General features: G+C 37.9%; 7 protein-coding genes and 2 long non-coding RNA genes across 12 annotated transcripts; 3 read left to right on the forward strand and 6 right to left on the reverse strand.

Annotated features, from left to right (window-relative positions):
* Positions 1-29,217: 29,217 nt before the first annotated feature.
* On the forward strand, positions 29,218-30,346 carry LOC108865551. Its single transcript, XR_001951339.2, has 3 exons — positions 29,218-29,565; positions 29,660-29,735; positions 29,859-30,346. It is a non-coding gene; the product is annotated as an uncharacterized LOC108865551 (long non-coding RNA).
* Positions 30,347-33,250: 2,904 nt separating this feature from the next.
* Positions 33,251-36,117, reverse strand: LOC103927309. 2 transcript variants are annotated; one of them, XR_007260129.1, is made up of 3 exons: positions 35,780-36,117; positions 34,730-34,952; positions 33,251-34,089 (listed from the first exon to the last, which is right to left on the reverse strand). It is a non-coding gene; the product is annotated as an uncharacterized LOC103927309 (long non-coding RNA). The 2 variants fall into 2 exon arrangements; XR_664181.3 differs by having other exon boundaries at positions 34,730-34,814; positions 35,780-36,076.
* Positions 36,118-45,200: 9,083 nt separating this feature from the next.
* On the forward strand, positions 45,201-47,624 carry LOC125479860 (reticulon-like protein B2). Its single transcript, XM_048589963.1, has 5 exons — positions 45,201-45,727; positions 46,349-46,529; positions 46,641-46,782; positions 47,011-47,080; positions 47,175-47,624. The coding sequence occupies exons 1-5, from the start codon at positions 45,511-45,513 to the stop codon at positions 47,339-47,341; spliced, it is 777 nt and encodes a 258-aa protein (XP_048445920.1). The 5' UTR covers positions 45,201-45,510; the 3' UTR covers positions 47,342-47,624.
* An 8,363-nt stretch (positions 47,625-55,987) lies between these two features.
* Positions 55,988-62,096, reverse strand: LOC103927306. Its single transcript, XM_048589802.1, has 16 exons — positions 61,263-62,096; positions 60,762-60,883; positions 60,570-60,658; positions 60,420-60,455; positions 60,059-60,155; positions 59,930-59,972; positions 59,737-59,837; positions 59,291-59,355; positions 58,695-59,191; positions 58,528-58,615; positions 58,298-58,429; positions 57,548-58,113; positions 57,189-57,327; positions 57,035-57,103; positions 56,800-56,943; positions 55,988-56,607 (listed from the first exon to the last, which is right to left on the reverse strand). Exons 1-16 carry the CDS (start codon positions 61,478-61,480, stop codon positions 56,494-56,496), a joined length of 2,520 nt encoding a protein of 839 aa, XP_048445759.1. The 5' UTR covers positions 61,481-62,096; the 3' UTR covers positions 55,988-56,493.
* A 7,368-nt stretch (positions 62,097-69,464) lies between these two features.
* Positions 69,465-72,389, reverse strand: LOC103927305. Its single transcript, XM_009336214.3, has 4 exons — positions 72,204-72,389; positions 71,798-71,953; positions 70,856-70,927; positions 69,465-70,627 (listed from the first exon to the last, which is right to left on the reverse strand). Exons 1-4 carry the CDS (start codon positions 72,354-72,356, stop codon positions 69,959-69,961), a joined length of 1,050 nt encoding a protein of 349 aa, XP_009334489.1. The 5' UTR covers positions 72,357-72,389; the 3' UTR covers positions 69,465-69,958.
* Positions 72,390-73,519: 1,130 nt separating this feature from the next.
* LOC103927304 (potassium transporter 3) lies at positions 73,520-78,475 on the reverse strand. Of its 2 annotated transcripts, none has more exons than XM_009336211.3 (9): positions 78,202-78,475; positions 77,661-77,904; positions 77,324-77,572; positions 77,149-77,199; positions 76,791-77,075; positions 76,659-76,711; positions 75,720-75,834; positions 75,274-75,528; positions 73,520-75,067 (listed from the first exon to the last, which is right to left on the reverse strand). In XM_009336211.3, exons 1-9 carry the CDS (start codon positions 78,202-78,204, stop codon positions 73,971-73,973), a joined length of 2,352 nt encoding a protein of 783 aa, XP_009334486.2. In that variant the 5' UTR covers positions 78,205-78,475; the 3' UTR covers positions 73,520-73,970. The 2 variants fall into 2 exon arrangements, with proteins under 2 accessions (XP_009334486.2, XP_009334488.2); XM_009336213.3 differs by having other exon boundaries at positions 76,791-77,051; positions 78,202-78,470.
* Positions 78,476-79,349: 874 nt separating this feature from the next.
* Positions 79,350-84,851, reverse strand: LOC103927303 (calcium-dependent protein kinase 1). The gene is made up of 8 exons (XM_009336210.3): positions 84,091-84,851; positions 83,329-83,472; positions 82,762-82,914; positions 82,029-82,144; positions 81,667-81,834; positions 81,010-81,137; positions 80,801-80,900; positions 79,350-79,940 (listed from the first exon to the last, which is right to left on the reverse strand). The coding sequence occupies exons 1-8, from the start codon at positions 84,773-84,775 to the stop codon at positions 79,857-79,859; spliced, it is 1,578 nt and encodes a 525-aa protein (XP_009334485.2). The 5' UTR covers positions 84,776-84,851; the 3' UTR covers positions 79,350-79,856.
* Positions 84,852-97,003: 12,152 nt separating this feature from the next.
* On the forward strand, positions 97,004-101,300 carry LOC103927302 (aluminum-activated malate transporter 9-like). Its single transcript, XM_009336209.3, has 6 exons — positions 97,004-97,607; positions 98,064-98,204; positions 98,350-98,625; positions 99,022-99,161; positions 99,303-99,449; positions 100,492-101,300. Exons 1-6 carry the CDS (start codon positions 97,259-97,261, stop codon positions 101,101-101,103), a joined length of 1,665 nt encoding a protein of 554 aa, XP_009334484.2. The 5' UTR covers positions 97,004-97,258; the 3' UTR covers positions 101,104-101,300.
* Positions 101,301-102,052: 752 nt separating this feature from the next.
* LOC103927300 lies at positions 102,053-106,365 on the reverse strand. Of its 2 annotated transcripts, none has more exons than XM_009336208.3 (3): positions 106,181-106,365; positions 104,869-104,949; positions 102,053-104,715 (listed from the first exon to the last, which is right to left on the reverse strand). In XM_009336208.3, the coding sequence occupies exon 3, from the start codon at positions 104,445-104,447 to the stop codon at positions 102,441-102,443; it is 2,007 nt and encodes a 668-aa protein (XP_009334483.2). In that variant the 5' UTR covers positions 104,448-104,715; positions 104,869-104,949; positions 106,181-106,365; the 3' UTR covers positions 102,053-102,440. The 2 variants fall into 2 exon arrangements, with proteins under 2 accessions (XP_009334483.2, XP_048445170.1); XM_048589213.1 differs by having other exon boundaries at positions 102,053-104,720.
* Positions 106,366-116,516: the final 10,151 nt, after the last annotated feature.

Genomic DNA, 116,516 nt, shown 5'->3' on the forward strand with positions numbered 1-116,516 from the left:
TGGAAGTGTAATTGACTTCGGAAGTGAGATTTAAGTTGGGATATGCCAAATCTATGGATAAATGAGGTGAAAATACCCCCGGTTCAATCGTCGGTCCAGAAATATGAAGTTGGGAAGGTTAAACCAGTCTTGGACCAGTTGGGATTACTTGGTGGGCCATGGGAGTGGGTTGGGCCACAGAGTGGGCTAAACCGTGGAAACATGTCGAGTCGCGAGAGCGGGCAGAACCGTTGGCTTATGCTGGGCCTTCTTTCTCCTCGGTACGGCTTAGGCCAGCTACTGTACAACGTTGGCTAAGGCTTAGCGTTGCAAAATGGTGCGGGCCTGGGCTTGGCACTGATCCATGGTGTAGGCCTGGGCGTGCTAGGCTGCTGCTACTGGCGTCTGTGCATAAGCTTGTTTCTGGGCCTGGGCTGCTGAAGTGGTAGCATAACCTCCAGGGCTTGTGCCTCTTGGGCCGTGCCCTGATGGTCTTCCTGCCATGGAGCTGGCCCACTCCTCACTACCACGGTGGTGGTGCTCCATGGTAGCAAAGTTGCTCATCTTGCCATCACGTAGTCTCATGGATTGTCGTGGTGGGGCTATGTCTCGTCCTCCATCATTTGATCTGGATCTTTGAACGTAGGAAGTTCCATTCATCGTGGTTTTCAAATTTCCTGCCATTGTATTTTTCCTTTACCTTTATTCAAAAAATTAAAATATTCTAGGAATAAGAAAGTATGAAAAATTTACGAACGAACGAGAAATGAGAAACTTTGAATGCAAAAGTCTTCTTCGAGCTTGTGAATCAAACTTTCCATGAAAACACCAATTTGTGGATGCAAATTTCTGCCATCTTCTCCTTTGACAAAAATGCACCTGCAAAATAATAATAACACCTAAGATTAAGGCCAAAAGCCTCACGTACCCACAATGAATGGGGGGGACTTTGGCCGAAGAATCTCCAATGCCAAAGTTAGAATTTGAGAGAGAGTGTTTAAGAATTTTTGGGAAGAGAATGGCCTCCACATTTTAGTGGAATAAAAGGAGTATTTATAGGAGGGTGGCCGGCCCTTAGGGTGGAGAATGGCCAGCCATATATGGTGGTATTTGGAGAATAATTGCAAAATATTATCTAAAATAATATCTTGCAATTAATATGGCAATTATTCCTAAATTAAATATGAAGTTTTGGGAGTCACCTTTTGAATAAAATCAATAAGGGATTAATCAGGAGTGATGAGAGAGATTTGAATAAATACCATATTGATCACTTTTGACTCTTCATTTATTGAGCCGTTATTGTCCGTTGCATACGTGTGGGAATCTCGGTGTGCCACGAGGGTAATTTTGTCCTTCTCACCCAAAAGTCCACGTGTCATCTTCATAATTTTCTTCATTATTTTTTGCTCCACACTATTCGAATGGAATTTTCTATTGTCAATTTTCAAAAAAATTACTAGATAATACTTGTTTGTATTTTTTCCGGACTATACTTACAATATCCTAAATGTTACTAATTATGTTCATTATATACTATAATGTATTTGATCAATTTTAGAAGTTTTAATTCATTCTACAAGAGCCTTCCCCACCCCAATACGAGTATTTATCATTGATAGTCAAAATTTAACACCTAATTTCAGTAATGTCAATTTTTTATATAAACTTTCAAATTTAATAGAAAATTCATGGGAATAGACCTTAATACTCTCAAAATCCAAAACCCATTCGTATAGAAAAGCCAAAACATGAATAGATCTCCTCTACATCATTGTTCAAAGTGCGACGTTGTGAGGGGAGTTGGTAGTATCAAATTTGTGCAAGTCATTTTCTTATTAATTTGTAACTCATAGAACAGGGGAGGTCAGAATTCTGGTGGGAGTTGTAAGAAAGCAACTCGACCGCTCCAAAATTTGAGCTCTTCTTACTTCGAGAAGAATAGAATTGCAGAACATCATAAAGCAGATGGAAACAATTATCTTGTGTTCAAAATCGATGGTCATCCAACCATATATGATATATGGAAGAAATTCAAGTAAGTCGGGGATCAAGGTTGCAGTCATTGGTATCTTCCTGGCATACCCGATGCCTGGAAAGAATTATCGTATCTCCATTTGCTGCAGTACCTGAAGCTAAATTGATTGATATTTCATCTAACTTGTATAGAATTCTTTCAATTGTTTATCAATTTTTGCACTGGGCTGACTGACTAGCTAGCTTGTAATTTTGGACTCTTATCTTGTGTTCAAATGGGGCTATTGGTTTTTTTGTCGTCCATTTTGTCTCACATTTGCTCTTTTGGTTGTTTGAATACCAAAGGAGAAACCCTAAGTAAATATCAAAGCCGACCAGATGATTTGTTTTCTCTCTGAATTGTGTTTTCCTATATTGCTAGGCATTGATCAGTCACAAACACACCTGCGATAACTCACTGACCTCTTTTCCTATGACTTTTTCTCATAGAAAAAGTACGTAGTTATAAAGAGTACATGTGAGAATATTTTTTTCTATTACATTACCAAATACATCTTTATGTTTATTTGGTTTTAATTTTGAAAGTATTTAAGTCTATTTAAGTTGGTTTTTTGTTATTTTTGCAAAGATATTATAAAAAATGATGTTTATGAAATTGAGTGTTAAATTTTGGCTATTATTATTAAAAACTCCCACAGTACATTACTCATAGAGTCGTCTCTTTATTATTGAAGCACGTTTATTGACGTCCTATTTTCTCATTAATTTTATTTGACATTAAAAAAAAAAAAAAAAACCTTGTTTTTAGCTACACTTTTTGAAACTTGATTTCGCTCTCACTTTGCGTCTTGAAATTGAAAAGTTGCCACTTTGAATTGGCTCACTTATAATTGACGCGATACAAGTATATAGCTCACATATCCAATTAAATGATGCCACATAGATTGAAACAAACAAAAAAATATACAAAAATTTATTTATTTTTGGGTAAAATAAGGGGGGTCAAAAACCCTAAACAACATCCAAATAGACAAAACGACATTTGGAGACCTCTAAGCAGTCATCCATCAATAGCATCCCAATCCACATAGTAGGCTCATGAAAAATGCATACCCCCAAATCCATATTATAGCTCCAGCTAGCTAAACGGTCTGCAACATAATTTTTTTCTCTAAAAATATGAACCAGCTGATGGCATTCCAACTGGTTCATCATAGTCCTACAACTCCTTAAGATTGTATGTAAATGATAGAATTCATCTGCCATGTTTTGCTTAATCAGGTTGATAGCACCCACTAAATCCATCTCATGAGATTAATCCGGATTTCTCTCGAGACTTAAAGTTCTTGGTCCAGTATTCTAGTTTGGATGAGCTAAATGGAATTGAAATGAGATTATCATCGATGATGTTTTCACTTATATGGTAGCTACCGACATAAATGAAAAGTGATGATATCGAACTGTGTTCCGTTGATTAAGTGGCAACGTAGAATTGATTGGACAACTGAAATTACAATTCAGGTCAAATTTCTTACCAAAGTGTGTATTGGACCTGCTGTTCTTACACTGCCCAAGGTAACCCTGTTGTGTTACAAGTGGGAAAGGAAGCGTTTTGAGATGAATGAAATAGTGCGATATGATGCACGTCTTACGACGCAAGGTTTTTCTCAAAACGTCCTGTACTTGATAGTAGCATTATGAAATGTGGTTACTGTTTTCTCCATGGGGTTATAGATATGGAGATTTACATGTAAGTTCCTGAAGAATTACATGGATTGGTTCAAATAGTTCCAAAACCACGGAACACCCTCTTAACTTGTTTTGAGGTGTTCACTTACAATCCGACGAATGTGGTATACCTGTCTGAGTGATTATTTAATCAATCAGGGATATGAATTATGCCCTTACGTGTTAAACTATGAAGTCTTATTCCAAATTGCTAGAGTTGCAATTTACGTCGTTGACACGAATCTCACTAAGACTCCGGAATAGCTTGAGAAAACTATCTCGCACCTGAAGATTGAATTTGAGTTGAAAGATCTTGGGAAACTCGTTTATGCCTTGACCTGAAGTTGAAGCATTGTTCTGACGATATTTTGGTCTACCAATTGAACTACACCTCGAATGTGTTACTTTTGAGTATACCTTTGATCGTCCATATGTTATATGCAAATGAGACTCTTGAAGAGGTTATGGAATCCGAAATTTCATATCTAAGTTTAACTTTGCGCTTCGTTGTACTTAGCTCATTGTATTTAGACAGGACATCTCCTTCGCTGGTAATCTTGGTAAAGATGCAACACTACGCCTACACACAATCACTGAATTGGTATTAAAGACGTACCCTAAAGGTACTACATAGGCAATCCCAACGCATCTCGAGCGGATCCAACCCCCCTGATACTCGAAATGATGCTTACCTTGTTTGTTATACTGACACTGGTTACTTATCAAACCCACACAAGGCAAAATCCCCAAATGGTTATATCTTTACTGTTAGGGATATCACAATATCTTGGAGGTCCACGATATGACCTTAGTTGCGAAATCTTCGAATCGTTCCAAGACTCACCTCACTTCACTACGCCACAAGTGAGACATGGTTAGGAGTTCTTATTGAGCATATTCGAAGTACTTGTTGTGTTTTCATCCATCGTTGAGTCCCGATGACAATCCATGAAGACTATGCCGCATGTATCCAGCCGAGACATGATACATCAACAAAGTCAACGCCAAAACATATTGTGTCTACATTACATCAACAGAGCATCAGGAGATTGAAGTCATGCAAGCCAATCCTAGACAACCTTGCCAACCTCTACACGACGTCACTGCCGAAGTCAACTTTCCAGAAGCTTGTCTGAGGAATTGGTATGCCTAACTATCATATGCAATGCTTGTAGTTCTCATTTGGAAGTTATGTCAAACTCAGGGGGAGTATCTAGAAGTATACTCACTTGATCTTAATGTACTCTTTTTCCCTGCGATTAGGAGCATTTTTCCCACTGGGTTTTTGCTACCTAACTAGGTTTTAATGAGGCACCTATCATGGGCTAATCATACCCTTGTGAGCTCTTCTACTTGCGTCCAAAAGATGTATAGTTTTGACTTAATGCAACTTCTCACTTTTCTCCTTAGACTATAGGTTTTTCCCCACCTTGGGTTTTATCATAGCGAGGTTTTGTGAGTTTTACCTTTTTATGCATTCTTCCGTTGATTTGAGACTCGCATTCGCTCATTGTGCCGATGACTTCATCAACTGTACTTACTTCAACGATGAAGACCTAATGTGCCATCTATTTGAGTATTTACGCACTCAAGGGAGAGTGTTGTAGTCCTATTGGAATAGGAATGTGATTGTGTAAATCCTAGTAGATATGAGAATATATCTTATATTCCTATTAGGAGTAGATTACCTATTAAATGTTGTAATCCTAAAGGGTAAGGAATTAACCTTCCCTACTACTATAAATAAAGGCACAAAGGGGTGGAATAACATACATCCACAATTACACATCTCTCTCTTTCTCTCTACTATTGCCACACCTTTCTCTCTCTCTCTATGGCCTCCATAATTGTTCAGTAAATTATGCCTACAACAATATTCTAATTAAACTGTCAATTTTATTAATGTCCCATCTTTAAATCTATCAAATTATATATTATTGTAATTCACAGTGTGACAACCATTTTAACTGATTATAGCACGTATATTTATAAGAACTAAAATAAAATTTGGAAATGAATTACACGGTGTTCACTAGAAGAATTATTTTGATGCATTTATATTATTATTAGGTAAAGAAAAAAGGGTAACAACAAAGTTTTCAGAAATCAGGTCACAGTGATATAAGATCATATGTGGATCAGTTTTGATGATATCATAAATTTTTTGTGAAGTACTTATAACTCTATTATTTAGAAACCAGTCTAGAGCCACTTAATACTACAATTTAATTGTATTCTTTTTTACTTGTAAGTGAAAGGTTTTATATTTGATTCTTGCCAAAAAAACGAATTTGGATCAAATTATTATGGCTAGTCTATTGTGAGGCTTAGCCTACCCCCACCCCCCGTAATTAAGATACTATAGTTTGTTAAAACAAAAAAAAATCTGGGACCCAGAAAACGACCAAACAACCCCCAAATCTTAAATGGCCAAATGGGCCTAGCTAGTAGTCAACGTGTCACTCTATTCTCGCACAAATAATTAGTTGTATGGTAAGCATACATAATTTCATGACCATGCATAACTTCTCCTAGTTAATATGTGGCATGTAGCTAACCATGAAGAGTGGTTTAGTGGAAATGTAGTAGAATTTTAAGTCAGGTTTGCTCTTTGGGTCTTGGGTTCAAGGTATGAAGCTGACAAAAATACAGGTAATTTTTCCATTGAAAGTTTTGATAAGACGTAATTTCTCAATTGAAAGTTTTTAAAAGACGTGTGTTATTTGACTGTAGCCAAAGATGAGCTGAAATGCTTCTAGCTTTTCTGAATTGTACATGGATTAGTTCTACAATCCAAGGTGTGAGTAAAAATGAAAGTGAAATGATTTTACATCTTGGATTATACCTTGTCTTTATTTTGCAAGTATGTGATTCATAAAAAATACAATAAAATGATTCCATCTCTTGGTTCTTTGACATCTTGTTGGAAATTTTCTAAAATAAAAGGAACGAATGGTCTACACCGTTACAATGACTGACTAGTCGGATTGAAGCAAATTACAAAATTGAAGCTAAAGTAGAAGCGATCAGTCTGACAAAGTTGATTAGTTGAACAAACCCAAAACTCGCAAAGAACACTTCTCTGTGCATATTAGACCAGTCAAATTGTTGAAGGAATGAAGCGTGGCACATTACAAAAAATCTTGTCCAAACCCAAAGTGAAAATACCAAAAGCCCTTCTATTCCGTAAAGTCTAGGACGGGTTGTTACATGGACCATCAACTGAATCAATGGAAAGATTTAAATACTTTGTTCTATTTGTTGATGACTTCTCTCGAGTGAGCTTTTTATACCTTATGAAATCAAAAAGTGAAGTTCTAAACATTTTCAAATATTTTCATATGCATGTTAAAACTCAATTTTAATCAAATATTAAAGTTTTAAGATCAGACAATGGCACTGAATTTCTATCCAACAACATGCTTAAATACATAAGTTCTTAGGGCATCATGCATCAAACCAGCTATGTAGGAACTCCCCAACAAAATGGAGTTGCCAAGAGAAGGAATAGGGATCTCTTAAAGAAGACTCGAGCTCTTATGTTTCACATGCATGTTCCAAAGAAATTTTGGTCATTTGTTATCCTCACTGCCACTTATCTCATCAATAAACTCCCAAGTCGTGTGCTAGAGTACAAATCTCCCTATGAAGTACTCAAAGGTAGATAAATTAATTTGACACACCTCAAGGTATTTAGATGTGTTTACTTTGTTCACATTCAAGCTTTGAACCATGACAAATTAGATGCCAGGGCTACCAAGTGTGTTTATAGGATACTCTTCCACTCAAAAGGGATATAAGTGCTTCAATCTAGTCACTAAGAAGTGCATTATGTCAAGAGACATGAAGTTCGAAGAAGATTGTCTTTATTTCACTTCCAAAGGAACTACTACAAGTCAGGGGGAGGAATTGTTTAAATTATTTCCACTCCCTCAGAACTGTAATCATCCAATGTTGGAAGAAAACTCAGTCTCTATGATTTTAGATAATGAAGAAGTGCAAACTGACTCAATCACTGCTGGTCTGACTTCTGCCAGTGAGAAGGATGATGAGTCTCATTCTGATCACCCTCAACCTCTTACAGAGTCTTAAGTGATTAAAAGAAATTCTCTTCGAACCAGGAAACCTCCAACTAGGTTACAAGATTATGTTACTTATGCCTCACGACACCCTAGCACTAACAACATCAGTTTTCGTGAGTTCTCTACATCTCATGCTGCATTTCTCAGTGAAATTAATAAACACTATGAACCTAGGAGTTTCCAAGAAGCATTCATCCTCCCTCGATAGAATCAAGCCATGGCAGATGAGCTTCATGCACTGGAAGAAAATAACACCTGGAGCTTCGTTCAACTACCACCAGGAAAAAAAGGTTGTTGGAAGTCGTTTGATTTACAAGATCAAATTCAAGGCTGATGGTTTTATCGAGAAACATAAGGCTAGACTTGTGGCTCAAGGTTTCACCCAAACCTTTGGGATAAATTATAAAGAAACATTTGCACATATGGCCAAGATGAATTCAGTAAGGGTTTTACTCTCAATGATTGTCAATTATGGGTGGTCCTTTTAGCAAATGGATGTGAAGAATGCTTTTCTTCACGGAAAGTTACAAGAAGAAGTGTATATCCATCTTCCTTCAAGCTATAATGGTCTTAAAGGCAACGTGATGTGTAAATTGCACAAGGCAATATATGGATTGAAACAATCCCCAAGAGCTTGGTATGCCAAGCTCAGTTCAGCACTAAATAATGCTGGATTTGTGAGAAGTAATGTTTGATTCCTCACTGTTTGTAAGAACTGGTACCAATGGGAAGTTTGTGGTTTCATCTACGTAGATGATCTCATCACATGAGATAGTGCTGTTGAAATTGAGGCACTGAAACATTCTTTACATCAAACATTTGCTATCAAAGATCTGGGGCAGCAAAAGTCTTTTGTGGGCATTGAAATGGCAACATCTTCAAAAGGGTTGTTTCTACATCAACGTAAATATGTACTGGATCTTCTTCAGGAAGCAAATATGCTTGATTGCGAACCTGCCATCATTTTCGTGGATTGTGAACTGAGACTCAACACAGATAGAGACGTCATGCATGATGTGAGTTATTATCAGCGGTTGGTAAAGAAGTTATATATCTCACCATCACACGCCCAAATATCACTTATGCAGTGAGCTTAGCAAGCCAATTTATGCATTCTCCCACTGTTGATCACCTTCACATTGTTAAGATAATTATGCACTACCTCAAGGGTTCAATAAAGCAAGGAATCATCATGCATAACAATAAGTCCACTACCATTAGTTGCTACACGGATGAAGATTGTGCAGGGAATGCACTTGATAGAAAATCTACCACATGATATTGTACATTTGTGGGTGGGAACCTAGTTACTTGGAAGAGCAAGACACAACAGGTAATTGCTTGTTCCAGCGCAAAAGCTAAATATCAAGCCATGGCAGCCACTGGCTGTGAACTTATTTGGCTTAAAGGGTTCCTTTCAGACTTAGGGTTTCCTACTTTGTCCTATATGTCCTTTATGTGCGATAATCAAGCAGCTCTGCACATTGTTGCCAACCCTTTGTTTCATGAAAGAACCAAACATATCAAAGTGGACTATCATTTCATTCGAGCTCAAGTTCAAACTCAAGTCATACGGACCATCTTTACACGAACCCATGATTAACTAACCTCCTCGATCCAACTTGAGGGGGGAATGTTGAAGGAATGAAGTGTGTCTCGATGGGTTTAGGTTTAGTATTTAGGGTCAACTACCATGGGTGTATCTCCAAGGTAAGCTTAAGGCTATATTGTTGTAAATCAGTTTTTCCTTAATTTAAGGGAAATGAATGATTAGTGTAAAGTAGATAAAGCTCTTCCTTGATCTAAGGAAGGTGACTGATTGGGTTAAGTAGGTTAGCTCTAGTTGGTTATGATAGATAGCCTTTTTTTCTTCCTTCTAGTCAGTTGCTTGTAGCAGCTAACTATCTGAACCTTTTCTTCTTCTCCTCTCTCATATATACATTGTCATTTGTACATTTGAATATATGAAATACATTGAAACTTAAAGCTAGAAAATCTACACAAATCTTTCGTGGACAATTTCAAATTATATTAATACATGTTTGAACTGTCAATTATATTAATACATGTTTGAATCTATCTAATCATATACAATTCTAATTCAAAGTGTGACAACAATTTAACTAATCAGCAAACATACTTTTTATTTTCTTTTTATTGAGTCAGTAAGCATACATTTATATCAATTAAAGAAATCAGAAATAAATAACACTAATTTTGCTAGAGGAACTATTTTGATGCATGTAACATTGGAATATGATTCTCTGTCCTTCTAATCCATTTTCCTTTCAACCTCTCCTCTCTCACTTTCCTTTTCTATCTTTATCTCTCTATAAAAATCAATATAATTTGTTGACGTGGCTTAATCTTAACCGTTTAATAGGAGAGAATGGAAAAGGAGAGACTAAGAGTGAGGGAATGGCAAGTATATGATATCATGGACCAATTCTCATGATATCATAATTTTTTGTCAAGTACATATGAGTCTATTATTTAAGAGAGCTTTGAATCCAACACCCCCCCCCCCAAAAAAAAAAATCCTATTTCCCCATCCCTTTATTAATTTATTTTTAATGACATGTACCCCCATGTCAAATGACGTAAATACCTAAATAATCTAGAACCCTTCTTTCTCCTCCCTCTTTCAGACCTCTCGCAGTCCAGCTCCACTCTCTAGAACTCACCTCCCACAAATCTTCTTATCCATAATTCTAATCAGTTTCTTCTCTTTGTTTTTGCAAAAGCCAAAAAGACCCAATTTCTTTGAATTCATTTTGTTGTTAACTGTTGCTTTGGTATAATTGAAAGGAAAAAAAAAAAAAAGTGAAAAATTGAAAATTTAGAAGAAAAACGGAGAGCCCAGTAACCAACTCCCACATCCATGAGCAACCCACCCCATCCAATTTGACGGCAACGGTCCTTCACCGGCTTGACACGTGCTATTTAACTATGACCAAGAATGAGTTGAAATGTTTTAGCTTTTTCGGGCTCTTCAGGGGATTAGTTCTAAAATTCAAGATATGAGTAAAAGTGAAAGTCAAATGATTTTACATCTTGAATTATTCCCTTGACTTTATTGTACAAGTATGTGATTCGATTCAACCTCTTGGTTCTTGACATCTTGTTGGAAATTTTCTAAAAGAAAAGGAATGAAGGGTCGACATTGTTACAATGACTGACTAGTCGGATTGAAGGAAATTACAAAATTGAAGTTCAAGTAGGAGAGATCGATCTGACAAAGTTGACTGGCTGAACAAACCAAAACTCGCAAAGAACACTTCTCTGTGCATATTAGACCGTTCAAATCTTTTGTGGACAATTTCAATTTTTGAGTTCTTCACACTTTTTTGCGAGTGTAGTTGTGTCCATTCGCGTAATCAATTATCAATAATGACATAAAAAATAAAATGAACATGTTCTTGAAGTTTCATTAAAGAAGTTTCATTACGAGTGGTTTCTTAGGGCTTGTTTGGTATTTTATTTAAAAATTTGATTGTTCTTAAAATTATTTTTTAAGAATATCTCTTAAGAACAGTCCCTATTTTTTTTTTTTTTTTGGTAATTTCAAAATTTAAAAGACTTGTTTGTTTAGATACTTGAAAACAATTTTTTTAGTTAAATTCATACTTTGACCAATACTTTGACCACGAAATTGGATGGGAGAGAAGGAGGGAGGGAGAGAGAGAGAAGAACGGCAAAAATTGAAAGGGAGGGGGGGGGAAAAAGAGAGCAATAGAAATTGGAGGAGAGCGAAGACCGGAGAGTGGATGAAATTGGAGATCAATAGAGTTTTGTTGAGTTAAAAAACTCTAAAGACTCATTTTGTATTTAAGTGACGTTGTGTAAATCCTAAATTAGATTTGATACTAGTTATTCTTCCCTATTAGGACTTGTATTCCTTGGAATAGATGGATTCTTTTTTCCCTTATTATTATAAATAAAGGCACTGTGTAGAGGGAATAACACATCCTCTACACAACCCTACAAACACATCTCTCTCTACACTCTCTCTGCCACTCCTCATCTCTCTCCTTGTCAGATAAAATAAGCCACAACATGGTCCTATCGTTGCGTTTAGGAAATTGACGTTGAAGTTTTTTGCATCAAACCAATTCATCAATATCATCACTTAATCAGGTTCTTCCAAAACAACAGTTTTTATCTTGATATTTTTGTAGCCCTAATAGCCTGAATATTCACCATAATGCATAACTCAACTTTACGTTTTTCGAATTTTAGATTCCACATAAATTGTGTATATGCATTATATCCATAATTGTTGAATTATGTGAATTTGATATTGCCATGAATTGCATCAAATATATGTCCATGCATGAAATTATCTTGAATATGCATTGAATTAATCTAGAAATTGAAAAAAAAAAAATTAGGGTTCTTCGAACCCATGATCTGAGCCACCCACAGAGCTATCAAGCTCCACCTAGAAAACCCAATGCTTATAGCGTCTCGCTTGCAACGAGACCACAACCTTGTCGTGCAATTTTCTGGCAAATTCCTACATGGTGTTGTGATTTTGAACCAAAATCATTGAAATTCTAGAAGAATTTCATTAAATTTCATGCGTTTCCCTTTTTTCTTTCCCTCGACATCGAGGTACTCCCTCCATCGCTAGGAATTGGCTCGTCATCGAACTTACAACCCTACACCGAGAACCATGTCCCAAGACCTAGCTGCATGAAGTGGCAGCGCTAGTTTCCTTCCCCAAGGACACAACCCAGTTCTGACCAGGGGCGTTTTGGACTTGACCCAATCCTACTTAGGCTTTGATTCTCTTAAACCGCATCATAGAGCACAATTAGGCTTCTGTTAGACTCAATCTGCGACACTAGCCCAAGGCCATGGTGTCCTTGTGTCTTGCGATGCACTGGATTGCGTCTTCACTGGGTTCATACATCTGCATCGCACCAGATTCTAGCATGAAGCTGGCACATCGGTGCACTGCACTGCATAGCACCAGAGCACACCTCTATGTGGGTTTAAAGCCTACCATGCTCCTTGCCGCATCTGATCAGTGCCTTGTCTGGGCCTATGCTTTGGGCCTGACCTTCTCACAGCCCGTTTTCTGCCTTGGGCCTAAATCTCAAATTTATTGGGGCATGATTAGCCCGTGCCTAACCCGAGCCAGTTTTTGGGCCTGGACCTCACGGTTTTCAATTTACTCAGCCCACCCGTGGGCTTTGGCCTATTATTTTAGACCCTGAGTTTAATTGCCTATATTGTTTAGGCAATTTAGGTTTTATAATTTTTCACCCACACTTTAATTTGACCCGAAGTCCAAATAATTAATTCGATTATATTTCTAGACCTGAAGATCTATTTGTATATTTTCTTGTTACATATTTCTGTATATATATTTACGTTTGTCTGCATGAACATATGAACCTGTAGTTCATAATTCTTTCAAAACCTAAAGTTTCTAGAAACATGCCTTGTTTGAAAACCTGAAGTTTTTCTTAAAAGCATCACCCATGAAAACCCGAAGTTTTTCATGTAAACTTAAACCAATACATGCCTATTATAACCTGAATGTTCTACTCCTATGTGAATGGATTGATTTTTTCTCCATTACACTAACCACATCCTTATCCATTTAGTTTGTGATAGGAACATGTTGAATTTGAACAAACTCAACATCACCGCTTTAGAGGTCTTTGGAAGAAACTACCTCAAGTGGGTCCAAGATGTGAAGCTCTACCTCATTGCAAAGAATTTGTGTCCCATCATTGAAAATGAGATAGACAACCCGGTTGGCAAAGCTGAGAAACCCACTGCTATGATCTTCATCCGAAGACACATTCATGATGCACTGCAAATCGAGTACCTTGCTGAGGAATATCCACGAGCACTTTGAATGGCTTTGGCTGATCGCTTTGATCACCAAAAGAACATCTTCTTACCTGAAGTAAGGCATGACTGGCAGCATCTGCGCTTCCAAGACTTTTAGTCTATGAATGAATACAACTCTTAAGTTTGTCGAATCCGATCACTTCTGAAGTTTTATAATGAGAACTTGACCAAAATAATCTCCTAGAGAAGACCTATTCGACCTTCTTTGCTATTAATATTGTCCTACAACAACAATATAGAGCTCAGAAGTTCTCTACGTTTTTGAGTTTGCTCTCTGTTTTACTTCTCGCTGAAAAGCATAATCAGCTGTTGATGAAAAATCATCAAGCTCGACCTACAAGGGTGACTACTGTGCCTGAAGCACACTATAGCATAAACCAACGCCCAAAATGCCAACATAGGTGTGGTAAGGGTAGCTAGAAGCCACCCTGTCAACGTCAACTGAGCCAAGACCCATCTAAGGGAAGAAACTGAGCCCAGAAGTGCCCTAACCTTGCTCCTAAGGCCCTAAACTTCAAGAATAAAGGCAAAGCACCTAAAACCATGGATACGGACATGTGCTAACGCTGTGGTTCAAAGGACCATTAGTCTGGTGTTTGCCGTGCTCCCCATAAAGCTGTAGTTGAATATTATTCTCGTCGTAGGAAATTTGAATCAAACTTTGTGCAAGTGGATAAACCGGAGAATTCCAAAATAGAGGTTTCTGACTTTCAGGAGGCTATTACCCCTATGGAAGATTAGAATCTTAGACATGAACTATTTTTAGTTGCATTTTAGAATAATGGGGCCGAATTCCACCTAGTAGCTGAACCCCCTTGTTTTCAGTTTAAGTCTAAACAATCTTCCCTTATGTTTGGATTATTTGTTAGTGATTTTTTTTTTTTTTTGGATATTAAGTTTTTAAATAATTACCATCCTTGAATACTTAAATTATTTTGAATGGATATTTGTTTTTCAAACTTTGATGCATGTGACCGATTCAAATTAATTTTTATTTCGAGGTATGACTAGTGGGAAAGTTAGTTGTTTGGCAGATAATGCAACCACACACACACTGTTTTGTGCGAATGTATCTATTTCACTAACTTCATACCTAAGAATGTACCTTTAACAACCCTCTTAGGCCTATCCAACCTAATCGAATGATATGGTAAGGTACGTATAATGTTGTCTAATGGTACAATCTTGGCCAATTAAGAGGCACTTTATTCTCTATGTTCCGGAAGAACGCTTTTGAGTTTCAAAGACATTAGTGATAATAATTACCACGTTAAAACCTATGTAGAAAACAGAGTTGAATTTTTGTGCATCACTTCTTATGAATATGGCCAAAAGCGTACTCTAGAGAAGATGAAGCGTATCCTGAGTAGTCTGTATACTATGACCATACGCCTTATAGAAAGCCACTATGTGGCCAGCCATACATGTGGGACGACACACAAAATTACACTTTGGCATGATCGTTTAAGACACCCTGGACAAACAGTGACACACCGTATCCTTAAATCTTCACACGGGCATCCACTAAACCAAAGTTTAGGTTTAATTCAAGGAATCACATGTCAAACCTGCTTCATAGGAAAGCTTATTATTGAGTCTTCTTATGACAAGATTTGTTCGAATCTTCATATTTTTCTACGAATGACTCAGAGGGACATTTGTGGACCAATTCACCCTCTATGCGGACCATATAGATATTTTATGATTTTGGTTGACGCTTCCACACGTTGATCACACGTGTGCTTGTTGTCCACAAGGAACGTTGCATTCTCCAAATTGTTTGCTTAGGTTATCAAGCTCGAGGCTCACCACCCTTATTATTCGATCGAATCTATTTGATTGGATAATGCTGGAGAATTCACATCCAAAACGCCCTGGTAGAGGCATTCATTAAGCACTCACAAATGATTGCTCAATCGTTGGTCATACATACCAAGCTCCAGATTACTGCTTAGGGCCATGCAATATTTCATGCAACCATATTGGTCCGTCTGAGGCCAGTTGTAACCCAACTATATAGCATCTTTCAATTGGTTAACGAATACAAACCGGACCTATTGCATCTGCACCTTTTTTGTTGTATGGTTTATGTCGTGATTTCACCGCCTTTACGTACAAAAATGAGGTCTTAGCAAAAAAAAGGAATCTATGTCGGATATGATTCTTCTTCAATTATTCGTTACTTAGAATCTTTGACAACCGATATGTTTACCGCTCATTTCGGTAATTGTCACTTCTATGAGACAGTCTTCCCGTCATTAGGGAGAGATAAAAACGTCACTGTTCCTGAAGAATTATGCGAATTATCGTGAACGACTCCCACTTTGTCTCATTTAAATCTCCGCACTGTTCAATCTGAAATTAAAGTGCAATGCATATTAAATCTTTTATAGCGTAGCTCTAAACATGCCAGATGCTTTCACCGATTTAGCGTGGTGACAAGATCACATTTTCTAGCTGCAAATGTGCCTGCAAAGATGGACGTACCAAATGTACAAGGACTTCCCTCCTAGAGGCCCGGGATGCCACTTTGGCCAATCCACGTACATTAGCAGCTACACAATCCTCTGCCCCTACACAAAAGCGTGGCAGACCTCTTGGTTCAAATGATTCACACCCTCGGAAGAGGAAACCCACGGCACAGGCTTCTGCTAAGCCTACCATGAATCCGACTGTCGCTTATTCATTTTATCTAAGCCTACTATGAATCCAACTGTCTTATACTCATTTTATCTAACTCATGAGGAAATTCTAGATTACGGAAACGTCTTTGAAGAGAAGAATCCATCTCTTGAACATCGAGAGATTTCGGCCCATTATGCTAGCTTGGATGATGTTTGGTGTAGAAATGAGATGATAATTGACAATGCATTAGCATATGCAGTAGCTATTGAGATCATGTTGAGCGATGACATTAAACCCAATTTCGTTGATGAATGTTGACGTATAACTGATTGGTCAAACTGGAAACAAGCAATCCAAGTCGAACTCGATTCGCTTGCGAAGATGTTTGGACTTGTAGCTTCTACTCCTCCTTATATGAAGCCCGTTGGCTACAAGTGTGTTTTCATTTGGAAGTATAATGAGAAGAACGAAATTGTGTGTTACAAAGCTTATCTTGTTGCACAAGGCTTCGCACAGCGCCCCGGGATTGACTATAACGAAACTTATTCACCCGTTATGGATGTGATTACTTTTCGCTACCTTATTAGTTTGGTAATTTCCAAAAAAACCTGAGTATGCAGTTGATAGACGTAGTAACTTCATATCTCTATAGGGATCTTAATATGAAAATATATATGAAAGTTACTGCTGGACTTACATTGATTGGATCAAATATTTTCAACCCCGAAACATTCTCTTAATTTGGCTGAGGCGTTCATTCTATGGTTCGAAGCAATCCAGAAAAGTGTGGTATAACCGTCTAAGTGAGTATTTGACTAGTCAATGATATGTGAACAACGAACTATGCCCTTGCGTGTTCATTAAGAAGTCATATTTCGGTTTTCCGATTGTTGTAGTTTATGTTGACGACATGAACCTTATCGGAACTCCTGAAGAGCTAAAAAGGACTGCCGCACACCTGAAGTCAAAATTTGAGATGAAAGATCTAGGAAATACTCGATACTATCTCGATCATAAGATAGAGCACTGTTCGGATGGAATCTTAGTACATCTATCAAAGTGCACCCAGAAGGTGTTACATCGCTATCATGAGGATAAAGCGAAGTCTTCGAGTACTTCTATGGTCATTTGATCATTAAATGCAAAACGAGATCTCTTCCATCCGAAGGAGGATGATGAAGAGATTTTGGAGCCTGAAGTTCCTTTTCTAAAGTGCGATAGACGCTTTATTGTACTTAGCTCAATGCACTAAACCCGACATCTCCTTCGTTGTTAATCTTTCGACAAGATACAGTAATGCATCGACACGCAGACACTAGATTGGTGTTAAAGACATATTCCGTTACCTTAAGGGTACTACGAATATGGGCTTGTTCTATCCTTACGGATCCTCGAGTGATGCCGCACCCCTTATCTTGAGTCGATTCCCGCCTTGTTGTTTATGCCGACGCATAATACTTATCTGATCCGCAGAAGGCGCACTTTCAAACAGGTTATGTCTTTATTGTTGGAGGCACTGCAATCTCTTGAAGGTCAACTAAGCAAACCTTAGTTGTCACTTCGTCTAACCATGTTGAAATTCTCACCTTACGTGAAGCAACTCGGGAATGCTTCTAGCTGAGAGCAGTTATGGGCCATATTCGAAGCTCCTGCAATCTTTACCCCATCATTGACATCCCGATGACAATCTATGAAGTAACGCAGCATGCATCGAATAGCTCAACAAGGGCTACGTCAAAGGAGACAACACCAAGCACATTGCGCCGAAGTTCTTTTTTCACATCAATAGCAAAAGCATCAGAAGATTGAAGTCACAAAAATCCATTTGCAAGATAATCTGGCTGACCTCTTCACCAAATCATTACCGAATGCGACGTTTTAAAAGCTTGTTCAGGGAATAGGTATGCGTAAACTTTCTGAGTTGTAACATTGTTAGTTCTCTTTGGAATTATGTCAAACTCAAGGGAATATCCTGAAGTATACGTGTTTAACCTTAATTTACCATTTTTCCTACGATTAGGAGCATTTTTCCCACTGAATTTTTGCTACCTAATGAGGTTTTGACGAGGCACCTACCTTGGGTTGATTATATCCTTGATGACGTCACGTAGACGTTTTATTTGACTTTGCATTACTCATGCATTTTTCCTTAGACTATGGATTTTGTTCCTACTCTGGTTTTACCATAGCCTTAGGGTTTTTTGTGAAACTTAGTTCTATATGCAAGTTCCTACTTTACTTTGAGACTAGAGTGTTCCCATAATCAGTGCCGACGAGTTGACTTCCTTAACTTTACATGATGCCGAATCTACTTGAGTATTTACACACTCAAGGGGGAGTGTTATAAACTTTGTATTTAAGTGTGATTGTGTAAATCCTAGATTAGATTTGATACTAGCTATTCTTTTCTATTAGGACTTGTATTCCTTGGAAGATAAGGATTCTTCCCTCCTTTATTACTATAAATAAAGGCACTGCATAGAGGGAATAACACATCCTCTACACAACCCTACAAACACATCTCTTTCTACTCTCTCTTTGTGCCGTGCCTTCTTTCTCTCCCTGTCAGATAAAATAAGTCACAACAATTTTTTGTGTTTTAACAAATGATCTATATTTTTAAGTTAGTCTTCAATTCAATTTTTAAAAATAATTCAACCAAACAAGAATTAAAGACGCAAAACTCAAAAAGTAGTTTTGAGTTTAAAAAGTTATATTTAAGTTGAATACCAAATAAACCTTTAAGAATATTATTCTTTCCACCATCATTCTTTTTTTTTTTTCCTCACTGAAAGTACAAAAAGTTTAGACACAATTCTTGCAGTTTAATTTGTTTTTAGACATACGTAATTGAACATCTTAATCTCTCTTTTTGTGTTATTTGGTTCAATTTAGTTGTCATAACATTGTTTAACAACGATATAAATTCGGTCTTCATTATATGAATCCACAAGGCACATTCACAATTCTCTTTGGTATTAAAATATTGGGGAGAAATATTTTCTGAAAGATGACGTTTATACGTACTTGCAGGCTTGTTGCTACGAAATATTTGTTACTTAAAGATGAGTAGGAAAGATGAGTAGGAACTCTTACTCAAAATTCTTCATATTTGAATCATAAAGCTTTTGCTAATGATCAGAATTGTTCAGATTATAAACCACATTGGAAAAATCATCTCTACAAAAAATGAATTAAAACTAAGATTGTTTAGTCAATCTATTGTAACAAATACATAGATGGTTCGTAATGCTTTTACTAATTTCGTTCATTTATTTTTATATTATTTGATGACTAAACGACCTTAATTTTAATTGATTTTTTACAGAGGTGATCTTTATAGAGTGTGATTTATAATATAAACAATTTTGATCATAAACACAAAGTTCTATGAATCAGTAGCAAACAATTTTAAGTAGGAATTCCTACTCATCATTTGAGTAGCCAAATATTATTCATGTATATTATGCGTTTTTCTTTTGCCATTTGTTCACATGAGAGGAAAGGGACTTTAAAGCAATGCAACAGGATCCTCTTCAGATCCTATTGGTGAGGATTCTAGAGATCCGTAAATCGTGTCCGTTCATCGTACATCGTGAGGTCAGTTTTTGTCAAGTACTGTTTGTTTTTAATTTTAGGGTAAATTACATTTTACCATCTCAAATTTGAGGTCTATTACAATTTCATACAACATCTTCAAAAAATTTCACTGTCATACCTCACATACTATTTTATTTCAATATAATACATCTGTTACATTTTTCATCCATTGATCTGTTAAGAGCTGATGTGGTGGCCACATTTTTGCCACGTGGCAAAAAAAATAATTTTTTATTCATTTAAAATATTATAATAATTTTCCCTTAAAAAAATAATAATAAAATAAATAAATAAAACCAAATTGAAACCCACCTCCACTTAACCCCCCACCCCTACAAAAAAACCTAGAAACCTTCCCTCACCTCCTTCTCCTCCCATCACCACCACAACCCTTACCCATCACCATCGCAGCCCCAAGACCACTCATCCCTCTTCACCTTCCCGACCCACCTTCTCCCTCCTTCACTCTCTTTATATCCCTATCCCTGGCCAAGACCCACCGCCGAAGAAGACGCCAGACAGGAACCCAAATCCTTCTGTCCGAACCATTTATAGAGCCCCGCTTCCAACTCCTTCCCTTCCCTCAGCCCCCTCCCCTGCCGCCACTTAACCCCTCGCTTCCCTCTCTTTCGCTATCTTCGACATCTCTCTCTCTCTAGCTATTTTGCATTTAATTGCAATTTTTTTCTTTCTTTTTTTGTGATTCCTTCTGATTTGGTTTATGGGTCGGTGGGTTTGTTTCAGATTTGAAGTGAAGGGTTATGTGACAGGGTTTGGCAGTCCCGATTGGGGTCAAACAAGCGGTGAAGAGAGTGGGTCTCTAGGGAAAGAGAAGGGAGGGTGGTCGGAGTGGGCCCCGATTGGGACGAGTAGGTGGAGGAGGACTGTGAGGAGGAGAGGGTTGGACATGGTGGCAGTGAAGAGCATCGGAGGTAGAGGGGTTTAGGCTTGGTGAAGGTGAAGGGGGGTCGGGAGGGGAGGGAGAAGATGGGTTTCTGGGTTTGTTTGGTTTTTTTTTTTTTTTTTTTTTTTTTTTTTTAAGGGTAAATTATTATAATATTTTAAATGAATAAAAAAAAAATTGTCACGTGGCACAAATGTGGCCGCCACATCAGCTCTTAACGAATCAATTGATAAAAAATGTAACGGATGTATTATATTGAAATAAAATAGTACGTGAGGTATGAAAGTGAAATTTTTTGAAGATGTTGTATGAGATTGTAATAAACCTCAAACCTGAGATGGTAAAGTGTAATCTACCTTTAATTTTAAATAAAATTATTTATAATAATTTTTAACCATACGATGTATAACGAACGGATATGATTCACAGATCCAGATTCTAAAGCAATAACAAAAGATAAAGGTTGAGGCAAATTCGCGAAAAAGTAAAGCCAAACGATAAGTGAATCGGCATAAGTACTGACTGAAGTCAATAATCTCAACCATTTACTTTTCATGTCTTCATTTTTCAATTAGTAGAGCAAAGAAACAGTCAAAGTCAAATATCGTTTAATCATGTAATTATCATTATGGTTATTTTGAAGAATTTTTGTTTAATCATAATCATAGGAAAAATGATTAGCCATTAGCTAATATTTTGTATGATTTATTACAAAGTAGACTATATGAACCATGAGAAAAGTTAAGGAGATTTTGCTAAAAGTGGGACTCTTTATAAATTTTGTCACCTCATATTTTAGGTATAATGTTTTATAATATTGGCACGGACAATGACATTAAACTGTGAGATGACAAAATCCATGAAGATTTTTATTTTAAAAGAATTTTCTCAGCATTTCTCTCGAATCATTGGTGTGTTGCACAATGACCCCCGACAACAATGATGTACATAACTTGCAGGATTCGATGTATACGAGACAGCTACGCCCAAACTTAAGCAATGATCATTAAAAATACGTCTATTTATTTGATTACAATTATATAAAACCGAAAAACTAAGGATTTAGTTAAATTATTTTGTAGAATTCGTTGCAAAACAGTACTGTTTAAATGATTACATGATCTCTTTTGATGTGGAGTGCTAAAAAGGGTCATTGATTCAGATAGATACTGTCCTGTTTATAGCATGCGACACTAGGCTTTGACTGTTCGACACAATCCCCACATAAAGTGTGGCCGCAATAAGAAAATCATCGACTGTAATCCCGACTTTGGCATTTTTTGAGCCGCTTTGTTTGAAGATAAAGACCGCCCCCCACCATTGTTTTCCTTTTTCTCTCTCCCCTTCCGCTTTTCCTTTTTTATCATTCTGAAACGATGACTTGATTTGTGATTTAAGCTATACGATGTGTGGATTATTGTATTACGGTTAATGTACTACTTTATGGGTGATTTTGTACTCATGCATATAAACTGATGTATGTTAGGGAGCCATGATTAAATATGATTGTCTCGATCTCAAATGGAAAGGTACACTGTGTGTTGAACTAGGTATATACAATACATACAATACAGATTCTCGACTCGCTAAGAGTAATTCCACCTCTAAAGACTTTGCACCAGCACCTAGCTCATTTATCCATTCAAGTAAATTGTAATAAATCCCAGTAAACAGTAATAGGCCAAAGCATCTCCACACCTAACAAAAAATAGCGTAGTCAATTTTATTAAAATATTATTAATTTTTATTATAAAATAATAATTTGGTTTTTTTAATTTTTGACTTCTTTTCTCTAACTCCACTACTTCCGTCTTCTTCTTCTTCTTATTCTTCCCACTTTTCCTAGTTTTTTCTTCTCTCTGTACACCATCTTCTTCTTCTTGTTCTTCCTTTTTTTCTCCTCTCTGTACACCACATCGTTGAATCTACCTATTCTGAACATGGACACCCACCATCATGGACCTGCGCACACCGTAAACCCCCAAAAATCAACACCTACATATTAAAAAATTCATCGAAAATATACAAAATGGAAAAAAAAATTCCAGTTGCAGGAAGATCACGATTTATAAGGGGGTCATGGTGTTGAATATATGGATTTATCAGGGGAAGGGGGTTGATGAGGTTCCAGAGATCGGGATGGGGTTCCAAATGAGAGAGACTGTAGCCATGACGTTAGCAAGGCGTTAGATGAGCCGTCTCCTTCCTCTGTCGATTTTAGGCCAACCTGTGGACTGGCTTGGGCTAGGTGCCAATCTATTCCATGAGCTGGAGTGGATTGGCTGAGTCTCAGCTTGTTTGTTTTCATTGGGTGCCGGCCTCTTTTGCTTCCGGTGGAAATGTTCTAAAAGACTTAGAGTCCAAGAAGATGAAGATGCCTGCATGGTGTTTATTCACGCATTATAAGATAAAGCCAAAAGACAGTCCAAATCGATCTATCCACAACTCAAGCATAAAAAGAAAAAATAAGAAGTTTTAACGAAATACTTCTGATACTGTTCACTTTTAATGAAAAGAATATTTTTACTCTAAAAAATCAGTTATGATACTATTCATTTATAACATATTTTTATCATTTTAATTAAAACTCAAAATTTTCAAATTATTTTTATTATTTTTTTTTTAAATAAATTCATCATAAAAAGATGTACAGTTGAATAGTGAATTCAATCACGGAGTAAAAAACAAAAATGACAACAGAAGACTTGTGTAAGCGTCTTTAATCCTATCCGCCAAAATTTTATTGTTTGGTCTCAACAATCTTCGTTCTCTTTTCTAAAACCTATTTGTCATTTGAGATGATTGAACACACATGAGGTGAGAGTCAACGCTTCGTAGTTGTGATATTTACATTTTTTCGGTATTTTGGTCAAGATCAACTTATTAGTTTAATATAGGAAGATGGACCAATATTCCACACAATATTAAACTAAGTTTTTCTAAGAAGAGGGCTCGCTTACAATAGTTTGCTATTGGTGCTCTCACGTGTAACTTAAGTGTTGAACTACTACTCCTATCCCGCAAACACTACCAATATACTTGTATGTATATATATATATATATATATATATATATATATATATATAGAATTGTTATTGGCATTTCAAAAATCTTATTTGGGACTCCAAACTTTCTATGTTTAAAGAAAAATACAATTATGAGGAGTGTAAAATAAAATTTAGTATTAGAAGTTTGTATGTATGTGTGTGTGTGTGTGTGTGTGTAATGCAAAGGACCTACAACCAATAATAAAAATGAAGTTTTATATATATATATATATATATATATATATATATATAATCTTTTGAGTTTAAATAAAAAAGACAAAAAGGTGTTGTAAGTGAATAGTATTAGAAGTTTGTATGTGTGTGTGTGTGTGTGTGTGTAATGCAAAGGACCTACAACCAATAATAAAAATGAAGTTTTAACGAAATACTCCTGATACTGTTCACTTTTAACGAAAATGATATTTTTACTCTTAAAAATTACTCCTAGTACTATTTACTTAAATGTGACTACAACCAATAATAGAAATGAAGTTTTAATAAAACACTCCCGATACTGTTCACTTTTAATGAAAATGATATTTTTACTCTTAAAAATTACTCCTAATACTATTTACTTACAACACATTTTTATCTTTTTTATTAAAACTCAAAATTTTCAAATATTTCTCATTAATTTTCCTTAATAAAAGAAAGTGTGAATGATGGTGAAGAAGCTTTTCCCACTTTCCACAACTTGTGATTTTGATTGATTGCCACGGCTGGTGTTTGGGGTTACAGATCTATATTAAGAGGTCCCCAGAGTAGTGACACGACTAACTTAGATGGGGCTAACAAAGCAGCCCCGACCAAACCGTCTTAACTGGTTTGAAGATGGGGTAACACCATCATCATGGATCTTAAGGCCCAAAAACCCTAGCCCAAATTCCAAGTACTCCATGTGAATGTCATGGTTTCTTTGAAGTTGCCTTCTTTATCTTTTATGGTTTTTTTAGTTCTTTATTTTTTTTTTATCTTATATGTGGTTTATCACATCCTTTAAGACCATCTTTAATGGTGGGCTAAATGCTAAATTTTCTCCCAAACACTCTCCAACCCATGCTAAAATTTTGGGCTAAATGCCAAATGCCAAAGCTGGGCCAAATACCCCCCCAAATCCCCCCCCCCCAATGCGAGTGAACTTACAGGTTGTTGGGCTAGTCTCGGCCCGCCCACGCTCCAACGCGCCCCACGCGGTGCGCTTGCAAAGCTTTCCCAACTAGGGTGGGCCCCGCTGTCAGGCGTGTGTCGGCCACCCACAAAAACCCAACGGCTATAATTTTGATCCTATGGTTGGGCTTTAAGGACCGTTGGTTGATCCAACGGTCCAAATTCAAATTTAATTTTTTTAGAATATGTTATTTTAAAATACATTGAATCTAACAGTTGAGATCGAAAATAATCAAATCTAACGATAAAAAAAAAAGATCTAACGGCCCAAATTTAAATCCAACGGCTAAAATAATTTAAAAAATTTATTTAACTCAAAATTCACCCAAAAACTCTATAAATACCTATGTATTTGTTCAAACATCCATACAAAACTCAATTTTCTCTTACAATTCTTCCAATTTATCTTTCTACCATTTCTTTCCATTTCCAAATTGTTGAACGGTTGGTGAATTGAAAGTTAGCCCAGGGTTGAAAGATTGGCAAAAGTTGAAGGCTTGCTTTGTGGAAATTCAGTGATTTTTCAATATTTATCAAAATTTAAATATTTTTTAGATTAAAATGTTCATAAAATTAATTTACGATAGTCTACATATTTATTTTTTTTTAATTTAATTTAAGAAAAATAGCCTAAGCTTATTCTTTAATAATCTCAGGCTAAAATTTTAGGCCAGAATGGTTGGAGCAAAAAAGCTGATTTTGGGTTAAAAGCTAAATTTTCCAGGCTAAAATATTTGGCTTTTAACCCAACCATTGGAGATGATCTAAAAGGAGTGGATCCCTATTTTTTTTTTTTTTAAAAAAAAAGGAATTAGTTATGGGTCTCACTTCACATCGAATTTCAACGATCTGAACCATCTATTTTATAAGTCTCAATTAATAGATCATCCTTGCAAAAGTTCAATTTAATCTGAAACCATTTGCCTATTTAATTATCATGATGAAATTTCAATGTTTCTCTAAAAAAATAAAGTATTCGTCAATTTCTTTGAACTTAAATAGATGCCTCAAATATTTCCAATTTGGCTAATATTTTGAGATGATGATCTATGAGGTGCAGTGTCACATCCCGGCCCGGGGTGGATCACTTCCCGGGCCCGCTCCACCACCATAGCACGATATTGTCCGCTTTGGGCCCCGACCACGCCCTCACGGTTTTGTTTCTGGGAACTCACACGAGAACTTCGCGATGGGTCACCCATCCTGGGAATGCTCTCGCGTGCTACTCGCTTAACTTCGGAGTTCCCATGGAACCCGAAGCCAGTGAGCTCCCAAAAGGCCTCGTGCTAGGTAGGGATGGGAATATACATATAAGGATCACTCCCCTGGGCGATGTGGGATGTCACAATCCACCCCCCTTAGGGGCCCGACGTCCTCGTTGGCACACACGTGACCAGGGTTAGGCTTTGATACCAATTGTCACATCCCGGCCCGGGCCTCCACCACAACCCGGGCCCGATCCACCACCGTAGCACGATATTGTCCGCTTTGGGCCCCGACCACGCCCTCACGGTTTTGTTTCTGGGAACTCACACGAGAACTTCCCAATGGGTCACCCATCATGGGATTGCTCAAGCCCCCTTCTCGCTTAACTTCGGAGTTCCTACGGAACCCGAAGCCAGTGAGCTCTCAAAAGGCCTCGTGCTAGGTAAGGATGGGAATATACATTTAAGGATCACCCCTGGGCGATGTGGGATGTCACATGCAGCTTAAAAAAATAGACAGTTCAGATAATTAAAGTTCAATATGATGTGGGGCTTACAACTAATCCTCATTTTCATAAAATAAAATAAATGAGATTCCTTTTCTCAAAGGCTTCCTGTAGTTTATATGTTCTTGCCTTCTTTATTCATGCCATTTGATTGAAGCAAAGCAAAGGTATTGTGATACAATTACTCTAAAAAAAAAAATTAATTTGTTGATTAGTCACAGATATTAAAATAGGTAAAAAAAAAAAAAAACATAAACGGCTGAAATTATGAAACAACATTGCACGACAAGAGAACATTCTTGTTATTATTTTTTGTAGAATGCAATGATGTATTTACATTAAATATAAAAGAATGAAGGACTCATGCTAAGCTACACAAATCACAATAAGTTTATCTTAATAATTTAGTATCAAACTCGCTAAAAACGAGATTTAAGCATAAAAAACTTCTTACTTACAAGTAAAAATGAATACCATTAAATTTGAATTTCTTTATTAAAATATTTTTTCATTCATAATCGCAATTTCCCAGCCTCCCTTCTTTCCTCTGCAAACGTAGTCTAGTCCTGCCTGCAGTTTCTCCTTCCTGGCCTCCCCATTTACCATGCACCACGTGTTCCTAGTCAAGCTATTCGACACGTCCCCCACCCCGTTGACTGGAGCAGTTGCATGCTAGTTTCCAGATACCGATGACCGACGGTGGTTGTAATTCTTTAGTCATTCGACGATAAACGATATGTCGTACACCTCCGCTCGTTGGGGAAGAAGAGCCCGTAGTTTCTCTCCGATGTGGGACCAAATTTCTTGTCATCATTGAATAGAGCAAAGAGGTTGACAGTCAGATCTGCTTTGGGCCTCAAGGAGGTCCCTCCGCCAGTTAATACCCGACAGATAAGGAACTTGGTGGTGTTGTGGGTGTCAACGAATACCTCATTGCCGACGCCGATAGCTTCGATCTGGGTGTTGGGGTGGTAAGCGACGACGTTTCGTTGGACCCAGTTGGTAGCGAAAGACTGAGACTTGGCAGTGGAGGAGAGGAGCTCGTTGGGGAGGTCGATTGTGACCTTGATGTTGGATCCAGCTAGGGCCAGGATCTTCTCCACCACTCCATCAGCTCCAAAATCTATATGTCTCTTCCGATCTTCTCCACCACTCCATCAGCTCCAAAATCTATATGCCTCTTCCGATCTTCTCCACCACTCCATCAGAGCCTTCCGCCTCTCCAGTAAGCTCAGATCCCTCACCTCCGACGACCCTAAGTTTTTCAATCTTGCCAAGGCCGCTCAACTCCATTACAAGATCTTAGCTCTCTACAACGAATACGACCTCGCTGTCATTGATGTGGTCAATTCCGAACTCGAGTGGGTCAAAGAGACCGGAGACAAGTTGCGTACGAAGGATAGAGGGACGAAGAGTATGAACCAGGGCGAGGTGGGGATTACAATTTGGGGAAGTTGAGGCAGGCTATGGATCAGAGGAGATGAGGGTTGAAGAGGAGAGAATGAAGGGAGTATGGGTGGGGGTTGCAGAGGAGAAAAGGGAAAGGAGGGTACGGGTTGCAGGGAGGGAGGGAGGGAGGGAGGGAGGGAGTGGGGGGGGGGAGGTTGGGGGGGGGGGCGGGAAAGGAGGGTACGGGTTGCAGGGAGGGAGGGAGGGAGGGAGGGAGGGAGTGGGGGGGGGGGAGGTTGGGGGGGGGGGGCGGCGTGGTGTAGGGGGAAAGTTGAAGACGGGTGGTTTGTTTTTATTTTTTTATTTTTTTTTTTAGAATTTTTAATTTCCATATAGACCTTTTAAGGACAAGTGGCGTCTAGTCATTGTCTACATGGGCACCACGTCATCAGTTAATGAGAGACTTAATAACCAGACTAACATATGTATGAGACTGTCTCAAAATTAACACGTTAGGTATGACTCTGGGACAAAAAAAATTTCATGTACCAAATGTTGAAAATCACGAAACTTGAAGGTAGTAAATTGAGATTTATCCTTTATTAAATTATGAGATTTAATGAAAAGGATTTGAGCTAATTTTAATTTAATAAACAATCACAATAAACTATTATTTAATTAAAATGATTTAAAATTTAATTATAATAACATAACTATTCATATATCAGACCCTACAATCATAAAAACTTACAAACTAAAGTAAAAGCTCAACAAACAGTAAATGTGTTTTTCAAACGTACCCCTGATAGAACCTAAACAAGCTCGTTTATTGTCTTTGCATTTTTTGTCACGTATGGGGCTTTGGTTTTGCCTCATTTTCCACACCCACCACTGTCAGGTACTTACTTTATTTTTATTATTTTATTTTTGTTGTTTTGTGTAGGGGTGAGCAAATGGGTACTAGACCTGCGGGCGGGTTGGGTACATAAGGTTCAGGGTTGGTACGGGGCGGGTCTTAAAATTGTAAAACACAAACAGGACGGGCCGGGGTGGGTTCAATAAATTAACTGGGCAGGGCCGGTCCAAAAGGCCCAAGAAACAGGGCCCCGGCCGAACCCATTTCTCCCAAGCCCACTCAATTTTCCGATCCAAAAGTCCAAGTACTGCGTTGGTTTTGTGCAGTACACTAGTACTTGTACTACATTTCACTTAGTTTTTTTCACTCATTTCACCCTTTTTTTTTTCACTCTTTCTTTCTTTATTTTTGTTTTATTTTTTTCACTCATTTCACTTTTATTTATTTCTTTTTTTTTCCCACTCAAACCCTCTTCTTCTCCATCCCACGATCCCCAAACTCCATTAAGGACAAGAAGATTGAGGATTCAATCGAGAGACTGCCATCCAGTGGTTGGACAACAACCAGTTGTCGGATGCCGATGAGTTCGAAGACAAGATGGAATTGGAGAGCATCTGCAACCCAATCACAAGGTGAAATTATTTAGGTTTTGTGAACTTGAAATTTTATGTTTTATTTGGGACTTGAAATTATAGATCAATGCTTCTTTTTTTTCCCTATTTGCAGAACCTTTTGGTTGATGAGTAGGAAGAGGAAATCACAAGGGAATTGATTGAAATTGCTTAGATTCAGAAACCCTAAGGTATTCCCCTTCTTTTATTTTTTGAATTCATAGCCGATGAGAAGGCAAATTGGATTCATGGGTTTGTATGAAAGAGTTATGTGAAAACCTTAATTTAATCCCTAATTTGCCTTGAGAGTGCAGATATTGCGGTGGTTGTTTTGATGGAACCGCGGATAACGATGTTGTTCGAAGAAGCGAATCTTCAAATGAGGAGAACAAAGAGGAAAGACCACCAGACTTGAGGCGTGAGTGAAAGATTTGGACCCGTGGGGACTCGTAAGAACCAGCTCGTTTCAAAAGGGCCAGGTTAGGTCCGGATCCTATTTTGAAAAATCCAAAATCTGCCCCGCCCTGCCCCATTGTATTTACGAACAGATCCGGTCCGGTTCCTTTAATTTTGGGCTCGACCCGGCCCATGCCCGCCCCTAGTTTTGTTTATGTGTGTGTGTGTGTTTTCGAAGTTGGTATTTTTTTCTATGAGTAGCTATTATGCATGTATGCAGTATAATACTATTCGACTATGTTTATGTACAACTTTTCATCTTTGCCTTTCTTAACTAAGAGCCAGAAAGATGTGGTTTGAAAGGAAATAATGAAATATTAAGCGTTCGACCTAGCAATTTATAATTGTTTTTACTCTTTTGTGGCCTAAAAATTTGAAGTATTCAAAATCTCTCTAACTCCAATTAATTTATGGGAGTTTTAATGAAAAGCCCACGGTATTGTTCACTTTAACGAAAAACCATATTTTTACACTAAAAAGTCAATCATGGTACTATTCACTTTACCCTTTATTTTGTCTTTATTATTAAAACTCAAAGTTTTCAAACCCTTTTAATTAGTTTTCCTTTAATTTATTAACTAGCAAGGAATGTACGCGCTATGCTGTGGATTTTAAAAATATATACGATAGACAATATTATTTACATGTATGTGAAAATCTACTTACAACTCTATTACAATAACGAACAAAATAGGAAATGATTTTGTCCTATCTACTTACAACCCTATTTACTCCTCGAACAAATATTTATCATGGTCATCATTTAAAATTTGCCAGGTGATAAACTAGCGATAAGAGTATCTCTTATGTATCAACAGAATTTATCAATCTAAGAATTCGAGAATTTGAAATTAACTTGCACAAGCAACATATTTGTTTTAGGATGTTCTTTTTGTAATTCACTCTGAAATCCTATCTATATAAAATACAACAAAAAAAATTATAAAAAAAATGATAAAATCGATGAGATAATTCACACAAATAAAACTACAAAATCAATGATAAACTTCACTCTGAAACTTAATGTGCTCTCTTTGTTGTGGTTGTAGAAATAGTGTGAGTTGTTTTATTATGTTTTAGAAATAATGTGAGTTATTTTGCTGTAATTTCAGAAATAGTACTTATTTTGTTCTCTTCCATAAATACAGTGAATTATTTTGGTTCAGTTTTCAGAAAATAGTGTGTAATTTTGTTGTAGTTTCAGAAATAGTGGGTTATTTTGGTTTAGTTTCAGAAATAGTATGGGTTATTTTGCTGTATTTTAGAAATAGTTCAAAAAATAGTGAGTTATTTTGGTTCAGTTTTAGAAATAGTATGAGTTATTTTGTTGTGGTTTCAGAAATAGTTCCTAAAATAGTGGGTAATTTTTGTTCAGGTATAGAAATAATGTGGGTTATTTTGTTGTGGTTCCAGAAATAGTGTTTATTTTGTTCCCTTCCATAAATTGTTGTAGTTTAATTTTTATGAACAATGTGTAATTTTGCAAAGTTTCATAAATAATGTGAGCTGCAAAGTTTTAAAAATAGTGTTAGTTATTTTGTTGTAGTTCCAGAGATAATGTAAGTTATTTTGATTCAGTTTTCAAAATAATGTGGTTAATTGCGTTGTACTAAAAATAATGTAGGTTATTTTTGTTTAGTTTAGAAAATAGTGTTGATTATTTTTCTGTAATTTCATATATAGTACTTATTTTGTTTCTTTCCAGAAATAGTGTAAGTGATTTTGGTTCAATTTGAAAAACATAGAAAAACCTACAATTAGGAAATTTTGGGTTATTTATAGTTCTAGAAATTGTGTGGGTTATTTTGGTTCAATTTCATAAATAGTGTGGGTTATTTTGCTATAGTTCCAGAAATAGTGTGTGTTATTTTGGTTCAATTTTATAAATAGTGTAGGTTATTTTGCTATAGTTCCAAAAATAGTGTTATCTCGGTTTATTTTCATAAATAATGTGGGTTATTTTGCCATAGTTCTAGAAATAGTGTGGATTATTTCGGTTCAGTTTCATAAATAATGTGAGTTATTTTGCTATAATTCCAGAAATATTGTAGGTTATTTTGGTTCGGTTTTCATAAATAGTGACTGTAGCAATATCCGTCTACACTTGGAGTATTTTCCTCGCAACAAAGGAACATTTAAAATTGTAAAAGCACTTCCTTTCAGAGCTCAACTAGATAACAAGCACCCAAAACTCAAATTTCTTCATCCTTGACACTATGACTTTCTAATAATAGATCCACAAACATTTGGAAACGTAAAGAACATTTCCGTTCACCCAAAATTTTCAACTAGAGTCGGTGCTTACACAATAGCTAATGATTTCATCAACATAACATCATTAACCACCGTCACCAGACCCACACTTCTTGCCAAGAAGTATGACTTGCAGCTTGTCATGGCCAACAAGCACATTGGCACTTGCAACAGCACACAATATGTTTGCTCCAACACCCTTAAACATGCATTCTCGTTTTTTTTATAATTTGCTTAAATGCATCTTGTTTGGGTTAATAGTTAACTTTGGGCTGCAAAGGAAATTCTACCCGAGGCCCGGCTCCAAACCCAAATGCCTATTTCAATACAATATGACGACTCCCCATTAAATGCAAAGGATAGTTGCTTACAAGAGAAGTGACAACCGATAGAAAATCCACCTACTTTTGGCCCAAAAGCACTTTCTGAATGGTAGAACATGTAAAAAGGGTGATGACTCACTACCTTTCAATTACTTTCGAGTAAGAGAAGACACAACATAGTCGGGTTAATTCGCCTATAAAAGGAGGAAGAGGGCCCAGAGATAAAGACACTCAACCAATCAAACAAATAAAGATACAACTTGCCTCTCAGTCAAGCAAATACCCAGAAAGCTGCGCTTTGTCCAGATTCTGCACCCTTTAGCCTTAGACTCCCCTTAGAAAGACATATTTTCGTCTATGTAAAAGTTCTACTACCTTTTCTAAATGCTATAGTATCGATTCTCTTGTGTAAACTTGTTTACCATTCATCCCTCTTTAGTACTCAACCCTTTTGTAATTGCAAAGAGAAGAGGCTGCAAGACATTTAACCTTGCCCGATAAGGTGAAATCTTGCCCGACTCTCTTTGTATCATCTTTCAATTAATAGATCTAGTGTTATAATGTATTCCTTAGTATATATTCAAGTCATTTCCAATCTCTTAATGATTCAAAGCTCCATCAGTTCTTAGATCTGGTTTCCTTAGTGGTTTTTGCTGTCATAAGAAGATTAAAAGTGAACTAAACTGATGACTTAATCAAATTTGGACTTCCACCCTATAAGCATACAAGATAAATGAAAGTCCTTGATCTCAAGGCATAGAAAAGAACTTATTGTAGACTTAACTCATGTACGACGATCCTTTGATAACAAGAAGTTAGAATAACTTAGGGTGCAAGTAATCAACTTAAACACATTTGTTCTACATCTGCCATATTGAGATAGCAGTGGCACGCCTTTGCACTCAGTTAGTTTTGATTGTGAGCCTTAAGGCCTACACCTAAGGCCCCACAAAGGCACCTTTCAGAACTAACTGTGTCCTCCTCTTGCAGCATCCTAACGCAGGAGCCCAACAACCAACCAAAGTGCCAACTCCTTGGGGAGTTGTGTGCTCGAGCCATGAACGCCCACCGTCGAGATTTCCTGCCCGAACACATCCAAGGAGCTGTTGTATTTAACTGTTTCTCCTGAGTTCATCATCATCTCTCTGCGCACTGTGTCAATGGGGTAAGAAGCTAATCTAACACCAATTGTAATTCTCCATCCCAACAAGAAAACAAGAAGCTAGCAAAGAAGCTATCCTACAACCACCAGTTAGAACCACATGTTCAGAGAATCGTACATTCCAAAGTAAAGCTGACGATACACGATAATTCCAACACAACCAAACCATTAAACTGCCTTTCAACCACCCTTCTTGGCAGCCTTGATATCATTTGCCAAACGTGTTCTTGCATAGTCCAGAGAATATACAAAAATAAAAGATGAAGCACCAGCTGCACCACCTGATACCAGGTTCCCAGCGAACCACTTCCAGTAGCCATCTTTATCCTTCTTGAAGTTATTTTACACTACCTAACACAAAAACAGTACATGTGTCCAAACAACAAATGCTAACTCCAAACTAATAACCATAAATCACCATTCCAAGAAAATAACTTTTATTTTAATATTCAAAATCATGAAATTCTCTTTAAGCCAAACAATTGCAGAGAACTCCAGGTCCTCCATAATTCGGGGCGATTTATCCACATTTCCTACATAGGTTTTACTATGAAGTACCTAAAATGCTCCATTGAGCTGTCAATCATTAATCATGTTTAAGTTTTTTCTTTAATTTGCTTTGGCAATTTTGTTTCCAAGCACTGACCTTGCATTCAACGGAGCAATAATAAAAAATATGCAATTTTCACAGAGCAATATAAATAATTTTTAAAAATTATGCATACAAACACAAAGGGGACATATCCAATAACTAATATATTTGATAGATCATCCCAGATTGCCGGAGAAATTTCAAAATATATAGATAACAAGTCAAAAATGTGTTCTTTTTGGTTTGCAGACATGGAACTTGCTTATTAACAGTAGTATAAGGGAATGTTAAAGGTCGAAAAAGATTGATTAGAACTATAAAATGTATGAAGAAATTAAGGGAAACTATAATACATATTGGAGAAATTTCTTAAGAAATGTCATGAAGAAGTGCATGTACCTAGCAGTACCCCCAATGTTGCGAATACTCATGCTGCGGATGCCTAGAACCCAATAGCCCCAAATTCCTTCATCCTCAAAGACTCCTAATATGGTGATTCGAAAAATGGTGAATTCGAATGGAATTGAAAATGAAAACAGAGATTAGGAAGCAATGAACAATCCAATTTGTGATACGGAAGCACTCCATACTCATGTTGTAAAGGGCTGCAAAGAAGAGACCACTGAAACAGTGGCAATATGAAAAGAAAATTTACAAAACGAAAACATAATACTATAAGGAACAAAAACCAAAGTTGAAATGAACTGAGCTATAGTTAAAAGATAAAATGCACGCAAGCAACATTGAGAGAGTTCTCGGATATACTATTCTTATATTGAACCCTGTACTATTACTATTTCTTAAATTGAATCTGACTATTTCTAGAACTGAACACGAGTATTATCACTATTTCTTAAACTGAACATGCCTGAAACAAAAACACAATTTCAGGGCACCTACATATACAACAATAACACCACATAAATTATCATGCACAAAACCCTGATTTTCATCCACAAACACCAAAAATAACATAACGATTTTAAACCCCATGTCCAATTACTAAGTTTCGAGTTTTGACACCCCTAGATTAAACCAGCGGTTCAAACATGGTAGGGGTTTTGTACTAATACGACTAGGAATGTGTAGGAACGTGTTGGGTTTATTATGTTAATTACTGCAAAACCCAATTCATGGAGCTCAAAAAATAATTAAAAATTAGTGAAGAGCCAAATTTCTCCAATACTATCGCGAGTAAAACAACATCAAATTATCATGGAAGCAACTAAAGCAATCAAATTATACTTAAAGAAGAAAAAAAATACACACACACACACACACACACACAATCAGCTGTAAAAGCTCGTAACCAATGAATCAAAAGCAGAAACAAAAAATGGAACAGGTTTTTACAGAATAATTCTTAAAAAATCGAAAAAAAAAATAGAGAGGAAGAAGAAGTACATAATATCAATCCTAATTTAGCAACGGTTTGAGAATTTTGAGTACCTTTTTGTTGATTGAAGACGCTTCGATCGGAATCGGACTTGGAATTGAGGATTTTAGAGAGGGAAGGAGGTGAGTGGAGAGAGAGGGAGAGAGAGGGTGGACGGGAATTAGGTTGTCGAAGTGTGAAAATAGATAGCAATTGGATTAAGAAGTAGTTGGAGAAATTTGAAATGGAGGATCAGATGTATATCTATTACATACTTCTTTTGAATGGGCGCAGAGCTCAGCAACGGCATGGTATTCAAGTCGTCAAACCTAATGTTGGAGCAAGAATGATGATACGGGTAAAAACGGAAGTTAGATAAATTATTTTGTTTGGGCCAATCTTAACGGGCTGCTTTGACATTAAGTTTTGTCCTAACCATTAAATAAAACTATTACTGTTGTGGCCTATATTTAATAGAGAGGAGAGGCAAAGGGAAGAGAGAAGGATGAAGAATAGACTTGGGAATTGTGTGTTAATTCCCCAGTCCTTGTGCCTTTATTTATAGTAATAAGGAGGAGAGAAACTTGCTCTCCAAGTAATATAAAGTATATTAGGAAATATATTCTAGATCCCAAATGATTCCTATTCTATCTCTACTCAAGATTTACACAATCACATATTGATAAGAACATATGTAACAACGCTCCCCCTTGAGTGTGCAAATACTTAAGTAGACGGCACATCAGATCTTCAGGCAAATGTAGAAGTAGTTGATGAAGTTGTCTTGTCTAGTCGGCACAAGTAGCGAATGCGAGTCTCAAAATGAACAGAAGAATGCATGGGTGGTAAAACTTACAAAACCTCACTATGGCAAAACCCATAGGCTAAGGAGAAAAGTGAGAAGTTGCATGAAGTCAAAACTATATGTTTTCTGGACGCAAGTAGAAGAGATCACAAGGATATAACCAGCCCAAGATGGGTGCCTCATTAAAACTTAATTAGGTAGCAAAAACCCAGTGGGAAAAATTCTCCTAATCGTTGGGGAAAAAACGTACATTAAGATCAAGTGAGTATATTTCTGGATACTCCCCCTGAGTTTCACAAAACTTCCAAATGAAACTATAAGCATCGCAAATGAGAAGTTACGCATACTAATTCCTTGGACATGCTTCTGGAATGTAGACTTCAATAGTGACTCCGTGTAGATGTTGACAAGGTTGTTTGGGATTGGACTGCTTGACTTCAATCTTCTGATACTCATGCTGATGTAGACACAATATTCTTGGTGTTGACTTGTTGGATGTATTATAATCTGGTTAATACATATAACGTTGTATTCATGGATCGTTGTTGGGACTCAACGATGGATGAAAATCACAGGGATTTTGAATATGCTCAACAAGAGTTCTCGACCATATTTCTCACGTGATGAGATATAGTGAGTCTCTTGGAACGATTCAAAGGTTTCGCAAAAAAAGGTCTATCTAGTTGACCTCCAAGATGTTGCGGTGTTCCTTAATGGTAAAGACTTAACCATTCGAGAACGTACCTTGTGAGGTCAAAAAGATGGTCTGATTCAGCGAATCCCACAAGGTAAGCATCATTCCAAAGATCAAGGGGGTGTGATCTATTCTGAGATGCATAGGGATAGATAAACCCAAATCCTTAGTAACGGAAAAACGTCTTTAACACCAAATTTGGTGGTGGCGTGTTAGGCGCAGTGTTGCTTTATGCTAAAAGATTATCAGCACATAAGATGTCCGATCTAGTGCATTTGTGCTAAGTACAACAAATGCCCATGGTACTTAGATATGGCTACCTCACATTCAAATATGGAACCTTATGCTTCATACCCTTCTGAAAGGTCTCATCTGCATCTAGCATATAGACGATCAGGGTATACTTGGACTTAACACCTTTTGAGTCTAGTTCGAGTGGTGGACCAGAATACCATTAGAACTAGCTTAAAACTTTAGGTCGAGGTAATGTCGAGGTTTCCCAAGATCAATCATCTTAAAGTCTAACTTTAGGTGTGAGTCAGTTTTCTTAACTCTAACAATTTCTGATTTTGTACACGCAGGGGCATATATCCCTACTGATCAAATATTCACTTAGACGGGTATACCACATCCTTTCGGATAGTTTTGCATCCGTAAATTGAAGGCTTCTTGAAAACTAAGAAGGTGTTCTTGTGCTCTAGAACTATTTGAATAAGTACATGTAAGTCATTTGGAAACTCCATGTAGGTTCGTATCAGGATCCCATAAATACTACAACCACGTTTATAATGCTACAATCAATCACATGGCGTATGAAAGAAGCCTTGCGCCATAAGGCATCATATCGCACTACTTTGTAAGATCCCACATCGCCCAGGGAAGTGATCCTTATATGTATATTCACATCCCTACCTAGCACGAGGCATTTTGGGAGCTCACTGGCTTCGGGTTCCATAAGAACTCCGAAGTTAAGCAAGTAGTGCGTGAGAGTACTCCCATAATGGGTGACCCACTGGGAAGTTCTCATGTGAGTTCCCAGAAACAAAACCATGAGGGTGTGGTGTAGTCAGGGCCCAAAGCGGACAATATCGTGCTACTGTGGTGGAGCGGGCCCGGGATGTGACAATTTGGTATCAGAGCCTAACCTTGGCCGTGATGTGCCGACGAGGACATCGGGCCCCTAAGAGGGGATGGATTGTAAGATCCCACATCGCCCAGGGGAGTGATCCTTATATGTATATTCTCATCCCTACCTAATACGAGGCCTTTTAGGAGCTCACTGGTTTCGGGTTCCATGGGAACTCCGAAGTTAAGCAAGTAGCGCACGAGAGCATTCCCATGATGAATGACCCACTGGGAAGTTCTTATGTGAGTTCCCAGAAACAAAACCATGAGGGCGTGGTCGGGGCCCAAAGCGGACAATATTGTGCTACGGTGGTGGAGCGGGCCCAAGATGTGGTGGACCCCGGGCTGGGATGTGACAACTTCATTCATCTCATTCGTCATAAATTGATTCTTTTAGTTGATCAATCAGTTCTACATTGACACTAATCAACGGAACGCGATTCGTTATCTTTGCTTTTCATTTACGTCGATAGTTCCCATATAAATGAAACATCATCTATGATAATCTCATTCCAATTCCATATCTCATCCAAACTAGCATACTGGACGAAGAACTTCAGGTCTCAGGAGTAATCTGGATTTAATCTCATGAGATGAAAAGGTTTAAGACAACAATCGAGGGGCGGATTTGTTCGTTCCATATTCCTCCATTTTTGCAGAAGTGAATCCTCAAACCAAGTGATCTGCCATGCTTCTAGCGCATGAGAAATTGATTGGTTAGCCGCCAATGTACAAGGGTCGGCCACAATTGCAGCGTTCCTGCTTTCGGTATGAAGGTCCGTTGTAAATTTGGTACATATCTTTGTAGGCACATTTGCAGCTGGTATATGTGATCTCGTCACTTTTACTAGATCAGAGGAAATGTCTGGTTATACTCTGACGATCTAGATTGGGATCGATATGAGACATAGTGGGGACGTCCACAATAATTCGCATTGTTCTTATCTCCCTCTAACGATGGGAAGACTGTCTCATAAAAGTGACAATTCGCAAAATGAGCAGTAAAGAGATCACCTGTCAAAGGTTCATAGTAACGAATATTAGAAGGAGAATCATAACCGACATAGATTTCCATCCTTTTTTATTTTGTACGTAAGGGTGGCGCAAATGTCATATAGACCGCACAACCAAAGATGCGTAGATGCGATATGTCGGGTTCTTATCTGGTAACCAACTAACACGCAGTTTATAAGGTTGGGTCATGACATAGCCCCAAGCAGAGATCAGGAACTTTGGTACATATGACCAATCGATCGCGCAATCATTTGAAGGCGTTTAATGAATGATTCTACTTTGTCGTTTTAGGTATGAACATAGGGTACTAGATGTTCAACTTCAAAACCCAACTGACATGTAATATCCATCGAAAGTTTTTCGATGTAAATTCCAAGGTTCTAAAAAACGCTAGGCGCTAGTCGGGCGACGGACTAGCGCCTAGGCGGATTTTAAGTAAATTTCTTATATATCTTGTAAATAAGTGTATACTGATACTTACAAAAAATTATACTTGTATGAAATCCTTGAAGAAGATAGTAAAAGATTAATAAAATGCGTATCTACCAAGTCCAAAAAATCCATAGCACTTGATGCTATGAACTGATAGCCTGACAATCAATGTTTATTTAATGAGAAAAAAATTAATTTTTTGTCATGCTATTAATTTTTTGTAGATGGCAGCTTGTCTGCCCTTTGTCCTAGAAGAGATGAATGCTCCATTAATAGCCTGACAACCTTTTTTCTTTAAGAAAAGTCAAGACTAGCTGTCCAAACTTGAATGGACAGAAACAAAATAATAATAATAATAATAAATTAAATAGTTGAAAAGTGATCACGTGGGTGTGGAAAAAAGAGTGAGAAACTAATTCTCTCATCTTTTTCCTCTTCGCTAACATAGACCAGAAGCATGAAGTTCAGAAAAACCAGAAGCATTCATCCTTCCTCAAGTTCGAACACAGAAAAAATTGAAATTCCCAGACCACCTGGGTCACCCAATCACCCGCCTAGGCCGCCTCAGTGCCCGCCTAATCCCTGTCCTGATTTTGCTTCTGATTTTGCGTTAATCCCGACGATTGGACACCGCCCAGCACCTAGGCCGATTTTTAGAATACTGGTAAATTCTCCGACTTATCTAATCAAATAAATTTGATTAGATAATCAGGGTGGTGAGCACATTTGAGCTACTAGAGTGGAGAATGAAGCTTGTGGACAACAGCTACACGTGTGACCAACGTGTAGGAGTATCAACCAATACTATAAAGTATCTAAATAGTCCGCAGAGGGGTTGAATTTGTCCACAAATGTCCCCTTTTGAATCCTTTGTAGAAAGATGGATGGTGCTAAGGTATGATACTCATCCAGGTATGATGTATTTACTTCTAGTAAAGAGATGCCCAAAACGGCGCAACACAGATCATCCTAGATACCACAAACATACATCCATAGCAAAAATTTCTTTGGAATCACGGGCTTCTGGCTGGCCACATAGGGGCGTGAATGGGAATAATTCACTCGTTGAGCGTTTCATCTTCTCTAGAATATGCATTTGGCTATAGTCGTTAGAAGTGCAATATGGTAATATGCCAAGGAATTTTACTCCATTTTCTACGTTGGTTTCAATATGGTAATAATACTCTCGAATATCCTTAAAGCTCATAAAGGGCGTTCTTCCAGAACAAATGAGTATAAGGCTTCCCTTTATGGTAAAATTAGTACCATTTGACAATATTGGACAGTGCCATGCCCCACAATCAGGTTAGATAAGCCTGAAAGGTTGTCAGGGGATGATTAGGTATGAAGTTAGCATAGAACTAGACAACTATCTTCCCCACAAAACATACCTAAGCATGAGTTAATTGTAGTCACATGTGGTAATTTCGTTAATTAACTCTTTATTCGAGAATAATAGTCACATCCAAACACCAATCTTAAATCCGAGAATAAAATAAATTATTCACAAAATAAACCAAAGAGACAAGGGGGTTCGGCAAAGAGGCCTTCCACGTCAAATTTTGCTCTTCCAAGTGTGTTAGGTGGAGCAAAATTAGTCTCACAAATCAACTATGCGAGTGGTACTCCTCAACAACATTGGTAGAAGCATTGAAAAGTGCATAACCAATGATCTATTCCGTCAAAACAGAGTTAGATTCTACAAGGTTGAGGTTTGGGAATACTATCCCTTATTCTTGAAGTTTTTAGGTGGATGAGAAAGGTTTTCTTCCAGTCAAAATTCGATTGGATATAAACTTTAGGATTGTATTTATTCATGGACGTAAAGGTTTCAATCATGTTTTACTTTAGGCAAAAATTCATCTTTGCATGATTGGAAACGTTCCATAGCATGTCAAAGAGCCATGGAGTCCTCAACAGTGAGGTACTTCTATTTGATTTTGCTTCAGGCATAAGTCTTCGAATGAAGAGCTGGCTACAATGATTTCACAACTAGTCGTAGTCAAGCAAGGTGTCATGTCTTGCATCCACATAAAGTAGTTTCTTGTTCGAAACTTCCAAATCAGTGAAATTGAACTTGTTAAGGTTCGACAATGCGCTAAATGGCGGAAACAAGAATGTAATTGGTGTTTTAGGAAATAAAATTTCCATAAACATCAAAGTTAGAACATTCAGGTTCTAAGACATGGTTTGGTTTAAACAGATTTAAGCATGGAGAACTTCGGGTCTCAACATGAGTGTTGCTCGTTAAGAAACTTCAGGTTTCGATGGCACTTTTCCAAAACTTTGGGTTCAGAAGTATGAACTTTAAGTTCATAATACCTGTAAGCAAATGCAAGATATATACAAGACATAAATATAAAAAGCATGAGAAAACAAATATATTATAGTGGGTAACTTCGGGACCCTTTGTGTGAAAGGTTAGGGAAACGGCCCTAAATATATATATATATATATATATATATGGAGCTTCGAGTCCAAAAATATTATTTTTTTAGTTGATTCGGCTATGGGTTGGAGAGAAAAATTGGCTTAACAGAACCCAAGCCCAAATATGGGCTAAGAAAGAAAAAGTGAAAACCAAATCCCGATTTATAGGGTTTAGGGTTTCATATGGGCTAAGTAAAATAGGCCCAAAAGAAAAACTTTTTTTTTTTTTTTCACGAAGTGGACTGTAGGTCCAACTGGAAAAAAAAACAATTTGAAAGCCGAAAAAATAAAAGACTAATCCCAAAGCCGAGAATGGGCTGTTAGGCTGGCTGTTTGATGCAGGCTAAAAACCAAAACGGACCATGAGGCCCATTTCTAGACTCAAGCAGCAAAGGCTGCTGATTTGTAGGCCTAAAATACGGCTCCAAGTTGGGTGTGGGCCGAGAGCAATACAAGCCAAGGCCGTTGGGGTATGAGATCCGAGCCCATCTACAATGGGTGAGGGGTTTTGTCAGGAAACAATGAAGGCCGACGGCGTCATAGGCGACGACAGCGAGCATGGATCACAGAGGTCGAAGCCGTTGCCATGGAATCTAAAAAAACACGAGACAACTTGGGAGGCTCCAAGAATTACAATGGGTGTCTAAAAAAAATTCAGTGAAGTGTTTCGACAGGGAAAATCGATCTTCGTCGTCAAGATCAACGGTGGTGGACAACTTCTGGCATCACCATTGTCCTGCAATCACCAAGATTTGGTGATGAGTACGGCTGAGGGGGCAGTCCCCGATTCCGTCGAGGTGCAAAGGGTTAGAGGAATAAGATGTCGTAAGCGACGTCGTTCTTGCTGGAGCCAGGAGCTATGTGGCTTAACTAGGCTTGGCACAGTCGTGGGCTGCAAGCCATGGTTTTGACACAGGCCAGTGCGAGCTTGGTGCTCAAGCACTGGGCTCCCACAAATTAGGCCGTCTAAAGTAGACTAGGGCATCTGGGTCCATTACGAGTTCTAGGGTTTCAACATCTTTTTGTTTTTTCTTTCCTTTTTCTTCCTTATTCACACATATTCAATTCACATAATAGCAAAATTATGGATATAATGCATAAACAATTTATGTAGAATCTAAAATTTGTAAATCGTAAAGTTGGGTTTTGCATTATAGTGAAGGTTCATGCAATCAAGGGTGAAAAAATATCGAGATAAAAACCGTTGTTTTAGAAGAACCTGAATTTCGTGATGAATATTGTGAACGGGTTTGTAGGAGTTATTTCTTCAATTTCGGCTTTCATCTTCAAGCTTGTATCATGTTCAACATAAGAAAAACAAATAAATTGAATCAATAGAAGTATATGAATTCAATAAAATCAAAATTTAATCAATTAAAAAAAAATAATTGAAACGTAATACTCTCCTGATTGAAGACAAATAAATTCTTTTTAGCATAGCGTGAAGAGCATGCTAATAACATGTTGTGGCCTATATTTAACAGAGAGGTGCGGCAAAGGGAAGAGAGAAAGATGGAGAATAGAGTTGAGTAACTGTGTGTTAATTCCCCTATCCTGGTGCCTTTATTTATAGTAATAAGGAGGAGAGAAACTTGCTCTCCAAGTAATACAAAGTATATTAGGAAAGATCTTCTGTGTCACATCCCAGACTCGGCTCCGCCGTAGCACGATATATCTTCTATGTCACATCCTAGACTCAGCTCCCCCATAGCACGTTATTGTCCGCTTTAGGCCCCGACCACGCCCTCAAGGTTTGGTTTCTGAAGGAGGAGAGAAACTTGCTCTCCAAGTAATACAAAGTATATTAGGAAAGATCTTCTGTGTCACATCCCAGACTCGGCTCCGCCGTAGCACGATATATCTTCTATGTCACATCCCAGACTCAGCTCCGCCATAGCACGTTATTGTCCGCTTTAGGCCCCGACCACGCCCTCAAGGTTTGGTTTCTGGGAACTCACACGAGAACTCCAGTGGGTCACCCATCCTAGGAATGCTCTCGCTCTGAACTCGTTTAACTTCGAAGTTTCGATGGAATTCGAAGTCAGTGAGTTTCCAAAAGTCCTTGTGCTATATGGAGGTGGGCATGTACATATAAGGCACATCACTCCCTCTCCGTTGGTCGATGTGGGATGTTACAATCCATCCCCTTAGGGGCCCGACGTCCTCGTTGGCATATTCGCACCACACGATAGAGTGGCTCTGATACCATTCTGTCACATCCCAGACCGGCTCTGCCGTAGCATGATATTGTCTGCTTTGGGCCACGCCCTAACGGTTATGTTTTTGGGTTTCAGCACAAGAACTTCCCAGTGGGTCACCCATCCTAGGATTGCTCTCGCCCAAACTCGCTTAACTTCGAAGTTCCGATGGAATCCGAAGCCAATGAGTTCCCAAAATGCCTCGTGCTATATGGAGGTAGGCATGTACATATAAGGCACATCACCCCCTCTCCGTTGGTCGATGTGGAATATTACATTATAGATCCCAAAGAATTCCTATTCTATCTCTACTTAGGATTTACGCAATCACATATTGATAAGAACATATGTCACACCAATTACCTAATTTTTGGTTAATATTCAAAATATTGAAGCTTTTTTCATTAGTTTTCTTTATTAAATTTTCCAACAAAACTGAATTTGACCAAAGAAAAAAAAACAAAAACTGAATTTAATATTTGCGTAAGAGCTAAACTTTTCGCACAGGACCACGTACTATTAAGGTCTAATTGTATTCATCTTCACTTTTAAGTGATAAATTTTAGATTTGATATTATGCAAAGGCAAATTTGAACCATATTATTACTAACATCTTGTAAGGCTGAACCTATCTCCTTTGTTAATGTAATAATATCGTTCTTAAGCGAATTTGAACCACATTATTGTTAACTCATTGTAAGGCTAAACTCATCCCTTTATTTTAGTGTAGATAAATATAATAATAATATCATTCTTAAACAAAAAATTAAAAAAAAAATTAAAAAAATTCGATGGGCCAATTGTTTGCCATACGTGGTGGCATGCCATAAGTCCAAAAATGTCACACATGTGATTTGAGACAATGCCTCTCCTGCCGCCACGTACGCAGAACCCCCGTGGCCGGACCAACGGAGATTGTCGTCGAATCTCACGGCCGTTAATTTTAGCGGCTCGTATTAATTAGCGTATGGGGTTTATATCCCGCCTATTTAAACGCGGGAAAGAGGGCGACTGAGAGTGAGAGGAAATTAAGAAACGCTAAAAAGGAAACAGATAGTATTCTTTTGGTTCTTTGTTTGGGGATTGTGAAACGGCAGCGTTTTTGCAATGGCGGAGCGTACGGACGGAGTGAAGGCGGCGGAGTCTTTGATGGACAGGATATCCGACAAGATCCACGGCCACGATTCGTCGTCGGTGGTGCCGTCGTCGGGAGTGGTGCACGACAAGGGCATTGGCGGTGGCCATTCAACGTCGTTGAAGTCCAAGGTTAACAGGCTCTTTGGGAGGGAGAAGCCCGTGCACCACGTCTTCGGTGGCGGAAAAGGTATCGTTTGGGAATCGAAACGTTTCTTTCTGATCTTTCTGCTAATGCATCTAGATCCGGTGAATGAAGCTTGTAGATTTGATTAATTGCTAATTAAGATTTTGATTTTTAATTGAAATTGGACTTTTCTTTGGTAATGTTCTTAATTCGCTTATGTTAATGCTCTGGGAGTGATTTTCTGTTTGTTTATTTTATTAAATTATGATTATTGTGTATATATTAAGTTGGGGTTACTTTGTTAATGGTGTTAATTCGTTTTTTAATCTTTTTCCAGTTTTGCCAATCCCACTAATTATTTAACCGAACCTTTCTAATCGTGTTTTGCGTCGGGTTAACTTTTCTGTATAATGGCATTTCGGTTACATGGTTTGGACTTTATCGAAAATTTGCAAGAAATGCAATTTTTGTTTTTGGTTTGATGTAAAATTGATCGACATTCTTCTTCCAGTTTTGCTAATCCAACTAATTATTTTACTGAACCTTGTGTTGGGTTAACTATTTTGCAAAATGACATTTTGATTACGTGGTTTTGTATTTCCGCGATCGAAAATGTGCAAGAAATGAAAGTTTTTTTTTTTTTTTTGTTATGGTATGATGAAAAATTGAATGATTATGTCACAGCGGCTGATGTTTTCCTGTGGAGGGACAAGAAGGCGTCGGCAGGTGTTCTTATCGCCTTAACGATCATATGGGTTTTCTTTGAATTGTTTGAATACCACCTGCTGACTCTGGTCTCCCACTTGTTGATTCTTGGGATTGCTTCGTTGTTCTTATGGTCCAACGCTTCAACCTTCATTAACAAGTAAGCATGTCTTCGATTCTTTTGTTTTTTTGTTCTGTTTGTGTTCGGGTGTGAAGATCTCGATTTTATATGTTTGGAATGATTCACTTACCACCAATTTGTTACATTCAGGTCTCCACCGCACATTCCACAAGTTCAAATTCCAGAAAAGCCGGTTCTACAAATTGCTTCTGTAATCACAATGGAGATCAATCGGGCTTTTGTTATCCTGCGGGAGATTGCTTCTGGCAAGGATCTGAAGCAGTTCCTCTCTGTATGTTTATTGTGCTTTAGCTCTGTCTTCTCTAATTGATGGTGTTCATGTTACTCTGCGATTCATGGTGATGATTTAATTGTTGCTCGATTTGCAATTTGATTGTAAATAACTGTGGCATATATGAATTGGAATCTGTATTTGTATGAGAGGGATGTTTTAGAGATCATTGTGCTGATTTGATTGTTCATGTTTTTCGTATTTGTGGATGGTGTTATGGTCGATTAGGTGATTGCTGGATTGTGGGTTGTGTCTATCTTGGGGAAGTGGTACAACTTCTTGACCTTGGTGTACATAGGTAAGGAAACTACATTGTACATAATAGTTATGACTACAATTTAACATTTCTTTCTGCGCACGTTCTTACCATGGTGTTGATTCTTTCAACACAGCGGTGGTTTTGCTCTTCACGCTGCCTGTATTCTACGAGAAATACGACGACCAGGTGGATGCAGTTGCGGAGAAGACACTGATTGAGATCAAGAAGCAGTATGCAGTATTTGACGCGAAGGTTATGAGTAAAATTCCTTGGGGGCAATTGAAGGACAAGAAGTTTTAGATTGGATGTCGTGCAGCAGTTCTATTAGCTGACATATTTTGTTAGCCGTACTTTGCCAGGGTGTTTTGCACATCTTATCCATGATTGCTTAGGGTCCTCTTCTCCATTCGCGAGTCCATTGGATTCACGATGGGGATGAATTTGTGAATTTGTTTTACGTACTTGTTTTTGCTACATATATGATATTTTTGGTTTTATTTTTCATGGAGATTTTGATATGTGTGATCTGGTGATCATGCTAGTACACTTCAAATCAATGATTATTCTGTACATTTGGGTTTCAGTTTCTTCTTTGCTTAATGTCTGTTGTTGGATGGAATGATTTGGTGATTGTTCATAAAAGTGAGATTTTATTCACACACTCCAAATTACTTACCCCACACCCTTATAATTTTTTTAATATTTGTTTATCAAGTGTTAGTGTTGTGTAAAATGTTAAAAAGTATATTAAACAAATAAAAGGGTGTGTGAAAAGTAATTTGAAGTGTGAATATTTAATCTTTCTTCATAAAAATCCTCTCTTTTTGGTACTGGAGAATAAACGTTGCCATCTTATCTAGAATTGAATCTATGTAAAGCTGCTCAAAAGGTTATGATTTCGCTTCTTTGCAGTTTAAATTAGTTTAAAGTAAAATATTGCCATAAGCAAATTTCCATTCTCTTCCATTCTGCCCTTTTTGACCTCTTCTTCCTATATACTGTGTTGACTTGTCATTCCATCGACAAGTTCACTTTTCTTTAGAAGGATAAAGATGTTAAGAATACTGAAGGACCACCTACTAACCATGAGCACAATGCATCAAATTAATACCTAGATACTAAGCTTAATTGTTAAGTTTTGCTTTGTTAGAGTTAGTTATGTAAGAAGGCTTAGTCAGCATTATTGAGTATTTATGTATACATACATTTTGTACTATTTCAGACAATTAATGAGAATCATTCTTCAACAAACACAATCTCTTTCTATATTCTTTCTCTCTCTAAATTCTCTCTAGATTCTTGATCTCTTTACAGAACTGTAATCTTTAACATGGTATCCTTCACTGTCGTCTAACGACTTTGATCCATTGCTTTCATTTGCATGCATTTTCTTGCCCTTTCTTACCTCTCAAGCAGCTATTACCTATCTCAATTTCTTTCTTCTCTACAAATTGTCTGCTTCTTCAATGGCAACAACTATGAATTCCTCTGATTCTCCTTCTCCTACAACCTCTTCTGGCCCTAATTCTCATGGCAAAGTGTCTTGTCCTCCAAATACTTCGATTGCATTAATTATAGTTCAGAATGTCGCTTGAATGGTTCCGACTAAACTCAATCGTAGAATTACATTACCTGGCGTAGCTTGTTCATTTTTGTTCTGAAACGATTCAAACTTTTAGGGCTTATCAATGGCGAAGATCTTTGTCCACCGAAATTTGTTTGTGATTCTTTTGGTTCTCGAATTCTCAACCCATCTTATGAGATTTGGTGTGAACAGGATCAGATTTTGACAATTTGGATCAATTCTACACTTCCTGATGATCTTTTTCCGTTGACGATTAAGATGGAAGATTCACGATCTCTTTGGCAATCACTTGAGCGTTATTTTATTGGTGCTTCGCACACTCATATCCACAGCCTTCAATCCAAGATTCATATTATCCAGAAAGGTGACTCTTCAATGACTGACTATCTTAATTTCTTCAAAGAGATCTCAAATAAACTGGTCGCTGCTGGAGCCGAGCTCTGAGAAGGATCTTGTTACTTACATTCTCTCTGGCATGCATGATGAGTATGAATCATTTGTTGATTCAATTGAGACGCACTCTAAAGATGTGAATGCTGATGAACTTCACGGTATTCTTCTCAACAATGAAATTTCTCTCCAGAAGCGTAAGACTTGATTTACTTCCTCATCCTCCTCAGCACTTTTTCATGCTTATACAACACATCAAAATCCTTCTGGTTCCAATTTTTTTGAGAAAATTTTCAAGGAAAGTTTCAGAATCGCAATCGATCTAATCAAAATCACAATTTTGGTGCTAATCGCAATTCTGATGGTGTTCTTGGACTTGCTCCGAATCAAAATCGATCATCATCCTCTGGTTATACTCCTAATAACTATCAAGCTGGTCAATCATCATTCTTCTCTGGACACCCTATTCCTTGTCAACTGTGTCATCAGCATGGTCATCTTGTCCTCTTTTATGGCCACTTCTCACAGTTTGCGTCTCAGTAATCTCAGGGATTTAACAACAATTCTCATGTAGGCATGTCTGCCATGACTGGTTCATTTTCTCCAAGCTACTGGCTCACTGATAGTGGTGTTTCACGTTATGTGACTCCTAATCTAGCATCTCTTGACTCATCAATTCCATACACTGGTACTGAACAACTATTCGTCGGTGATGGTAAAAGTCTCTGCATTTCTCACACTGGATCTGCATTTATTTAAACTGCTAAAGCTGTGTTTAAACTAAATGATGTGCTTTTAGTTCCTAAGGCATCTTATAACTTGCTATCAATATATAGATTTGTTCATGATAATTGGTGTTCTCTGACATTTGATCTGTTTGGATTTTATGTCAATGGCCCAACAACTGGGAGGATACTTTTCCAAGGCCCCAGTGAAGGAGGTATGTATCCTTTCTATTTGAATGCATCTAATGGCGTATCTAGTGTCACCATTTCTCCTCATGGACTCATGATAGCTAAAGTAGACGTCCATATATGGCACAAAAGGCTTGGACATCCTTCTAGTGTAGTTTTAAATAAGGTTGTTAATAAAAGTAACCTACATGTTGTTGGTTCAGTACACAAACAATCCTTTTGTTTTGATTGTCAATTAAGGAAAACCTCTAGACTTCCATTTTTTTGTTTTGCCTTGTACCTCCACTAGGTCATTTCTTCTCATTCATGTTGATGTATGGGGTCCTTCCCCCATTTCTTCATGTACTGGATATAAGTATTATCTCATCCTAGTTAATGATTTCACCAAATATAGTTGGTTATATCCCTTGTACTTAAAATCTAATGTCTGTTCTTTTCTTAAGAATTTTGTTTTGAAAGTTCATAATTGGTTTGATAGTAAGATTCAATGCTTGAGATCTAATTTAAGGGGTGAGTTTCTAAGTTCCGTTTTACAAAATTTCCTCAATGATTAAGGTATAACATATCAATTGAGTTGCTCTCACATTACTGAGCATAATGGGTGTGCAGAAAGGAAACACAGACATATGGTTGAAATGGTTAGGACTCTGTTATCTCACAGTGGTTTGCCTTCTAAGTTTTGGGTAAAAGCCTTTCAAACTTCAATGTATCTCATCAAAAGGATGTCATCTCAGTTTTCTTTTTGTCCTTGTGAGTTATTATTCAAAGCTGTACCTAAGTATCACACTTTGAAGACCTTTGGCTGTGCTTGTTATCCTTGATTACAACCATATAGTTCTAACAAACTAGACGCAAAGAGCAAGTTATGTGTATTTTTGGGATATATCTTAAACCACAGTAGCTACATATGTCTAAATACAGTTACTAATAAGTTGTACATTTCAAGACATCTTGTATTTGATGATGCCTCATTCCCTTTCAAGCAAATTAATTTTTCACATACCACTTCCCCAATACCACTCATTACCAATTCATCTTTTCATATTTCATTCACCATACCACTTCCATTTGCATCACATTACCTACTACAACTCCCAATGAAGTCTCTCATACTATTGCTAGTTATCCCCTTCTGGTACCAATTACTCCACCCACAGAAGAAGTTAAATAAGTTTCTATTCCAGTTAATAATCATCCAATGGTTACAAGGGCTAAGGCTGGAATACACAAACATAAAGTGTTCACTACAACTAAACATCATCTTCCCTCCACTGTTGATCTTTCACTGTTATTCCTCCTACACTAACCAGTTATCTCTAAGCTTCCAAGAACTAAAATTCGTTGGCAGCAATGAAGGATAAGTACCAAGCTCTGCAGTCCACAAATGCTTGGGATCTAGTACCTTTCAATCCTCATTATAATTTGGTAGGTTGTAAATGGGTGTTCAAAATAAAACACAAGGCTAATGGTTATATAGAGAGGTACAAAGCTCGGTTAGTAGCCAAGGGATTTCATCAACAAAAACGTCTTGATTTCTACGAAACCTTTAGCCAGTAGCTAAATCTACAACTATTCAGATGCTTCTCTCTATTGCAGTTACATATAATTAGTTTGTTCATCGATTGGATGTGAGCAATGCCTTTCTTCATCGCTATCTCAAAGAGGATGTATACATGGTGCAACCTCTTAGGTTTATTGATTAAGCCAAACCTCATCATGTTTGCAAACTGAATAGATCACTCTGTGGTATAAAACAGGCACCCAGGGCCTGGTATAAAGCCTTTTATAATGTTATTCTCTCATTGGGATTTACTTCTTCCTACTCTAATACAAGTCTCTTCATCAATAGAGATTCTTCCATTACTTTTATCCTAGTTTATGTGGATGATATCATCATAGTTATACTACTGTTTGTCATTCCATAATTTCCAAGTTGCAATATTTGTTTCCTATCAAAGATTTTGGAGATATCCATTATTTCCTAGGAATTGAAGTTCAAATATCCTTTATTGGTTTCTTTCTCAATCAATCCAAATATGCCTTGGATTTGCTCAAGAAAACAGACATGCTTAGTGTCAAACCCTGCTCTACTCCAGTTGGTTCAACCAAATTGGATCATTCTGGCACTATTCTTTCAGATCTTACATCTTATAGGTCAACTATAAGTACACTGCAATACTTGACATGGACAAGGGTTGATCTGGCTTTTGCTGTGAATCAGGTTTGTCAGCACATGCATGCTCCTAGAACTATACATCTACAAGTTGGCAAAATGACCTTAAGGTACCTAAAGGGTATAATTGACTTAGGCTTATGGTTCAGACGAGGAAAACAGGTTCTCACAGCTTGGTCTAATGTTGATTGGGCAGGTTGCCAGTAGACAGAAGATCTACCAGTGGCTATTATGTATTCTTGGGTCCTAATTTGATTTCTTGGAGTGCTAAGAAACAAACCACTGTGGCAAGATCTTCTACAAAAGCAGAGTATAGGTCTTTAGCCAATACTGCTTCAGAAATCACTTGAGTGTGTAAAATATTGCAAGATATTTCTTTTCCTCTTCTTTGAACTCCTATCATTTTTTGTGATAATCAGAGTGCTATTACGCTAACTAAGAACCCAGTTTTTCATGCTCGAACAAAACATGTCGAGATCGATTATCACTACATCCAAGAAAATATTCTTCAAGGTCATATCAGTGTTCATCATGTTGCTACTTTACTACAGACTGTTGATATTTTCACTAAATCCTCACCTACAAACATATTTGTTACTTTTAGTCACAACCTTTCAGTTTGCTCCCTTATGTTCAACTTGAAGGGGTGTGTTAAGGATATTGAAGGACCACCTACTAACCATGATCACAATGCATCAGACTGATACCTAGATACTTAGCTTAATTGTTAAGTTTTGGTTTGTTAGAGTTAGTTATGAAAAAATGCTTAGTCAGCATTATTGAATATTATGTATACATACACTTTGTACTTTTTCAGACAATTAATGAGAATCATTCTTCAACAAACACAATCTCTCTCTCTAAATTCTCTAGATTCTTGATCTCTTTACATAACTCTAATCTTCAACAAGAGATTAGTCATAATTCATTAGATTATGTTTGTAAATAATAGTAAACTACTTCATTTAAAAATTTAATATTGTAGATGTCGGCATGGCCATATTTGTCAGTTCACCATTGCATCATATGCACTCAACTTTGAATCCATGATGCATCCAAATTAGTTTAGACTAAAATATAATATCACTTGTAAAAAACATGTTCAATATCCTTGCTATAACTCTCATGTTCATTATTCATTCTAGATGATCACAACCCCTTAAAATCATTGCAATAAACTCATAGTAGAACGTATACTGATGATCGTCGTCTCTTACAACGAGTTCACCTATATACCTGCAACCACGACTAAAGAATGAACCAGGTTGGATAAATCACACTAAAAAACAAAAAGAAAGTGAAAATTAGAATAAAAGCTTTTTTTAGCATTGAAACTTAACTTTAATCTCACTTTATTTCCTGAAACTGTTTGTGCCTAAATTAATAGCTTGGGCCAAGATGGGTTGACCTAAGGACCACGGTTCTTGGTTCAGTGCGTCCTTGAGGCTAGTAGGCTATTAGCCCTAAATAGAATCGACCAAGTCCTTATGAAGAAAGAATGGTGAATAGATCAAGCATGGGTGAGTCGATCGAGTCCTATACGAGTTAAAATTGCTAGAGATTAATCATTGGATAAATATGAATTATCCCAAGGATCAGAATACCCAATTAGATAAAGATGAATGAACCTTATAACAAGATCAAGTTCAGAGCCCCAACTGGAATTAGAGATGAAGTTTTGGCCGCTAATAGATAAAGGGAATATTCAAGCAGATGTTCAAGTACAGTCCTATTAGGGCTTTGCCTCAGCATGTTTGTTTACCATAGAGGCTTAGCTTATAAATAGAGAAGGTTCTGCAACAGAAGAAACCCCTTGAACTCAAAACGCTCTACGTGAAAAACCCTAGCTACTGGAGCCGTAAAGCCAAGCAATTTAGGAGCACCTTTAGTTTGGACTAACAACACTGCAATTAGTTAATTGGTTATTTATCCAAGTCTCGATGGACGAAGAATTCTCTATTCTTTCGTCTCAATAGGTCATTTCATCAGTTTCGGCGAATTAAGGTGTTCCTAGGGTCCCCTTGTTTGGCACAACAAAAGTCAAACTAATTATTGAACTTTGCAGTAATCTAGCAACCTTGTCTTCAGTTTCTGTAACCCAAGGTCGACACATGTTCCTTCCTCGGCTGTAATTGCTTCAGTGCAGAAGTCAGCAACACATTTGATGCCATAACCACATCTATTATACACAAGAAGAACATTGTTAACTCATAGTTACTCAAAATTCGTTCTGCTTTACCTTGTTTCTATTTACTCGTCCAAAAGCTGTCAAATATGTTGGACGTGTAAGGATAAAATTGTAATCTCATCATAGTTGGCAATGGGCCACATATTTATATCTCATACTATGATATCTTGTAGCTTTTTAAAATTTTGTAGAGTAGGAAGAAGAAGAAGAAGAAAATAAAGTAAAAGGGCAGAAGATCGATAAAATGGGAGGATGGGATGTAGGAAGAAGAGAGCATGGGATCAAAATCAAATGAAATGAAAAGCAATGAGACAAACTAGAAAGAAAACAATATGGAGGAGAGACAAACAAGGATGGTGTTATCTACATACCGATTTTTGTCCACATCTCTCAATTTCTGGTCGTTGGATCAAATGGATTGAAGAAGATTAATAAACACAAGTTAACAAGGATGTGGGAGGTTAAAGGGGTATGTGAACAACACTACCCAAAAAAATAGAAAAGAGAAGTAGGAGGAAGAGAGAAAACTAGAGCGAAGGTTGGATTGAGGCCACGCCAAACGACAAGATGGTGGGAGAAATATCTCGGCCTTGGCTTATGGGTAGCTGGTGGGGGTGGGCATTTTTTTTTCTTATTTTTAATTTAATTAATGTGGCCATTTTAATTTATGTGGTAATTTTAATTGGATGGACCTTATGCTTGTGCCACATCAGTGACAAGTGGACCATACTCATGCTACATAAGTAAGCTTAACAGATGTTTGACATAATTGAAACAAATAAGACAAAGTTGAGCAAATTTTAAATTTCAAAGAGTAAAACAGTGATTTTTGAGTTATAATTGGGGCTAAAGTATGATCAAAATGGAGTTCCAAGAACCATAGCTAAAAATAAGCCTAAAAGTAAATAATGTAGAACCAATGGTTGAGTGGATGGAAGAGTAGCTAGACAAACGCGAAATTGACATCCAAGTCCAAACATTATAGATTTGGGATTCTAGTAGTGATTTGGGCCTACAAGACACTGTTTTGAAGTGAACGAGTTAAACTCACAACTATATTTTGTTGACACCACAGCCTGAATGTGAGGATTGTGTGCTACAACATGCAAATTACCGTTTCAAAATCCTAGCCCTCTGGATTCTAAAATCAAGAGGACCCCTCGCCTTCTTTAGAGGGTTTCCCCCTATTCTATTTCTCATTCAAGCACCTTTTTTCATGGTACGTACTCTCCTCTCTCGCACACATTCATTTACCTATCTATAAACAAACTGAACGATGAGAGATCAAGTTGGCTTCGCCACTTTCTTGAGACCGTTTCGTTTTTAGGGCGCATGTCCCGCATCTTTTTAACGTGCCAAGTTTGGGATCGGATTGGATTTTACATCTTAGTCGTTTGTGGGTGAAAAATGTTGTTCAACATCGGCATGCTAAGAGGTTCAGATATTCTACCCAAAGTATTCACTTCTTATATTGTTCTTCGATTGCTTTACACCCGCACACACACGCACACGTATATTTTTTTTATGCTACGCGGTATGGTTAGTTCATGTGACCTAAAAATATGATCACCATAGCACTACTCGTGTTTGTTAGCTCATCCACGGAAAGCAAAGAAAATTAACTCAAATGGGAGGGGAATGCCTAAGCCACACAATCACGTGAAATTCACCATAGAATACTTGAGTACACAGAAAATTAAACCGAAAAAACTTGAACATGTTCAACTCTCATGTACGTCTAAAACAAATCAGTAAAATCACAATGTCCTCCACAGTTTCTCTGCAGGAATTTAGCAACAAAGAAACAAACGAAGAGAAAGCTGTATATGGTTGGATACACCGATCTAAACACTCACGGTGTTCCGCCTATTAGTATTACATATGAAAACAGTAGTTCACAACAATCCAGATATTCGTAGTTGTCACGCCTTATTCTCAGAACGCAGAAGCAAGACAAAAAGAAGTTTATATCCGAGCATTTGCATGTCCTTCACAAACCGTAGGAGAATCATAAGATTAATACAAGATTGTTCTCTTCCACATCCTAATACAGCCTATGCTTCGGTCAAATTCTGTTTGTTCATGTCTTCAAATTTGGTGACTGACTTACCTGTGCCAGGAAGAACTGAAGGAACAAGAAGTGTTTGACCATTGATACTCAAAACTAACCGTGGAAAAATGTACTAGTTTACACCACCAATCTCATAGGAAGTAACTCAATTGCTCTCTCTTTCGTGACCCCCCTTCCCCGTATAGATCGTTCCACTGCTTCAATTCATTCATCATGGCTCCCTCAGCTGCAAAGCTAGCTGCAACCTGCATTCCCAATAACACAAATAAAGCCGACCTTTAATATACAAATGAAATAAACAAACTGAATGCAAAATCCTGATGTGGGCAGTAGAGTTGGTGAAAAGTTTAAGTTCGTGAATAGTGCACGTAACAAAAACCAAAGTGGATCATTCCAAGGAGCCACATCTCGAAAGGCAGTTCAATCGGTGAACATACCTGGTTCTTCGCCTGCTTGAAGTCTTCCATGTTTAGGGGCCTGAGGGTGATCACTCTTTCTTCTTTATGTTCTACTTCTGTTGCTGGGGCAGCTTCTGGATTCCGTTCTCCTGCACCATCTTGTGCAGCTGTCTTCTTTTTCTCCTAAAAACCAAAACACAGGTAAAAAAAATATTAGGATCATCTTTCATTGAATCTAAGACACTCCAGCATGCCTTGATTTAAACTTCCTTACCAGATCCTTCTTTCTCTCCGCCTGTATTAATTCCCTAACTGGTCGATAGGCAGCTGTTGTACATAAGTTCTGCGTAAAAGTAATGTTGCAGTCCATCAGACCTAAGTATACACCGAACCTCTAAACAAAGAAATATATAACCAAATATGCTGACCTTAAGATCACTTCCACTAAATCCTTCAGTCATAGTTGCAACCTCCTTGAAATCTAGTCGTGCTTCCACCTTCTCTTTCGACAACAAGGTTCTCAAAATCATCTCTCTGTTCTCTACAGTCGGTAGCCCCACCAAAATTCTGTTTCAAACACAGCATTATCATAAGGAAAAAAATCATGTGAGCAATCTTCAGTTACTACTTCCATTGATAGTACCGCTATGTCCCACTAACATTCACTGCAAACTTATTATATCGATTTCTCTTTAAAGGTGTCAGTTTGTTATCTTGGACTCCATAAGGATAAAACAATAAACAGAATATATGGCAGCATTAGAAGGTATAAAAGATGCATTGGTACCTTCGTTCAAAACGCCTGATGATTGCTTCATCAAGGTCAAATGGTCTGTTGGTTGCAGCAAGAACAAGGATTCGGTCTCCTTGATTACTCAAGAGCCCATCCCAGTGAGTCATGAATTCATTTTTTATTTTCCGCATAGCTTCATGCTCTCCAACTCTTGTTCGCTGCCCAAGCATGCTATCAACCTCGTCCACAAAGATGATGGTTGGAGAGACTTTGGCTGCAAGGGTGAACAATGCTCGGACATTTTTCTCATCTTCACCAAACCATTTAGAGGTAATGGTAGACATGGATACATTAATGAAGCTTGCTCCAGCCTCTCCAGCTATGGCCTTTGCCAGCATAGTCTTCCCACTTCCAGGGGGGCCAAATAGCAGTATACCTCTACAAGGCTTTAGTAGGCCCCCGTTGAAAAGGTCTGGTCTTTGCAGCGGGAGCATTACCAATTCCTGAAGGGATTCTTTAATCTCATCCAAGGCACCAATATCAGCAAATGTTACACCGATCTCGTTAGCTGGTATGACCTCTGGTCTTATGCGTTTCTCAAATTCATTATCGAATTCTGCCTATTAAGTAGTATATGGTGATATCTCAATATCAGTACTGATGAAAAAGTAGGGGGGAAGAGAATCACATATGGTACACTTCAGAAAGCATGTCGAATATATAAACAACATAAAATCTACGAGTAGAAAGACACATAATACAATGACATAAACAATAGAAACTAAAAGGAGAATAGTGATTTACAGAAGCTCTTGATACTGGAATTGAATTGTCAGCATCTGGTTTTGCTGCTGCAGCTGCTGTCTCTGCAGCAGGAGCAGTGCTTTCGGTTTTTGTTTCTGTTGTTACACCAACAGACAATTCATTTCCTCCTTCCTATGATCAACGGATTAACCAGAGAATGATTAATCTAGTACTCAATCTGTAATCCTTGAGTTATAAAATAATACAATTACAATGCTCGTCCAACAAACCTTAGGCACTTCAACCTTGGCTACCAGCTTCATTGTATCTTTCCCACTGGATTTTCCCTCTTGGAATATGTTTAATCCATGGGACAAACTGATTTACAGAGAAAACGTGAGGTACACGGTATGTACATAGTGAAAAAATCATTATAAATAAGAAATAAAAACCATACCTCTTGGAGGAAATGACGAGTTTCCCATTTCTGTATTCAGGATCTTTGTTATTCATCAAATGATGAGAAACTGCTGATACAACAATCTCTTCTATATAGTTACTGAGGTCGATTGTGTCTGCGATGCAGATAGAACCAAGGTCATCACAATCAAGGTCATTAGCCGAAAGAACTTCCATGATGTGGTTTTTGTTATCCTGAACCTGAATCATTCTCATATCCTCCTCCAGTTGAGTCTTCCAGCTGACAAGATGTGATTCATTTTCGGGAGGCCTGATCTCAATGTTGTAAGGGAAAAGAGCAGTAAGCCTCTCCTCGACCTCTCTGTTGTCACTACCGAGATCCACAACACGTGAACCAAGGATCAACACGGCTCCAGATAATTTCTTCAACATTTTCTGGAACAAGTTGTATATCCTTTGCGATCTAGATAAGAGCTTGTCAACGTCCCTAAGATACAGCACAATGGGACTAGTACTCGAGACAAAAACCAAAACCTGAAATCAAATAAAAATTTGTTTCACCAATCTATATTCCATTTATAGAAACTTTTTATATCACCAACCATAATGTAGCATAAAAGCACTACTCATTACCCTGTACAGGGACTGTATAAGAAGCTTCTCATCAAAAGACCAGCTGCTTGTGCGCTTAAACTCACCTAAGAATTGGAAAGGATTCATCAAAAACCAAAAGAACAAAACGCGGACAAATAAAAAAACTAACAAGTGTATACCATTGAAGAAAGTTGAAACCAAATATGTTCTTAACATGAAAAATGCATCGAAGGGCATGTGTTTTAGCTAACACAAAGGATCATGATGTTTGCAATCTCCTATAATTTTCTTAAAGAATATTTCAAACAGAAATTCCTTTCTTTTGTTCTTCAAAGATTCATCAAACCTCCATCACAACCACTGGATCAAGTCATAGGATTTTAAAGGGACATTGTAAATAGATAGTAACATACAAACATATGAGTAAAGAGCGAACGGCTAGCTCTCTCTTGCAATAATATTTTTTCTGTATTATAAGAAAGAACCTGAAATTGCAGGAGTGCTCTGAGAAGCAAGGTTACTGATATTAGCTGAAGCTGAAGCATTCCTACGAAGCATGCAAGGCTTACAAGAACCTTCTAGCCCACTGCAGGTGCAGGATAAAAGTATAGTTAAAAGACAACCATTTTAAAACCCTCTTATGTAATCAATCTCACTTTCTAACAACCCTCCCAATACCTTGATCCGAGATCCACACCACTTCTTTGCCTTCGTAAATTACCTGCAAGCGGATTTCCTGGTAAGTGCTATGCCAGAGGGCGCAGAACCATATGATACTCTATTTATAAGGACAGTTTTCCACAATACCTTTAGGCGGTTCCTCCCTTTGCGGAAAGAGTGAAAATGATCCAAACAGCCCAGACAACCGCTCTAGTGTCGCCTCTGAAGTGGATCTTTTAAAAGACTACACCACACATGATTACAAACTATAAGTAAATGAATAACTGTATGCAACCAATCATGGAAATTTGGAGGCAGATAATGTTATGGAAACTCTTTTAAAACTAAGATCTCGAGAGGGTTGGAAAAATTGAAGTATCATATCAATGCTCTCATATGGCTATGGACGTAGTCCATGTTCTATCGACAACATGATAGTGAACTGAAGGTACACATTGTATATTAACTTCACGGGAGAACATGCTGGAATAGTTTAAAGAAAGCTTACAGATGCTTTGTTGGTATTGCCATATTTGCTCTGCACCTGTACAATCCCATAGATTATAAAAATCCGCGCATGAGCACACAAGTTTGTTTATGTATATATAGATATATATACACACATAATATACATAAAATTTAATTTTCTCACACTCACCTTTAGAGAAAAATCCGTTACGTCCAAGAGCAGTAACTTGGCTTGGAAGTAATGGGCTAAAGCCTTGGCAAGCTGTTGTTGGTAAAGTTCTTCAAGATAAAAAGTGTGGGAGAAAAGACAGAAAAAAAAGAGTGATTACAACGATAGAACATGTAAATACAAACATCATAACGTATGTTGCAGATCACAAACCAGCAGGTCCTGAGAGCAAAATAGCCCGACTTGCAGGAGAAAGATTGCGTGTGTACTTCGAAACCTCGGCTCGCTTAAGATGGACATAGGCAGCACTCGTTATCAAAACTCTCGTCTGCTCACTGTAAATTCATTCATAAAGTAGGATATAGGCATCAAATTTGCGGATCAAATTATGTGAACTGAATAAAGTCCGATACATCATATAATGTTACATGTCATGAACAGAAACAATGTTGAAACAATGCAAAAGCCACCAACTTAAACCAAGGAACGTTTGGAAGTACTTTTTAAACAACTAAAAAGTGTTTGAAGATCACCAAAAGCGTTTCGACAATGACTTGCTATGTGCTTCTAATAGAAGCGCTTGCGCGGAAGTGTTTTGCAAATTTGTTATGTGATTAGAACAAAATTTCAGAAAACCATAAAAATCACAAAGTTGTAAGAATATCAAATTCTATATTAAGATTGGAAACTGAGGAATATGGGAAAGGTGGTGACCTGAGGTAGTAGGGGAACTGGTCGAATGTGACCTTGCTGTCTCTTCCATCAACGATCTGTCGCAGCAACTCCTGCTCCACCCTATCTGGCGTGACGCCGTTCGACATCTTGTCGTTTCCGGTCCATTTGCTCATCGTCTGGCCGGAAGCAAGCCCAAGACCGACTCCCACCCCCATTCCCACCCCCAAAGCCGACAGCAGAATGCCTTTCTGCTCCATCTCTCTCTCTCTCTCTCTCTCTCTCTCTCTCTCTCTCTGTTTTTTTCTTATAATTCGATTATCTAATCTATCAAACAACGTACGCAAATCGTAAAACAATCGAAACCATCAGAGTTTCGTCGCTGAAAACACCAAATTCGCCACAAAAACTCAACCTCTCTGCAATTAATTTTTTTAAATTAACCGCTACAACTCTCACCACCCTTCAAAGTCTCAGAAGAAAATGATCAAAACCCACGAAAAAGATTCAATAATTTTCTCACAAAAACGCTCGAAAGTTTCAAATCCGACTCTTTCACCAAAAAAAAAAATCTTGAAAGTAGTTTTCTAGGTCGGACAGAGAATCGAAGAAAACCCGAAAAGACGAATTTTCTCAACCTGTGATATTTATTGCTCTGTTTTTTGTTGTTTTTTTTTTCCGTGTCGCGTGTGATGGAGTTTGTATGCATGTGAAAAGGAGAGAAAAGGGTTGGTGCGAAAGAAGCGGATCGCCGGGAGAGAAGAAAAAAGTGGGTTGATGGCGGCGGAGAGAGGGCAGTGAGTGGTGGTGAAGATGTTTGGTTCCCGCTTCTGCAGGCATGTCTCTCGATGGTTTTCTTCAAGTTTTAAAGGCAAGAGTAGTGGCTGGCACTGTTTTTGTGGTTACGTGTCGAGTTTTGGAGGGGCTGGGTTTCGGTTTGGACAGTTTTATTACTAGATGGTCCTTCGGCATTTGAAAACCCTCTTAAGGCTTCGACGCTCACTTTAAACATTTCTAAGAGATATATTGTTTGTTAAAAAAAATAAAATTCAAGGATAAACTAAAAAGATAAAAATAAAATCATAAAACTCAAATAGGAAGTCAATTATTATTACGGTTTAATGTTATTTTTCTTCACTTGGTAAGTGAAAGATTTTATATTTAATTCTCATGTTAAATTTAAACCACATTATTACTAGCCCTTATGAGACTTAGCTAACTTCTTTATCTCCTTAATGTAGCTAATATAATTTGTTGTCATTCAGTACTACGGTTTGGTGGTATTCATCTTCACTTGGAAGTGAGAGGTCTTATGTTCGAATCTCGTGGATGACGAATTCGATAACAAATTAGGTTGCTCATTGTGTAGTTTAGCCGAACTCCCTCTCGGATCTCCCCATAATGTAAAAATATTAATGTACTAAAAAAAATCATTTGCTAAAAAAACAAAACCCCAAATATAAATAATACAAAAATGGAACTATAGGACTGTTTTTCACAAAATTTTTATGCATTTAAGTTTGAATATCTTGTGACAATTTAGTCTAGTTAAGGTTGAAAATCGTTTGGATAAACAAGACTAGTATTTGGTTTTGTTTCAATTTAGTCTCACAAAAATAAAATGATGATACATTTTCGTTACACTGTTGATTGATAGAGATTTCATTTTTAAAACTGTTGATTGATAGAGATTTCATTTTTAAAACTGTTGATTGATAAAGATTTCATTTTTAACTCATATGAATAAAATGACGAGATATATTTATTTCAAGTGTGATTGTACTTGTGGAGAAGAATTTTCATACAAGTAAAATGTAACTACTATAAATAAGTCAGAGTATGTACACATATTATGTAAAAATGGTAAAACACATGATAATACATGATTAGCTTGAAACATACGTGACAATACATGATTAGCTTGAAACATGCATTTGCATATTCGCTATAAGTAAAGTTCTCTCCTCATTGCAACTCGTATCATTAAATGATGTAACTTGTAGCTTGATTGTGAGAACTTATAGCTCAAGCAGCAATGAATGTTATTCTTGCAGACAAAATTATGTGTCCGAACTCCTTTTCTTGCACCCTTGTATAATAAATAAACTTGTTTAAAAATAATAAAAAAATCATACAAAACGGGATCGAATTTTTATGTTAATGCAAAATGATTCAAGATCTCTAAAGCTTTACACATTTACTCGTTTTTCGCTACATAACCATCATAATAATCTACGATTTAAGACATGACATGTAAACTACAATTAATTTTTATATTAAAAATATGAATTTCGAAACCGATAGTTAACTTTTACTGTCTGCCTTCTCTTTGCTATGTGGCTGAATAAAAAATTTCCCATATGGTTGAAAGAATCTTTAAATTAATTAAATCAAGTAACCCTTTCTCATATATCAGCTGGTCACTTGGTTGTGTTTTTTTATGTTTTATTTATGGATTGTGATGTTCTGCTGGTCCATCTCACTTTCTATTCCTCGATCCTTATTTCTCTTCCTTCCATAGTTTTTCTAGCTAGGAGACAATTGGGGAATTAGTAAAGTCCACACTTTACTTTATTGAATTTGTTCCAACCATGAGTGATTATACATCAACGCAATAGTGAAGGAAGAGCAAACGAAGACGCAGACACCAAAAACTGAGGACACAACGCACGAACACGCAGAAAAACCTAAAGGCAAAAGTAGTAACGTAGTTTGGAAATTATCTTTCTTTTAAAGAAAAAATTAAACTTAATTGTAAACTACACGTCATAATTATTTAAATCGTTAAATTATTATAATAATTAAGATGTCACGAAATGGGAGTAAGTACAAGCCTAAACATTGAAATTTGGAATTCAATTCAAAATATCTAAACTGTGGACTTGCCATATTTGGTTTGGTATGATATATGTTGCGGACTTCGAAATCAACGTTTGTTTCATGAGTCATGTAGCCGGATGCCCCCAAATGGCCGAAGAGGATAAGTTTCAATGGCATTACTCTTACCAACTTAGGACCTCTCTAGTAACTGCACTTGTTCTGCACTCATACCTTGACCTTGAAGTTTGAGACCCACTTGGATATGGATTCAAGTGAGGGTGACGTTGGACGGTTGTGATGAACTTTCCAGACCTTGATAATTTGGCACTTAGCCATGATTCATGGTATCTGTTGGATGCTGGACGTAGCTGTGACAGAGTCTGATATGGGTCGCCTGTGTTGTGCACATGTTGGAGGGAATTATCAGCAAGGTTCTAAAAGACGCTAGGCGCTAGTCGGGCGATGAGCTGGGGTCTAGCGTATAGGCGGCTAGGTGGGATCTAGGAGGGCGCCTAGGCGGAATGGGCGGATTTAACTAAATTCATTATATTTCATGTAAATAAGTGTATGTTTATACTTAAAAATATATATATATATATATATATATAATTTCATTATAAACTACAAAATAGAATGACACATATATTATGAAGTATTGGAGCATAATGAAAATATGGGGAACAAGCATATAATGTGTGCTCATTTAAGTATTCGACGAGTCTCTTACAATTTATTGAAAGAAAAAAAAATGAAAAATGAAAGTTATCTATTTTCTGCCTAAATGAGTCGATGCCTAGGTGAGTCTAGGCAGGTGCCTAGGCGGTCTAGACGGGCACCTCAGTAGGTCTATAGGCCATTTCTTAATTTTGAAACACCTAAGCATTAATCGGGATGGTGATCAGCCGTCTAACGCCGCTTTTTAGAACAGTGATTATCAGATATTTGATTTCCCATACAGGATTACATGTGTTCTAGGTTCCTGATCTTCAAGCGATATTGAGAGAGGAAGAATTCGAATGTAATCAAAGTCCATGTGTACAATTAGATGTGCTTAATGTTTGTTCAATTGCTTAGTCATTCTTGTCATGCATGTATAAAATCAGCGTTAAAGTTTGATCAATATGCATGCGTGCATAGAATGAAGCCCATAAAATATGTAGCACTGAGCTGAAAAACACTTTTCTACATTGTTTATGTAAACCAGTGTTTCATCACATCCAACATTTTTACATGCATGCGGGTAATCACCATTTATTTTGAAATAGTACAATATTGACTTGCAGATAGATTTTCGTCTGCTTAATTTGCAGTGGCGGAGGTAGATAGACTATCTTGGAAGACCACTAGATATTAAACGAACTGTTGGTCAAACCTTATATTACTACAACCACTTCAGGTCTACACGTGTCTTTCTATTGGTCAAACCTTATTACTTTAATTAATAAAAAAAATTAATACATGATATAGAAAATCTAAAGGCAATTCAAATACAAGCATACCCCAAAAAAGAAATACAACAGAAAAGCTCAAAAGAGCAAACACACAAGAACATTAGATCTAGAAGATTGCAAACTCTACCACACAACTGTGCTGTCATTGTCGATCCGCCACTGCCCTAAGAGGAAGAACCCACGAACAAACTTGATGAACTGAAAATAGAGGTGAGCGAGCCACCTGCACAAAAAGTGGTCTCATAATCCTATAAATAGTGCTAAAAGCACTTTAATAACCGACGCCAAATGTGCTGTCAAGGAGAGACACGTGATAAGCTGAGTAGCAGAGGTCGGCAGGTGGAGGACTAATGACATGGAGAAATATCGGAGGAAAAAGGGGGCATAAAAGCTTAGTCGATCTGAAACAAGCTCATAAAGGTTAAGGCAAAAACTCAAAGAAACTAGAAATTAGGGCCAAAAGAAAAGGATATACAAAAGCAAAGATGAAGAGGAAGGAGTAGCCTGGATTGGCAAGTAGGGGAGTTGTCATCGACCCCCACCAAAAAGTAAGAGTTGGTGGCAAGAAGGCAGCATTTGCTATAGGAATCAAGTTAAAAATTATAACTCTAGTGATTAAGAATATTTACAATATTAATGACATTAATATCCTTCTTTCTAAAAAAGGGATAGAAAATTATGCCATTTTTGCGAATGGAATTATATAATTTTGCTAACCTATATACCTTGTAAGATTGAGAGCAGATTCCATAGGAATCAGGACCAACAGCAGCAACATTGATACCATTATTATGTGGGCCGCAGCACTCACATCATGTGGGCTAGCTGTGGAGATATTTTCAATGTTTTCAAATACGGAATAGTACGTCAACACAAGTGGATAAAAAATTTCTTGTTGAATTTTTTTTCACTTGAATAATAACACATCGTGTGTGCTTGTGCTATAAACACACTGAAAAGTCTTTTCTAGCTGTGGGGCATGGTAGGGGATGTCTTTATGTCGCACCTTAGACATTAGTTTGTTAACTTGTCCGACAGTAAAGATTAAAATTTTCTTCTTCACAATTTTACAATCCACACTTCTAAATTTTATTATTTTATTGTTTACCCATTTACTACAAATATTTTTAGTTTTTTTTTTTTTTTTTGACAAACAAAATTTTTTGGGAAGTAAAAAAAAAAAGGACATTTTTTTAATCTTGGGACAACAATAAGATTTTCTAAATATGCACACATCATGTACAAAAATCAGATACAAATTTTTTCTACCTTGAAATGACCAAATTGCCCTCATATATAAATGAGTTATTTTCTCCTATTTTCTAATGTCTCTCTCTCTCTCTCTCTCTCTCTCTCTCTCTCTCTCTCTCTCTCTCTAAAATTGATATTTATTAGATGTTCTTAGATTAGTGAAAGACAATGGAAAATCCAGTTGGAAGATTTGATTTAGTTGGAGATTGTTTATGTTTGCTGATTGGCTCTTTTGGGAAATGAACACGTTTTTGTGCTTGCAGTTGCAGATTGGGGATTCTTCTCAAATCATCTTTTTCTTCACCAAATTCGAAAATCCTGTTGGAAGGTTTGATTTATTTGAAGATTGTTTATGTTTGCTAATTGGCCCTTTTGGGAAATGAACACATTTACAGTTGCAGATTGAGGATTTCTTCCTCAAACCATCCTCTTCTTCCCAAATTTGAAATCCCATTTAGAACCCATATGGCTCAAAACCAATCTGCAGTCCAAAAAAATTTCAGATGTCGAAGAAAATCCATTATGAAAAACTAAAGACAACATTTTTCTGCTGCAATCTCTCTTTCTCCTCCGCAGATGAACGCCTTCCCCCTCTAAGTTCAAAGAAAATCCCAAATTTGTTATCTGTATCAATACGTGCAACGACGTTGGTTTTGTTATGGACATGCATCATGCAATTAACGGCATTGGAGGTTATGTGGGGCCTAGATTCTGGAAATCTCTTAGAGATTTGTAGTTTACAAATCTTTGACCTGAACGTAGATTCTGGAAATCTCATTAAAAATCATCTATTTTGAGTGACATGCACACGACATACTCACAGATTTGAACCAACCCAAAAACCCAGAGTTCACATATTTCTCTTCGAAATTAGAAAAATGGTGTCATCGCATGTGACATCATATACACTACATACACATCATATGCACAAAACTAGAGATCAAGCAACGAGCTGCTTTTCGCCATTAATAAGAAACTTTAATAGCAATTTATTGGTATAGTGGATACAATTAAAACATAATTGTTACGTATGTAAGGTTAGAGTGGCAATTTGAAAATTCTTGTTATGTATATCAACCACCGCTTAATCGTGCACGTGAAAAACATGATACTCGTTGTCGTTATTTGAGGGGCACACATGACCCTTAACGTCCTGTAAGCTTTTTCTTAATTTTGTTTTTTGCCGAGGCCAACTAAGTTGTGGTCATACTCTCTAAATTTTGGGGCCTAACGTACGTGCATTATAACTAGTGAACATTCCCGCTTCTCATATTAAATTATAGCCATGCACACCGTATGCACACTACGAAAAAATTTTTACAAAGTTCTGCAATTGAACACTTGAACCAGAAATTGTTCCATCACATTTTTTTAGCACGTCAAAAAGTAAAGTTTATTCCACAACCCATAAGCCCCAACATGGAACACAAACCCTAATTTAACTTCTAAGTATTAATTCATCTTACAAACAACCCATTTATTCCATAAATCATTGATGTGGAAACTTGGAACTAAACACCCTACGTTACTATGTCTGCCAGAGCTTCAATCGTTGGAAAAAATTAAACTTTCCTGCTAAAATAGAAAATATAGTACAAAACTCAGTTCACTCCTCTCACCTCTCTCTCGCATCCCTTTGTTCAAAATTAGAGGTATGAGGTCACCCCAAAACCCAACTCACTCTTCTCACCTTTCTTTAGACTTCCTTCTCTTCGAAATCTGAGCTCAACCTAGAAACCCAGAGCTATCTCCACACCCCTCTTTTCCAAATGGTTGGGTTGGCTTCGTGCCACTGATGCTGGCATAGCTGAGTTGGCTCAGTGTGCTAGGCATGGCGAGAGAAGGAAGGCCAGGGCGGGCTGGGCCTTCCAAGCTTTAGGCGTTGGGCTCGGGCCCATGCGCAGGAAGAGAGAAAGCAAGAGGGAAGCGTAGGGGTACCTGCTCACTCTTGGTGATTTGGGTCGTTGCCCCTTTTGGGCCGAGAGAGATAAGAGAGAAAGGGTCTACCGTGTTGGGCCCGGGCCTAAGGTTTGGTGCATTAGGTCTGTGGGGCAGCTAGCTAGGCTGCGGCCTAGCGCGTTGCTCCATGTAGTTTTTAAATAAAAGAATGTCATAAGTGGGATTTGAACCCATGTCCTCGTTAAATGACCAGAGCTTGAGTCTGGTGCTTAAGACCACTCGACCATCCTAACTTACGTGTGTAAGTTCTCTCAAAGCATTATTTAACTAACTTAATATTAGTTTTCCTTTTATGGGAGTTTTAACGAAAAGTCCACGGTACTGTTCATTTTAATTAAAAACCACATTTTTACACTAAAAAGTCAATCCTGGTACTATTTACTTTACCCTTTATTATGTCCTTATCTTTAAAACTCAAAGTTTTTAAGCCATTTTCATTAGTTTAAAATCCTTCCTCGTTTCTGACACCTTCCATTAACCTTCTCTTATTCGATGTATTTTTCAAGTACCCTTTGCTTTGGTGAACATTATAACATCCTTGTTATGCCTCTAAATTACTAGTCCTAATATTGTATGTTGTATACCATTGGGCTTGAGATGTATCGACCAACAGTGTGGCTACAATGCCTCATAGCTTACTAGCTTTACCCTTTAAATCTCACCTTGTTCATTTCACGTTTGAACTAAATACAACGTGATATTGTAGATTTCTCTCTAACCGTGATAGGTTTCCGAAAGTTGGATAGGTTTCACAACTTTCACATAGGTCAATAGTGTCTTTATAAATCAATAGTCTATTCTACAGGCCAGTGGGGAAGAGAAATGAAAAATAAGAAGGAAAATGAAAACATCAGACAAGACAATCCAACAAAACTACAAGAGCCTGATTTGCTTTGCTATGCTTGCTTTCTTGAACATCTTCTTGCCCAAACCAACATTTTCTCTTCATTTTTCTTTCTTTTCCCCTTTGTTATACATCTTACATATGAACAAGGTATGATGCTGATCCTCTCTCAACGTTGGACGGACTTGAATTCGACGCTCAACCTCTGCGACTTCACCACGTTAATTTAGTGGACTTCAACTGCATTCTGCTGAAATTTTCTTAACCAACACCATCACTTAAAGAAAGCTAGCAGCTACTCGTGTGACAGTCCTCTAACCTCCAAGAAAATGCAAACCACAAATCTGGATGCATGCTTCTGTAAAGATCGGATTGGCAACTGATGAATGAACCCCAAAGTACAATTCTTGTGATTATTTCATTAAATCTAAAAATACAAAGCCATTCCAAAGGCTGTGCAAGAGCATCGATGGTAATAGATTCCTTGACCGTGCAAATACAACGCCCATCACCACCCCAAGGAAAATAAGCGGTAGAATCCTCTGTACATTCCAATGTGCTAAAGCAAATACAACCGAGCTCACCAATACCGCAGACCACACGGGCATGTACTTGGTTAAGGAAGGCAGTAAGAAACCCCTGAAGAGTATCTCCTCCCACATGGGAGCACAGACTGAAACTACTACTGCATACATTGCCATAGCCACTGGATCGCGTGCCATAATTGATTGCTCAACACTTGATACCGCAACCGGGGTGGAAGGCAAAAGAGGGAGCAGACTGAGGTTGAACTGTGAGAGCTGATTGACAAGGGGAAACATAAGGCATCCAAGAGCAACATCCAACTGCCAGGTCCCTTTCAAGCTAAATTTAAACCAATCCGGAGGAAGAGGGCGAAAACGTGATAAGCAGCGACAAATTATCATAATTCCAACAAGACCTTCAGTTACGTCAGTCACCAGGCTAAATAAGGCTTGTCCTCTATTCGTTAATGATTCCCTGCTGAAACCTGCCATGTGAGCTGCAAATGGAACCATCCAAGAACCTATGAAGCAGAAAGCAGCAACCCATAGTAGCATGACCTGCACCATTTATACATCAAATCAACTTTGCCAACAACAAAGGGAAACAGTCTCTTTCTTCATGAATTCCTGGTTATTAGACACCTTATCTTCATAACTTTTCTTTTTTATTCTTCCATAAAAACTTATCCTTTAAAAGTAGAAGGTGGATGTGACGGCCTGGAATTCATGACTATTGCCTAGTTGCATTCAATTTGAAGTTCTACCAAACATTATTGAAACACTTACCTGTAATATGGTCTCTGCTGACCATGGCACACTCCAACGACTCCCAATTGCTCTAGACACTGCATCTGCAGCCTGAAATTTAAGCCCCCAGAAAAGGAAAAATGAGAACCTTGATGCAGCCATGGATATGTTTTCCAGATCAAAGCGATAATTGTGGTTACAGGATATTCCTGCCACATTTATAGGATTCAATCCTTGTGTGTGTGCGTGCATGTATCATTTATTTCGCTAAAACAGCTGAGCAACAAGGAAATTGGAATCAACATTTTAGTTTTTTCCCTTCATTTTTCTTGACAACCATTGAAGCATAACTGCAACGTAAACGTAAGAGAATTTGTTGTCCTAATCATATACCCTATTATTAGTTCCAGTCCTTCTGGACATATATCCCATACAATCAACCTACCCTAGGTGTTTCGTTCACAAGGCCCACAAGGCGATTCGTTCACCAAAACTCACATACTGGAGGAACTATATAACTTATTCTGGTTTTTGGAATGGCTGCTGCAAGTTATTACTGCCTAAAATTTCCATTAAACAACGTATGCTCAAAGTGTACGAACTTCTTCACTCAGCTTAGTATCTTAATATAAGTCAATTGCAAGTGTGAAAGTTAAAGAACTCCTTCTAAGTGATGTGGCGAATATTTCAATGATCTTGAACGCTACTACCTCGATAGCTTATACTTGATATAACACTACCACGTTATGTAGATGGATCCATAATGCAGTTCGCCAACATGTCAGAAACTCAAATTCAACTTAACCGTTAATCCATAACAAGTTCATTAATATAGTCGAAAACAAAAAATCCCGGTGTTCTATAAGTTATTCACTATCCAGTTGCTTTACATACTACGCGAACAACCTGAGATTCTCAATGAATAAGCAAATAAAGCAAATATATATGACTTTGTAACCGGGAAAAGGAAAGAAATATGACCTCTCGGAGCGTTCCTCCCCAATCCCTTTTAACCACCTTAGAATCATCGAAGTCGGACTTGACTACTTCCTCGGGCACCAAGTGTTCAATATATTCCGGTTTCGGTGTTTCTGAAGAGAACTTCTCTTGCCTAAAACATGAAATTCTAGTCCACCTCTGTAGAAAAATAACCCGAAACACGGAAATGTAAACTTCCAGGTACAAATTTAACGGCATAATATAAAATTGGTCCCAAAATTTTCAATTTTTCTAACAACTACTTCCCTAAACAATCCGTACAGCTCAATTAAACAGTCAATAGAAAAAAGGCCCAAATTTTTTCAATTTTTCGTGCATTTTCCCGGCAACCAAACAGTGAACAAGCTGTAAATTATCAACAGGAAACATGAATTCCAGAACTGCTTACCGTATTATACGGTCTGGATTGAGATTCGAAGATCCTAAAACTCCGTGAAATTGGACGTAAAGCTCCGGGTCGGGTCGGAACCCTAGCTCTGGCGGCGGAGGAATGGAGGAAAGGGCGGTGGATAAGAGAGTGAGAGCAAGTGGAGCTCAACATGTTGTGAGCGAGTCCTTCAGACTTCAGAGCTCCGTATACCGTTGCATATCAGTCTGGATTGCAAGGGGGTTTGTTTGTTTGGCGGGTTTGAATCTCTGTTTGTTTGGATGTCGGGGTAGAGGAGTCTTGCCTAATTCAATTCCCTGATTCCCAGAAAAGAGACAAGGGGAATTGGATTTTTTTCTCTCTCTAGGAAAGAAATGGAGGAGAGAGAAAGAAAGAAAGTTTGGAACTTTGGTTGGTACCGCCCGGCTGTGGCTGCTGTAATCCATGGGTTTAAGAGGGGTGTTTGGATACAGGGACAAGAGTTACTTTCCAATTTTCTGGAAATAAAATGAGAAAAACTGGCGAAAAGTTAAAAAAAAAAAAAAAATAGTTTTAATGAAAAATGACAAATAAATGTGTAATGAATAGTATCATGAAATAATAAAAATGTGATTTTTCGTTAAAATTGAACAGTACCGAAAGTGTTTTACTAAAACTATCTAAAATATGGAATTAAGAAGTAAGAACACAATTTCCATTCCTCAACCGACTGTATCAGACTTTTAGTGGTTTGCTTTTGCTTATCCTAAAATAAGGGTGCTTTGATCTGGCTTGTCTCCTCTAAAACTTACACATAAATAATGTGGTACGAGTTTGACTCTAGTTCTTTTCTTCTTTCTCGATGATTTATTTTAAGATATAAATGAGTTGAAAGATGAAGAATGAGTGCAAATCTCTTAGGCCTTGTTTGATGAGCAGAATGAGATGAGTTATTTCTAATTAAATTGTAACCCAGCCAATGTTTGGTGAGAAAAAATTGTAACATGGGCTAGATTGGCGACAAATCCGAAATAAGGAAAATATGATGGGTTTATGTAACCCAACCACACACCTAGTTATGCAACTGACTCCTGTGAATCCAACCTTATCTCAAAGGTCCAATCTCATACAGCCCATCAAACGAGCCCTTACGGTTCATTTGATCCATTTAAGCGTGTCCATTTTCAAGGAAAAGACTTGGGCGTCCCCGGTCGTATGCAAGAATCCCCCCATATCCAGGGTTGTTAAAAATGTACCGACACAAGGCGTGCAAAATAAATATCCCTATCTTATTACCAGAAGTATGTATAAACTTGATGAAAATTTTAATAAAGTAGGAATCAAAAGAAAAAACAAACTCAATGAATCTGTTTTGTAATGAATTCTGAATGACACAATGTGTATGAACAACTCTCAACTCTCAATCTCCCTTAAGCTGAAAAAACAAAAACAAAAACAAAGAAAATCCTATTGTAAACAAACATCGATTCGAATGAAACAGCAAAATCCGAAAATTCTATCATGCTCTGGGGTACGGGGGGAAATACGAAGAATGTGGCTTCAAATTTTGTGGGGGCAAAATTCAATTATTTTGGAACCACTTACACCAGACAACTTGACATGGACATGAAGTTAGGAACCTCCTCCACCCATGCTTTGTGCCAAGTGAGCACACATATCTTCCATACCAAGAATCTGAACTTATTCACACAAACCAAAAGTGCTTTTTGCTCTGGACAAAAGCAGGCACGATGGAAGTTTTGCTGCCAAAATATGCAACATCAGAAGATGTATTGCCGGAGGTTTGCGTTACACGATGTAGTTCATGCCCACCTTGATCAAACAAATATGAGGGATGTTCAGAGTAACAGCGGGAGAGCGGCAATTCTTGCGTAAGAAAGAGTAGGCAACATCGATAGCGCACTTCTTTAAGAACGATGAATTCCATTTCGCCTTTAAGTATGCCTGACCTATTACATATGCTACCCCGGCATGCTTTGCTTCCACAAGTTCCTGGAGCTGTTCCTTTAGGCGGGAGTCTTTGCATTTTGCATCCAGCAATCCAAACCGAGCCCGCCTCCAATAGTTGAGTTTTGGTGCTTCTTGCTCATAGTTGGCCTGCAAGTTCTGCAGCGTGGGAGACTTGGCACTGCTCACAATCGCTGAAGAACTTGAACTGCTGCTTTCTCCAAGGCCAGAAGTCTGTGCCATAACCAACACCGTGCCAAACTTCCCAGATGTCTTCACAACTGCCATACGGCGGTCCACAGTGCCTTCAGGGGTTCCAGAACCTTCTGCTTCCATTTGGATGAACTCTGCTATGCTCATCACCACATCAATTTCAAAGTCGTCCCCATTTTTAAAGACGTCTTTGTACCCATTCCGAACCATACAACGGTACATCCCAAAAGATTTGGGTCCAATACGGCCAACAAGATACCTTTCTTTTTGGGGAACATAAGGAACAGGAACAGTTTTAACACAAACGAAGACAATCACTTGGTAAAAAGCCGGTAGGTTGGTTAAGAAATGAGTAAATGATGCTGGGACTCCGGTAGACAATTCAGTGTAGATGAGGCCAATTCCAGGGACCCTAACAATGCCAAGACTAGGACCCAGCGTGAGCATCCACTTCATTGAAACCTTGTTATGCAAGTCATACAAATACTTCTTCTGCGTGCCATATTGCCAGACATACATAACTACCAAGAAGACAGCAGACAAAACCAGGGGAAGCCATGTACCTTTGAGGATTCTCACGCACAAAGATGAAAGGTAGACGGCTTCAACTGAACCGAAAAGTACACAAAATAAAAGGGAAAGCATGAAACTCTGATGCCAAACAAGGTCGATGACTAGCGATACCAACCACGTCGTTATGATTGTAACACCCAAAAATGCAATCCCTGATATTAAAAAAGCAGGATAAGCTTTCATTTACAAAAATAAAGAATAAACATGACATAGAAATTTATTGTTATTTTGACCATCACTTGACAAAAATTACGAGTCCTCGTATTTTAGCAATGGCACATATATGGCTCAGACATACTCGTCAATAAGAAGAATAAAAATATCTTGTAATTTATTTTTTAGAGCAAAGATGACATACCATAAGCATTTGCTATACGAATTGTGTCTCGAAAACCAATTGTGACAGCCAGACTGATGATCATAAGAAACCAGTTCAACTCAGGGATGTATATCTGACCAGATATCCTTCTCTTTGTATGTACAACCTTGACGCGAGGGAAACATCGTATTGCCTGACATTGCTTGACAACTGAGAATGTGGAAGAGATAACAGGTTGACTGGCAACAATGGCAGCCAAAGGTGCAACCACAAGTACTGGCCACAATAAGGGAGCTACAGAAAAGACATGAGCATTCTTTAGGACAAAAATCAGCAGCTCTTAACTGAATAGTTCTTTAAAAATATATAATGCAATGCAACAATGCTCATCAATTTTCACAATGTCAAGTGTTAACGGGAGATGCAGGCTGTAAAGTATGCACGCCAGTGCATTCCTGAATCAACGAAAAACTCTAGAAGCTTACGTGGAACAGAAGCGAAAAAGCTCATAGATACTGCAGATAGATTTCTCGAAAGAAACGCAGCTTGTCCCATGTATTGAAGTATTAGGCATGGGTAAATCACAAAAGAAAATGCAACCTGCACATAGCAACATGTGTTAGTTTTCCTCTTGCCACCTAGGACTGCTGACGTAGAAACTAGTGGAGTAAGGTGACGCCAGCTGGATCAAATTCAATTGTAAGATTCACTTTTCAAAAGAAATTGTTTAAAGTAGAAATGGCTTCAATCAGATTATGAAACGAGCTAGCTACTGGTGAAGGTGTGAAATAAACTTTAAAGTCTAAAACAAAAAGTTCCAGGTCTCGAAAAGTTGTTTAAATAACGATTTGTCGGACAACAACCTGAAATGAGATGTATAGAATTTTTTAAAGGCAGAGGTACGGAATTTAAAGATACTCCTGCAGGTTAAGGCCGCTTTTCAAAGCCAAAAAAAAAAAAAAAAAAAAAGAAGAAAAAAGAAAAAAAAAAAGAAGAGAATTGTATATATTACAACCAAACCATGAGTGCGTTTCTGCCATCAGATCATTCTCCATGTAAATTAGACCAGCATATACCAGTGTATATTTCTCCTAAAAACAAGTTTCGTAACTATTAACTGGAAAGTTCGATTTTATTTCAGAAACCCATTCAACATATCAACCTACGAAAAAGAACTGCACGTCTGGACAATAAGTTTCACTTCTAACACCAGTGTGTTGTCGCCGTAATCTCAAGTCCTAAAACCTGTTCTTCACACCACAATGGAAAATCCCAAAGCAATGGGGCTCAAAAGCTCTTATAAAATGCAAAAACAATTCAAAACAAACAAAATGATATTGTTGCTCATTCCTGACTTCAATGGACAAACCCACAGTTTATCACGAACTGAAAGACCTAATTTTACCAATAGTGGTAGTGCATACCCTTAATGGTGCTGTTCTGAAGTGGCCAAGATCCGCAAAGATGGCTTCAGTTCCTGCAATTCGACAAACACTGCACAATTATGAGGAGCAAAAGCTAAGGAACACAAAAAAAAACGCAAGTGCTCTACTTACCAGTCACACATAAAAGGATTCCTCCAAGAGAAAGCCAGCCATCTTTTCCTGTCATCTTAAAGAATATGTAAATGTAATAAGGAGAAAGAGCCTGATATACCCTTGGATTCCACTCGATGATATTGTAGATTCCAACAGCAGCAATTAACAGTAGCCAAAGGATGATAATTGGAGTGAAAATGAAGGCCAATTTGTGGATGCCACGGTGTTGCAAAACAAAAAGGGCAACCAATAAAATACAGGCAATAAGAACCACCACACCTGGTTGTGTAGAAGAGTTTGTAGCTAAAATGGCATGAGATAAAGTGAGGTAAATTTCAGAAGTGAAGAAAATTTTAACGTGGAAAATAACGCTCACCACTATGCAAATTCGTTGCTTGAAATTGTAGCCCCTCCACAGATGCAAAAACTGCAAATCACCAAACACTTTTTAGCAGAGGTTGTAAAAGAACCATGCACGAACACAGAAATCAATCATTACAGTCCCATCTAAACATTTAAAGGATCAATGAGGTCAGACAAAGAAATCTTACTTGATATTGCAGGAGTGAGGATACCAACACAAATCACCATGGAAGCTCCAAATAAAACTACAAGAAGTAGACAGGTTTTTGAACTTTTATGTCTCTCGATAAACCTTTTCAATGGAGAAGTGGGCATGTTCGTATTGGAACAACCGGGGTAGCGGTATGTGGAGATCTCCTCATCAGATGCCTGATAATTAGGCAGCAAACAGAATTTCGCATTTCTGCAAAGGAGCGCATATAATGCAATAACACCGCCTGCAAATGACCCAACAAGACAGCGATAAATCAACGAAGCAAGCAAAAGGTTGTGCAAACAGTGAGGACAAGTGCATCAGCTCTTTACCTTGACCATTGTCGTCGGCGCTCAACATGACAAGGACATACTTTAGCAAAGAAATAAGAGTAATAGTCCAAAAAATCACTGAAAACACCCCAAATATTGCATCGTCGGTTTGGTAATTGAGCAATCCTCCAGAAAATGCACATTTATAAACATAAAGAGGGGGAATGCTCAAAGCACCGAAAAGCAAACCAAAACTCTTATACAAGAAAAGGGCATTTTCCCTACATTGACCTCTTCTGTTAACCTGTTTAAACAACACAAACAAAGTGCTTAAATTCTCAATCTTTTTAAGCTAAACACCAAACATTTAACTAATTAAACACAATCAATTACTCTATTCAAGGCAACCCTAAATTTCTAACCTTTTTTTCATTTGTTTTCGATTTCAGTTTAACTAAACTAAATTATTTTGGAATTTAATGAAACATGACGAAATTATGAACTTTAGCATAAACTAACGAATGGGCGGGATTCAAACAAATTTCTTGCACTTTCTGGGTGATTTTTCTCGAGAAACAAACAGAAAAGTGAAGGATTTAACCATGGCCAGCCGGGGACGGATCTCTGTGCCCTCCTTGCCGCTTGAATCTTCAAGAAAATGATTAGAAAATCGAAACCACAGAAATTTTTGAGAGAAATAAAAAGACGGAATCGAGTTCGCAAGAGTCGAACGTTGTATCAGAGATCCAAATCTGGCGGGGTCTCCTTTGCGGCCGGGATTTTCTCGGTGTGTTTCAGTTTTTCTGTTTCGGTGGGCCCTCCCAAAGGTCCAGAGCAAAGGATGTCGGCTTTTGATTAAACGTGTGTTTTTTATTGGGGTGCCAAAAGTTTATTTGCGGATTCATCCTTTGGAGTTTTACGAAGTAAGACATTTCACAGAAAATTAAGGATATTCTTATCCATTCGTCTATTTTTCTCAGTTCTAATACAATTTTTTTTTAATTTTTGACCGTCAAATTAAATAAATTAAAAAAATTAATAGCAAAAAATTAACAAAGATGTGAGGAATGTAAAATGAGTGTGAAACACTATCCAAAATTAATTAAGTATCCTTGTGCAGCAAGTACAAAAAAGACATCGGTAAAGCCACTAAAGGACAAGAGTAGTTTCGGGCCCATTCGGACCACTTTGTGAGAAACTTCTAGCGGCCTCAAGTGTGAAGTTGTAGAACTGTGAGACATGAGGAATAAGATGATTTGTTCTCGTGAAGTTGAGTCAAACGATATCATGTTTTATATTTTTCTAACAGTTTGTTTCTTTTGTCTTTATGGTTTTGTAAAATTGAGGAATGAATTTTAAAATCAACTTTAATGTTATTTCTAAAGCAACCTAATCAACTATTTTTTGCAATCCTCCTCTTTGCCCTTCTTTACCTCCCAAACAATTCAAACCTGATTCAAACCAGATTTTGTGAAAATTACTTAAATTGCTCGTGTTATCAGTTCAAAACCATAACCACATAATGTTCACAATTTTCCTCATTTCCAAAATATACCCAAATTTTTATATCCTAATCCAATCCAATCCATTCAGACAGTTATCAATAGTTAACAGGTGTAACAGTTAGAATTGCCATCCCTATCAACCCTATCTGGTTTTTCCATTTCTTTCTTTATACCTTGCATTGCTTGTTGAATGTTAATTTCATTTCTTGTCCAACAAAATTAACGGAGTTGAAACATTAAAAGCTGAAAAAACCAGAAGAAATCTTCATCCATAAATATAAATAGCTTCCCTTGAACAGTTCTTGAAGGCAAATAAAAATGTAGGCAAAATCCAAATCATTACATTTCTAGCTTCTACTGCTTTGATATTGCCCTATTGATAGTGTGGCTCAAAAGCAAACCAACATTTCAGTTGCAAGGATAGTGTGGCTGACGAGCAAACCAACATTCAGTTACAAGGTAAAAAAACCGCGAAACAGACAGGAAAAATAGGGAGGATTACATAACTTGGGAGTTGGGGTCAGAGAACCCGCATTTGCTCTTACACTGCACCGCATAAATTGCCAGAAAGGAGAAATCTCCCCTGCAAACAGCAGGAGGATTATCCTGCCGAAGGGCAGGCCAAGGACTTGCAATCCCAACCAGCTAAACTGAGATTGTAAGTGGTACATATCTCAAGGTGTATCAGGAACCCGCAAGATTAAGAAAACTGGTTAAGCCAGCCCAGCAAAACATTCAAACTGTGTTTAATTTATTTTCTTCGTCTATTTGTGACCAACTCAGGATTGCCCTTCCTCATCATGGCTGCAAATTCATCGTAGTTAATCCTTCCATCCTGCAAATAATTTCGGAATTCATTAACTGCGACAGAAACACTCTGGAAGAAACATCAAGGCTTCAAAAACACTCAAGACATAAACAAGAACAAGGAGGTACTAGTCTATCAGTTTGTTAGTATGGTGCGATGGTGTAACTATGAGATGATAAGGTGCATTCAGTAACATGATTTCTTTTCCCCATTCAAATTCACAGAGACTGCCTGATTTAATGATTCGGTTCAAAACACGGGAATTATTATATTGCCCCTGTCCCAGCATGTGGCCATTACAGTTTTGGTATCAGGATGTCAACTGCAATTTTGTGGTTAAAATCAACACTGTAAGCAAAGTCGTCTTCTCAACATGATATTCACTATAATATTGAGGAACAGTCGAACCCTAATCCTATAGGCCTCATTTGTTACTTTGTTGGAGAGCATTGGCTTGGATGGGACTATTCACTATATTGAAGGCATTTTGAAAGAAGAAATGGATGACAACTTTCTTATTTTGTCCAAGTTGAAGGCTACTCATGAAGAAAAAGTGTCCCTTTTAACCCTACAATTTTTGTGGGGATTATTAGTTAGGATAGCTTTTCTTCATGAGTAACCTTCTTGGACAAAACATGGAAGTTCTCATCATTTCTTCCTTCAAACTGCGTTCAATATAGTGAATAGTCCTATCCTCTAACAAACGAGGCCTTAGTGACATATCTTCCTTGATGTAAATTTGTTAATCTCCCCTATGTGGTAAATAGGAGGAAAATATCAATATTAAAAACAAACACACACACACACATAGAGGGAGCGAAGAAAATACATATCAAGATAAAGATATATATATATATATATGTTAAGACAAAAGATTAGGCACGTACACGGTCCGTGTCAACTTCTGCAATGATTTCCTTAATTGTTTTCTCATCGCCCATATTATACTTCTTAAGTGCTTGCTCCAATTCTTCCATCGTGATGTACCTAAAATGAGAAGAGGTCAAAACATAATTTTAAAAAGTGACAGTTTGATATACAATTGAAAATGGGGTAAAACACAGCTATAACTATGTTACTGACAATAAACTGTTACCCGCTCTTGTCTTTGTCAAAATATTCAAAGGCTGTGTATAAATGGTCCTCTCTTTCCATTCTATTCATGTGCATAGTAGCGGTTATAAACTCGATGTAGTCAATCGTTCCATTTCCATCCACATCAGCCTGAAAATGAAACCAGAGTTTTTCAACTATGTAGGATTAGGGAATAGGTCATCCAATTGAAGAATTAAACATAAACCATCTGAACAAGCCACACAGCTAACCGATGTAGACTTATAGGTTAACAAAGACTGAAGCACTTGGAAATTTGGAACAAAAGCTTGTTTAAAATTAACGAAATGGATGGGTATATGTGAAGAGAATGATGTTTCGAAAATAGTTTTGAAGTCTTATTTTCTCTCCTCATTCACTTTCCTCCACAAATGGAGAGATTGGAGGGGAAAGTGACATTCAGATCTTGTTTATTTTTAACTACTTCAAAAATGTCCTCAACTAATGTTTCCTCTCTACTTTTATCGGTAACCATCCAGCACAAGTAAGAGAAATCAAAAGTCTCTTCTCTTCATTTTTTTTTTTTTTTTTCGGTTTCTCATATCTTTTGTTTCTCTTCTCTCTTAATGACAAAATTACCAAAAACACTGGAATCATGAAGCTCACGTTGGACGAACAGTAAGAAGACTCGAGATATTACCGCTTCCATCAACTGTCTCACTTCTGACTCAGAGAGCTTGGTACCGAGTTTTGGAAGGCCAGCTTTTAACTCTTCATATGTAATTGTTCCACTGTTATCTGTGTCCATGGATTTGAACATTTCCTTCAAGCCTATGATTTCCTCTTCAGAAAGATTTTCTGCAATTACCTGCAAGAAAGAAATATAGCACAACTTTATTAAATGTTTGGTCATGAAACAAGCATGCATGAGGATACTGACAAATTTCTAGTCTCATGACATGGGCTGGACCAGCAGCATCCCCAAGCCCCGGATTCATTTCCACCAGCCTCATTCCAGTGCATAAAGAGGATGCTAACGATGTTGATAAAAGATGCTCTTACCTTCAATGCTACTTTCTTGAGTTTGTTCATTGCCCTGAACTGTTTCATTCTAGATAGAACGGCAATATCAAGAGGTTTATCAGATGCATCACCATCTTCTCGCATCCATGGATGGCCTGCATTGTGTTTTGAGTGGTTCAGAAACTGTAGCTAAGAAAAAGCCTCAACGCATGGAGGATGTTTAACACAGGAAGCACGAAAATCTGATGGTAGGAACTAGCAAAGATAATAAGTCAAACTACAGAGCTAGCAAAGATAATTATGAAACTACACCTAACTATTCAGAATAATTACTCAACACCATATCCACTGAGCTTCTTCATACTGTTCTCTTGATCCTCCTGATAAACCATATGGCTAGCCAGTCCGCTTAGATGGAATTGTACCAGGAGCATCCTCCATAACATTCACCGTTTAATTTGTTAACATGATGCCAACAAGGAGATGATACCATGTCATCATTCCTCGAGCACAATCACAACTACACGTTATCCAAAATCATGCCCACTTCTACGTAGAGAAAGTAGGCATAAATGTTCTCAACAATTCTATTTTTATAATTTTTGGTTTTTGGGGATGAGGGTAGGTAGGGTTGTGAGAAGGAAGGGCATGGGAAAGTGAATCATCAACAGTTATAGAAACACTAAAACCAAAAAACGAAAAAAAATTAAAATAGAAAGCATGCAATATTTAAAGTATTCCATGTCTAGGAATATGTCATTGTGAAACTTACTTAGGACGTCAGCTGCAGTAAGTCGTTCCTTAGGATCAGCTCGGAGCATTTTCTTCACAAGATCTTTGGCACTGCTGGATATGGAAGGCCAAGGGTCAGATGCGAAGTCAAGATGTCCCCGAAGGATTGCGTCAAAGATACCTTGTTCATTCTCTGCGCATAAAATACAATTTAGAAAAGTGAAACTGATGACCCCTTTAAGTGGCAACTTGTACTAAAGTGATAAACTGAAAATGGGTGATATCCTAAAATTCTAGCTGCTTCTGAGTGTTGACTTAATGCATACTTCAAGTCAATTCACTTGTTAGAGCGGAAGTAAAGTATTTATACATTACTTGGTTTAAGAAAAAAGGCTTCGACTTATCAGAATTGGATGGAAAAATAAAGCTAATATGGTAGGAGCTCATCATGAGATTTTCTAGTATCAACGGAGAAACAAATGACACATTCATGAAGGAATACTTAGAATTCTGCATTTCTACTCGCTAATAGAAACCACTGCATGGCAGTTGTTAAACAAAATAAAAATCTCTAAATACAGTTACTCTTAAGGAAGAAGAGCCGTACCTCCCCAGAATGGTGGTACCCCACAAAGTAGAATGTATAGTATCACCCCTGCACTCCAAATATCAGCCTCAGCTCCATAACGACGACGTAGCACTTCAGGAGCAACATAATATGCACTTCCCACAAGATCCTTAAATACATCTCCTGCATAAAAAATGAACTGTAAAGTCCTATGGTATGATAACAATGAAGGCGAGGAACAAGTTTCCAAATTCAAAATACAAGCAACATGGAAGGTTGACAGAAGACCCAAAACAATCAAAATACCGAGAAATAGGAGTAAGGACACTCGGGCAAAGGTGGCAACCATAACATGCTTGTTGGTTATTCATGGTTTACAAGCAGAGTAGGATTGTGCGCTCTTTTGGTGCAATGACCACCAGAACAAAATGCTTGCCTCCCAACAATAAATTGATATCCCCACAAGCATTTGGGGTTCACCCAATCCTGACTGACATTAACCGGAAACAAGTAACATATAACTCATGAGGATGGGTGATGGGGGTTTAAACCCTTCAATTCCTAGTAATTTCCTCACAAGTTGTCAGCTTCAGCTCAATTTCATCACCCAAATTAACGCAAATGCTAATCTTCGAAAACCGATAGCTTTACCAATTAAATATATATATATGATCAACATACAAATTGAAGCAAACACACTGCTTGTTTCAGCTTTCAAGATTGGGGGTTTTATATAACAGATGTTAAAATATACTGCAACAAAACTACACATGATAATCACACCCCCAAAGCTGAGCTCACCTGGCTTAAAAAACACCGAAAGCCCGAAATCGGTGGCCTTGAGCGGCGAGTCCTCGTCCTTGCTCAAGAGCAAGAAGTTCTCCGGTTTCAAATCCCGGTGCATAACCCCCATCGAGTGACAGTAGTGGACCACGGTGACGATCTGGCGGCAGAGATTGGCCGCAGCTCGCTCGGAGTAATGCCCTTTGGCAATGATCCGATCGAAGAGCTCGCCGCCGGCGCAGAGCTCCATGACGAGGTTCACGGAGTGTCGGTCCTCGTAAGCTCCCTTGAGCTCGACGATGTTGCGGTGGCCGGTGAGGTGGTGCATGATCTGGACCTCGCGGCGGACGTCCTCCACGTCGTCTTGGTTGGAGAGCTTGCGGGTGGCGATGGATTTGCAGGCGAACAGCTGCTTGGTCTGCTTATCGGTGACGAGGTAGGTGACGCCGAATTGGCCGCGGCCGAGCTCGCGGCCGAAGGTGTAGGTGGACCGGACGTCTTCCATGGGCCGGCCGAGGACCCGGCCGATGGGAGCGGTGCTGGAAGCGGAGGTGGTGGTTGGGGGTGTGTGATGTTTGGGTTTGGGTGGGGCGGGGGCATTGGGAGGGAGGATGCGGACGGCACCGTTTGATGGGTGGTGGTGGTGGTCGGCCGGGTCTTCGGGGGAGGAGGGGAGAGTGCCGCTGCTGCAGTTGTTGCCCATTTTTTTTGGTCAATTGGGGGTCAACGATTTTTTTGGAAGATTTAGGGATGTTAGGACAGGGAAATGGTCGACGGTGGGTCGTCGTCAATGTGGACGGCGTTTTGGGTAGCGGAGTATACAGAGTGGGGTTGTTGTGCGAGTCAATCGACAATAATGGACTTCTAGAGGGGTATTTAGTTGACCTTGGTTAAAGGGTTTCTATTTTTATTTGAAAAATAAAAATAAAAATTAGATTGCAAGTTGGATTGGAACTTATGATTCATACCGTCAATATTTTACGTTGCAACACGCCTAAATCGTATCCAACACTTAAAATTTTGAAATCCAAAGAATTAACTTGTACGTTAACCTTGCAAATCACTGTGTAGGTACCATGAGGAAAAAATCGCTCCATTCTTTAATGATTTTGTAGTCGTCAATAAAGAAGTTCTATTTTGAGTCATTTCCAACAAACGTTAAATTTTTGTCTGAATTAGATCATGCATTATGGATCATGTTACACTTTATGTGTATTAGGTCATGCATAACAATTTAATCATGAATGCTGTGGAGTGGTTTGAATTAAATTTGCCATCTGCTAATTGTTAGCGTGTCTGAATTATCATATGCATCTACTTGGGGTGATGGTGGGAGGTGGTCCATTGATTTGCATCTCCAGCAATCCCCTGGCCCCTGCACATGGGAGTAGAGAATGGTTAGGATCCTAATTTCAATCACATGGGTATTCAGCGTTGATGAGTCCTACGTGGATGGGAATAGAACTTTGCATGGGTTTATAAGAGGTTTGATTAATTTCCATATAACCAATTAGTTTTATGGTAGAACTTCAACTTTCTTCATAGTATCAGAACAGATTGCCCTACGTGTAAAGTCAAACGGCCACATGCACTCCACGTCATCCTGTTATGTTGTTCACGTGTTAGGTTTGAAAATTCGCCACATGTGAAGGGGCGCTTTGAGAATGAGCCCCACATTGATGGGAGGAGGGACCTTGTATAGTTTTATAAGAGGTTGGGCTACTCCTCATATTACCAATTGGTTTTATAATGAAATTCTAACTTTCTTCGTCCAGTTCCACCATGTGTTGGGTTTATTTTCCAACACAATTGATATTTGCGTGTAATATTATGATAGCATATATACGAAAATTTTCTCGTTTTGATTCTATGCATCATATTATAATTAGACTATAGATTTGAATTAGTAATTAATACTTCGATGTAATATTTGCTAGGTATGTGATAAATGATACGATTTAGTATGTATGATAATAAGAAAACATGCCATGATTAATTAGTAGTATTTCTTTACAATTTGGCATACCAAAATTTACTAATTTAGTTAAGAAAATCAAATACACGTTAAAGTTGGGAGAAAATAAACAAAAGAAGTGAACCTTTTGAGTACAAAACAGCACTGGAATCTGCTTGATCTCAAACTCCACATGCACACAGGGAAGAAGATCCATTTTCAATGAAAATATTTGAAGCAAGCAAACTGAGCATTTGTCATGTGTGACGCTCATGTCATTTTCTGGACACAAAACATGAAGGCGTTACGTGACAAATCATGGGTTTGAAAAGTATAGTGCATGTCCCAATATGCCAACTTGAAGAAGTACCAACTGACCATGTAAATATATAAGGCCATTTCACACCAAATGAGAGTCAGATGATTCTCTTTAACCCTATATAGACTTCTAAGAAATTATATTTTAATGAACAGTGTAAGACTATATTTCATACTATCTCCAACCGAAGGGGTCAAAGGGTCATAGGCCAAATATAGCCATGTGACAAAAAATAATCTCTAACCGAGGGTGTCAAAAGTGTCACATCCCGTCCCGGGCCCCCATCATATCCCGGGCTCGACTTCACCGTAGCACGATATTGTCCGCTTTGGGCCCCGACCATGTCATCACAGTTTTGTTTCTGGGAACTCACACGAGAACTTCCCAGTGGGTCACCTATCCTGAGATTGCTCACACGTGAACTCGCTTAAATTCGGAGTTCCGACGAAACCCGAAGCCAGTGAGCTCCCAAAAGGCCTCGTGCTATGTAAAGATTGGAATATGTATATAAGGCTTACATGATCCACTCCCCTAGATGATGTGGGATGTTACAATCCACCCCCTTTAGGGGTCCAACGTTCACGTCGACACACTACCGACCAACGATTGGCTCTGATACCAAATTGTCACATCTCGACCTGAGCCCCCACCACATACCAGGCTCGACTCCACCGTAGCACGATATTATCCGCTTTGGGCCCCGACCACGCCGTCACGATTTTGTTTCTTGGAACCCACACAAGAACTTCCTAATAGGTCACCCATCTTGGGATTGCTCTCGCGCGAACTCATTTAACTTCGGAGTTCCGACGGAACCCAAAACCAGTGAGCTCCCAAAAAGCATCGTGCTGTGTAGAGATGAGAATATACATATAAGGCTTATAGGATCCACTTCCCTGGGCGATGTGGGATGTTACAAAAAGGCCATAGGCCAAACATAATGTATTATTTTAATTAAATTAATATAGTTAATTAAATTAAACTACCATATTAAAATAAGGTTTTCGGACATATTGGAATATTATTGAAAGAGGTGGTCATTTGAAAATTATTGAAAAAAATTAAAGGAAAATTATTGGAAGAGAATAGAATGTGAAGAATTGAAATAAAATAAGGTAAGATAGTATGAAATGGTGAAAAGTAAATAATTAGAAATTTTTTATATAAAAAAAATAAAAATTCGTCCAAAAAAAAACAGAAAGTAGGTTGGGCTCATCTAGCTGGCTGAAGATGGCCAGCTAGTTCACCTGATTAGCTGGTTTTGGCCCGATGGGGTCTACAAGCCCTTTGGCCTAGCCCTTGGTTGGAGATGTTTTCGTGTCATTTCAAACTATTTTTAGCCATATAGCCCTCTGGCCAGATTGATTGGAAATGGCCTAAGAGTAACTCCACCCCCTAAAAAAATACACCAGCATCCAGCCCATTTAACCCACTTAATGAACAGTGATATACCCAATGAACAGTAATTGACCAAAAGCATCTCCACCCCTAAAAAATGCATTGGCACAAGTCTAAAAAATGTGCTAGCACCCAGCCCATTTAAAATATTATTAATTTTTTGGGTCAATATCAGTTTACTACCCTTAAATTTCGTGGTTTTCAACATTTAGTACATGAAGTTTTTTTCGTCTCAGAATCATACCTAAAGTGTTAATTTTGGGACAATCTCATACATCTGTTAGTCCGGCAGTTAAGTTTTCCGTTAACTAATGACATGGTACCCACATGAATAATGATTGGGCGTCACGTGTCAATAAGGGTCTTACGTCGATATTAAAAATTAAAAATTAAAAATTAAACATTAAAAAATTACAAAAGAAAAAGGTTGTCTTCTTCCTCAACAGAACTCACCCGATCCCCTGCACCCACCCAAGTCGCCGCCGCCGTCCCATCCCTGGTCGACCCGGTCCACCTCCTTCGAGTCTGCACCATTCTCTACCAGCAACAGAACTCACCCGAGTCACGTCTCCACTCAAACCTCAACTCCTCCCCCTTCTAACTCACCCACGAGTTCTTCCACCAGGTCTGCAACTCTTTCCCCTTTTCATGGCGGCCCGTCTACCTCTTCTTCTGCTACACTCAGTCCCACCACCCCTATTTCACCCACACCGCCATCTCCTAGCAATATATGTTTATGGATAATCAAAACCTAATAACTTCACCAACCAAGTTTGGAATAAAAACAATTTCTAAGGAAAAGAGATTAAAAATGGAAAACCTTGAATATTATTAAAAAAAACCCAACAATTTTGTTCAAGAAAAATAGAAAGATAGGAAAAAATCTTTACCTTCCAGAACATTGAAGTGTGTTTTGGATCAGATGAAAGAATCAAATTGTTAAATCCAAATTTCTAAACGGATCTATGTGAATTTTGTAAGTTATTTACAAGTTGAGGTCGATGCCGTTTCTTATTGTTGGCGAAGTGAATTTTGTAAGGGGATGAGTCGCAGAAGGTAGGATAGAGATGAAGGAGGGGGACATGGGTTCTCTGTGGAGGGAGGTGCTACTGGTGGAGCCGTTGCTGATCTCGATCTTCTTGGATTCGGGTTCGTTGGGGAGTTTAGGTGTGGTGTGTGGGTGAAAATGGCGGTTTGGGGAGTTTGGGAATGGGTTGTCGGGAGGAGAAGTAGGTGTGGGATATAGTTGGCTGAAGAAGATAGCGGCCACAAAGTGGGTACTTTGGAGAAGATGGAGATGGGTGGGATGCGGAGGAGATCGAACTCTTCAAGAGATAGAACTTTTCCTCTCGGAGGAAGATGATTGGGCCCAAATTTTTAAAATTTTAATTTTTTTTTAAAATATCCACGTGGCCATATTGACATGTGGCGCTATGTTATTGTCCATGTAGGTGTCACGTCACCAATTAACGGTTGATTTAACAGCAATCCTAACGGATGTATGAAAGCGTTCCAAAATTATGACTTCATGTACCACTCTGGGATGAAAAAAACTTGATGTATTAAATGTTGAAAACCAATAAATTTCAGAACGGTAAATTGAGATCAACCCTAATTTTTTTATAAAATAATAAATTAAAAAATGTAGTTTTAATTTTGGATAGGATTTTTAACCAATCTTGTCACACCACATGTCATTATCTGAAGGTACTATTTTGTGGATAGATGTCCAATAAGATTTTCAACTAATCCCGACTCGTCATGTGTCACTATCTGTTTACAATAATTTAGCCAAGATTTTGATTAAATTTTCAACCAATCTTGTCATGTCACATGTCATTATCCGAACATACTATTTTATGGATAGATTTCCGATAAGATTTTCAACCAATCCCGACGCGCCACGTGTTACTATTTATTTACAATAATTTAGTCAAAATTTTGATCAGATTTTTAACCAATCACGTAGTGCTATGTGGCATTGTCAAGAACAACATCCTTTCTTTTTTTGTTTATATAAACCCTACATCCATCCTCATTCATACACCAAACTCAATCCTTCTTTTTTAGCTTATAATCTTTCTTCATCGTTTTTAAATCTTAAGTTCTTACAATGTCTTCTTCAAGGAGATTGTATGAAATCAATGAGCACCAGAAAAAATTGTTGGCATAATAGGAAGAATTGTTCAATGTGGAGGAAGGTGGAGATGAGGCTTTCACAATGGAAGAGGATGAAGATGATGAAGATAGTAGGCAAAAGGCCTCACATTCCCGTCGCGTCATGGAAGTTGTGGATCAGATAGCCAAACCTAGACGTGCCGCAAACTTCGATAGAAAGAGGGAAAGACAAGGTAAATATCTCTTGGAAGATTATTTTATCCCCAACAGTGTATTCCCTGATCATATTTTTAGACGTTATTTTAGAATGCAACGAAGTTTGTTCGACAAAATCATGAGTGTTATTTGCAACCATGATCCATACTTTGTGCAACAAAAAAAAATAGATGTTTTTCATGTTCTAGGTCTTTTTCCTGAACAAAAAATTATGACTGCCTTGCGGATGCTTACACATGGAGTATCTGCAGATCAAGTGGATGGGATAGTGAAGATGGGAAAAATAATTGTTTTGGAGTTCCTCATGCGGTTTTGCTCCGCAGTCGAAACCCTGTACACTAATGAGTACCTCCAGAAACCCACACCAAGGGACATGCAAAGGCTTCTGAAGAAGGCTGAAATGCGAGGTTTTCCTGACATGATTGGAAACATCGACTGCATGCACTGGACTTGGAAAAACTGTCCGAGTGCATGGCGAGGAATTTATGGCGACAGAAAATGAGCCAAAAATATCATTTTAGAAGCGGTGGCTTCATTTGATACTTGGATTTGGCATGCTTTTATTGGTGTTCCAAGAGCTCAAAATTACCTCAATGTTCTAGCCCAATCTCCAGTGCTCGACAAGGTTCTGCAAGGAAAAGCACCGAGAGTCACATATTGGGTGAATGACCATAAATACAAAATGAGCATACTACCTAGCAAATGACATTTACCTAAGGTGGTCAACGTTTGTCAAAACAGTGCCACATCCACAAAGTGAAAAAGAAAAACACTTCGCAAAATGTCAAGAGGGGTGTAGGAAGGATGTGGAGCGTTGTTTTGGTATCCTACAAGCTCGTTAGGCAATTGTCAGGGCTGCTACCAGAATGTTTGTTGTCGAGGATCTTCAATCCATCATAATGACGTGTATCATCCTCCACAACATGATTGTGGAAGATGAGTATGATTACGATGTCGTCGACGAATACGAGCCGGACATGATGAACAACTTAAGAACACGTATCTATTGTGCTCATGACCACACCAAAGATCCCGTGCAACACGAGCCATTGGAACGAGATGGGCGTTACAATCGCTTGATCGTTGAGCAGTACACAAATATGCAACTACCATACTGGCACTTAACCCATCAAACTGACTTGATTAAGCACCAGTGGAGATTGCAACAAGGTGAAGATTAAAAGGAGATTGTGGTGGAAGGATGTGGTTATTAGTTTATGGAATTTTATTTCGTGTGTTTTTTTTTAAGTTTATTTGGTGAGTTTATATAATTTTCTTTGGTACTAAAAATAAATAAGAAATCACATAAAGTACTAAAAATAAATAAGGAATTACATAAAGTACTACAAATAAATAAGAAATTACATAAAGTACTTAAAATAAATAAGAAATTATACAAAGTCTGAGGAGCTAGGATATGTGGTGCTAGGATCTTTGTTGCTAGGATATGTGTAGCTAGAACCTCCTCGACTTGTTTCCATGTCTTTTGCAATCCTCCTTCGCACCACGTCTTTTTTTTCCAATGTCCAAAAATATTTAGAATTCGGAGACATTCCTTTTAGAGACTTGTTCATAGTGTCATGATCTGCTCAAGCCATCCTTTCTTCTCTAACCACCTGGCTTTCTCTATTAAGTATTTCTCTTTGTTTCTCATTAGTTGCAGCACGTCTCTCAGTAGTTGCTAAGATTGCTTCCATAGCCGTAACTTTTACCTCATCTTTAGCCACTTCCCGTGCCATGTTCAATTCAACTTGGCATGAAAGTTTGTCCATATATTTTGTGCAGTCATTTTTAGAAGAACTCCCTTTTTTCTTTGCAGCCTTTTTACCTTGAGGCCTTAGGGATCGACAAGTTGGTTGCGTCTCCGGCACTTCTTCAGGCGTCCCTTCCGTCTCTTTAAATGTGCAGCCTTCCTGTTCCGCCAGGTCTGCTTTTGGCGAACTATGTAGAAGGATGCCGTGCATGACAACTTCTGGACCAGTTGGCACAATTTTGTATCTGGGACAATCTTTGACAATTTCCCAACATTCCCATTTGTTTGTTGTGGTTCTTTGCATTGTAGAATGCTTGTACTTGTAATGTCTATAAAATGTGGGATAAGATAGTATTATAAAATGCGGGTGTAACACAAATAAATAAATTAAAATATTGATGCAGGTGGAATACATATAAATAAATAAATATATTGTCACCTGATCCGCTAAACTTGTCCTACTATGAACATTACTGGAAGCATGAGACATAACATTTTTCCAACAAGTAAAGGATATGTTGAGTTTTTTTCCAACGACCTTGAAGACCTTGACTATTTCTTGTGTCTTTACCAAGCCTATAGCAAAAAGCTTCCGTAAGCGGGTCATGAGTAATTTGAACCCAAAATTGACACAACGTAACATCTTCGATAAGCTTCCACGTAGCCATTTTCTCACAAAAAAATATATGAAAGCTTTGGTTGAAAGTGTTGAAAATATTGAAATGTGGTGTAAGGTGGAAGATGATGATTAGGTATTTATAGAAAAAAATTATAATTTTTTAAAAAATTTTTTTCTGTATTTTAAAACAATTTTTAATAATTTTAATTAAGTTAATTAATCTGGATCGTTGGATTTGAAAAAGATTCAAATCCAATAGCCTAGATGTTGACACGTGGCCAATGGTAATATTTCTGACCGTTTGGTTTTTTTCCCCTTTTTTGGGACGAAAATGGTGGACCGTTGATTTTGGATCGGACGGCCTAGAACGCACCACGTCAACTAGCCGTTGGGTTCAAATTTGAAATTTTTTTGACCGTTGGAAATCCAACGGCCTATACCGCACCATGTGGCCACTCAAGGGTGAGAATTGGTGCGTTGCAAAAATGGGCCCATCACCTTTTTTATTGGGGACGCACCCCCACTCACACGTGTGTTACACGCGCTTGACGAAAAAAAAAAAATATATATATATATATATATATTAGTGCGCTTTGATATCAAGCTGACACAAGCCTAACATCAGATGGCCCGTCCCATGGCTCAGCACATTCTAGGCTAGACTAGAGACTGGCTTGGGCTAGAGCAAAAAAAAAAAAAAAGGCTGGCTTATTTGTGTGCTGTGAGCCGGCTACCCACATAGGGCAGACTTGCTCTAAGATCAGTTACTATTTTTTTTATTTGCTAGTTGGATTGCTACCTCCATTGGAAATGCGTTTTTCCTACATGACATGACAAATTATTTTAACTTTGCTAACCAATTGCTACTTCTATTAAATGCTGATTATATAGGGTTGAGTTTAAATTTTCTGAGATCATTATTTTAAATAAAAGATATTATATATATTAAAAGGGTAGGGGAGTGGGCTAAGCCTCATAATGGGCTAACAATAATGTGGTTCAAAATCACCTTGATGAGAATTGAACTTAAAACCTCTCACATACAAGTGAAGAAGAATACTACTAGATCGTAGTACTAGTCACTTCTTGACCTTGGCCATGCAGTCAGCTGTTTTTAATCACTTCTCATGTTCTTAATCACTTTATTCCTCGAATATGTTCCTCAATATTTAATTGCAAAATGAGGGGAAAGACTAAAGAGGGGAAAAATTCCTTTCTACTCATAAATACAGAGAGTCTAAGATACCTGTGTAACATATGCAATAAATTAATAGCAAAAACTAAAATACATGGCTATGGTAATTAAAGAATCATAGCATATATTTCTATGTCAAATTTTAGGAATAAATTAGGCATAAAAGGAAGAAATATGATAAAATACTAGACGGATAGCTAACAAGATACCAATGATTTCGTGTTAAGAGGAAAGAAAGAACATGTCTGTGCTTAGACCATTGAGGCAAAGTTATATAAAAGTAGCCACCAGAGAATGCTGAAGTCTGAATATTATATTGGGGATATAGAAGAAAAATCATTTAACATAATTATTTTGACAACCTGTGCATATACCAGAACAACAAGCAACCATTGATCACCTATCCAAATCCTAGGAAATACTCCTATAGCAAAGAAAGAGCAAAGAGGCTTCCTTGTGAAAGGAGTTGTAGCTTCTGAGTTCTTTGTTCTATGCAATATTCCTATTGTTTCACTCTTTACCTTTCTACGTAAATATTAAGAAACGTTCCCTTTTAACAAAAGTGATGACCTATTCAAATCCTAACTTTTTCCCTTGATACACAAGTTTTCATTTGAGTAAATTGTCCCATTAGTATGTGAAGTAGGTTGAGATATCCTTATAACTGGCCATATAGGGAGTAACATAATCTTTATAAGGACATGCAAGGTTTGATACACTTCTCCGATGTGAGACGTTTCTTCTCATTTTTGCATGTCCCTCATATGAGGCGTATTTTACAGCTTAATAAGTGGACAACACAAACTGAGAGACATAGAGTACGTGTAGTTATTGAGCTTCACACATGTGCTAATATACTCTAAAAACATAACAAAAGTTGAGGTTTCACGATAAAATCAATTAGCAATATAGAGAGTAATACCATTCTAATTCATGGGCAATATACCTACAAGAAGAAACAGCAAAAAAGCTTCTTTGTGAAAGGAGTCGTAGCATCTGAGTTCTAATTTTTTGTATACATAAGTTCTAATTTGTTGTATAAGGTCATCTCCAACCAAATGGTCCAGAGGGCCAGAGGGCTGAAAATAGCCCGAAAACCGTCTCCAATCGAGGGCTAGGCCAGAGGGTTGTGGAACATGAAACAACATTAAATAACATTAACCAACATAAAAATTATACTACATAAAAAAAAAATATTTAACAACATGAAACAAACAACATTTAAGTTGTAGTTTTTAAATAATAAATTATGTTTAGCCGTATGGCCCTTTGGTTCTCGGTTGGAGACAGTTTTTTATGACATGGCTAAAACGAGCCATCTGACCCTTTGGCCCTCGATTGGAGACGAAGGCAAATATGGTCATGTACTGTTCATTAAAATATTAATATCTTGAAGGACTAGAGGGCTAAAACGAGTCATCTGGCCAGCCCTCGATTAGAAATGACCTAAATATTCCTCTTGCTTCATTTTTTACTGTTGGCATGGGTTTACATTCTCGGTGTAATTAGCGGGATTTGTTTTCTGATTGTTTCTTCGTGATTAGGGTAGATCGACTTTATTATTTATTATTGCCTTGTAAGTTAAAGTTGTGTTATATATATTTGCCTCCGAAGTAAGAAGAATGCATTGAAGAATTCTGCAACCCAAATTTAACATGGTAACAGGGCAGAGATTCTAGGATTTCTGCTAGACCTATTCCCGTTTGAAAACCCTAAAAAACTTCCATGGAAAATCTACCCCCTAATGGTGGAACCACCACCGGTTCTATCAACCCTCATCCACCTAAATTTGCCCTTGCTACTTCGACTCCTACTGCTGATGTTGTTGTGAACCCGACGATGATTCCCTAAGTGGTGACACAAATTGTTCACCATGATACATCCACTTCGCCAATTGGCATCAAATTCAATGGTGCAAATTATAGAGTTTGGTCCTAAATTTTCAAGATGTTTATTGTCGTTGGCAAAGACAAATTAGGATATTTGTTTGGAAGTAATCTACAACCCCTTACAACTGACTCGACCTTCACTAAATGGACACCAAAGAATACCATCGTGAAAGGATGGTTGATCAACTCTATGGAACCCAATGTAATTGGGTATTTCATTCGACTGCCAACGGCAAAAGAGGTTTAGGACGCAGTTACGATGATGGATCTGATATTTTCCAGGTACGCATATGATTTCACCTGCAACGCCTCAGCATGTTGGATGATGCGTACATATGCATTTAAAGCGATGAGATATTCTCGGGCTCTGGTAGTTTGTGTGGCAGACGCGTCTCGGAAAGACTCATGTTCGACCCCTCGGACATATTGGAGAGAGATGAAATGGTCGTCCGAGCCTTGATTTTGGGTTTCGAAGTTGGTGGGTTAAAGTCATGCGACTTGAGGATGTCCAACCCCATAACATGCTTATTTTTGTTTATGGCCCAAGCACCACTAGTGTTTCTTAGTTCATTGAGGATGAAATTGAATTTATGGCCTAGCTTAATCCCATGAGGAAAAAAGTACAAGTTCTCCTTTGAGTGTATCATGCATGGAAAATGCTAGCGACCTTTCCAATTTTTCTTCTCATCTTGCAATATTGCATGATGATATGAATCTTTTACACTATTTCTCTCTTTAAAGATCAACTATACAAAAAACTTTAACGTTCTCAAAATTTCAGTATTTAACTAAATAGCATAGTTCGTCTATTTATTAAATGGTCGTTAGATGACTAAATGATTTTAGACTTGGTTAATTTTTTGCAGAGTTTATCTTTAAAGAGTGATGACAAACAACTTGGATCGTCATGTAACATCGCAGTTGCAGAATGAGAAGAGAACCGAGGTAGAACAAAAAAATTCAAATAAGAAAGTTACTAGCATTCCTAGTAAAGAATAGCTAATACCGGATCCTCACTTTAATTAGTCCTTGTATTCATTTTCTGGAATCTATACTCCTTGAACATTTTTCAATATATCCCAGCAACTTATCATCACTTTCGTTAATTTCCTGTCTTTTTTACCACATGCCTCGTATGTGACCAACTTTAGTGGTTGCAATATCATTATATACGATTTTCAATTCACATTACTTTAAACGAATAAATAGATTGTTAGTAATGCACTGATATTCTGCAAATACCACCTTCGCTAGTACATGGCGAAGGTCGATATTTGGAAGAGTAAACGTGTTTGGCGATTGAAAACGGCATTTGAGATTCTAAATTCTCTTATATCCATGCAGTGCAGGCTGCATTATTGTAATTAAGCATCTTTTTATCTTCAGGGTGTAGCTTCATTTTCTCTCTTCTCTATCATTGTCGTACTGTATTCTCTTCATGTATATATGACATCCTGACTAGACGTACATTTTTACCTACTTGCCCATAACACAAAGCTACCACCCCTCCTCTTTAAAACCTACTCACTTCTCTTCTGATGAACACACCTCAAATCCTACTACTCAATCACTATTCTCGCAGTTTTTGATCCATCTCCTCCCTTGTTCTCCCCAGCTTATTCAAAAAATGCTTTTATTATAAGCGATTAATTCGACAGTTTGGGGCTCTTAGAGAAACAGCATCTTATAGAAGAGTTGGGGGAGAGAATACTGCTGCATTGGAGAATGAATGACAAAAAGGGTAGTAATAGTAGTAATAATATTGAGATTAACATTAACATCCCTTGTTCTGTGACCAAAGCCAAACACCATGAGAAATCCAGCAAGGGAGAAAGAGGAGGAGGAGGAGGAGGAGGAGGAGAAGAAGAAGAAGGCTTCCCCTTTAAGGATTGGGTGTGGAAAGTCTGGAAATTTGCCAGAGAAGATAGCAACAGGGTGAAATTCTCACTGAAAGTGGGGCTGGCAGTGCTTCTTGTCTCTCTGCTCATACTCTTCCGAGCACCTTATGAAGTTTTTGGCACCAATATCATTTGGTCCATCCTCACGGTTGCCATCATGTTCGAATATACGGTCGGTACGTATCGTATGCGCTGGGATGCATGAATCCATGCATGCATGCATAAGCACATGTATATTGATGTTAATTCATTCCTTACTTACATGCAAACTAGTTAACATCTAGGGTTACTATGAGGATGGTACAAAATAGCACGTATATGCAACTAAACATGACGTGTGTGTGGCAAGTAATTTAAGATCAATATTTAACATATTAAATCATGAGTAGTGATAGCTGATCACGGATACAAATTTATAATATCAAATATGATGTCGATATTTGGTCAAAGTGAGTAAACATAGTGAGGTAAAACATCGATCAGTATGCAATATCAATACCATGTATTGTCTATTGGAACCCAACGAAGCAAGTATTTTCTCTTCAATCATGTATATAGACTTTGATATGTAACCAAACAACTTGGTAGTTATACATAGAAGTTCCATGTAACATATATCATTGTGTTTCTAGGTGCAACATTTAACAGAGGATTTAACCGAGCTCTTGGGAGTTTGCTTGCCGGAGTTTTGGCCATTAGTGTTGCTCAAATAGCACTAAGCTCTGGACGAGTAGCTGAACCTATCATCATTGGCTTTAGCATCTTCCTAATTGGTAAGTCGCGCATCGAATATCCCCAATGATGATTACAAAAGCCATACATACATGCATATATATATATATATATGCATGTATAGAAATTGATCAAATTATCAAACACTTCAATTTTTGTTGGAATTAATTGATGAATTTTATGCAGGAACCATTACATCGTTCATGAAGTTGTGGCCATCACTCGTGCCATATGAGTATGGATTCAGGGTCGTACTTTTCACCTATTGTTTGATCGTTGTTTCTGGGTATCGCTTATCGATGGGAAACCCGATGAGGACAGCAATGGATCGACTCTACTCGATCGCCATCGGAGGTTTTGTAGCAGTCTTAGTGAATGTGCTTGTTTGCCCTATTTGGGCCGGTGAGCAATTGCACAAGGAGCTAGTCAATAACTTTAACTCGGTGGCTGACTCACTTGAAGGTGTGCCAAATAATCGATTGGTATTTTTAATTTCGAACCACGGTGAAAAATAAAAATGGCAAATCCCATGTTAATATAATACCCTGCATGCAACATATACAAACCTAAAAACATATCGTGCATGTAAATCTCATGTTAATAATACCATGCTAGACATGGACCACATTTTTTTGTCACATATTTATTTATTTCAACTATTAACCGCTCATAATATTTGATATAACAAGTCACTTGACACATAACCCGATGCTTTTAGTTGAATGTTCACATTATAACATGATATCAGAATAAATTATCATATTCACTAATTGTTAATTGATTTTGGATTAGATGATTGCATTTGGTCATGATGTAGAGAGAATAACCATTTATATGTTTTCTTAAAATTATTCTCAGATTGTGTTAGGAAATATCTAGAAGATGATGGGTCTGTGCACCCAGAACTCTCCAAAACTGTTATGGGCGAGTTTCCAGACGAGCCTGCCTATAGGAAATGCCGGAGCACATTGAACTCATCAGCAAAACTGGAGGCTTTGGTAATAAATTAGTTAATTAGACCTCTTTAATTAATTGGTTTTAATACTTTTCCAACGAATAATCTATATCATAATTCGCAAATCCAAAAGTTACCTGAAAAAGTTTAATCATATGTGTTGGCTATATTGTTGAAATGCAAGGCTGTGTCGGCAAAATGGGAGCCCCCACACGGCAGATTCAAGCACTTCTTCTATCCTTGGTCAGAATATGTCAAAGTTGCAGCAGTTTTGAGGTATTGTGCTTACCAGGTCATGGCACTTCATGGAGTTCTGCACTCTGAAATTCAGGTATATATTCCATTCCTCCACTCCCCTCCTCCTCCATGTACATACATGAACCCTTTTGCATATGACTTCTCAAATGAACACTGCTTGGCTCCCGACATATTAAGAGTCGGTTTTACTTACATAAATCTAGTCTGACACATATGCATAGTAACTCATTAAAATTATGTAAAGAAAATTGGGAGTGAACCACCTTCAATCCCTTTTCGAGCTTCATACACACTCATCTTTATTTTTTACTATCGGATTGAATAAACCAAATAAAAACAATCTACAAGATTAAGCAAGATTATATAAAAAGTCAAGGGACATGTGCTTATCATTTCTAAATTTTTGTTTGCATACATCTCAAACTGCGGTCATCTGTGAAAAGAAATGCCTACTTGCAGGTAATGAGTTAAATATGATGTACAATCAGATTGAATATCTACCAACCACATAAAATACATAAACCCTTTTCCATTTTGGAGCTGGGGAATATTTGGAAAGATTTAAGAGCTGGCTGGGAATAAAATAATACAAGTTAATTATACGATGTGTTTATTCTCTTGCTGTTGTTAGTGGTTTCCAATATTTAGGGGACCAGGAATTAAGAATTGGCACCAGAATAATAATAATAATAATTATTATTACTAAAATAATAATTAATTGACTAGTGCTAAAAGAGATGACGATGATCAATTGTGGTTTGTTTTTAATCGTCAGTCTCAAGCATGTAAAGATATTCCTATGACCTGATTCACAATCGCAATTGAATTTGTTCAGAATAAACAAATGTTGGTGGAGATCATGGGGCATTAGAAACTGGGTGGAATTAGGTATATATTTTCTTGTGCTTATCTCGTTTTTCACTAAACATGTCACAGGATAAGAGAGATAAACATAAAATGATACACCCGGCTTCACTCGAGAGTCGAGAATGTGTAGTGAGCACTCGGATAAAATTGGTTTTCAATGGGGTGAATTGGGTTAGAAAAAACGCAGATCTTGATGATAATCTGCTGATAGTATTAATCTTTTTACTCGATTGGTGTTTACTGTTTAGGCACCCTACAACCTCCGGATTACATTCCAATCGGAGATCCACGAAGCGACAAGCCAGGCCGCAGAACTGGTAAGGAGTCTAGGGCAAGACATCAGCGACATGAAAAGAAGCACCAGAACATCCCTAATCAAGAAACTCCACAGCTCAACGGAGCGACTCCAACGCGCCATTGACGTGCACTCTTACCTCCTCACATCGCCTTGTGACCCCCCGGAGACGAACGGATATTCCAAGCCACTGACCAAGCTCTCTCAGACCCTATCCAACAACTTCTCCGATCTCACGAGCCAACTGGCTGATCTCGACAGTAGCAATAGCCTTGACAAGAACTCGAACCAAAGCGCTCAGCAGCAGCAGCAGACGGAGCCTAACAATTACCATGAGCTAATGAGGAAGCAGTCGAGGAGGCAGCATTATTCATGGCCGCCTCTACAGGTTGATGCTTTTGAGGAAGAGGGTTCTTCCGGCGACTTCTTGCCACGGATGAAGGCGTTGGAAAGCACTGCGGCGTTGTCCCTGGCCAACTTCACTTCCTTGCTGATAGAGTTTGTGGCCAGGCTTGATCACTTGGTTGAAGCAGTTGATGAGCTTTCTAAGTTAGCCAAGTTCTAACTTGACACGGGAGAAGATTTGTATACAAATACACGGGGAAATGTCCCACTACATATACCAGCTTTCATGAAAAATAATCATGTAAAAATCGTGTTGCAGTTTCACGAAAAATGAAAATCCAGAAATAAGTTCCTAATTCTCGGCCGATTTCCAAAAGATCATTTATAGTACATCATTAGCGGGTTTTATTATCGCAAGTTGGCTTGTAACTCAGTTGTTTAAGGGCTTTCACCCTTTTGCACCCAAAGTCCCGAGTTTGAATTCCCCTCCCTTGCTATCAGTCGTGTTGGTAAACCATATCATTTTGTTTACACAGTTAATCACTGAGCGATTCTATATGCTAATCAAACGGAGTTCAAATCATCATTAAAATTTCACGAAACGCTGAAGTAAAACAAATTGTTACTTGATTAAGCAAGCAACCTAATGTTTATAGTTTTTGTAGCAAATTTAGCATTATTATCAAATCCTAGTTAGTTCCTACTTTCAAAATCCTCCATCCAAATGGAACCCTAACCTGATGGAATCTTCTTGGATGACATTGTTTACCTTTAAGAACATGTACGCATATGAGTTCTTTACTTTATAAGCAGTTTAATGGCCTGTAAACTGTAAAGTGCTTTTAAGCTGAAAAGAACTTTTGGACCTACTCCTACAAGTCATGCAAATCATCTAGGGAAATAGACTGAAAATGATTGTTTTACAAATCTCAATTGCTAATTGTTGAACGGATCAAATCAAATACTAACAGCATATCAATCAAATATAGACGACAAATTGATCAAAAGCTATCATTTCAACAATTGAGACATGTAAATTTATGATTTCAGCCAATTTCCCAATTGCCTATCAAATCTCAATACCTTCAAAAGCACAAAACCACCGAAAATTTATTAGGAACTAAATTGCAAGACAAACCAGCAAACCAAACACGGCAAACAGATTATAATGATCTCAGAAAAGGCTTTTACTGCACCAGAATGTCTGACGAACTGACAGAAGCTACAGGCGGTATAACCTTAACCTGTATTCACAAGCAAACTGCTGGACTGACAGACATTCATACGTATTTACAGGAAAGAACACCAAACACCTGACTCCAAATTGTAACACTATGCCCTACCTTGATATACCCGTAACAAACTGTTACACTAACATCTTTTAAGCACTAAATGGGTTCTCACCATTCGAACTAATGAATGAGAACAACTTCTAATGTATATCAAAGGACTAAACCCGATTAAGAAACAAGGACACAGACATGCTGACCATCTGAAAACACTTGCCAACCACCGAGACCGAATCAGAGAACAAGGGTGAGGAAATAGGAAATAGCCTTACATCCAGTTCTGATGCATCATGTAGGACTTCTTTGGCCCAGATGAATTGCTTCCCATGCTGTTTGTGTTGGCATCTGAACTGCCGCCCACCAGCAGAGCCATCAGACTTCCCCCATGCACCCTGCCTTCAGGAACGAGGGTGGGGACTGAAGATTGACCGCCATGTTTCAAGTCAGAATAAGTTCCAGTTGCTGAAGTCCTTATGCCACTCACGATATTCATCACATCAACATTCATGTCGTCAGCAATGACTACTTCTTTCATCTTCTCCGACTTCCCAAGTTTAGGGTCTTGAACCATAGGTCCCAAAGTAATACCTCCATGAACCCTCTTATCCTGAACCAGACCACTATGGAGTGCACAGAGGCCTGTCTTCCCCCTTGCAAATGAGTTACAAGGGGCGCTAGCTTGGACGCCATAAACTGATCCCGGATGGCCCCATGAGCATCTCTTTCCTCCACCATGTGCCTTACAGAAGTCAGTGCTGCCTTGTGCACTCTTACCACACCCTTCAGACTTGCATCTCTTTCCTCCACCATGTCGGACACAGTAGTCAGTTCGTCCCCTTGCACTCTTTGTGCACTCAGGTATGGCACATCGCTTGCCACCCCCATGTGCTACACAGAAGTTGGTACCACCATGCACGCTCTTTGTACAATGCCCACCACCTTCAAATGCACACCTTTTCCCTCCACCATGGCCTTTGCAATAGGGCGTGCTCCCTTCAGCTCCCTTGGTGCAACCAGGAGCAGTGCACCGCTTCCCCCCACCATGAGCCTTGCAGTACATTGTGCTCCCTTGCGCCCCTTTTGTGCATCCTACAGCTTGGCATCGACGGCCACCTCCATGTGATATGCAAAGGCCCGAAAGACCTTCGGCACTCTTTGTGCAATTTTCTCTTTGACATCTCTTGCCACCACCATGCCTGATGCACAATCCTGATTTCCCTCTGGCAGCTCGAGTGCAACCTTCTTCACTGCACCTCCGACCACCACCATGAGCAATACAAAAGTCTGTACGTCCTTCTGCACTCTTTGTGCACCCAAGGAATTCACATCTCCGACCACCACCGTGGGCCTTGCAGTACACTGTCCGGCCCTCAGCACCCTTGTGGCAGCCAGATCTCTGACACCTCCTACCACCACCATGAGATATGCAACGGCCCGAAGCACCTCTGGCTCCCTTTCCACACCCTTCCACCTGGCATGTCTTTGAATTAGAGCTGCGCTGCGACTGTTGTTTCTGTGTCATAACAGAAGAAGAACAGGTTACTGAGCTATTTGGTGTGGTTAACATGCTTGATGAGAGATCTGGAACAGCAGCAGTTGAGTCAACCTTTTGTGAAACCTCATTGAAGAGGAGGCTAGCCCCTGGGTTGAACGAAGTCTGCAATGGTTGCATGGCAAACCTTCGCTTCCAGGGGAATGAAGTTGCTCCTTCATCTACATTTTGGGCCCCACCTGCATCCAATGGCAACTCCCTGCCTGAAAGGGCCGAAGTGGAGCTTGGATTGACGCAAGTGATTTCAGATTCAGACAGCCCAGTGGAGAGACTTAACTCCAAGTCAACCTTGGGCATCAGTTCCAGTGCACTCTTAGCAGGTTTCCTCGGGCTGGGTACCCTTTCATTTCCAAGATGAAGAGCAAAGTCCAATTCGAAATCCATTGAGGACTCCTCATCCGTTTCTTTGGCTGAAGACATTGTAGTGCAAGCAGTAGCTGAGCTCCCCTTGCTGTCTGAGGAACTCGTTGAACGGCCAAGCCCAAGCGCCAGTGAAGAGCCAACATGCTGGGTCAAAGATCCACCAACCGAACTCCACTTTCGTTTGGTTCCTTTTGGGCTTGGCATGTGAGCCATTGAAGAACCAGGGGAATTAAGCCGTAAGATAGTATCTGTGGAATACTCACCTCCAGCTCCTCCAACTTCCATGGAGTTGCCCAAGATTCTGAAGGCATTTGAAGAAACATTTGCAGCAAAACCCAGACTCTGCAACCTATTGTCCATTAAGTAACAACTAAAATAATATACACAGACCTAATCGAATTGCAACAGAACAGTCTGCCAACTTCTGGGCTAAATAAAATTATCTACCAAGTTAAGAGTTAGATGTCTCTGGGAGAGTACATCCCACCCCCACTAACAAATCCTGATGTATCATGCCGATCCATTTCGTCCACGGAATTTATACCAAACTTTTACTGATCAGTTGCAGCAGTACATGAATCTCAGAAATTTTGATTGCTTTACAGCATCATTGTGACAATAAATCATCCTGCACTAGAGTAAAGAATTATTATACTAAAGTAGCCAAATCCCATAGGCGACAACACCACCCATTGGAAAAGAGTTCATAAAAGTTCCAAGTATAAAAAAAATGTTCAGCTATAGAATTCTAGGAAGAAACAACAGAGGTGATCATAACAACCTTGAATCCGTTTCGATCTACTCCAAATTGAGAAGAAAGCAGATCATCATAAGCAGTGAAAGAAACCAGCGCCTCAGAAGCCTAGAAAGCAAAAGAACCAGGTTATCATAAGAAGAATATGAAGCAATATAGACAGTTACGATCGAACAGTAGGCAGACAAGAAAAAAAGAAAAAGAATGATTAAAGAGGAAACAAGATCATAAAAGGAGAACGCATCGACCCAATTAATCTCACATGACATCTCAAGGAGCACCGAATAAATATTTGCCCCTCAGGCAGATTACGAAATACAAAAAAAAAACAAAAAATAAAACAAGTTGGGAGTTTCCACCTTAAATAAAACACGGAAAATGGCTTTCAAGACTCCCAACCTTTTTACAAATAACTAAAAAAGGAAGGGGGATATGCACATACATGATTTAACGAATTCGTCATACCCAAATTGAATGGGGTTTCAATTTCTAACCACTTGAATACTCCCCGAACAGATTCAAACACTTAATGTCGGAAACAAGTAAATAAAAAAACCCCGAAACAGGACAAATCATACCATCTAAGATCACTGTCAACAAACTGTTTCAACCACTAACTCAGTTCATCAAATAAACACAAAACATAATATACATAATCCTAAAGCATCAAATCAAATTGTTTCTTTCACAACCGATTGTATTTTACAAACGAAAACATCAAAACAAATAAAAACCAGAGATCTAAAGAAGAACATTATATCAAATTCAACATAACATTTCATAGGAACCCACAAACCATAAGAGAGACATCAGCAGAAAACAAATTGAAAGGTACAAAATTGGCAAATAAATCGAAACAAAACGCAAAGAAAATGCAAATTTGTCAGCAGATTTGTCATACAAATTAATGTAATACGACACATAATTTCATTAAAACGTGAAAATTAAAATAAAATAGGGGGAACGAGAAACTAAATCAACAGAGCACAAGCTCTGCTAAGCTGACAAGAAAATCCAATTCATAACACCTTCAGCTCACTCAACCAAACAGCTGCTTAATCTAATATCTAAAACCTAACACTTATATATATGTGTGTGTGTGTGTGTGTGTGTGTGTGTGTGTGTGTACATATTAAATAAAAACAATAAAATTTATAGGAAAATGAAAGCAGAATTCTTCAAAAGCTCCCCTTTTATTTGGCATCGAAACTACAACAACAAAGCCGAATTTCCAGAAACTGGAACAAAAAATTGACAAAAACACTTCAAATAACAGAGTTCAAGCGTCGCCGTAACAGCACCAATCGAGAATTAGCGACAAATTTTTTTGCAGAATTACCTCAGATTCGGATTTGGATTGGGATTGGGATCGGAATCGTCAGGGTGCGGCGGTGCGGGGAAGATGTTATGGTTTTTAGGGTTCTTGAGAGGCGCCGGCTGGAGACTGGATGTGTCTGCGAGAGAGAGAGAGAGAGGAAAGAAAGAGGGAGATGCGGGAATGACGAAGCAAGAGGTGGAGGAGTGCGCGTGTTAATAAGAAAATAGGGGAGGCACGTGGAAAAACAGTGGATTGTGAAAGCATTACCAGGTTTACTTGTCAGAGGAGAGAGAGAGAGAGAGAGAGAGAGAGAGAGAGAGAGAGAGAGAGAATCATGGTAATCAACGGCTCCTATTTTTTTCCACAACAAGTTGCCTCTTCGGTCTTTTTATTTCTTACTTTCCCTATTTTCCACGTTTATTTTGGTAAAATAGATTTCCTATTATTGCAATATGCAGGCGGCAAAATAGATTTCCTATTACTATTATTGCAATGTGCAGGCAAAGACAATGAACATAGCCATGTTTTTGACCAAAATGAGAAATTACACGAAGCGTTTCACGAATCACGTGAAGTGCTGATGTAATGTAAAGATAATAATGAGTGAGATGGAGTTTAGCTTGTCATTAACGTTTGTGATATAGATAAGAATTTTATTATGTACACAATGGCATGTTGACATTTTACTTTAATTTGTTTCTTTACAAAGACGATTAATTAGATGATGTATTTGATGTATCACGTGATATGTTGATGTTCCGTAAAAAGGTTATACTGTATTCGATGAACCACATGACATGATGTTTTGGTAAGGATAATGATAAGGGAGGTGGATTTGGATTGCCAGTGACATCCTCGCTCTGACAAGTTAACAAGAACTTGGTTGAATATGTTGTGCTTCGATGACATTTTATTTTGATTTTATATTCCTTGTTAGGTAATAAAATAATGTAATATATAGAGAATATAATTTACAACACCAACATACCACATTATATAATAACGCAACTAAATCTAAACATTGAAGGCAAAATATACGTATGTAAAAAATCCAAATTAAGAATTAACTAGAAAAATATGTATGTAAACATATTCTAAAATTACAACTTAAACGAGTATATAAATCAGTGAGTGTTATTGTATTTATGTCCCATTAAAACAAATCAGTGACTGTTATCGTCATTCCAACCTCATTAAGATGATAACCCATAGACGCAGCACTCAGGTATCGTTCAGTATGCAGACGGGACGGGACATGACGGAACGGAACGGAGCGGGAGCAAAGATGCCCTCAGATAGAAACAAGGAGGAAGAAGAAGGAGACGGAAATGTTATAATTTTGTGTTCCACGGATGTGGAACAAGTTGTTCCAGGGGGTGAGGTGGAACGAAAATTCATCCAAAACTCGTCCCGTGGAACAGCTCGTTCCACCCGTTTTAGGCTCACCAAACGTGGGACAGAACGCCTTGTCCCACTCTGTTCCGTCCCGTCCCACGTACCAAACGGTACCTCAAGGAACTAGAGGGAAGGAAATTCAATCCTAATTATGAATTTAACAACCCAAATTAATAACTAAATCTGAAACGGTAAATCCCAAGTTCATCTGTACGTATGTGCTGTCAAACAGAAATATAATACAACAAATCATGTCACGTGTTGTATCATATACACTCAATAACTTTTTTGTATTGCTTTAGTTATGAACCCGATACAAACTAATTATAAACTTACATTTTTTGGGTTTAGTATGAAAGCTCTAAAGATTGAAATTTAGAGTTTTTAGGGTGTGTGACCTTTCACAGACCCTGTAAATTTTTGTTCTATGATCATTTTCAATTTTTTAATCCAACAGCCGAAGTTTGAGAGTGTAGAAGGTCAAAAAGGGAGTGTAGATGACACCACATTTTATATTTAGATACAAACTAAATAAAAATCTAAATATGGCCAAATTTTGAAGACAAAATACATGACAACAACTCTTTGTCCTTTATTTTAATTATCAATTGAATTCGTATGGAAATATGCGCCATGCATATCCAATGGTGTGTGGAATTTTCGTGTTCACACCATCTATGACTATATGTGCAATTTGGTTTTTGTAGAGAGTCATTTAACAATACCCTACGAATTTCGTCGTCTCTTCCGTTGTCAAATTCCGAAAGTACTGTGAAATTAGACCTTAGTTGCATAGATAATCACAAGGTATGAGCAATTTGTTTTCATCTTAATAATATTTAATTTTTCATTATTTTAATTTCACGATACATGCAAATTGCAATTAAGAAAGTTGTTAAAGAAAGACAAAAGGAAAACATATTACAAATAATACTAGTTGAGTTGAGGTGATATCAATGTGATGGCTTCGGACTTATTCCATTTATACAACAAAAGGCATTAATCCGGTGGAAATTCAAGTGTTAAATACAAGAAACTACTATTTTAAAGTGTAAACAAGATATCTTATATACAAAGTGAAAACAAAAATTTATTTTAAACATTAGAATTTGTATGTAATTTTCATGTTCGTATGTAAATTGCATACGAAGTTCAATGTATAAATGTAACAGTATCATTTTAGTAGTATCCGATAAATTTATAAGAATTTAAAAATGTGTTTTTGTTGGCATGTTCTTCTCTATGCGTGGTTTTGAAGTTTTACAGAACCTAGGCTACATTTGTTAGAAAATACTACGAAAGTTAGATAAGGGGAATTGAAAATGACTAGTTGCAATACCTTTTGAATGAACTTTCAAATGACACATTGTATGGTGCTATTTTCAAAGCCGTTTGTTTAGCATTTTCTGGTGCATCCATAGTGATTTAGTGCAATTTTGTTGTGTTAGAGTAGTTCATTAGCAGCGTCACTGTACTGTTTAAAAAATGTTATATCAATAAGAAATAAGAAAGTTTTGATGAAAAGCTTAACAATCTAGATAATCGATGGTGATGAATAGTGATATATGTGACCTCAATTTAAAGTAGGCTCATTGATGTGGTAGCAAAAATCTATCATCTTTAACTTGACGAATTTGTACCTATAAAACAATAAACACCTTTGATTGAGGACCAAAGTCTCACGCGCCCACGAGATGGGAGGGGGTGTTTGGCCAATAAATCTTTGATGCCTAAATCAGTAACTGTAAAAAGAGTGAGTGGGAGCTTAGGCATGTAGCAAAAGCTTACCAGTAAATAGTGTGGATGGAGTATTTATAAGGAGGTGGTCATCAATGGTAGGTTTCTACTCTACACGTGGCAACTTTCTATTGGCCAAGATGAGTCATCTGTATGATAGATGAGGAAAAAATAATTCTAAGTAGACGGGTCTGCGTAACCACTTTGGCTGCGAGCCTTGGCTTCTTGGGACATTGAGCTAATGGGCTTATCGTGAGTTATTGCCTCTTGACCGTGGATGACTTAACTTGTCATTGATTCTTCAATCATTTGAGTTATGTGGCCTACATCACAACATACTAAAGATCTTTGGGACACAAAGATTATTAACTATTGCATTGTAAGTTGTAATTGTTTGAAATTTGTGGGCGACAATCCAAGGAATGCGTCACACTTTATGTAACTAGTCACGTTGGTTGCGTGGCTAATAGCACAACACATTAGGGACTAGTGTAAAAAGGAAACTCATTAACTGGCCTGGGCAAAAACCTGCAAGTGTATGGAAATTCATGTAAAGTAACTCAAGGGTTGTCTTGCACTTGGCAGCTTATAAAACTCGTGGACTGCATAGTATGTTAGCAGTGAAAATAGGTTATTATATGAACACGAAGATTGATAACTGGTCACAGCAAACGTCTGCAGTTGTATGAATCTTCGCGGGCAATTACTCAAGAGTGTACTGTGAGTATGTGTCTAGAACCCGTAGACTGTGTAGCATGCCAACAACGAAGATAGAGTTCCAAGTACCCCAAAAGTGTGTCGCACTTAAAAGTTTATAGAACTTGTGGAATGCGTAGCATGTCGACAAAAAAAATAGGGTTCTATAATGACTAGAAGAGCACTAGTTGGTCACACCAACGGTGCTCAGCCGCGTATTCAGGCTAGTCGTACCAAAGGTGCTCAACCGCATGAACCTTTATGAGCAACCATCCAAGGGACGAACTGTAGTTATGAGTTTACAAAACTGTGGACTGCGTAGCATGTCATCAGCGAAAATAAGGTTTCGTAAAGACATGAAGATCGTTAATTGGTCACACCAAATGTGCTTAACCGCGTGAACCTTTATGGGTATCTGTTCGGGAAACGAACTGCACTTTTGCCTTTTCTGGTATAGAGGCTTGGGTTATCATGGATTAGTCTAAGGGCTAGAAGACTTTCAGTTAGTTAGGCCTTGAAAAAGACCATTGTGGCTAATTCCGAGAACGGAAAACTCGTTGTACACTTAATTACACCATGGCAACCAAACCCATCAACATCTAGATATTCGGGCGATTTACCTTTTCCCAAGGGGAGGAAATAATTTACCCTCTCGCATTAGAGAGCATACCCAAATAAGTGTTGAGAAATCAGTTTACCCTCTCGTATTGAAAAGAATGGAAGCTATTATGAGCATATAGTTGAGCTAGACTTGTGAATGACTTCTCAAAATTTCGTAAAAAATAGGAGAAGTGTATTGAACTCTACAATAAGGTAAAAACTATAAGACAACTTGAATCATTCTCAGCCTATGAGGTATTTTTTTATCAATCTGGTTGAGTCTTTGAACTTTGATAAGCCTTGACAAGGTCCAATTGGTGATGACGGAATGCAGGATTCTTCACTTTAGAGTCTTCCCTACAAACAAGGTGAAGGCTTTTCTTTTGACTATGTTTCTAGGCTAGAATTGCTGGTTCATCACCTTTTTGTTGTAGTTGTAGATGAGCTGTTGCTCGTAAACTATGATGCGGGTGACAACCTTCTCATGTTTTTTCTCTGCCAAGTATGGGTAATTGGCCACCTCCTTCTTGTTCTGCTTGGGACTTGGCAATATAGTGCTGATACTTGGCATGACGATGTTAGGAAGAATGATCGCCTCTGAACCAAATGCTAGGGAGAATGGAGTTTCGTCGATAGCTTGTCATTGGGTAAGATACGCCCATAGAACACTAGAAAGCTTGTCTAACCATTTGTCTTACTTGTACGCGAGAGACTCTTAAGGTAGTTTAAGATAATCTTGATAGACGCATTAGATTGTTTGTTACCCTGATGGCGTTTACATGTGATGCTTGACGCACTAAGAACTTAGCAAAGTCTTTGCCTACGAACCGCAAGGTTATTGTCAATGACGATGAAATGTGGGATTCTAATTGGCAGATAATGTTCTTCCAGGTGAATTTCTTTATGTCTGTCTGAGTGGTTACCGTTATGGGCCAGCTTCTAACCTATTTGGTGAAGTAGTTGGCCACTACGATCGTCATGCCTTTGCACCCACTAACAAGCTACAATGGTCCTATCAAGTCGATCGCTCGTTAGTAGGTAGTGCATGCACTGGCTTGAAATGCTGCAACTATCGCACCTTTGTATAAATTCCTCAACATCTTGATGCATGATAGGCCAGTAGTAGCCTGAGTTGAGACTTTTTTTGCGCCAGGGAGCAGCTTCCTGAGTGATTTCTACAAAGGCTTTTGCGGATTGAGCTCAAAACCTTCAGGTCGTCGAGAGTCACCAGGTAGTGGAGATTGTGGTTCTATAAAGGATATACGAACTAGCATGTTGTTCCACATATAGTATCGTGTTGCTTTCGTTTGAGCTTTCTTGACTCCAGCTTTACGGGAAGTGTTTCGTTGACTAAGTAATCGATGATGGGGTTTTACCACCTTAAGGTTATGTTAATCTATGCCACCTCATTTGTTGGTTTTGTATCTATGCTTGGCTTTTTCAAGTACTCGACTGGATGGAGCATACGAAAGGATGTTTGAAGGTGGAGCTTATGCCTGCTAGTGCATTCGTATGAGGCCCGAATTTAGGTTGACGGAGCAGGTTTACCCGTGTAGCTGCTGCATGGGTGGGTTTGGCTCACACTTGTGAATGGCCTCTATGCGTTAGGCTTGGGCCCACTAAACCTACTTCCAAAGATTGTGCGCATTGGCCCTTTTGGGCTTGCGTCTTTCTCTGGGTTGAGCACTAACATGCAAAAATGGTCCTATCAAGTCGATCACTTGTTATTGTGAGCGTCTTTTACTGCGGATCTAGGCATTCATCATGGGTTTTTGCATGTTGTGGACTAAGCCATTACGGCTTGGGGTCCATAATTACTGTTTTTGTTGTTTCAGTGGCATTGATGGCAGTCCGTAGTTGTGGGTTGCGGTGGTCGTTGCCGCTTTTGCTCCATTGACTGTTCCATGTCTGGGTAAGTGGGACATCTTGTTCGTTGTGGTTTTGAAATTTCCTACCCATGTATTCTTTCCCTATTGACTGATCAAGGAACTTTTCTAGGAAAAAAAATTCAATGACTAAGGACATACGGGAAATTCAACGTAACAGAAATTTCGAAGAATATTGCGAGAGCCTTCTTCGAGTACTTAAATCATGCTCTCAATGAAAGAACCAATTTGTGATAGCAAAAATCTGTCGTCTTCAATCTTGACGAATTTGTACCTACAAAATAGTAAGCACCTTTGATCAATGAGCAAAGCCTCACGAGCTTACAAGGTGGGAGGGGGTTTGGCCAATGGATCTTCAATACCTAAGTTAGTAACTCTGAAAAGAGTGAGTGCTTAGAGCTTAAGTACGTAGTAAAAGCTTACCAGTAAATGGTGTAGGTGAAGCATTCATAGGTAGGTGGCCGGCTATGGTAAGGTTCTTCCTTTCATGTGGCGACTTCCAATTGGCCAAGATGAGTCATCCGTAGAATGGATGAGGAAAAAATAATTCTAAGATATTAAGTATGAGATAATATCTTAAAATTCTCATGTAAGTATCCTTGATTGATAGAGATGAAATTTTTTTACTTGTTTGAGTTACCCCTCAATCAGGAATGTATTAAAAATAGAATTTGGCAATTAATCTTATTTTTAATGTCTTTGACTTTTCCATGCCACGAGCATGGCAGCTTAGTGATGTCATAGGCAGTTGCTCGAGTCTCTAGAGATGTTGAACTGCGAATGAGAATATTTGTGAGCTCTGCCCATTTAATGAGGTCACTCTCGTCTTTTAATTTTTTTTTTTTGGATTAATTTTTGCTCCGCAATTGAGTGTCGTCTAAAAAAAATAGTAGTTAAATAAATAGGGCATATGAAAGAGTATGTAGTGTAACAAATTTTAACTTCATGATAGTAAAGTGTCAATTTAAAAGACAAAAACGAAACCACCACATACCCTAAATCACAAGGGTGCTAAATGTAATTTACTTTAAAATAAATAACATTCTTAATTTTGTTTTGTGTTGAGCGACATCGTTACGTTAGATATTTAATTAACAAGAGGAAAATCAAGGAGAATCGAACCCACACCATATGTATGATTAGAATGATTAGAATTGCTTTCCGCAACTGCGATCAAATACCACCTAAAACTTTTATAATTTTTGTAAGTTGCCGAATTTTTATTTGCTGAAAACAACTTAATGCTCGATAACGTCCAAGTAAAGTCTATTGGATTAACAACCACCCCCCACCAACCAACAAAACAATGTATGTACATTTATTAGAAAACGACCATGCTTTCTTATCATGAACTAATACACATTGCCTTTCTTTTGTTGAAAAAAAAAATTGATCTAATTTTCGAGTCATTTTGTATGGTTTGTAATTAAGCATTAATATTAAAGTAATTAATTGTAAAATAAAATATGTTCAAATCCAAGCCCTTATACACCATGGTGTAAGTCAACATCTCCAATTAATTTTCTTCAGTTGTGTAATCTCAAACCAAATTAAGAACTTGTTTAGAACTGCTTTTAAAATGACTAAAAGTGTTTTTAGATGAAATGTTTTTTGAGTTCAAAAACACTTCCTGAAATGCTTTCTGCAAGAAGCATTAGTTATGTGCTTCTTGCATGAAGTACTTCAAGTGTTTTTTTTTTCTTTTTTTTTTTCCAGAATTTACTTGTATTTTTATTAAAAAAATTAATTTAAAAAATATCTTTATTAAACTAAAAACAGTTTCTACTATTTTAAAAACAGTTCTAAATGAATTTCAAGTAATTAAGATTGAGACCAATACAGTACAAATCCATATCCCTAGTGATTAGTGAATAGCATCAATTAACTTTAACTATGGTTAACTTTTTAACCAAACATAAACTAGAGTGGTTAGTTTAGAAGGGATTGGGGACGAAGAACATATACAAGCATTTACATTAACCGCCGCATGGAGTCGAAACGACGTCGGCCGGTGACTCTTTCTTTTTTATTGCTTTGTCGGTCCCTATGTACCGCCTCCAAATCGATGAGCTGTGGAAAAATTGAGATGCACACGTCATCATGACGCACACATGTGTTGAACTTCGTGTCAGCAGCGGCTCGTCACCGCACTGCGCTCTCTCTCTCTCCTCCTTTCCTCCGACTCCAGTGGACTCCACGCGCTTCGGAATCTTGCAGACGAAAACCGCTGAACCTTTCCCGTTGCGGTTTTCTGTTTCCTGGTTCTGTGGCTTTGGCCGTTAGTTTTGGAACCTTGCATCACGCGTTCTGCTAGCGCGTCGCATATAGGTGCCTGTTTATTTGAAACATATAGCTTTACTTTAGACCTCATTTACACTTTAAATATGAATAGTCTTCTTTACCTTGCACAATTATAAGCAAATACAAAATGTAATTTTTAGTAAACTAAAGTTTATCGATAAACCCACACCCCTAATCAACATGAAAGAGCAAATAATAAAAGAAAGCGAAAGGAAAGTGAAGGCGATGTGGGACTGTATGATTTTCAACAAAATTTGTGTGGAGTGAGAAATAATTCAGAAAATCATAGAGTTGACATGTGGACTTTTACCCACAAGTGACGAGAATGTCCTCATTAAGCTGGCGAGGTCATTTCAAAGTAGTTTAACCCTTAAGAACACCTGAGTTACTGATTACGACTTCTCCCAGCTTTCTTGCTCACGACAAGTAGAAAATTCAAAGGAATTAAAGACATGATTAGTTATTAATTTAAAGAAAAACTAACGAAAAATCTTCAAAAACTTTAGTTTTAATCAAAATGATAAAATAAAAGTATAAGTGAATAGTACCATGAGTGACTTTTTAGGCTTAAAATATCCTTAACGTTAATAGTGAACAGTACCATGAGTGTTTCATTAAAACTTCCTTAATTCAAACCCTCTATTTAAGCTTTCCTTATTGAATATCAACTCAATCAAGTAAGGAATTACAACCAATACACAAAGAGTCGGGGGTCAGAGAACACACTTCAAAGGCTTGCTTAGAATCACAAATTCTCAGGACCGACCCTAAATATAGCTGGAATCTTGTTACCTTGTAATGTTATCATGTAATCTTTTTTTTTTTCTTCGAAGCTTATGCCTCGTTGGCAACCAAAAAATATTTATTCCCTTATCTTATTCTTATCTCCCACATGGTCTAGACACGTAAGAGCCAACAATTGAGTTTTGCACCGTCGGATTGCATCTATTTTTGGGTGTGGTCCGTTGGATTGCTAAAAAATTAGAAATAATTAGCTTCTAAAGTGTCTTTTGAACCGTAATCTAAACCTCTTTTTTCATGCATCATTTAAATTTCGCATATGCTTTGTACCTAGATTAGCTTTTTACTTTTCGATTAAAAAATAGATTAGCGTATTGAACGAAATGTCTTTACTGATTACATTGCTTGTCTCTCCTTAAATCACAAAACTTCTATGGACTTGAGCTCATGTTCAAATCTTTTTGTGACCTTAAACAAAATACCCCATAAATAAGTCATCATTGAATTATTTTCCATTCTCGAGCCGAAATGATATATGCGTGACACCTAACTGTCAGCTTTCATTAATATAAATTTACATAGAAATTTACAGATTGTGCACCAACGAGAACTGTTGGCAAGGAGAGCCGAACCTTGGTAGGGCGATACAAAAGGTAAAGACCTACCAACTAAGCCAACCCTCGTTAGTGTGTTACTTTGTATATCTTGTACATACAAATAATATTTTGAGACATACAAAACATACCTAATAAATTACAAAAACAAAAGGTTACATACGTGTTTACTTGTATAACTAATAAACCACAAAAACAAGTAATAAATAAATCGTGATTGTGTTACTCACAATAGCACGTAAAAAGCGGAGAATTTTCTTGATAAATCCGATACACGTGTTTGGTTCGAGGTTGTTTCAAGTGTTGACATCGTTGATATTCCACTTTAACGGTTTCAAAGTTTGATTTTTCTAGGGTTTGGTCTGGGGTATGTTGGGTGGAGACTGG

Source organism: the organism of the source record quoted next, unplaced genomic scaffold (genome assembly GCF_019419815.1).
Source record: "Pyrus x bretschneideri cultivar Hongxiangsu unplaced genomic scaffold, Pyrus_bretschneideri_v1 Contig3, whole genome shotgun sequence".
Classification (NCBI taxonomy): Eukaryota; Viridiplantae; Streptophyta; class Magnoliopsida; order Rosales; family Rosaceae; genus Pyrus; species Pyrus x bretschneideri.

Coding starts and splice junctions, on each gene's coding strand:
- LOC125479860 (XM_048589963.1), top strand. CDS start 45,511: ATGGCGGAGCGTACGGACGGAGTGAAGGCGGCGGAGTCTTTGATGGAC. Junction 45,728..46,348: donor CGTCTTCGGTGGCGGAAAAG/GTATCGTTTGGG, acceptor ATTATGTCACAG/CGGCTGATGTTTTCCTGTGG. Junction 47,081..47,174: donor CTTGACCTTGGTGTACATAG/GTAAGGAAACTA, acceptor CTTTCAACACAG/CGGTGGTTTTGCTCTTCACG.
- LOC103927306 (XM_048589802.1), bottom strand. CDS start 61,480: ATGGAGCAGAAAGGCATTCTGCTGTCGGCTTTGGGGGTGGGAATGGGG. Junction 59,973..60,058: donor AAGGGAGGAACCGCCTAAAG/GTATTGTGGAAA, acceptor ATCCGCTTGCAG/GTAATTTACGAAGGCAAAGA. Junction 58,616..58,694: donor CTCGTCATTTCCTCCAAGAG/GTATGGTTTTTA, acceptor TCTGTAAATCAG/TTTGTCCCATGGATTAAACA.
- LOC103927305 (XM_009336214.3), bottom strand. CDS start 72,356: ATGTTGAGCTCCACTTGCTCTCACTCTCTTATCCACCGCCCTTTCCTC. Junction 70,928..71,797: donor GGGGAGGAACGCTCCGAGAG/GTCATATTTCTT, acceptor CTTAAATTTCAG/GCTGCAGATGCAGTGTCTAG. Junction 70,628..70,855: donor CAGCAGAGACCATATTACAG/GTAAGTGTTTCA, acceptor TAAATGGTGCAG/GTCATGCTACTATGGGTTGC.
- LOC103927304 (XM_009336211.3), bottom strand. Junction 77,200..77,323: donor CCTCACTCCTGCAATATCAA/GTAAGATTTCTT, acceptor GGTGATTTGCAG/TTTTTGCATCTGTGGAGGGG. Junction 75,529..75,719: donor CTTTTTCGCTTCTGTTCCAC/GTAAGCTTCTAG, acceptor TCTTTTCTGTAG/CTCCCTTATTGTGGCCAGTA.
- LOC103927303 (XM_009336210.3), bottom strand. CDS start 84,775: ATGGGCAACAACTGCAGCAGCGGCACTCTCCCCTCCTCCCCCGAAGAC. Junction 82,915..83,328: donor GGTACCACCATTCTGGGGAG/GTACGGCTCTTC, acceptor TTTTATGCGCAG/AGAATGAACAAGGTATCTTT. Junction 81,138..81,666: donor TGAGACAGTTGATGGAAGCG/GTAATATCTCGA, acceptor TTTCATTTTCAG/GCTGATGTGGATGGAAATGG.
- LOC103927302 (XM_009336209.3), top strand. CDS start 97,259: ATGAATGACAAAAAGGGTAGTAATAGTAGTAATAATATTGAGATTAAC. Junction 98,205..98,349: donor CTTTAGCATCTTCCTAATTG/GTAAGTCGCGCA, acceptor AATTTTATGCAG/GAACCATTACATCGTTCATG. Junction 99,450..100,491: donor TTCTGCACTCTGAAATTCAG/GTATATATTCCA, acceptor TTTACTGTTTAG/GCACCCTACAACCTCCGGAT.
- LOC103927300 (XM_009336208.3), bottom strand. CDS start 104,447: ATGGACAATAGGTTGCAGAGTCTGGGTTTTGCTGCAAATGTTTCTTCA.